The sequence below is a fragment of the Oncorhynchus kisutch genome, linkage group LG22 (genome assembly GCF_002021735.2).
Source record: "Oncorhynchus kisutch isolate 150728-3 linkage group LG22, Okis_V2, whole genome shotgun sequence".
NCBI lineage: Eukaryota > Metazoa > Chordata > Actinopteri > Salmoniformes > Salmonidae > Oncorhynchus > Oncorhynchus kisutch.
This window is the reverse complement of record NC_034195.2, coordinates 47,910,031-48,054,209: the sequence shown is the minus strand read 5'-3', so window position 1 is coordinate 48,054,209 and position 144,179 is coordinate 47,910,031. Positions and strand designations below refer to the sequence as shown.

The 144,179-nt window shown below is 44.5% G+C and overlaps 4 protein-coding genes and 1 pseudogene across 4 annotated transcripts; 2 read left to right on the top strand and 3 right to left on the bottom strand.

Moving 5' to 3' along the window:
- Nucleotides 1–10,890: 10,890 nt before the first annotated feature.
- LOC116356304 (glucoside xylosyltransferase 1-like) lies at nucleotides 10,891–21,668 on the bottom strand (annotated as a pseudogene).
- A 1,831-nt stretch (nucleotides 21,669–23,499) lies between these two features.
- On the bottom strand, nucleotides 23,500–27,818 carry LOC109867314 (YY1-associated factor 2-like). The gene is made up of 4 exons (XM_020456415.2): nucleotides 27,680–27,818; nucleotides 27,249–27,374; nucleotides 25,998–26,150; nucleotides 23,500–25,256 (listed from the first exon to the last, which is right to left on the bottom strand). The coding sequence occupies exons 1-4, from the start codon at nucleotides 27,703–27,705 to the stop codon at nucleotides 25,013–25,015; spliced, it is 549 nt and encodes a 182-aa protein (XP_020312004.1). The 5' UTR covers nucleotides 27,706–27,818; the 3' UTR covers nucleotides 23,500–25,012.
- A 393-nt stretch (nucleotides 27,819–28,211) lies between these two features.
- On the top strand, nucleotides 28,212–67,980 carry LOC109867292 (uncharacterized). The gene is made up of 11 exons (XM_020456370.2): nucleotides 28,212–28,385; nucleotides 28,622–28,701; nucleotides 33,435–33,496; nucleotides 34,292–34,534; nucleotides 34,741–34,811; nucleotides 44,095–44,232; nucleotides 44,585–44,799; nucleotides 45,086–45,124; nucleotides 49,606–49,679; nucleotides 53,335–53,493; nucleotides 66,444–67,980. Coding segments are annotated over exons 2-11 (1,194 nt in total). The 5' UTR covers nucleotides 28,212–28,385; nucleotides 28,622–28,700; the 3' UTR covers nucleotides 66,636–67,980.
- A 77-nt stretch (nucleotides 67,981–68,057) lies between these two features.
- On the bottom strand, nucleotides 68,058–128,798 carry LOC109867616 (prickle-like protein 1). Its single transcript, XM_020456862.2, has 8 exons — nucleotides 128,518–128,798; nucleotides 85,489–85,686; nucleotides 80,722–80,835; nucleotides 79,600–79,737; nucleotides 77,918–78,121; nucleotides 73,569–73,755; nucleotides 72,151–73,062; nucleotides 68,058–71,923 (listed from the first exon to the last, which is right to left on the bottom strand). Exons 2-8 carry the CDS (start codon nucleotides 85,666–85,668, stop codon nucleotides 70,986–70,988), a joined length of 2,673 nt encoding a protein of 890 aa, XP_020312451.1. The 5' UTR covers nucleotides 85,669–85,686; nucleotides 128,518–128,798; the 3' UTR covers nucleotides 68,058–70,985.
- On the top strand, nucleotides 97,491–118,066 carry LOC116356303 (putative uncharacterized protein ENSP00000383309). The gene is made up of 3 exons (XM_031801448.1): nucleotides 97,491–97,522; nucleotides 98,330–99,927; nucleotides 117,960–118,066. The coding sequence occupies exons 1-3, from the start codon at nucleotides 97,491–97,493 to the stop codon at nucleotides 118,064–118,066; spliced, it is 1,737 nt and encodes a 578-aa protein (XP_031657308.1).
- Nucleotides 128,799–144,179: the final 15,381 nt, after the last annotated feature.

The window sequence follows — 144,179 nt, the reverse complement described above, 5'->3', positions numbered from 1 at the left end:
GGACAGTGGAGGGAGGCCTATACGAAGTGACAGTGGAGAGAGGCCTATATAAAGGGACAGTGGAGGGAGGCCTATACGAAGGGACAGTGGAGGGAGGCCTATATAAAGGGACAGTGGAGGGAGGCCTATACGAAGGGACAGTGGAGGGAAGTCTCAGCTCAAAGCCATTTGGTCAATGTCAAAGCTTTATCAGTTCTAGTTTATGGCCAACCAAAGCGAGGAAAGAGAGAAACTTGTGCTCCCCAGGTAGTCTATGGATGGAATATTTGTCGATACTGTTGGGCAATTTGTCATTAATCTAATTCGCCTTCGTTATCTGATGAATAAATTAAGAGAACCTTTAAAATCGATAAAAACATTGAATGGCAAATACTCCAGTCTATAGGTAACTTGCATGAAGTGAAAAAGATCGGCCTTTGACCCTTCCCAAGAACAACTGAACATCTTAAATCCAATAACTTCATGTAAATTGCTTATCTGAACTGTAGAAATACAACTAAATATTGGATTGAGGAGCATAGATAAGAGTGGAGGAGGAGATTTTGCGAGGAAAAGAGGTGAACTACAACTAAACTGAAAACAGATACAATATACAACCCCATTTTAAAGACCATACAAAGATCAGTGAAGAAGGGAATGGACAGGGTTTCCATTAAACCTTGTTTTATTCACAAACCAGTGCACTTTCAAATGGACCAGCCCTCCTCATGGTGAGACTAGATCTGCATGCACTCCCTGAACAGACCATTTCATCTCATTTGCATATGCATATCACACATTTCCTTGCTTACTGTAGAAGGTTCCCAGTTCAACATTACATACGGTTACAGAAGGAACCATGCATAGCTAAACGCATGAAAGTAAATTTATCTGTGTCCCAAATGGCACCCTATTCCCTATTAAGTGCACTTCTTTTGACCAGCGCCCATTGGCAATAGGGTGCCATTTGGGATGCAGACAATCCATAGCTAATGTACTACGTTCAATTATAATAATTGTTGCAAGCCATGACATACCAGCACAATTCTACCGATCTCTGCAGCGCTATAGTAATGTATTATTGATCTAAACTATTCTCTCTTCAAACGATATCCTACTTGGCTTGGAGCGAGAGGGATAGAAGGGAAGGAGAGAAAGAGAGAGACGGATGTGCTGTGGAGAGAACCCATTTCCTTTCTCAACGTCTGGCTGTGACAAAGTCTCCCCGTTCCCTCATCTCTCCTCTCCCTTTAGTCACTTTGGCAAGCTCAGTTTAGCTAACTGACAACTCAACAAGACACATAGCTGGCAGGGAGCTCTCTCTTTCTCCACCTAACAAGACTCCGTCTCTTCCCAGCGAGAAGTGTTGGTGGGAAGAGGTGTTTTTTTTACATCTTGCTCTATTTGACCGTCCAAAATATGCCCATGAAGATGAAAACTCTGACATGACTTAACAGCATTGCATTCATAATATATACACTTTGTGGGCCTCTTCAAAAATACTTTGTCCCTTTAACAGTAGTGTGCAGTCTTGTGTTTTGATGGTAGAACGAACGACACAAATTGACTTCCGTCAGTTTAGTAGCGAAACAGGTAGCATGAAAGAGGATTTATGTCCTTTTAATAGTGAGATTACCTTGTACCTCACACTACCCATACATATTACACACAACTGAGGATGGCAAAGCTATAGCTTCCTATTACCTGACATTGAGGCCCCAGTGTACCTATCCCTTACTTAGTCACTCCTTTTAACTCTCCTGTGTTAGGCCATTTACCTCCCATTGACTTCATTTATGTCTGGGCTTTAAAGTGCTATTGAGCATCGGGGAGGCAGGCAATAACATGAATAATCCATTGGCAGCTCCGGTCACAACGAAACAGAATGAGACCTCAATCATCATCTTACACCGTTTGCTCCGGGGGAGTGAAAACTGAAATCTCCTCTTGCATTGCAGAGGCATTTAGTCTTTTTCTCCGAAATGTTGTACGTTTTGCAGCATAGAATTTTGAGCATTCATTTTTTTTTTGTGCACGGTTTCACTTAAAGGATCTTCGTTTATCTTTCCTTTGCATATGTTTAATCACTTCATAGGGAGAAATGTATTGAACTCTGTATTGAACTCATTTTCTTATCTTTAAAAAAAAAAGTAGGCTGCATTATGCACTTGTGTTTCCCCCTCGAAGGCTTTGGTTACTCTGAGGGAAGTAGTAGTCATTACACACAGGCTTAGGAAAAGGGAAATCTTCCAATAAAACCTGGATCCGTAGCTAATTCATAAGCATTCTGTTTGCCTAAAGGATTTTCCTACAACTACCATCACAGAGTGGGGGTACAGTTTGCCCGCAGGTCTGGCATAACTCTTCCACTCTGCCCCCGGTAACTGAACGTGCTGGATTTTAATTTCAAGGGCTTCCACTATTTGGGCATATTGTTTCTTGAAAATTTGCTCAATAGAGATAGAATACTACTATTCTAATTCTAATGATATGGGTTTACTCATTTGCTGAAAAAGAGACAAAGAAATAATCAACCACCATTTCTCAAATCTTCTAGAGCCATTCTCTCACCTTGGACTAGTCCCATTATGGTTTCTGCTGTCTTGCCAACACCTATGGTCATTATCATGCCCCAAGTGTGTACATGCAGCACAGACAGATCTGGGACCAGGCTACCATGGATGTACTCGCTAGTACTGTCGTCGGGTATTTTTCAACCGCCTAACCAAACACTTCTGCCAAATAGCCTGGGGACAAGATCAGCCAAGATGTAAACTCTGCAATTTCTCAATTCTTTTTTCCTTCCATCCTTTCTTCTCACCTTCTTCTCAAGGTTTCACCTCTCTGACCTTTTCCTTCAATGCAGTTTGAGAATGAGTTGAGACGATGCAAGGAAGTGAGTTAAGATGAACTGAGAAATACCTAAATATTCACCTAGAGGCTCCATGGACTTCCTTGCCAGTCCATGTCGGCAGGTATTCTAAATACCAGACCAGCCCAGATGTAGACTGACTCCTACCCAGAGTCCATTGCTCATTTCAGACATGTGTTCCACACTGCCTGTGGAGAGAAGACCCAGAGGCTACTGGATTTAGCAGAAGTTTCTTTCTGGACATCTTTTCTTCACACATTGATTTCTAATTGTCAGCCTTCTGATACTCTCCCGGTCACGCTTCATGCCTGTCTTCTATCTAACATGCCTGGATTACGCAACAAGTAGGTCACCATTCATGTGTTGGTTTGTGGTATTCAGAGCTAAATACATGTAGAAGACATGTCTCTGGTGGTAACAACACAGGTTTGCTCTGGTATATTCGATCAAGTCTGAGGTACAGACTTTAAATGTTACATCCCAAAATGGCCCTCTACTCCCTATTTAGTGCAGTACTTTTAACAGGGCAGTCATCAAATGTAATGTACATAAGGAATATGGTGCTATTGAGGACGGAACACATGTCTCTTACCAGAGACTATTCATCACCATGAATCTAATTTAATCCATGAATCTAATCTAATCCCCTGACAACCGGGAAAAAACCCTCAGCTCTCATGCTTCATTTCACCAAAACCGTTCGATCGATTCTAGCCTGTTAAACATGGAATATTGTACATTTCCTGCAAGTCAAGCAGCACAACCAAGTTAAAAACAAGAGAGTGTTAGTTTCATTATAAAGGATGTCTGGCTATAATCCCCCCCCCAAAAAACGGTTGTTTTTGTTGTACCATAGTTTTGATATACACGAAAACATAACATTCGATACATCCCCCAATAACCCCTTTAGCCAGACAGAGAGTTTAAGAACACGGACATCACATTTCTTAACACAGTTTGAGAACATACAATATATTTATTAAAGTATTTTCAGTTAATTTTGCATTTGTTTAGCAGCTCTTATTTCAGCATTTCTAAGTTAGTATGTAAAAAATACACTTATGGGAACTTGTATCGTATTATTTAGTCTTCTCGATGATGTATAAAATCTCCAAAACATGAATTAAGTTCAAATGATGTACACCGTGTCCTTCCTGATACTTAAGACTGATACAGTTTAAGACTGACGGGAAGTCACAGTAACCTATCCCATGTAAACATCAGCTGAAACCAAACAGCAGACAATTCAACATCTCTTACATGAATTTAGTTGAAATTCCATACACCTACATTCGTCACAAATAGATTCATAGTTAATATGATAGACCTCCATCAAATCTAGGTGGATGGAGATACAAGGCTATGGATGTGTTCTATGTTCATTATTCAGTCACTATTACATCATAATGCTGCTATTAAAAGTGCATTATGTTGATGGATGTAATCTCATTGATGAATCCCAATACTGAAAACTTCAGACTATTCAGATTCATCTCAAAATATCTTCAGATTAACCTCAGAACACTTTGGGTGAGCATTCATTTACAATCGTACATTCATTTACAATCGTACATTCATTTACAATCGTACATTCATTTACAATCGTACATTCATTTACAATCGTACATTCATTTACAATCGTACATTCATTTACAATCGTACATTCATTTACAATCGTACATTCATTTACAATTGTGTACAAATAAAACTGCATCCATGGATTAGTTATGACGTTCCTGTACAGAAGTGATGCCATTTTTTTATGAAAGACTGCAGAGTTACATTTTAATCTAATAATATCATATATTAATATACTTTTAAAAAATTATCCATGCACGGGCACCATATCAAGAACTCTGGTTTTCCACTTTCTTGAAGTCTTCAGAGAAGTGCAATTACAATAAGTGATTGTCAGACTAGGATGATCGTCACAGGTAGAATCACACTGCAACCTGATTGTCACATATACCATTACCCATCAGAAAGAGAGGTGAAACTCCCCAGGGGGCAAAGTGATTTCAGACAGAGAGACGGCACTTATGTAACAGACTAAGGGCTTGTAAGTTAAGCATTTCACGGTAAGGTACCTGTTGTATTCAGCACATAAGGTCTGGTACCTGTTGTATTCAGCACATAAGGTCTGGTACCTGTTGTATTTAGCACATAAGGTCTGGTACCTGTTGTATTCAGCACATAAGGTCTGGTACCTGTTGTATTTAGCACATAAGGTCTGGTACCTGTTGTATTCAGCACATAAGGTCTGGTACCTGTTGTATTCAGCAGATAAGGTCTGGTACCTGTTGTATTCAGCACATAAGGTCTGGTACCTGTTGTATTCAGCACATAAGGTCTGGTACCTGTTGTATTTGCACATAAGGTCTGATACCTGTTGTATTCAGCACAAAAGGTCTGGTACCTGGTGTATTCAGCACATAAGGTCTGGTACCTGTTGTATTCAGCACATAAGGTCTGGTACCTGTTGTATTCAGCACATAAGGTCTGGTACCTGTTGTATTCAGCACATAAGGTCTGGTACCTGTTGTATTTGCACATAAGGTCTGATACCTGTTGTATTCAGCACAAAAGGTCTGGTACCTGGTGTATTCAGCACATAAGGTCTGGTACCTGTTGTATTCAGCACATAAGGTCTGGTACCTGTTGTATTCAGCACATAAGGTCTGGTACCTGTTGTATTCAGCACATACGGTCTGGTACCTGTTGTATTCAGCACATAAGGTCTGGTACCTGTTGTATTCAGCACATAAGGTCTGGTACCTGTTGTATTCGCGCATGTGACACATTTGATTTGATTTGACAGACTGAGGAAAACCAGTTCCATATGAAAACAATCAGAGTGTTACACAAAACATCTTTGAGATTGACTTTGGAGCAGTCTTGGATGCTCCAGCAGTAGTTGTTGCCTGTGACAGACTCATTTAATGTGGGCATGGATGGACTGTCTGTATTAAAGGAAAGAGGTCTTGTGTAGCTCAGTCTGTAAGAGCGTGGCAATGCCAAGGTTGTGAGTTCAATTACCGCTGGGATCACATACAGTGGGGCAAAAAAGTATTTAGTCAGCCACCAATTGTGCAAGTTCTCCCACTTAAAAAGATGAGAGAGGCCTGTAATTTTCATCATAGGTACACTTCAAGTATGACAGACGAAATGAGAAAAAAAAATCCAGAAAATCACATTGTAGGATTTTTTATGAATTTATTTGCAAATTATGGTGGAAAATAAGTATTTGGTCACCTACAAACAAGCAAGATTTCTGGCTCTCACAGACCTGTAACTTATTCTTTAAGAGGCTCCTCTGTCCTCCACTCGTACCTGTAGACTGGCAATCTAGTTGTGTGTTGCCTCTCATCTTCCCCTGGTGGGTTCCCGTTGAAGTATGCTGATGCTCTTCTAAACTAGGTGTGTTTGGTCTCCTGTAGCCGGGAGAGTCTGGACGAGCTTGTCTCCGAACGCATACTGTGAAGAACCGAGACACGTCAACTGCTACAAATTCTGCACCACACCAGGGTTCCATTCCTGCTTCTGGAACACTCATCAACCACTATATGTATTGACGTCAACACACCTTCTTACCATCCTATCAGCAGACTACAAAACAATACGACTTGGCATTTTGTATGCTTTTGTAAATGTAAATGCCACAGTGTCCGTGGAAGGGGTAAACATTTCAAATCAGTCAACATATGTCTCTCTCTCTCTGCAGACACAGTCTCTTCAGTCATATTCATGAATAAAGTATGAGTCTTTTCTACATTCTGTGGGTGCGCCCCACTTTTACAGCTTGCACTGTAAATAAGAGGAAATTACATTTTTACGAGGGCTCATTGGAACTCGGTTTGGCCAAGCATTAGGTCACTTAAAGGAAGAAAACACTTGCTTTATTATCTTTCATACACAACAGCAGCCCATAGTGCACCATTAACTGTCTCCTATCGATTTTAATGTGGATGATGTTGGGTGGTATTGGTGTGTGTGTGTGTGTTCATTGTCCATCATTGTGTCTCAAAGTAACATCATCAGCACTAAACATTTTACAACTCTTCTGTGGGCTTGGCTCATATCAGTAATGGTGGGCCCAGTTTATTGGCAAGCAGCCTCAGTGCAAGATGGGATAGGTCGTCCAGGGAGAAGAACTGACTGAAGAGTTCTTTGTGTGCTGAGAATGAGAGGGTTTTTCAGAAATGCCTGCTATGGGCTTCAGGCCTGCTGTCCTCAAAGGACTAGGAGGGAGTGGAGAAGGATAGGAAATGAAAGAGCAGTGAAGGAAGAGACTGACAGAGCAGTGGCAAAGCGAGGGCTGGTAAGAGCTTCTTCCAAATGTTCAACAGAAGGCACACAAGCTGTCTAAAGCTAAAACAAACATACTAGAATAAAAATGGTTGATGACTTTATTTCAGCCATCAAAAGACCAGCTTCACTATAAGAAAATGTTACAAACAATGCTCTAAAACTAAAACCTAGAGAGAGAGAGAGAGAGAGAGAGAGAGAGAGAGAGAGAGAGAGAGAGAGAGAGAGAGAGAGAGAGAGAGAGAGAGAGAGAGAGAGAGAGAGAGAGAGAGAGAGAGAGAGAGAGAGAGAGAGAGAGAGAGAGAGAGAGAGAGAGAGAGAGAGAGAGAGAGAGAGAGAGAGAGAGAGAGAGAGAGAGAGAGAGAGAGAGAGAGACTGGTGTTGGCGTGGGGCCGAGTGCTGGGTCTGTAATGTAACCTGCTTGTTTAGTTCATGGCAGAGAAAATTGGCCACACTGATAGTGGTCTGGGGTCACAGAGGTCATGGACGGACATCAGCTAATGAAGCTCCCCTGCCCCTCTCTCTCTCTCCATCCATCTCTATGTCCCCTCTCTCTCTCTCTGTCCATCTCTATGTCCACTCTTTTTCTCTCTGTCCATCTCTATGTTCTCAATCCCTCTCCCTCTATCAAATCAAAATTATTTATATAGCCCTTCGTACATCAGCTGATATCTCAAAGTGCTGTACAGAAACCCAGCCTAAAACCCCAAACAGCAAGCAATGCAGGTGTAGAAGCACGGTGGCTAGGAAAAACTCCCTAGAAAGGCCAAAACCTAGGAAGAAACCTCGAGAGGAACCAGGCTATGTGTGGTGGCCAGTCCTCTTCTGGCTGTGGTGGGTGGAGATTATAACAGAACATGGCCAATATGTTCAAATGTTCATAAATGACCAGCATGGTCAAATAATAATAATCATAGGCAGAACAGTTGAAACTGGAGCAGCAGCACGGCCAGGTGGACTGGGGACAGCAAGGAGTCAGGTAGTCCTGAGGCATGGTCCTAGGGCTCAGGTCCTCCGAGAGAGAAAGAAATAGAGAAAGAGAGAATTAGAGAGAGGACACTTAAATTCACACAGGACACCGGACAGGACAGGAGAAGTACTCCAGATATAACAAACTGACCCTAGCCTCCCGACACATAAACTACTGCAGCATAAATCCTCTCCCTTTCTCAGTCCCTCATTCCCTCCTCCCCCCATCCTCTCTCTCTCCATCCATATCCCCCCCCCCCCAACCGCCTGTTGAAACTGATCGAAGGCTACAGCCGCGAGTGGGGGGAAGAGGGCGGGGTGAGGGAGAGGACGCTCCCTAAGTGACAGGTTCCCCCTCCGTTGACAGATGGGTAGAGGAGGACAAGGAGAGGCAGGAGGAGGATGGTACAGCAGTAAAGATCATGACATTAGGAGTGATCGGTGTGTGCGTTGGACGATGGTCTGAGCAGTAGGTAGTAGAATGACTGAGAAATGAAAGGGACTATCGATTTAGCATGACTCAGCTGTATGGAAGGAAGTCCTAATAGAAAACCAATGGCCCGGAGTGCCCGGAACTCCCTCATTTCTATTTTGGGGAATGGTCTGATGGATTCCAGATGATTTATAAAACTTGTATCAGTTTATAAACCAGGTAGAACACATTTCCTTACCACAACCAAAGCCTGATGTTTTTTTGGGTTGCCATGGCACCGTAAAGGCAGCAACACAAATTGCTCCTGTACATTTTTGTAAATGTTAGTCATTTTTAGCTAATTGTTTTTGATTGCATTTTTTAAAATGCGTTTTGTTTTAATAATTAACAGTATATTTACACACTGAACAAAAATATGAACGTAACATTCAAAAATGTCATTGATTTTGCAGAGTTACAGTCCTCACAATGGGCACCAGGATCTCAGCACAGGATTTTTTGTGAATTGAAATTGCCATCGATAAAATGCAATTGTGTTCATTGTCTGTAGCTTATGCCTGCACATACCATAACCACACCGCCACCATGGGGCACTATGTTCACGTTGACATCAGCAAACTGCTCACCCACACAACGCCATACGCGTGGTCTGAGGTTGTGAGGTCGGTTGGACGTGCTACCAAATTCTCTAAATCAACATGGGAGACGGCTTATGGTAGAGAAATTAAGATTCAATTCTCTGGCAACAGCTCTGGTGGACATTCCTGGAGTCAGCATGCCAATTGCACAATCCCTCAAAACTTGAGACATCGGTGGCATTGTGTTGTGTGACAAAACTGCACTTTTTAGAATGGCCTTTTATTGTCCCCAGCACAAGGTGCACATGTGTAATGATAATGCTGTTTAATCAGCTGTTTGTCAGGTGGATGGATTATCTTGGCAAAGGAGAAATGCTCACTAACAGGGATGTAAACAAATTTGTAAAAAAAATGTGAGAAACAAGCTTTTTGTGCATATGGACATTTTCGGGGATCTTTTAATTCAGCTCATGAAACACGGGACCAACACTTTATATGTTGTGCTTATATTTCTGTTCAGTGTATAATTACAAATGGTCTCAAACCACCACTGCATTTCAAAACTCTCAAACACGTCAGTTGGATGGTTGGTTTAGCTAGCTAGTAGCTGGCTAGCTGGATGTTTTGATTTGAATGTGAGGTTGAGCAAAGAGAGGTGCAGATGCTCTGGAGTACTGCAAGGCTACTTTGGGTTATTGACGACATGCGGTGAGCTTTCCGGCGCCCCAACGGCTAGCTACAGAGATCAGTTGCACTGTGGTGAGGCGTTCATCTGAATGTGACCAACTGATGCTCCCTCCCTCCACACAGATATTTAACACACCATTTCACATTTGATTTGTTTATTTAATTAGCTTATTTAGACAGAGAAAATAGTGTTGCTGAGTACAGGGGCACATCCAGGATGCACATCCTCTCAATTCTGATGTTGTCACGACTTCTACCGAAGGTGGCTCCTCTCCCTGTTCGGGCGGCACTCGAAGGTCGGTGTCGCCGGTCTACTAGCCATCACCGATCCCTTTTTTTTTTTGGTTCTTTTTCAGACCTGGTTTCATTTGCATTCATTTCTGTGTGTATAATTGTAACCTGTTGCCTGCCTAAATTTGTGCGGGATTAATCTTTTATTGTGATGTGCTCGGTTGGATTTACCATTATTTGTTTTCACGGTTAAGTGTATGAGTGTCGGAACTTTGTTTGTTCCTCCGTGCGTTTGCACGGGTTCTCTGTTAACGAGGGCGTTGTCCTTTTCGATTGTGCCATTCCTGTGTTGGTGGACTGTCTTATTAAAAACACACTTCTCAGACATCCCTGCTCTCCTGCGCCTGACTCCTACACCTACCACCTGACTCCTACACCTACCACCTGACTCCTACACCTACCACCTGACTCCTACACCTACCACCTGACTCCTACACCTACCACCTGACTCCTACACCTACCACCTGACTCCTACACTTACCACCTGACACCTACCACCTGACTCCTACACCTACCACCTGACACCTACACCTACCACCTGACACCTACCACCTGACTCCTACACCTACCATCTGACACCTACCACCTGACTCCTACACCTACCACCTGACTCCTACACCTACCACCTGACTCCTACACCTACCACCTGACTCCTACACCTACCACCTGACACCTACCACCTGACACCTACACCTACCACCTGACTCCTACACCTACCACCTGACTCCTACACCTACCACCTGACACCTACACCTACCACCTGACACCTACACCTACCACCTGACTCCTACACCTACCACCTGACACCTACACCTACCACCTGACTCCTACACCTACCACCTAGACGCACCTTATCACAGATGTGCTCCACTTCTATACCCATACCTATCCCCCATTTGGCCTGAATTCACAGGTGTCAGGGATAGTTGAGGATGACATTACCTTCTGGATGGCTTCATAGACAGCCCGGAATGCTGGCTGCTTGTCATCATGGTAAACACCTCTGTTGCCGTGGAGAATGAAGACGCCCTCTCATTTGGCTGCGAGACAGTTGCTGCCGTATATACAGTGGTCTGGACGGTAGTTCCATTGGCACGGAAACACATACAGGCTCTCTGCAAGGGTGCATATGGAGAGTTCGCTGAGGGTGTCTGTTCAACCATTGGGAAGTTGTATACTTACCGAAAACACATATTCATCTAGACAAAGAAGCTAAGGAAATAGTGTCAACTATAAAGCAATGTGTGTCTGGGTCATGTTGACTTGGAATAAAACAAACTAAAAATACAAATTGGGAGGTACTGTCTGAACTTGAAACACACATTTTTTGGGCAGTTGCATAATGTTTTAAAGGTCCCAAACGAACAGTGATAATCATGTTTTTCATCAACTTGGGTGATATTAGGATGAAACCAGTTCAACGTAGGATGACCCGAGTATGAAAAATTACTATTGCTTTTACATTGATAAAGTTTGGTCATAATGTTAGATAATGTCACTGTGGCTGCTTTGACTTGTGAACAGTATATTTTCTGTAACAAATGTGATAATCACTGTGTTTTGTTCTTCCATCTCTAAGCCAACTACACTGAGTCTGAGAACTGGCAGCGCACAGCTGGCATGAAGGAATGTTGTCGTCTTACCACTATCATCAAGCTGTAATGATAGACATTTTAGAAAATTCAACATCTACTGTCTGCGATACAAAATCAGCTTCCCCAAGGCAAAGAAGAGGAGATATGCTGCAAAGCCTGTGAAGACAGACCCAACATACTGTAAGTCATAGTTATTCATTTCAAATCTGCATCAATTTAGCATTTCAGGCACACAAAAAATTCCAAATACAAACATTGAAAGGTTTTACAAAAAAGTGCACAACCAAATATTGCATATTTCAAATTGAGTACTTCCATATCACCAGAAAACACATTGTAGAATGAGTAGATCACTACATCAACGAAATGATAGCATAATAACTCAGTAAATAAAAGGCAATTACATTCCCTATCCATTTAATAAACATTTCCCTTTTGAAAAACATTACAGGCTACGTAGACAAGCTCCTGGATCTCCTCTTCAACGAGGTCATACTGTTATTAAATGGGGCTTGTAAGGCAAAACTCTCAACTTTAAATGGTCACCATACTTCTTATTCTTTGGAAGGCTACTCCTCTTACACTGTTTGTGCTAGAAACATCATTCAGACGTTAAAACTTTCAGAGGGGTCAGGACCAGGGTGTTTTATATACACATTTTTGATATCTTTTATACTTTAAAAATTATTAAGCTTTAAGTAATAACCATCTTCATCCACTTTAGGGCTGACTCTATTTAGTCGACTGGTCGATAGGCTGTTGGTCGACCAATATTTTTTTTTTTGTCGAGCAGTGGCAAATACATATATTTTTTCATGGAACACCTGTCTCAGTGGACTAATCAATTGAGGAGGCTGCGGGGATACCTGTCTCAGTGGACTAATCCATTGAGGAGGCTGCGGGGATGCCTGTCTCAGTGGACTAATCCATTGAGGAGGCTGCGGGGATGCCTGTCTCAGTGGACTAATCCATTGAGGAGGCTGCGGTGATGCCTGTCTCAGTGGACTAATCCATTGAGGAGGCTGCGGGGATGCCTGTCTCAGTGGACTAATCCATTGAGGAGGTTGCGGGGATGCCTGTCTCAGTGGACTAATCCATTGAGGAGGCTGCGGGGATGCCTGTCTCAGTGGACTAATCCATTGAGGAGGCTGTGGGGATGCCTGTCTCAGTGGACTAATCCATTGAGGAGGCTGCGGGGATGCCTGTCTCAGTGGACTAATCCATTGAGGAGGCTGCGGGGATGCCTGTCTCAGTGGACTAATCCATTGAGGAGGCTGCGGGGATGCCTGTCTCAGTGGACTAATCCATTGAGGAGGCTGCGGGGATGCCACGGTCCAAGAAGAAGGGGAGTGTGGCTCAGCTGCACAAGGCACATCTCTCCCGAATCTCGCCCGCCATTTTGTGCTTATTCATTGTTTCATAACTTCATTGTGTGCATTGTTTGCTGTGTTTATCAACTTCCCATTACATATATCACCAGAAGTAGCCTACATTTACTGTTAATTCACATAATTTCTCATCTGCAATGTTTGTTTGGTTACGGTAATTTCTGTTAATGCATAAAATATATTATTATTATTACAGTCGTCATGACCTGCGTGCCAATGTAGACCTATAAATGTACCCATTTGGGTATATCTGATTAGTATTTCTGATTGTCAACTCAACACCAATAATGAGCTGTGGAACTTCTCAAAGTAATTTTTGCTTCAGCTCAAACAGCAAGTAAAAAGAGTCTGTTTTTAGAATCAATTAAAAATGACAATAGTTCCTGTAGGACAATAGTTCCTGTAGGACAATAGTTCCTGTAGGACAATAGTTCCTGTAGGACAATAGTTCCTGTAGGACAATAGTTCCTCAAAGTATTTAAAAATATTTCCAGCTCTTTCCCTTTCGATAACCACTCGCCAAGAAAGGGAAAAATGTAATGCTCTGATCCAGTGGAAACGTCATAAAATAGCTGATTACTTCTTGTCCCTTGCACAAATAGCCTACAGCAGGAAACTCTGAGGAAACAGAATATTTTATACAATGTTGCAAGTTTGCTAGTGTGAGTTTCCTGCCAACACAGTTGATAATGGTACAATGTTTCAAGTTCGTTGCAGACAGGTCATGCACAGCCAATGTGATTTATATTTATATGTATATATTTCATTTTAGCAGGATATTTTCTACCTGCAGGCTGCAATGTTTTTTATTAGTTGTCTATTATTATTATATTATTACTATTTATTAGTAGGCTATTTTTACATAGCTGGCAATGGCAATAAATGTTACTTTAAGATTTGTATAAGACTATTATAAATTAAATGAAACTGTTTTAACAAAAATGTGCATCTGAAAATTATAACTGGCAAGCAGATCGGTAGAAAACACATATACAACATGATGCTGCCGCCACCATGCTTCACTGTTGTCACGCCCTGACCTTAGAGAGCTTTTTATGTCTCTATTTTGGTTTGGTCAGGGTGTGATTTGGGTGGGCATTCTATGTTCAGAATCTATGTTTTGTATTTCTTTGTTTTGGCCGGGTATGGTTCTCAATCAGGGACAGCTGTCTATCGTTGTCTCTGATTAGGAACCATACTTAGGAAGTATTTTCCCACCTGTGTTTTGTGGGCTGTTGTTTTCTGATTAGTGTTTTCTGCACTTGACAGAACTGTTCGTTGTTGTTTCTCATTTTGTTCGAGTGTTCATAAACCTCATCAGACGACCGTTACAACCGTAGGGAGGGTGCCAGGTTTCCTCCAGGGGTGACGCTTGTCATTCAGGCCAATGAGTTCAATCTTGGTTTCATCAGACCAGAGAATATTATTTCTCATGGTCTGAGAGTCTTTAGGTGCCTTTTGGTAAACTCCAAGCGGGCAGTCAAGTGCCTTTTACTAAGGAGTGGCTTCCGTCTGGCCACTCTACCATAAATGCCTGATTGGTGGAGTGCTGCAGAGATGGTTGTGCTTCTGGAAGTTTCTTCCATCTCCACAGAGGTGAAATTTGCCAAAATATCTAAAAACCTGTTTTCGCTTTGTCATTCTGGGGTACTGTGTGTAGATTGATGAGGATTTTTATTTATTTAATCAATTTTAGAATAAGGTTGTAACGTAACAAGATGTGGAAAAAGTCCAGGTAAATTAACTTTTGGAATGCACTGTATAGTTGATTTTATTAAAACACAAAGGTACGTCTTTCGACAAATCAATTGATCTAAAGATAAGATGACTCTCGGTCTACGGAATGTTTTGTTGTTGTTGTCTGGGACAGCTGTAATACACTTCCATTGGATTTCCTCAACATTCTAAAGGTCCCATTGTGACTGTAACGGCTCTCTTCTATCTCCTCCTCTGATGAAGAGGTAGAACAAGGATCGGACCAAAATGCAGCGTGATGATGATTCATGATATATTTTAATGAAGGAAAACCTATACATACAGAAACTACAAAAACTAACGAAATGAAATAATGAAAACCGAAACAGCCCTATCTGGTGCAAACACAAAGACAGGAACAATCACCCACGAAAACACTCACAGAATATGGCTGCCTAAATATGGTTCCCAATCAGAGACAACGATAATCACCTGACTCTGATTGAGAACCGCCTCAGGCAGCCATAGACTACGTAGACACCCCACAAAACCCCTAAGACAAAAACACACCACAATAACCCATGTCACACCCTGGCCTGACCAAATAATTAAAGAAAACACAAAATACTAAGACCAAGGCGTGACAGTGACATCATCACTTCCAACATTCCATTCACTGTAAATGCAATAATGCAACTTTTGACCCAAATCAGCTACTTTGACCACTTTGCCAACAACTTAAACAAAAATTTAAGAGCGTATGAAATCTTCCTCTACTTCTCTGTTTGTTTTTCAAATTGGAAATCTGAACAGAATTTTCTGATACCGATCAAACATTACAGCTGTTTAAGTAACCGCATCCACATTCTCTAACTTTTTATAAACAACAGAAATTTGGACCATTTTCCCCAAAAGTTAGGCAAAAAGTTAGAAGATATGATATCTGTGTCTACTTCTCTGCTATTCAAATCTGAAATCATAACAGAAATATTAGCTTGCCACAAGGAGTCGATAGAGCGCAATCCTGGCCGGCCAAACCCTCCCCTAAACCAGACGACGCTGGGCCAATTGTGCGCCGCCTCATGTGTATCCCGGTCATGGCCAGCTGTGACACAGCCTGGGATCGAACCCGGGTCTGTAGTGATGCCTTAAGACTGCTGCGCCCCTCGGGAGGCCTAAATTGGTATTTTAATGAAAGGAGAGAATTTGGAGCTGGAGTTTTTTTTCATGGAGCCTGGAGTGGTTTTTAGCGGAGTAGTTTTTAGCTGAGCGGTAGGAAAGGACCTGGAGTGATTTTTAGCTGAGCGGTAGGAAAGGACATGGAGTGGTTTTTAGCTGAGCGGTAGGAAAGGACCTGGAGTGATTTTTAGCTGAGCAGTAGGAAAGGACATGGGGTAGAAAACTAGGCTGTAAACTGCAGTGAATAGCCTACGTAATTAGAATAACGCTCAGAAGCCTGGCGTTTTGAATGCATTATCATTTCGAAATAAGTGCATCTAAATTGCCTGAATGGACTAACTTTAGGTCAGTTATGTATTTTTTTGTGGAAGGTCTCCCGAAATGTTTGACCCAAGTTAAGCAAATTTAAAGGCAATGCTATCAAATACTAATTGAGTGTATGTAAACTTCTGACCCACTGGGAATGTGATGAAAGAAATAAAAGCTGAAATGTATCATTCTCTGTACTATTATTCTGACATTTCACATTCTTACCATAAAGTGGTGAACCTAACTGACCTAAAACAGGGAATCTGTACTAGGATTAAATGTCAGGAATTGTGAAAAACTGAGTTTAAATGTATTTGGCTGAGGTGTATGTAAACTTCCGACTTCAACTATATGTCACCCGTTGAGCATGTTTGGGATGCTCTGGATCGATGTGTACGACAGCGTGTTCCAGTACCCGCCAATATCCAGCAACTTTGAAAAGGAGTGGGACAACATTCCACAGGACACAATCAACAGCCTGATCAACTCTATGTGAAAAGATGTGTCGCACTGCATGAGTCAAATGGTCCCACCAGATACTGACTGGTTTTCTGATCCAAGCCCTTACTTTTCTTTAAAGGTATCTGTTACTCTGTAAAATCTTTGAAACTGCTGCATGTTGTGTTTATATTTTCTTTCAGTGTAGATATCTTGCTCTGTTAAATGTTGGTCTGCACTGTAGTACATACAAATATAGTCCAGCTATAAGTCCATAAAACCTATTGTGTGTGTGCGTGTGTGTGTGTGTGTGTGTGTGTGTGTGTGTGTGTGTGTGTGTGTGTGTGTGTTGTAGTTCCCACTGAACTGTGCCTGGCAGTGACACAGTGGCAACTACGATACGGGACAAGTTTTTTTAAACAATTACAATACAGAAAAACAATGAGCAGCGAGCACATGCAGAGCAGAATGACATGTGGCCCATTGTTTACCTTATTAGCTGGCAATGATCACAAGTGTTTCAAAGAGCTGTCAGTCAAGGTGAGCTCATGAATATAAGCTCTCCGCTCACTGAGCCTGTTCTGTCAAGACTTCCTGATAGTTAGCGATGAGAGAAAAGGTACAGTTTCTTCCATTCTGAGCATTTCAATAGCGTACAAATATTATAGGTGATGTTTTGGTCACTCAAGGAATATTTTTAGTCAGGAAATAGGATGACTGTGCGGGACCTTTAAAAATGGTGTGACCTAATGAGGGCGAGTCTCACCTGGGTTATAATGGAAGATGATGTTGAGCAGGTCCTGGTCTCCCCATGTGATGTTGAGTTTATGCTTCTGCAGCAGAGGCATCAGCAGCTCTTCCCATTGGAGGGGGACTGGTGTCATGTCATTCTGTAACAAGTCATAGTCGTGACAGAAACAAAACGTTCAGTGACAGTGTGCACCACTTTCATTCTTACATGAGGGCTGTGACACAATATAGATGGAAAACTATTGACACCAAATTCCTGACTGTCACCAAACAGTCAACACATTGTTTAATCCTTTCTGTGTTTGAAACATGCCAATATGTTCATTGCACAGTACACAGCTGGTGAGCAATGTTCCCTCCACTGCGTGCGCAGTGCAGAAGAAATATCAGCGCGCTCAGAGAAGCACGAGATTGAACGTAACTCAACTTTCTAGTTTCCCCGGTTAGTCGACACTATCAATGTTTCCTTTGACTCAGAGCTGCAGTAGGCCTATATGCAAATAGACCATTGCCATATATGGATCTGTGCCATTCTCTTTTAACTGGACTGTGTTTAACGCACGTGTTCGTGAGAAGATGTGCCTGTTTTGAGATCAAAGCGAGAGCTGCATGTAGCCACGTGTGCACATTTAACTAGTAAGAGAGATATTATCCAGGTTATAGCTCATTTCTAGTCAGCAATGGGGGGCTCTTCTTACGAGAGCACAAAACGTTTGCATTTCTAGACTCTAGACTCTTTGAAAGGCAAGCCCCCCATTGCTGACTAGAAATGAGCTATAACCAGGATAATATCTCTCTTACTAGCTAAATGTGCACACGTGGCTACATGCAGCTCTCGCTCTGATCTCAAAACAGACACATCTACTCACGACGAGCAAGTCAGGTAAAGAGCTTTTTTTCTGTCTTAAAGGGGAAGTGTTGTTTGAGACGGGCTTGAATAAGCTAAGTAGCCAATAGGCAGAGGGTAGCATCATTTGTCTGATTCTTTGTAATAATGGAATAGGGATGATAATAATGTGTTTTATTTTGTAAAGTGATTTCTTGCATCAAGCACAACATTTTCAGTCACCTCCTTGTCTGAAGAGCAAGTAGATAAAACAGACTAATGTCAAGCCCTGTATGTTTTTTTTCAAAAGTCACATGGAATGTAGACCTACATTGAACACCACACATTGGCTGCTACTGACCTCCACATACAACACCCGTTCTGCTAGTCACATTCTGTTAAAGGTCCCCAAAGCACACACATCACTGGGTCGCTCCTCTTTTCAGTTTGCTGCAACTAGAGACTGGAACGAGCTGCAAAAAACACTCAAACTGGACACTTTAATCTCCATCTCTTCATTCAAAGACTCAATCATGGACACTCTTACTGACAGTTGTGGCTGCGTTGCTTGATGTATTGTTGTCTATACCTTCTTGCCCTTTGTGCTGTTGTCTCTGTCCAGTAATGTTTATACCATGTTTTGTGCTGCTTCCATGTTGTGTTGCTTCTATGTTGTTGTCATATCAAATCAAATCAAATCAAATTTATTTATATAGCCCTTCGTACATCAGCTGATATCCCAAAGTGCTGTACAGAAACCCAGCCCAAAACCCCAAACAGCAAGCAATGCAGGTGTAGAAGCACGGTGGCTAGGAAAAACTCCCTAGAAAGGCCAATACCTAGGAAGAAACCTAGAGAGGAACCAGGCTATGTGGGGTGGCCAGTCCTCTTCTGGCTGTGCCGGGTGGAGATTATAACAGAACATGGTCAAGATGTTCAATGTTCATAAATGACCAGCATGGTCGAATAATAATAAGGCAGAACAGTTGAAACTAGAGCAGCAGCACAGTCAGGTGGAAGTTGAAACTGGAGCAGCAGCATGGCCAGGTAGACTGGGGACAGCAAGGAGTCATCATGTCAGGTAGTCCTGGGGCATGGTCCTAGGGCTCAGGTCAGTTGAAACTGGAACAGCAGCATGGCCAGGTGGACTGGGGACAGCAAGGAGTCATCATGTCAGGTAGTCCTGGGGCATGGTCCTAGGGCTCAGGTCCTCCGAGAGAGAGAAAGAAAGAGAGAAGGAGAGAATTAGAGAACGCACACTTAGATTCACACAGGACACCGAATAGGACAGGAGAAGTACTCCAGATATAACAAACTGACCCCAGCCCCCCGACACATAAACTACTGCAGCATAAATACTGGAGGCTGAGACAGGAGGGGTCAGGAGACACTGTGGCCCCATCCGAGGACACCCCCGGACAGGGCCAAACAGGAAGGATATAACCCCTCTCATATGGTCATATGGTGTTGCTACCATGCTGTGCTGTCATTGTCATTGTTCAAGTTTGCGCTTAGCAGACCTGAAATGTGCTAAGTGCCGACATTCTTTTGAGGGAACATTGCTGGTGAGACACAGTTTGTAAGTCATGCAAAAGAATGACAACAGTGAACTCCTCTGGTCGAAGCTGGTGGTGCAAGACACCTACAGAAAATGCCTTGGCCAACATTACTAATTGAGAACCTAACAGAAGGTGCTAAAAACAAGCTGAGAAGCTTCAAGAGATCTTGACAGTTCCCTCTTTCCCTAATAAAATAATACAACATTCTCTTCACCTTTCATTTCCCACCTCCCATCAAGCACTGACACACACACACACACACACAAACTTACCTTAAGAGTATTTATCTCTAATCCGGGTCATGTTCATGACCCCAGAGTTCACCCCTCCTGCTATAGTAGGGGTGTCAGGCGAAACGGTTGTACCAGGCCATGCGTGGGTCTTTGAGCTCCAGGACCATGGCTGCTAGCTGGGTAGAGTTGAAGAGACTCAGAATGGACCAGAGGTCTTCTACAGGCTGAAGGAACAGGATGTCTGTGTCCACGTGCAGCAGAGATATCACGTCCTTTAGGATCAGCTAAAGAGGAGGGACAGAGGTGAGAGGTTTAAGATCAGAGTCAGGATCTCTTTGTCCACGTGCAGCAGAGATTCCACATCATTTAGGATCAGCTAGAGAGCAGGGATAGAGAGAGGATGTCTTCATCCACGTTCACCAGGGACTTTATGTCCTTTAGGATCAGCTAGAGAGGAGGGACAGAGACAGTGAGAGGTTAGGGAGTCTTCGTCCACCAGGGACTTTATGTCCTTTAGGATCAGCTAGAGAGGAGGGACAGAGACAGTGAGAGGTTAGGGAGTCTTCGTCCACCAGGGACTTTATGTCCTTTAGGATCAGCTAGAGAGGAGGGACAGAGACAGTGAGAGGTTAGGGAGTCTTCGTCCACCAGGGACTTTATGTCCTTTAGGATCAGCTAGAGAGGAGGGACAGAGACAGTGAGAGGTTAGGGAGTCTTCGTCCACCAGGGACTTTATGTCCTTTAGGATCAGCTAGAGAGGAGGGACAGAGACAGTGAGAGGTTAGGGAGTCTTCGTCCACCAGGGACTTTATGTCCTTTAGGATCAGCTAGAGAGGAGGGACAGAGACAGTGAGAGGTTAGGGAGTCTTCGTCCACCAGGGACTTTATGTCCTTTAGGATCAGCTAGAGAGGAGGGACAGAGACAGTGAGAGGTTAGGGAGTCTTCGTTCACCAGGGACTTTATGTCCTTTAGGATCAGCTAGAGAGGAGGGACAGAGACAGTGAGAGGTTAGGGAGTCTTCGTTCACCAGGAACTTTATGTCCTTTAGGATCAGCTAGAGAGGAGGGACAGAGACAGTGAGAGGTTAGGGAGTCTTCGTTCACCAGGAACTTTATGTCCTTTAGGATCAGCTAGAGAGGAGGGACAGAGACAGTGAGAGGTATCAGTTTTTTTAACCTTTATTTTAAAAAATCAAGGTAAGGTCAGTGAAGAACAAATTCTTATTTACAATGACAGCCGAGGAACAGTGGGTTAACTGCCTTATTCAGGGGCAGAATAACAGATTTCTACCTTGTCAGCTCGGGGATTCAAACTAGAAACCTTTTGGTTACTAGTCCAAGGCTCTAACCACTAGGCTACCTGCCACCCCAGTTTGCAGCAAGGTGGACACCAAACAGTCCTTCATATGCATAGCCAAGATCAGGTTTGCTTTGACACACAGGTTTACATAACTAGTTAAAAATATAAACACAACATGCAACAATTTCATTGATTTTACTGAGTTATTATTCTACCTTTATTTCAACAAGGAACACAGACTGAGACCAAGATCTCTTTTACAGCTGGGCCCTGCGTATACATGTTACACCTACAGTTTAGGTACAATGATTAAAAAACGAAACAAGACAAACAAAACGATCAAAGATAACACAAAAAAATACAGCAACAGATTGTTCAGGCTCTGAGGGCTGTGCCCGGGTGGAGATTATAAGGCCAGATCGTTCTTCAAGACGTTCATAGATGACCAGCAGGGTCAAATAATAAACACATTAGGTATAGAGGGTGCAGCAGCTCAGCACCTCAGGATGTCAGTTGGCTTTTCATAGCCGAGCCTTCAGAGGTCAAGACAGCAGGTGCGGGAGAGAGAGAAGAGAGAGGGAAAGGGAGGGTTAAAACCGCAGGTAGCACGACCGGTGAAGGTTCCCCAGCCGCAGGCAGAACAGCAGAAAATGGTTCAGCAGCACGACCAGGTAGACTGGGGATGGGAACAACCAAGAGTTGTCGGGCCAGGTAGTCCTGAGGCGTGGTGCTAGGGCTCAGGTCCTCCAGAAGAGGAGAGAGATAGATGGGACAATTAGAGGAAGCATACCTAAGATCACACAGGACACCAGATAAGACAGGAGATTTACACACGATAGGACAGACTGGCCCCCCATTTTTTATATGTTTGTCAAGAGAGCAATCAGGGGCCTCCTGAGTGGCGCGGCGGTCTAAGGCACTGCATCGCATTGCAATGCTAGAGGCGTCACTACAGATTCAGGTTTGATCCCGAGCTGTGTTTCAGCCAGCCATGACCGGGAGACCCATGAGATTTTTTTATTTGATCTGAGAGCAGATTTCTTTGTTTCTTGGGACCTAGAATGAACATCTCTGTTTTGTCCCGAGTTTTAAAGTTAAACATTTGCCGCCATCCATTTCCTTATGTCAGAAACACAGGCTCCTGGGTAGACAATTTTGGGGCTTTGCCATGTTTCATAAAAATGCACAGCTGTGTGTTGTCTGCATAGCAGTGAAAGTTGATATTGTGTTTCCAAATGACATTACCAAGAGGTAGCATATCAAACATTAGGATCCCCTTCAAAACAGCCAATATTTGTCGTGGCATGGACTCTACAAGGTGTTGAAATTGTTCCACAGGGATGCTGGCCCATGTTGACTCCAATGCTTCCCACCACAGTTGTGTCAAATTGGCTGGATGTCCTTTGGGAACCCAGCAGCGTTGCAGGTTTTGACACAAACCGGTGTGCCTGGCACCTACTACTATACCCCATTCAAAGGCACTTCAATCTTGCCCATTCACCCTCTGAATGTCACACCCACAATCCATGTCTCAAGACTTAAACATATATTTATTAACCGCTCTCCTCCCCTTCATCTAAACTCATTGAAGTGAATTTAACAAGTGACATCAAAAAAGGGATCTTATCTTTCACCTGGTCAGTCTATGTCATGGAAAGAGCAAGTATCCTTATTGATGTTGTCGAAAGCGCCACTAAGGTCTAGGAGCACGAGGACAGATGCAGAGCCTTGGTCTGACGCCATTAATAAAGGCCATTTACCACCTTCACAAGTGTATAACAGGGAGCTAATTTCTTGTGTTTTTTATTTATTTGGGGGGTCGGGGGGGGGGGTTAGTGGTGCCACTCCATCTAGGGTATTATGTAAAGGTTACATGTAGATCCTTTTTGTATAACCTGAAAGCTGTCAATGCATTTTCCAGTCTCCTGTGTGAGGAGCGTAGAAAAAAATATGGTGAGGACCCATCTGCCACAGCCTCGTAATTAGCAGACGGATTACCGCCTGCCCTTGTGTGGTAGCTAACCATTCATCTAAGGTTGCGAGATCAGGTGGCTTGCGAGGCTACATCTGCCACCCACTCTGAACAAGAATTGAGGATACTCAGTGTGACTGATAAATCGATCAATTAGATTTTATTTCACAATATAAACTGTTGATGATAACATGCTTGACTAGAAAATTCTGGAAGAAAAACTAACAATACTGTTTCATCATTTTTTACTCAAACATTATTATTAGACTGTAACACAATAATTGAGATTCTCATTGACGTACATAAAACATGGCTGGCTATAACCAGTAACATAAAACAGTGATATGATTCAGTAACATGTGCAGTAAAATGTTAGCTGAACTACAAAGTAATGCTTCATAAACAATGAGACAGTTTCTGAGACACAAATTAAGCTTAGTCTTGGGCTAAGAAGAAGCATGTTCAATGAAGATTCTCCATCAAAAGTGATTTTTAGTTCAGGACTAGATTTAATCTGTGTCTGGGAAAGTAGACCAATATCTTCTCATGATTCAATGTCCACGATATACCAGCAGGTGCAAACTATCTGCTGCTAACAAAATTCATCTTTTACAATCAAGAGGTAGTCCACTTGCTTCATATTTCACCTCATAATTAGAGTTGTTGCTATATTCTGGTCACATTCCCAAAATTCCCAGTTTTCCTGAAATCTCAGTTGGAGTAATACTGAATGTCCTACTTATTCCCTCTTGATTTCGGGAATGTCACAACCGTGATTAGTGGAAAACGTACAGACTTTGGGTAAGTTACCGGAAATGTGCAACCCTACTCATAATGCATATTCATATTCCTCTGTAGCAAAAAAAACGTGTTTACTCTGCAATAGTCCACATTGTCGAGAGATAGAAGCCGACCACTGATGAGTGATGACACTATTAACACTGAGGTGTCGTAAGTACATCACATGGCATTATTCAGTTGGGCATCCAGGGTTCATTCAACACTAATATATAATATATATAATAATATATGCCATTTAACAGACGCTTTTATCCAAAGCGGCTTACAGTCATGCGTGCATACATTTTAACGTATTGGGTGGTCCCGGGAATCAAACCCACTATCCTGATGTAGTAAGTGCCATGCTCTACCAACTGAGCTACAGGAGACCAACACCATCAATACCATTACAGCTTCAGTTCACTCAGGCCAAGGTTGTCTTCATCAGGGCATAACATAAAAAATGTAAAACGTTGTGCAACAGAAAACAACTATGAGTGTTTCTTATTGGACAGGGACAGGTACCCCCCTTCTAGCTTCAGTCCATTTTTCTTCTGTTTGGTGCCTACTGAACACAACCCAGATGTTGGCTGAAACCAATACGTTGATGCTACACAGCGTTCTCCCAGCACCAAAAGCCCAGTCATTATACTTGCTCATCACGGGAAAGCAGTGTAGTATTCAACCCAATTGGAACTGGTGGTGGTGGTATTTAGGCATGTTGAGATGTTGGGGTGAGGAGTACCAGACATGGGGTTGTTGCATTGGATGTAATCTTCCATGCTAGAATTTTATGCAATATTCAGAGACACACTTGTCTTGTTCCATGAGACCAAGTTGGATGAGTAGGGAGGAAATGGGGGAGGGAGTAGGGTTAGTGAGTCTCTCCGTTAACCAACGAGCCCTCCCCCCGAGGTGAGGACGACCGTGACACCCCCCTTTCAGTGTTGTCAGAACTAGTGTTGCCGCTCTGGCTGTGCTGGTCTGCCGAGGCAGCACTGGAAGGAGTGCAGGCGGGCTTGGTTTTCTCCTTAAAGTCTGTGATTATGACAGTCAGGTCGCCCACCGTAACCTCCAGGTGCTGGGCACTGCTCCGGTCCACGTTTTTTAACCTGGGCCTGGGAGGGGAACAGAGACAGAGGAGGGTATAGATGGATTTAAATGGTTAGAAGAACAGGAGGAGGGGTCAATAATATGGCTAGTCAGGATACTAACAGCAGGAGGGGTCAATATTATATTAGTTAGGGTACTAACAGGAAGCGGCCAATAGTATGGCTAGTTAGGGTACTAACAGGGAGGGGTCAATAGTATGGCTAGTCAGGATACTAACAGCAGGAGGGGTCAATATTATATTAGTTAGGGTACTAACAGGAAGCGGCCAATAGTATGGCTAGTTAGGGTACTAACAGGGAGGGGTCAATAGTACGGCTAGTCAGGATACTAACAGCAGGAGGGGTCAATATTATATTAGTTAGGGTACTAACAGGAAGCGGCCAATAGTATGGCTAGTTAGGGTACTAACAGGGAGGGGTCAATAGTATGGCTAGTCAGGATACTAACAGCAGGAGGGGTCAATATTATATTAGTTAGGGTACTAACAGGAAGCGGCCAATAGTATGGCTAGTTAGGGTACTAACAGGGAGGGGTCAATATTATGGCTAGTCAGGATACTAACAGGGAGGGGTCAATATTATATTAGTTAGGGTACTAACAGGGAGGGGTCAATTGAGACCTGTGAATGATTTTGATGAAATGTAATAATCATGTAAATCATTGCACTAATGGAAGAGGATTGAAATCTTCTTCAACATTCATAGTATCTTTGCAAATATGTTCTTCAAACATAGGTTCCTCCTTACCTCATCTTCTTGTGGCTGTTCTTTCTCAGTGTTGGTTCCTTTTCACTCTTATCTTTCTCCGATTTCTCCTTCTTCTCTTTTTTGGGCTGTGTGGGTGAAGCAAACTGTGGAGTGACTTGCTGGGCGACAAGTTGGGAGACAGGGCGAGGCTTCCTAAAAAACAGAAACAAGTGTGACTATTATTATTTACCCTGCCTTTATGTACATATTTACCTTGTACCCCTGCACATAGCCAGCAGATTCCAACCATATCATTTACACTGCAGCAATGGTAGTGTCAGCCAATCAGCTCTTTTGTTGTTTCAACACAACACACCAATCCATAATGGCTGCTGTGGCTACTGCTAGCTAACATGAGGACGAAGAATTTCTTCAACGTAATCATGCCGGCTCCACGGTGTCTTAATGTAACCATGATTGCATTCCAACCCCAGTGCAGTTCAGTATAAACAAGCGTAAGGGAATCTGCTGGCTACCCGGCACAGTGATCTGGTACTGGTACTTCCTGTATATAGCTGCACAGTGATCTGGTACTGGTACTTCCTGTATATAGCTGCACAGTGATCTGGTACTTCCTGTATATAGCTGCACAGTGATCTGGTACTGCTACTTCCTGTATATAGCTGTACAGTGATCTGCTCCTTCCTGTATATAGCTGCACAGTGATCTGCTACTTCCTGTATATAGCTTTATTCTTGTGTATTTTATTCTGTGTTACTATTTGTATTGTTCTTATTTTTAGTGAAGTGAACTACCATGAGGAAACACACTGCACATAGACAAATACTGCACAGGGACAACATCTTACAGGGTACAGTGTTGACAACTGACTACTTTTCCTGGAAAATGTTCCGGATCAATTTTCATCCAAAATCGAAATTTTTGTTTTATTCCCTTATATATATATATATATATAAAATAAATAAATAAATAATCAAATAAATATATATATATTTAATAATGGGATAAACTAAAAATATATATGTTCATGCATATATATATATATATATATATACACACAATTGACAATCTGCCACACTAAATGGACCATAGAATCTGGCAAAAAATGTCCCCAAATTAGAAGTGTCTCATTCAGACTAACAACTTGAATTTAGGCTATGATACTACAATGATTGATGAGTCCTCTGTTGTAGCTTTAGCAGCCTGATTGATACAGTTACAGCTAATAGTAATCACTACCTGTATCTATAGTCTGAACCAGATAAATGATGTCCTGGTAGTTTTTCTTACCGTGTTGACGTTCCCTTTCTGACATCGCACATCATGCACTTGAAAGCTTCTGCGGTGTTCCTGAACGTACAGACGCTACAGTCCCAGTATCCATCGTCCGAAGAGGGCTTGGGCTGCCGCTTCGGCCTTCAAAGAAAACACGCACACAGAGATGGGGCCCAGCACTGTCAACATAGCCATTTAAGCTAATATATAAAATATATATATATATTTAAAAAAACAAAAATACAAACGACTCTTATTTGAGTCGAATGATCAGACTCGTCCCATAAAAGAGCCAATCCGCCGCCATGAAGATACAATGTAGCTAACTAGCTAGCGGCGCTACTCATCCATTGGTAGCGCACTGTTTACAAGTGTTCATCACATATTTAGGCAATTTTTCAACATAAATATATTATTAAATATATACGTTTTTTTTTTTTTTTTACCTTGTGGGGCTCTTCTTGTCTCCCATCGTATAAAACCTATATTTGTTGGAGCTCAATATTGGTTAATTTTTGACGGGCAAATTGACCAAAGCCGCTCTCTCAGTTATCGTGAAAACTCCAGTCGAGTGGAGGGATGATGATCACGTGGTAAAGCCCATCCAATCATTCTGAAGGCGCGCACACGCACACGCACACGCACACGCACACACACAAACACACACACACACACACACAATGTCATAATATTCTTCCACATTCTGCATTTTAAATCTAGATGCAGGCAATTTGCACATAATGCGGGTACATATATATTCTAATGGAAAAGCGATGCAGAATTCCCCCTTAGCCTTTCCTCAATATATTTGATTGCAGTTTTAGAATATATTAATACTTATATTTTAGAATATATGAATACTTATGGAAGTGTATGTGATAGCTGCCTAGATAATGGTTTTGCGTGGCATCATATAGTGTAGTCAATGGTCCGAACATCACCATTCCGGAACGGTAGGTGGCAGGATACTTACTCTTCGTAGCATATTGCACTTCACCAATCAACAACGAAGAGCTAGGATTTTGGTGGCGTTTGTTGTCGAAAGTTGCAAGAGCAGAAAGGTTCAACAATATCTTCTATTTTATTGCCCTCCCCCCACAATTTTTTTTGCAAGACTATCTTTAATACTAATACACAGAGCACGTTCAGTCGGTAAGTTCGTTTTTCATATCAACAGCTTCAGTGCAAAGCTGGCATCTGTTTGTTAGCTAACGTTGACTACTAGTAAGTTAGCTACTATGCTAGATATACAACATTGTTTGAAGCGACATTATCATTGCAATTGATTTGCGATGTTAACGCATCAGCATTATGAATCGTCAGTTTTTGAATATCAATCACATTTGTATCAATATTGCATAGACAATTCAATTGCTACATATTTGCAGGATTTACACCATCCCACACCATATCCCCCTGAGGAGCCCATCATCATCATTATCATCATCATCATCATCAACAACAATAAGTAAGTTAGTTAGCTACAACTCCACCGAAGTAACTGGACAATCGGTGTGTACAATATGAAGGGACAGTTATAATGAACCCATACTTTCATGTTTTGATTTGCCATATCCGTCTTTTTGCCCAGAGTATAAAAGGGATGTTTTGTTAGTTCACACGCTGCCTGTACTAACCGCACAAAGTTACTGTCTAATGGAGCATTCGTGTGCTCGTGGGAAACTGGAAAGTCGTAAGTCTGACAAGATTGTGTTTAAATGCCTTTAAAGTCGGACCAATTTTTCAACCAGATTTTAGCTAGCTTGATAATATCTCAGCATGACCTCAGTCTCGTACTTAAAGGTGCAATATGCAGAAATCGCTTTTGCCATTTCCTGGTTGCTAAAATTATAATAGTTTGCCTAATTTCCGTTTATGACAAAACAAGCAGTCATTGTGTAGATAGTACAATGATTATCTAAACCGCTGTGAAATATCTTTACCAGAACTAAAAACATTGTATTTTCAGCTGTTTGAAGCTGGTGTACAAAACCTTAAGTAAAAGATGGCAAAACTGACAACAGCAGCGTAGAAATAGCGCACGTAGAACAGATCTACCACTTCTTAGACATGCTTTTAATGAGAATGACAGAACTATAACTCACATTTCTATGTGAATTTGGTCAGGTTGCTCAAAAAAAATCGAATCAAAGTTTATTTGTCACGTGCAACAGGTGTACAGTGACCTTACAGTGAAATGCTTACTTACAAGCCCAAACAAACAGTGCAATTTAAGTTGAAAAAAAAAGTTATTAGGTAAACAATAGATAAGTAAAATAACAGTAGTGAAAAAAGTTACATGTTGTTGCAGTCAAGAGTTCACAGGTGAAGCGTCAAGTATTTCATTGCCGAACGTAGGATTACAGCTTCATGTCACACAAGTGTTGAATGTTTTTCATCACGGTAAATTCTTTAAAAAATATATGTTTTTGCATTCAGTAGATTTTGGTTTGACTTTTTCCAAGTCTCCTACCGACAGTTAGCCCATCGCCATCCACACACTGATAGTGCTCCTATTTAGTACCCCTAGAATTTGGTTGCTTTGTGCTTCTAATTAGACCAGTCACACCATGGTGATGTGGTCCAACGAGACTTCGAAAACCAGGCTAGCTTGCGCTGCAAAGCTAGTTTACCAGACTAGCTAACGTGTCAAGGTGATCTAGTGAGTTGAATGGCCAATCCTATTGCTCAAACACAAATAGATGACTTTTCCGTGTGTAAACTTAAATAGCTTACAATGATAGACTGCGACAGAGCAGGTAAATGTCAAACTGGAACATGAAAATGCGCTGGGAAGTTACTGGCCCGGTCTGGCCAACGAGATCCACTGGTCTAATGTTTTTACTGGCCTCGGGACAGCGGCCCATCGTTAATGTCAGACCCTAAACCTCTTTGCTTGTTCTGCCCACCATGCATCATTTGCTCCTATTGGAAATGACAGGCTGTGGTCTATCTTGGGTTTGTTATAAAAAATCTTAGCTAAACTCCTCACGGCTAATGTCAGCTAGCATATAGCTACCGGCAAGTAAAGCATCAAATCAAATTGTATTTAATGCTACGTACAAGCTGCCTTCTAAGTAAGTAAAAAAATATTTGTGAAAAAAATACAATAAAATAACAATAATGAGGCTATATACACAGGGTACCGGTACCAAGTCAATGTGCGGGGGTACAGGTTAGTCGAGGTAATATGTACATGTAGGTAGAGGTAAAGTGACTTCATAGATGATAAACCTCGAGCAGTCGCAGCAAAAAGGGGGGCAGTGCAAATAGTCCGGGTAGCCATTTGAGGTGGAATAGGCGTTGTCGTTCCCTCTTCACGACTGTCTTGGTGTGTTTGGACCCTGATAGTTTGTTAGTGAGGTGGACAACAAGGACATTGAACCTCTTAGCCTGGGGGTTTTTAAGGGTCAATCCGCAGTTGCTACATACGTTTTTGGACGTATAAATTAATGATATAAAGTCTTGGGACGGAGCTCCCTTTGCCTCCAGAACAGCCTGAATTCTTCAGGGCACTTGGCTCAATTGGTATCAAAGGACCTAATGTGTGCCAAGAAAGCATTCCCCCACACCATTACACCACCGTGACCAGCCTGTACTGTTGTCACCAGGCAGGACAAACATACCACGCTCAAAGTCTCTTAGATCACCTATTTTGACCATTCCAATGTTCTTTTGAACAGTAACTGAATGCCTCCATTCCTGTTTGCCTGCTGTAGGGGCAAAACATTTTTTGTGAACGAGGTGGCATACCTAATAAACTGGCCACTGAGTGTACAGTGAATTTAGAAAGTATTCTGACCCCCTTGACTTTTTCTACATTTTATGTTACAGCCCAATTCTACCATGTATTATTGTATTTAACCTCATCAATCTACACACAATAACTCATAAAGACAAAGCATATATTTTTTTTTATGGCAATTTTTTAAAAAATACCCTGAAATATCACATTAACGTAAGTTATTCAGACCATTTACTCAGTAATGCTTTATATAACAAGCCACGGACACATGACTCTCTGTCTGTAGGAGCAAAAAAAAAAGTGATTTGGGTGGTGTACCTAAAAAAACTGTAGTGCATTCGGAAATTATTCAGACCCTTAACTCAGTACTTTGTTGAAACACCCTTGGCAGCGATTACAGCCTTGTCTTCTTGGGTATGACGCTACAAGCTTGGCACACCTATATTTGGGGAGTTTCTCCCATTCTTCTCTGCGGATCCTCTAAAGCTCTGTCAGGTTGGATGGGGAGTGTCGCTGCACATCAGGTTTCTCCAGAGATGTTCGCTCGTGTTCCAGACAGTCCAAGCTCTGGCGGGGCAACTCAAGGACATTCCGAGACTTGTCCCGAAGTCACTCCTGCGTTGTCTTGGCTGTGTGCTTAGGGTCGTTGTCCTGTTGGAAGGTGAACCTTCGCCCCAGTCTGACAACCTTCTCCAGAGCACTCAGGACTTCATCAAGGATCTCTCTACTTTGCTCTGTTTATCTTTCCCTCGATCCTGACAAGTCTCCCAGTCTCTGCCATTGAAAAACATCCCCACAGCATGATGCTGCCACCACCGTGCTTCACCATAGGGATGGTTCCAGGTTTTCCCCAAGATGTGAAGGTTGGCATTCAGGCCAAGGAGTTAAATCTTGGTTTTATCAGACCAGAGAAACTTGTTTCTGAGAGTCCTTTAAGCGCCAAGTGGGCTGTCGTGCCTTTTACTGAGGAGTGGCTTCCGTCTGGCCACCATAAAGGCCTGATTGGTCGAGTGCTGCAGAAATGGTCGTCTTTCTGGAAGGTTCTCCCATCTCCACAAAGAAACTCTAGAGCTCTGTCAGTGTGACCATCGGGTTCTTGGTCACCTCTCTGACCAAGTCCCTTCTCCCACGATTGCTCACTTTAGCCAGGCGGCCAACTCTAGGAAGAGTCTTGGTGGTTCTAAACTTCTTCCATTAAGAATCATAGTTGCCACTGTGTTCTTGGTGACCTTCAATACTGCAAAAATGTTTTGGTACCCTGTGCCTTGACACAATCCTGTCTCAGAGCTCTACAGATAGTTCCTTCGACCTCATGGCTTAGTTTTTGCTCTGACGTGCCCTGTCAACTGTGGGACATTATATAGACAGCTGTGTGTCTTTCCAAATCATGTCTATTCCATTTAATTTGGCAAGGGGACTCCAATAAAGTTGCAGAAACTACTCCGGGATGATCAATGGAAAGAGGTTGTACCTGAGCTCAATTTTGAGTCTCATAGCAAAGGGTCTGAATACTTATGCAGGTTTTTGCTTTGTCACTATAATAATGTTGTGTACATTGAGGATTTTTATTTGATTTAATCGATTTTAGAACAAGGCTACTGTTTGAGTACAGGCTACTGTGATTGTAAATAAAAATGAAATTGCTGCATTAGATAGGTTATTTATCATCCAATATGATGACATAGTACCATTCTTGACTGCGTGAAACCGAGAGAAGCAAGTTAGGCTAGCTAGCTAGGCTAATCAAGGCATGTCCTTTCTCATCCAGTTACAAACCACTCCATTCAAAATACTAAGTAGCAGCCTTACCTGTTGATTGTTGTACTGTAACCCATCATTTAACTTGTAATTGTCATTTTAATTCTGTCATTTTGATTTAGTCTTCCGTTGATTAGATACTTTTGTACATATAGTGTATGTGGACACACCTTCAAATGAGTGGATTTGGCTATTTCAGCCTCACCTGTTACTGACAGGTGTATAAAATGGAACACACAGCCACGTAATCTCCATAGATAAACATTGACAGTAGAATGGTCTTTAATAAACCACTCAGTGACTTTCAACGTGGCACCGTCATAGGATGCCACCTTTCCAAACCCTGTTTGTACAGCCTCAACATGGTTAATTATAATTTTCAGAGTGCTTATATTTCCCAGCTTTTCACCAAAACAGTGGTGGGGTGGCCGTTATTGTTTAAAATGTGTGCTGGCCCTTTTTAAGGTCTTTTGGTTGACAAGGTGAAAGGTCAGTGGTGAAACGTCACAACTCGGGATGCTGAACTCCCAACATCATATGAACGCCCCATTAACGTACAACACACTTGTGTGAAACGACAGCTACTTGTATACATACAAGCAGTGGATAATTAACTTATTTGAGTCTGTGACCCTTTGGGGTAATTATTGTGCCTGGCTCGCAATCGCCTGTGATTGTATGCTTGTTGTCCCTTGCAGTGCCCAGGCGAAGGAAAAGTAGAATCCGAGAGGCCTATGACGAGCACTTTTCAGAGAGCGCGGTAAGTGACTGTACAAAGTACTTTTGGCGTATGTATTGTCTTCAGAGTTATTAGGCCTTAGACCATCCTTGAGGGAATATTCAGAGATTTGAAACTCATCTAGGTTATTTCTTGCATACTCTGGTTATGGTATAAACGGCTATTTCAAAAATCAGACGGTATGATTTTCAATACCGTTTAAAATAGAAATATAGTTTTTCTTTGTGGGGGGGGGGGGGTACCACCACCTCGAGGGTACTGCGGCTTCCGTGCTACGCCACTACTTATATCTAGAGGTGAAGTATAACTATAAGAAATCGATGTGTCAATTTCATTTTATCCAGCTCAGGGCTCCAGCTATGCATTTGGTTTGCTAAGTGTCAAGATATTCAAGCTTCTTGGTTACAGCAGAGACATTCAATCCCCCCCCCCTGGATATTTGAAATGGCGCCCCCTTGTGTGAGTTAGGCTAGCTAGCTAGGCTAATCAAGACATGCTTTTTGTCATTCCTACACAGTTACAAACCACTCCATTCGAAATACTAAGTAGCAGCCTTACCTGTTGATTGTTGTACTGTAACCCATCATTTAACTTGTAATTGTCATTTTAATTCTGTCGTTTTGATTTAGTCTCCCGTTGATTAGATACTTTTGTACATATAGTGTATGTGGACACACCTTCAAATGAGTGGATTCTGTAATACGGTATACCCAGGTATGGTACAGAAACAGTAGAAGAATCTGGATACCGCCCTGCACTCTTGTTTTTTTGTACAATTTTTTTTGAACTAATCCATGTTGTAATGCTTTTTTTTAGGTAACATACCCAAGAATTGTGAATGCTGTCGAGAGGAGGACGGTTGTGACAAGACCGGAGCAAGACTATGACAGAGAATTTGAATACGAAACCAATCAGTATAGCGGCATTCGAAGTTACCATGATGATGACCACAGAGGACACCATAGCGACAGGATACACACAGGAAGTGATCGAGGATACCATGGTGACAGTACACCCATAGGAAGCTTCCGAGTGAGGAATTCCCCACCTCCCAGACAAGTGGGTGAAGCTTTATTATGGTCAATCTAAGATTTAGGCCCAAATACTTGTCATTTTGCAAATTTTGGTGTCAGAAGAAAACTCAGTAGTGACGCGAAAGGTTTTTAGCTAAATAGTGCTGGGTATTTTACCAAGTCAATACCTTCTCTACTATTTTCTGTCTCTAATATAGGATGACTTCTTCATTGCTTTTTTTTTCTGTGCAGGAGGATTACAGAGATTGCTACTACAGGGACTCCAGAGATGATTCTCTGATGGGGCATCAAGGAGAGATGAGGTAACCCAGGGTCCCCTTCTGTTACTTGTTAGGCCCAGGTCTATATGAAGCTGTTTTGTTCATGATGGTGAGGTAGTACGCCTGCTGTGTATTTATGAACATGTGTGATGGAGACCAGTGTCTTGTATTGCTCCTTACGTTTGGTGTATTGATGCTTTATATGAGCTTGTATAAAACAGGGTTGTGATGTTATGCACCCTTGACTGTAAGTCGCTTTGTATAAAAGCATCTGCTAAATGGCGTTTTATTTTTATCGTTGTTATTATTCTATGAACCACCAGGTGGTAGCAGAGTCTTGCCTTTCTCAAGCCCCTTTATGAATGGTTTGAGGTTTTGTCTTGATTTGAGGTTTCTGAGGGGCATTTTTCAAATTATGTACTGTACCGGTCAAAAGTTTGGACACCTACTCATTCCAGGTTTTAAAAAATAATAATGTTTTCTACTTTGTAGAATAATAGTGAAGACATATAAACTATGGAATAACACATATGGAATCATGTAGTAACCAAGAAAGTGTAGAACAAATCAAAATATATTTGAGATTCTTCAAAGTAGCCACCCTTTGTCTTGATGACAGCTTTTGAACACTTTTGGCATTCTCTCAACCAGCTTCATGAGGTAGTCACCTGGTGTGACTTTTTGAAAGTTAATTTGTGGAATTTCTTTACTTCTTAATGTATTTGAGCCAATCAGTTGTGTTGTGACAAGGTAGGGGTGGTATACAGACGATTGCCTTATTTGGTAACAGACCATGTCCATATTATGGCAAGAACATCTCAAATAAGCAAAGAGAAACGACAGTTCATTACTTTAAGACATGAAGGTCAGACGATATGTGACATTTCAAGAACTTTGAAAGTTTCTTCAAGTGCAGTCGCAAATCCATCAAGTGCTATGATGAAATTGACTCTCATGAGGTCTGCCACAGGAAAGGAAGACCCAGAGTTACCTCTGCTTCAGAGGATAAGTTCATTAGAGTTACCAGTCTCAGAAATTGCAGCCCAAATAAATGGTTCAAAGAGTTGAAGTAACAGACACGTCTCAACATCAACTGTTCAGAGGAGACTGTGAATCAGGCCTTCATGGTCAAATTGCTGCAAAGAAACCACTACTACAGGACACCAATAAGAAGAAAACACTTGCTTGGGCCAAGAAACACGAGCAATGGACATTAGACCTGTGGAAATCTGTCCTTTTGGTCTGATGAGTCCAAATTTGAGATTTTTGGTTCCAACCACCGTTTCTTTGTGAGACGCAGATTAGGTGAATGGATGATCTCCCCATGTGTGGTTCCAACTGTGAAACATGGAGGAGATGGTGTGGGGGTGCTTTGCTGGTGTCACTGTTAGTGATTTATTTAGAAGGCACACTTAACCAGCATGGCTACCACAGCATTCTGCAGCGATACACTATCACATCTGGTTGCGCTTAGTGGGACTATCATTTGTTTTTCAACAGGACAATGGCCCAACACACCTCCAGGTTGTGTAAAGGCTATTTGACCAAGGAGACTGATGGAGTGCTGCATCAGATGACCTGGCCTCCACAATCACCTGACCTCAACCCAATTGAGATGGTTTGGGATGAGTTGGACTGCAGTGTGAAGGAAAAGCAGCCAACAAGTGCTCAGCATATGTGTGATCTCCTTCCAAGACTGATGGAAAAGCATTCCTCTTTAAGCTGGTTGAGAGAATGCCGAGTGTGCACAGCTGTCATCAAGGCAACGGATGGCTACTTTGAAGCATCTAAAATATATTTTGATTTAACACTTTTCTTTGTTTACTACATGATTCCGTATGTGTTATTTCATAGTTTTGATGTCTTCACTATTATTCTTCGAAGTAGAAAATGTTAAAAATAAAGAAACACCCTTGAATGAGTAGTTGTCCAAACTGTTGACTGGTACTGTATGTCTATTTGTGTAATTGATCACTTTGATTATATAACATATGGCATTGATCAAAACCTTGAATTCTATACTTTTAATTCTTAAGGCTCAGTAGGAATTAGTACACATCTCAGGAAAAGCTTAGACTGAAATCCCCACTCGAGATATATCACACTTGACTTATATATCACAATCACACAATCACATTGAACAGGGACAATCACATTGAAGAGGGACTGAAGTGAATTTGCCAACTTATCTCTGAGCTATACCGAGTTTCATAACGTATTCCACTTATCGACTACCACACTCCTCCCCTTGAGGGGCTTGGCGCTCCACCTCACACACAGCACAGCTAAAGCCAGTGGCTCTGCTCTGCCCCAGTGCTGCCAATACATCCGTGTAGCAGTGGCCCAAAACAGTGGCAACAGTTCAGTCCAAGACCAACCCCTCCCCTTCATTCCGCCACAAGTAAAGTAACCAGGCTCCAGACGAGGACAAAGGGCACTACTCACTGAGCCAACAAGGCTACACCCCCCCCCCCCCCCCCCCCCCCTGACTGGGCAGCCGGCCACTCCCTCTCCCTCTCTAGCTAAACAACCACCACCATGCTCTTAGCTCTCCCCAGAATCTATGCACAGCGTACATGCTCTCTCTGCTGTCCTGGGTGGGGAGAGGGAGCGCAAGCTCTATTATTGGACCAGATTCCAATTCCGTTAGCCACCATTATCCATCCAACCTCTGTATAGGGCCCTGACGAGAGGTTCCAGGAAGTTCATTCTCAATGCAGTCACCCGTCGTGATAATTAATATTATCGATAGTGATATTACTGTGCAACGTAGACATTCTATTTTCTTCCAAGATGGCAAGACAATTCATATGTTGTTGTAGTGCCCATCGGTTATGAATGTTTCAACCATGTTGAAACGTTGTTTTTACCGTCAGTTTCTGGTGTAAAGAGTACCCCCCCCCCATGAGCCTTACTGTCTAGCTCGTACAATAATAGAGCAGGTACAAGTCAAGGGCTCCACAAGCGAACAGTTGAGTGTTCGTCAACAGCGCAAGTCACTTGCATCTCCCCCTGTGATTGGACGATACAGCAGCTGTTGAGCGGCATTATGTGCTCGCCAACAGATCACGTGACTTGCATCTGCTCTTTGAGTGGACGGCACAGAGCGCAGTGCTGTGTGGGATGAGTAGTTTGTTTACCTCCTAACTCCGGTTCACAGTCTACCCCTTTTTTCTTCTTCAGTTCTCACAGTTGTTGTAAGGCGAGGTGGTTCTAAACCTAATCTTTTCAATGAATCATTAATGGTTCACCCCAGCTCTGTTAATCTAGTCAACGATTGGAACCACGATAATAAGCATGTTGCTGAAATACACGCTAAAAATGAGTGGCCGTGTCAGTCCCGGAGGGTGCCACGGCCTGTCAGTGTTGCAGAAATGCACAAAATAATTGGTAACATTTTTTTATTTAGAGATTGTAAATCCAAAAAGTTTTGTTTACAATTAAATTGTCCAAGTAAGGCCTGGTTCACATTAGAATAATGCCAATAGTCATAACTGCTTCCTTGGCTTGTAGACTCCTGGTGTGGTGTGGATGCTTCCTTGGCTTGTAGGAGACTTGTAGGCAGAGGAGGCTATAGCAGACTCCTGGTGTGGTGTGGATGCTTCCTTGGCTTGTAGGAGACTTGTAGGCAGAGGAGGCTATAGCAGACTCGTGGTGTGGATGCTTCCTTGGCTTGTAGGAGACTTGTAGGCAGAGGAGGCTATAGCAGACTCCTGGTGTGGTGTGGATGCTTCCTTGGCTTGTAGGAGACTTGTAGGCAGAGGAGGCTATAGCAGACTCCTGGTGTGGTGTGGATGCTTCCTTGGCTTGTAGGAGACTTGTAGGCAGAGGAGGCTATAGCAGACTCCTGGTGTGGTGTGGATGCTTCCTTGGCTTGTAGGAGACTTGTAGGCAGAGGAGGCTATAGCAGACTCCTGGTGTGGTGTGGATGCTTCCTTGGCTTGTAGGAGACTTGTAGGCAGAGGAGGCTATAGCAGACTCCTGGTGTGGTGTGGATGCTTCCTTGGCTTGTAGGAGACTTGTAGGCAGAGGAGGCTATAGCAGACTCCTGGTGTGGTGTGGATGCTTCCTTGGCTTGTAGGAGACTTGTAGGCAGAGGAGGCTATAGCAGACTCCTGGTGTGGTGTGGATGCTTCCTTGGCTTGTAGGAGACTTGTAGGCAGAGGAGGCTATAGCAGACTCCTGGTGTGGTGTGGATGCTTCCTTGGCTTGTAGGAGACTTGTAGGCAGAGGAGGCTATAGCAGACTCCTGGTGTGGTGTGGATGCTTCCTTGGCTTGTAGGAGACTTGTAGGTAGTGGAGGCTATAGCAGACTCCTGGTGTGGTGTTGACAGGGCAGCAGGCAGGCTTCTGGGTCTGGTATTCCACTTGTCTGGTCAGGAGGTTGACGTGAGGCCTCACCCCTGCAGTGCAGCCCACAGGATGTAGCGTCCAGGAAGTCTTTGGAAGGTCTCGCTCCTGGCCGGAGGTGTCTCATCGACCGGCCTTGTGGAGACTGAGGTGGCCAGACAGAAGATGAACAGCAAGGCCACACCCCCACTACCTCTCCCTAACACAACTAAAGACAGGGTTCTGGGCCTAGGGGGCTGCTTCATGGTCCTCAGTCACAGGGTCCCCCATGTGTGTGTGTGTGTGTGTGTGTGGTGAACACTGCGGGGGGGGGCCCAACTGAGGCAGGCAGGCAGCCAGTGGATTAATCAATCTGCTCCTTTGTGGAGCTCTTGACCTCGTGATGAATAACAGATAATGAGGGAACATGGGGAGCCTTTTGTTAAGTGCCAGAAGTGCAACTGGTTCGGAGTCAACTACTCTCCCTTTGAACTTTCAAAGTCACCTCAGCCAAGCCTTGCTGCATGCTGCTCTAATGGGTTTTTTGTAAACCTGTCTTTGTAATTGGACCTCAACCCATAATTGCAGTCATGTTATATTTGTGCGTGAGGCTGATTGCATTCAGTAAGATGATGAAAGAGATGGGAGGGGTCGGCGGCCGTTTGTCTTAAAGAAGCCAATTAAATTGGTATTGGGTTTCTATATTTATATATTAGTTTTCAAAATGAGGTCGTAAATGTTTTTATTTGTTTGTCTGATGATTTGGGTGTAATGCATTGTGGCTTTACTAGCATGACCTTTTGAATAGAGGGAAGTGGAGTCTCAGATCGCACCCTATTCCTTATATAGTTCAATACTGTCATAAGTTGTAGGGTGCCATTTTGGAACGCAGGCCTCTCTCAGATCTTCTACATCCTAGCTCAGACAGCCAGGACCTCCTTTTCTCACCCTGGTATTAGGCAGTTTGCTCTTTTTGGATCCTGAAAGAGATATTGGAACCCCTATGGCAGGTGGGGCTGTGCCACCCAGTTGCTCTGATGTCTATTTGGTTATTCTTGCGTTCAGATCAGCATGTTTTATTCTCCTTGGTCCACAAAGATGTAACCTGTTTAGAGAGCATCTTTCTACATTGGAAGAACTGCTTTGAAGATGCTGTTATAGATATAGTATAAAAATATATATTTTTAAAATTACTTTAAAGGAATTTTCTTCAAAAGCCCCCCCAAAAATTATCCAAGTATATAGTCCACAGAATTACTTTTTCATAGGTTTGTTATGGAAAGAGAGGTGAGGTTAGAGGCATCGCTCACTGCAACGGTGGTAATTAACTTTATTTGGTAAATGGCAGTCTGAGCCGTGGCTACTTCAAACTGGTCTCGGGGTCGTAAAAGCTGGAGGACATGTTAGGCTTGCACATCGTTTGGGACGTGGCCCTGTAAGTTCAGGCAGGGGTCATGAAAACCAGGTGCCGTTGGATGGTTAATTTATATATACCTCTAGGGTTGGGCGGATCCAGATGTTCATACTGTTTCTGTACCCTACCTGGGGTATATGGCTTTACCAGAAGTGAACACAAGGGGTGCTGTTTCCCCAAAATAATCATATTTTTTTCTCCAAATAGATCTTTCTTTGAGTTATGCACAAAACTATTTAGGCAACAGGGATCATGATCAAGGAAGAGATTTAATGTCTCTGCTGTAACCAAGAAGCTTGATCTTGTCACTTGGCTAGCATGTTAAGCAAACCAATTACATAGCTGGAGTTCGGAGCTGGATATAATTTATTTGACCTCTTAGATTTCGTATAGTTATACCTCAGCATTGTGGCTGCGTTATACCTGAATCTGACAGCCATAAGCTCTGCCTATCCTGCCTGGGTCAGGAGCATGCGCAAGGTGCCATGTACCCTCAGGCATGCATGGCGTGCGCTCATTGTGCACTTATGTCGATGCGTTCACTGAGGAGATGAGTGACGTTCTTCAGGCTTGGCCTCGTATCCCCTCGCCCTCAGCCTGTATCTGCATCAGCACCCTCTCCCAGGCTTGGCCTCGTATCCCCTCGCCCTCAGCCTGTATCTGCATCAGCACCCTCTCCCAGGCTTGGCCTCGTATCCCCCTCGCCCTCAGCTTGTATCTGCATCAGCACCCTCTCCCAGGCTTGGCCTCGTATCCCCTCGCCCTCAGCCTGTATCTGCATCAGCACCCTCTCCCAGGCTTGGCCTCGTATCCCCTCGCCCTCAGCCTGTATCTGCATCAGCACCCTCTCCCAGGCTTGGCCTCGTATCCCCTCGCCCTCAGCCTGTATCTGCATCAGCACCCTCTCCCAGGCTTGGCCTCGTATCCCCTCGCCCTCAGCCTGTATCTGCATCAGCACCCTCTCCCAGGCTTGGCCTCGTATCCCCTCGCCCTCAGCCTGTATCTGCATCAGCACCCTCTCCCAGGCTTGGCCTCGTATCCCCTCGCCCTCAGCCTGTATCTGCATCAGCACCCTCTCCCAGGCTTGGCCTCGTACCCCCCTCGCCCTCAGCCTGTATCTGCATCAGCACCCTCTCCCAGGCTTGGCCTCGTACCCCCCTCGCCCTCAGCCTGTATCTGCATCAGCACCCTCTCCCAGGCTTGGCCTCGTATCCCCCTCGCCCTCAGCCTGTATCTGCATCAGCACCCTCTCCCAGGCTTGGCCTCGTATCCCCCTCGCCCTCAGCCTGTATCTGCATCAGCACCCTCTCCCAGGCTTGGCCTCGTATCCCCCTCGCCCTCAGCCTGTATCTGCATCAGCACCCTCTCCCAGGCCCTCGTATCCCCTCGCCCTCAGCCTGTATCTGCATCAGCACCCTCACCCAGGCTTGGCATGGTGAGAACCATCAAGGTGCCATAGTATGCAAATCAAATTGTATTTGTCACATGCGCAAATACAACAGGTGTAGACCTTACCGTCAAATACAACAGGTGTAGACCTTACCGTCAAATACAACAGGTGTAGACCTTACCGTCAAATACAACAGGTGTAGACCTTACCGTCAAATACAACAGGTGTAGACCTTACCGTCAAATACAACAGGTGTAGACCTTACCGTCAAATACAACAGGTGTAGACCTTACCGTCAAATACAACAGGTGTAGACCTTACCGTCAAATACAACAGGTGTAGACCTTACCGTCAAATACAACAGGTGTAGACCTTACCGTCAAATACAACAGGTGTAGACCTTACCGTCAAATACAACAGGTGTAGAACTTACCGTCAAATACAACAGGTGTAGACCTTACCGTGAAATGCAACAGGTGTAGACCTTACCGTGAAATACAACAGGTGTAGACCTTACCGTCAAATACAACAGGTGTAGACCTTACCGTCAAATACAACAGGTGTAGACCTTACCGTCAAATACAACAGGTGTAGACCTTACCGTGAAATACAACAGGTGTAGACTTTACCGTGAAATGCAACAGGTGTAGACCTTACCGTCAAATACAACAGGTGTAGACCTTACCGTCAAATACAACAGGTGTAGACCTTACCGTCAAATACAACAGGTGTAGACCTTACCGTGAAATACAACAGGTGTAGACCTTACCGTGAAATACAACAGGTGTAGACCTTACCGTCAAATACAACAGGTGTAGACCTTACCGTGAAATGCAACAGGTGTAGACCTTACCGTGAAATGCAACAGGTGTAGACCTTACCGTGAAATGCAACAGGTGTAGACCTTACCGTGAAATACAACAGGTGTAGACCTTACCGTGAAATACAACAGGTGTAGACCTTACCGTCAAATACAACAGGTGTAGACCTTACCGTGAAATACAACAGGTGTAGACCTTACCGTCAAATACAACAGGTGTAGACCTTACCGTGAAATACAACAGGTGTAGACCTTACCGTGAAATGCAACAGGTGTAGACCTTACCGTCAAATACAACAGGTGTAGACCTTACCGTGAAATACAACAGGTGTAGACCTTACCGTGAAATACAACAGGTGTAGACCTTACCGTGAAATACAACAGGTGTAGACCTTACCGTGAAATACAACAGGTGTAGACCTTACCGTGAAATGCAACAGGTGTAGACCTTACCGTCAAATACAACAGGTGTAGACCTTACCGTCAAATACAACAGGTGTAGACCTTACCGTGAAATGCAACAGGTGTAGACCTTACCGTCAAATACAACAGGTGTAGACCTTACCGTCAAATACAACAGGTGTAGACCTTACCGTGAAATGCTTACTCTCAAGCCCTTAACCAACAATGCAGTTCAAGAAATATAGTTAAGAAAATATATTTAAAAAAAAAAAAAATCTTCTTCAAGTTACGCAAAATAACAATAAGGAGGATTTATACAGGGAGTACAGATACCGAGTCAATGTGCGGGGGTACAGGTTAGTCATTTTTAAAGTGACTATGCATAAACAATAATCAGCGAGTTGCAGCAGTGTAAAAACAAAGGGGGGGGGGGGTCAATGTAAATAGTCCAGGTGAAATGATTTAAGACCGAGAGACTCTCCAATACAACCCAACATTGCAGAGTTATGTGCATCCTTTCAAGCACACCTTTTTTATGAACAAGTAAGGTTTTATATGTAAGTGGGTTAAATAAAGAGAAAAATGATTGATTTATTATATTATTTGTGCCATGGTTCTATAAGAGCTTTTTGTCACTTCCTACGAGCCAGGCTGTGACAACAACTCACACTCATTCTTATGTTTTAATAAATGTATCATATAGTGTGTGTTTGTGTGGCAGGCTTACAATGATGGCAAAAAAACAACATTTGAGAGTACGCTGACACTGGTGCTAGGGGGGGGTACAGCTGGAGGTTGAATGTTTGAAGGGGTACGGGACTTTAACAAGTTTGGGAACCACTGATCTAGGCTAATCTTCGGACTAGAACTAGTTGGTTTTAAAGATAGGACAGATATATCTTCAGATATAGTGTATGGTGAAGTATTTAATATAATATTTGATTGAGGTATTGTCTTCTGTCATTTTTAGGATAAGCAGCAGAGCAGGCTCCCACCTCAGCAGCAGAGTTAAAGGAATAGCTCCTCTCTCGAGGACCGTGTCTTCAGCAGCTAACCCCGATAGAGTGGACCCCAATCTGATGCAGGCCCTCATCTACTTGGACCGAGGGTAGGCATATCCCTTCTAGTGTACTTAGTTAATGGACCAAGTGCTAAAACCACTCGTTAGACCGAACAACTTCAGGTGTTGTTGGCTTTCAGTTTTACTGTTTTTCAAGACACAAACCACAATTTATTTTGTCCAGCAACTTTTAGTGTTTAGTTCTTTTCACTCTACACTTAGAGGGTTTTAGAATCAAAGTGCTCATCATGGGTAGAGACACTGCCTTTAGTTCTATAGTTGAATGGACCTCAATGGATGGGCTCTTGAATCCCCTTCTCTCTCTCTCTCGCTCCTCTCTCTCTCTCTCTCTCTCTCTCTCTCTCTCTCTCTCTCTCTCTCTCTCATATTGTCTTGTCAGAGAGGACCCTGAGGGTCTTAGGCGAAGGGGCCTGGACCCCTACCCTGCTGGCCCAGCCGGGGACACTTACAAAACAGTACGGGATCGCTCTCCCGTCAGGATGGATATCCCACCAGGCCCTGTTATCATGCGCTCTGGGTCCAACACCAGCAAAAGGAGCTACTCCCAAGACAGGGACCAGAAGAGCTTCTCCTACCAGCAGAGCCAGCAGAAGAGTAAGTCTGCATCCCAAATTGTTCCTTATTATTCCCTATAAAGTGCACTTAATTTGACCAGGGCGCATAGGGGACGGGAGTTTACTTTAACTACAGAGACCACAGCGCTTTAGTTCAGCTGTCAATGATTAACAATATCAGTTTTAAATCTTTAAAACTTTAGCCTGGCTCTGTACCAGTGTCCATACTAGCATACCACTTGACATGAAGCAATGCATTGGACATTCATCCTTTGTGGTACATCTGCCAGTCATTTTGGGGACCTTTTTCTCTCTCGCCCCTCCAGGGTATAACGAAGAGCCTCAGAGCCAGAACAGAGAACCTGGTAAGTCTAGATTACACATTGAACAGTCAAGCCGATTCAATGACCCACAGGGATGCAAACTAGTGCCTTTTTGTGAAATGAAATGTGCCGTTTTGAATCCAATATAGGTGACCTAGTAGATCTGATGAGAAAAGTTTGGAGGGGGGGGGGGGGTTGGATCACTACTGGCTGTATACGAACGAGTGATGCGCGTTTGTACCAGTACTGTCTGTATCCAAGGCTCAGCCAATCATTCACATAACAACAGAATGCAGCACGCAACTGAAGAGGGAAGAGAATCTACTTGCTTAGTTACAGCATCAGCGCGCGCTCCGTGAAACACCGCGGGTGAGTGGAAAGGCAGTTTACCAGTTACAGCAGCACGTCCCCTGAACGATAACGGAGAGGTCGGTGAGAAGAAGCCTGACCACGGAGAGGTCGGTGAGAAGAAGCCTGACCACGGAGAGGTCGGTGAGAAGAAGCCTGACCACGGAGAGGTTGGTGAGAAGAAGCCTGACCACGGAGAGGTCGGTGAGAAGAAGCCTGACCACGGAGAGGTCGGTGAGAAGAAGCCTGACCACGGAGAGGTCGGTGAGAAGAAGCCTGACCACGGAGAGGTCGGTGAGAAGAAGCCTGACCACGGAGAGGTCGGTGAGAAGAAGCCTGACCACGGAGAGGTCGGTGAGAAGAAGCCTGACCACGGAGAGGTCGGTGAGAAGAAGCCTGACCACGGAGAGGTCGGTGAGAAGAAGCCTGACCACGGAGAGGTCGGTGAGAAGAAGCCTGACCACGGAGAGGTCGGTGAGAAGAAGCCTGACCACGGAGAGGTCGGTGAGAAGAAGCCTGACCACGGAGAGGTCGGTGAGAAGAAGCCTGACCACGGAGAGGGTGATTGAGAAGGTGATGAAGCGTACTTCATGAACTGTAACCAAAAAACAACTGGCATTTGGAAAGTTTGAGGTGACTGAGAAACTGTGGTGGAACAAATATTGTTAGCATTGTTAAGTATCTTGCTAGCTGATCGAATTGTCCGTTAGCTAGACAAGACATGTTGAGCAACATTATCATCTTAAGTATGTGGTTAAATTTCAGAATGAGATAATTAGGTGAAAATGTGGCATTGCTTATTAGGCCAGTGGATTCAGCGATCAAGTGTAGCAGGAGCTGGGGGGGGGGAGCCATGTGCACTTGATCAACATCTACTATAGTGGCCACTATAATAGAGCAAAAATAGATTGCCTGTTTGTTTCATTCTATTTCTACTTTTAATATGTTTTTTCCCAAGTGCAATATTTAGATGTGTGTGGTCACAAGCGTTCTATTATAAAGGTTGTCATGGTCACAAGCATTCTATTACAAATGCTGTCATGGCTAACTGCGATATTAGTGGATTGTTTTTTTTCTCAAGACTTGAATGTCATTTGCAGTAAAGTTTAGGCAACAAATAACATTGGATTGCTTTCTTTAAATATTTTAGCTGTGAGTTTTTATTTTACACACCGACTGATCATGTAGATCCTATTCTTTGTTGTTTAATAAGTTAAAACCTACATTTCCTCCTAGCAGGGATTTTTTGGCATGTTTCAGTGCAACAACAAAAAAGTGTCACCTTTTTGGGCCCTCAGCAGTTTGCATCCCTGGATCCAGCATACCCCTCAAATTCGGTTTTGCTACATGTAAGCCTATCCATAAAAAAACAGTTTGACACCTTGGTTTGAAGTGCTGTAAAAGCTCAAATTGAGCACCTCTCTCAGAGAGGAGCATCTGTTTTCAGTGGAGGTGTGTATTTAAAGAGAGGTGCTGGAACATGTTAACCATTTTAATTATACATACACACTATTCTCGAAGGCTTTTGATTCAAGGTCTGACCTTTTTGGCTGGTGTGGAAGTAGCGTGCACACTGAGCTAGCAGATGTCTTCAAGATCAAACCAAAACACCCACCCACTCACATGACCTTCCCTTGTGAGTGGAGTGGGGCATGCATACCATTACTTAGGAACTCTTTTGTGCTCCTGAATAATTCCTTCACTGAATAGAATGAAAAGACTAGGATGAGTCCCCCCGCCCCCCAGTGGATAGAACACTGATTTGCATAGGTTAAGGTAACCTCAGTGTGGGAGTATTGGGTGATTTTGATATTAAGGAGAATATTGGGGTTGGAGGAGAGTAGGGACAGTAACAGTGTCTTTTACGTTTTTATTGAAAAGTCCTTTCTCATCATCACTGCAGAGGTTAAATACCCTATTTTACTCATACATGCTACTGTGGAGGAGATGGAGCACAGTGGAAGTCTGGGGTAGCAGGTAGCCTAGTGGTTAGAGCATTGGGCCAGTAACCGAAAGGTTTCTGGATCAAATCCCCGAACTGACAAGGTAAAAATATGTCGTTCTGCCACTGTTCCCCGGTAGGCCGTCATTTGTAAATAAGAATTTGTTGTTAACTTGTTGTTGACTTGCCTAGTTAAATAAAGGTTACACATATTCTAGCTGCCTTTTAGAAGTTGTAGAAACCCCCTCCACCCCTGTCTGGAACACTAATTAGACTAGGCTGACACAATAAATGCACACCACACTGGGTCTAGTAGGCCTGGTCTTACTGAAGATATCCTGTATAATGTCTCTGAGTGAGCATTTCAAGTACAATGGTTTAGAGATGCACTTACTGAAAGCATGCAGCCTTTAGGTTCATGTGTAGCTTAGCCTACATGATTATATCTTAAGTATTATTTGTTTGGATTGATAACGCACACAACAACAATTCACCAATTTAAGCTGACAGAAATACCCTCATAGACCGGCTCTAATACATTGGGTTTGTTAAATGCGATACGCTGTGTGTAACGTCCATATTTGTAGTTTACTAGGCTACTTGAGTCCTCTCTCTCTCTCTCTTCTCTCTCTCTCTCTCTCTCTTCTCTCTCTCTGCTCTCTCTCTTCTCTCTCTCTGCTCTCTCTCTCTGCTCTCTCTCTCTCTGCTCTCTCTCTTCTCTCTCTCTGCTCTCTCTCTCTCTGCTCTCTCTCTCTCTCTCTCTCTCCTCCTCTCTCTGCTCTCTCTCCATGCCGCTTTCCAGACCTAGCCCCACCCCCTGTCACTCAAGGAGCACATTTATTGTTGCTTGACCACGAGACACTTGCGTTCGGTCTGCATGGTCAATTTATTTTATTTTATTTATTTAACCAGGTAGGCTTGTTGAGAACAAGTTCTCATTGACAACTGCGACCTGGCCAAGATAAAGCAAAGCAGTGCGACACAAACAACAACACAGACTTACATATGGAATAAACAAATATACAATCAATAATACAATAGAAAAAGTCTATATACAGTTTGTGCAAGTGAGGTTGATGACAGCGATGATGTTTTCACTTTGCTTCTTAATATAAATCCACTTGCGTTTTGTAATTACACTTTTTGTGTGTGTTTCTTCCATCTGAAAACAGCTAGTTTGTCTTCTCTTAGCAAGTTGGGCCTAAATCTTGTTAGCCGCTAATCGCTAGTTAGCTGGCTAGCAAACTAATAAATGTCAGCACGACGAGGCACATACAACAGCACCCCCAACACAACCACTCCTGGATGCTCCTCTTCTGGATTTGCAGTTCATCATGATCTGTTATCTGCTGATCCATTGGTCACTAATAATTTGTTGCACGGCTGCCTCTTGTCCACTAGTTCAGTGTGTCTGGTGAGTGACTGTCATATCACGTTACCAGGTTCTCTTCACAACGCACACACATGGTCTGTCCTAGAGAGAGAGTTCTATCTTAGGTCGGTGCCACTCTTCTAACATTGCAAATAGCCTACACTCTTCTAACATTGCAAATAACCTACATTTGCCTAAATATACATGATTTCTTGTTCAAAGAAACATCTGTTAATAGTATCAGAGGATATCCAACATTTAAAAATATTGACTTCTAATTTTGCTGCAGTTTGAACTAAGGAACCAAACGTGTTGCTTGGTGTCTCAGTCAGTCTCACAACCTGAGATCTCTGCTGTTTAGCTCGGTGGAAAAGGAATCAAATGTCCTGGAAGGAAGAGTTTTTAATTTCACTTTGGCTCAGTCTCATCGCCATGGGAGATTCGTTAAATAAAAACAAACCCACCAGCCCGTCCATATTTGTTGTTTGTAGACTTATTGGAGCCGACGGAGCACGATATTTTCAATTTAGTCACAGCTGAACTTGTCAACCGCTGTGGGTGAGCTATTCCAACGAGAGAACGTGAAATAACCAACAATTTGTCCGTGCTGTGCTTATCCACAGTCCCATAGCATCTCGTCTTATCTGTTGTTGACTGTACTGGTGCAACGATCACCTGGTCGATGACTAGAGAGAATAAGTGGTAGTTCCCCAATATGTTTTTAAATACTGAGAGGATTTAAATGGAGTTGAACTGCGGTCGGTGGTCCTGATTTATTTGGTTTACCGCCATCCTGTTTTCTTTCACATTGCTTCTGTTTAAATGCTTCTTAGTTTCTCTCTGTTTTCCTCTTCTCCACAGATAAGCCCAGGTTGCTAAGCCACACCAGAAGTACCTCCCTAGACGGATCAGCGAAAAGCTATGTAGCAATCAAGGTGGGGCTGCATGACTATGTAACTACATGACTACAGTTGCTCTTAATTCAATGAACCCCCCTCACATCCACTTGATACGATCAGTGTTTGTATCTCTACTCTACCTGTAGAACATACCATTTAGCATAGTAGCGTTACACTATTCCTAAAAGCTAGAACAATCTCCGAAGACCACAATGTTTTGCCAGCACCAGATTGTAAAATGGCAATTTGTGATCTTCAGTGCATAGTTAGACTCAAATCAAATGTATTTATATAGCCCTTCTTACATCAGCTGATATCTCAAAGTGCTGTACAGAAACCCAGCCTAAAACCCCAAACAGCAAGCAATGCAGGTGTAGAAGCACAGTGGCTAGGAAAAACTCTGTAGAAAGGCCAAAACCTTTGAGGGGTGGCCAGTCCTCTTCTGGCTGTGCCGAGTGGAGATTATAACAGAACATGGCCAAGATGTTCAAATGTTCATAAATGACCAGCATGGTCAAATAATAATAATCACAGTGGTTGTCGAGGGTGCAACAAGTCAGCGCCTCAGGAGTAAATGTCAGTTGGCTTTTCATAGCCGATCATTGAGAGTATCTCTACCGCTCCGGCTGTCTCTAGAGTTGAAAACAGCAGGTCTGGGACAGGTAGCACATCCGGTGAACAGGTCAGGGTTCCATAACCGCAGGCAGAACAGTTGAAACTGGAGCAGCAGCACGGCCAGGTGGACTGGGGACAGCAAGGAGTCATCATGCCAGGTAGTCCTGAGGCATGGTCCTAGGGCTCATGTCCTCCGAGAGAGCGAGAAAGAAAGAAAGAGAATTAGAGAGAGCACACTTAAATTCACACAGGACACCGGATAAGACAGGAGAAATACTCCAGATATAACAGACTGACCCTAGCCCCCTGACACACAAACTACTGCAGCATAAATACTGGAGGCTGAGACAGGAGGGGTCAGGAGACACTGTGGCCCCATCCGATGATACCCCTGGACAGGGCCAAACAGGCAGGAGATAATCCCACCCATTTTGCCAAAGCACAGCCCCCACACCACTAGAGGGATATCTTCAACCACCAATTTACCATCCTGAGACAAGGCTGAGTATACCCCACAAAGATCTCCGCCACGGCACAACCCAAGGGGGGGCGCCAACCCACAAGACCACGTCAGTGACTCAACCCACTCAAGTGACGCACCCCTCCTAGGGACGGCATGGAAGAGCACCAGTAAGCCAGTGACTCAGCCCCTGTAATAGGGTTAGAGGCAGAGAATCCCAGTGGAAAGAGGGGAACCAGCCAGGCAGAGACAGCAAGGGCGGTTCGTTGCTCCAGAGCCTTTCCGTTCGCCTTCACGCTCCTGGGCCAGACTACACTCAATCATATGACCTACTGAAGAGATGAGTCTTCAGTAAAGACTTAAAGGTTGAGACCGAGTCTGCGTCTCTCACATGGGTAGACAGACCATTCCAAAAAATGGAGCTCTATAGGAGAAAGCCCTGCCTCCAGCTGTTTGCTTAGAAATTCTAGGGACAATTAGGAGGCCTGCGTCTTGTGACCGTAGCGTACGTGTAGGTATGCACGGCAGGACCAAATCGGAAAGATGGGTAGGAGCAAGCCCATGTAATGCTTTGTAGGTTAGCAGTAAAACCTTGAAATCAGCCCTTGCCTTAACAGGAAGCCAGTGTAGGGAGGCTAGCACTGGAGTAATATGATCACATTTTGGGGTTCTAGTCAGGATTCTAGCAGCTGTATTTAGCACTAACTGAAGTTTATTTAGTGCTTTATCCAGGTAGCCGGAAAGTAGAGCATTGCAGTAGTCTAACCTAGAAGTAACAAAAGCATGGATTAATTCTTCTGCATCATTTTTGGACAAAGTTTCTGATTTGTGTGTCATCTGCAAAGCAGTGAAAGTTAACATTTATGTTTTTGAATGACATCCCCAAGAGGTAAAATATATAAACGGAACCTTGAGGAACACCGAAATTTACAGTTGATTTGTCAGAGGACAAACCATTCACAGAGACAGACTGATATCTTTCTGACAGATAAGATCTAAACCAGGCCAGAACTTGTCCGTGTAGACCAATTTGGGTTTCCAATCTCGCCAAAAGAATGTGGTGATCGATGGTATCAACAGCAGCACTAAGGTCTAGGAGCACGAGGAGCCTCGGTCTGACGCCATTAAAAGGTCATTGACCACCTTCACAAGTGCAGTCTCAGTGCTATGATGGGGTCTAAAACCAGACTGAAGCATTTCATATACATTGTTTGACTTCAGGAAGGCAGTGAGTTGCCGCGCAACAGCTTTTTTTTTTGAGAGAGGAATGGGAGATTCGATATAGGCCGATTTTAGTTTTTTATATTTTCTGGGTCAAGGTTTGGCTTTATACTGCCACTTTTATTGAGTTTGGTACACATCCGGTGGATAGAGAGCCGTTTATTATGTTCAACATAGGAGGGCCAATGTTACAGACAATACGTAGTTACAGGCCTGTTACCTTACAGGCAATACGTAGTTACAGGCCCGTTACCTTACAGACAATACGTAGTTACAGGCCCGTTACCTTACAGACAATACATAGTTACAGGCCCATTACCTTACAGACAATACGTAGTTACAGGCCCGTTACCTTACAGACAATACGTAGTTACAGGCCCATTACCTTACAGACAATACGTAGTTACAGGCCCATTACCTTACAGACAATACGTAGTTACAGGCCCGTTACCTTACAGACAATACGTAGTTACAGGCCCATTACCTTACAGACAATACGTAGTTACAGGCCCGTTACCTTACAGACAATACGTAGTTACAGGCCCGTTACCTTACAGGCAATACGTAGTTACAGGCCCGTTACCTTACAGACAATACGTAGTTACAGGCCCATTACCTTACAGACAATACATAGTTACAGGCCCGTTACCTTACAGACAATACGTAGTTACAGGCCCGTTACCTTACAGACAATACGTAGTTACAGGCCCGTTACCTTACAGACAATACGTAGTTACAGGCCCGTTACCTTACAGACAATACGTAGTTACAGGCCGGTACCTTATACACAATCATTTTGTCATCTGTCTTTTCCAACATGTTTTAGTACCTTTCTTTGGAAACACAATTCATTAACATTGCCTTGTCATGGAGGATGGGATATGTTCCAGATCCCTGTGTAGGTTATTCTAAGTGTCACATCACAGAGGGACAGTTGATGTATATTATATGTCTCTTCCTTGTGGTCTGACCCAGGTCACGATAGACTGTTCACCATGCATGACCCATTTCCTTGCCATGGATGAAAGCTTTCTGGGTTCTGTAAACTGAAAGTAATGGGTGTTTCACGAGTTGTTGGTTTTCAAAATTGTTTTGTTTCTCTTTTTCCTTTTGACACTAAATGATGCAGTATGATGATTGGTTGACATCTGTAGGCTTGGGCCTTATTCTTTGGCTGTCGACAGTCTTTGATCAAAGTTGTAGAGGTCTTAACATTCTAGATTACTGTTGAGATGCTGAATGCATAATGGTGTTTTGTTGTGCTGAACAACATGAAAACTACAGCAACAACCATGTTGACTAATCAGTGATGCTTTGAATTTAAAACCAGAATCTGTTAAGCCTGCGGTGTCCTGCCTCGTACTCTAACTAACCCTTTAACATTTGCCCTCCCAGGAGGAGAGTGTCCCCACGCCAGCCCTGTTAGCGGGGCCGAAGGAGACGGTGTTGGCCAAGGAAACGGTGTCGGCCACGGAGGAGACGGAGCAGACGCAGGACAACTTTAAGACACGGCGCTCTCAAGCCATCGCAGCTAAAGCGCTGGAAATCGAGAAGGTAAGAGGTCCCACTATCTAATGACTCCCAACTGCTAGCTAATACTCTGCTAGCTAATAATCTGCTACTCTGCTAGCTAATAATCTGCTACTCTGCTAGCTAATACTCTGCTAGCTAATACTCTGCTACTCTGCTAGCTAATACTCTGCTACTCTGCCAGCTAATTCTCTGCTACTCTGCTAGCTAATTCTCTGCTACTCTGCTAGCTAATACTATGCTACTCTGCCAGCTAATACTCTGCTACTCTGCCAGCTAATACTCTGCTACTCTGCTAGCTAATACTCTGCTACTCTGATAGGTAATACTCTGCTAGCTAATACTCTGCTACTCTGCCAGCTAATACTCTGCTATTCTGCTAGCTAATACTTTGCTACTCTGCCAGGTAATACTCTGCTATTCTGCTAGCTAATACTTTGCTACTCTGCCAGGTAATAATTTGCCAGCTAATACTCTGCTAGATAATACTCTGCTAGCTAATACTCTACTACTCTGCTAGCTAATACTCTGCTACTCTGCTAGCTAATACTCTGCTACTCTGCTAGCTAATACTCTGCTAGCTAATACTCTGCTACTCTGCCAGCTAATACTCTGCTATTCTGCTAGCTAATACTTTGCTACTCTGCCAGGTAATAATTTGCCAGCTAATACTCTGCTAGATAATACTCTGCTAGCTAATACTCTGCTACTCTGCTAGCTAATACTCTGCTACTCTGCTAGCTAATACTCTTCTACTCTGCTAGCTAATACTCTTCTACTCTGCTAGCTAATACTCTGCTACTCTGCTAGCTAATACTCTGCTACTCTGCTAGCTAATACTCTGCTACTCTGCTAGCTAATACTCTGCTAGCTGTGTGGTAGTGTCGCTATTTCTAGTCCTAATCCTTTCCTCCATTTGGATGAATGGTTCTCTGAAACCCTATTGCGTGTATATGGTGTCTCAGGAACATGTCGTTTTCATTTGAGTGCGAGAGGGACAAAGAGAGAGGGAGGATGAGTTGGCAGAAAGGACTTCTCAGTGTGCCTGCCCAGGCCTCCCTCTATACACAGACACACTGCATTACACTACCACTTATCTGTTCCTGTTAAACCAGGGCAGGAATGGCCCTGCAGTGTTCAGGCAGGCCACCCACGGTGTGGGTACTTCTTTTAGTATTATGTGAACACACACACGCACACACTCTTACGCAGAGATAACAACAAACGCTTACCCTGTCCTTTCTCAACCAGGTCACAGCAGCAGTTGTGGTTAGAGGCACTGGCTTGTAACATCTGTTACAGTGTGGAACACCAAGCCAAACTCACCAGACCTAACAGAAACAGGGATGGGTGAGGCTGGGGATGTGGCTGGAGTACAGGGCTAAGTCTGGGGATAGAGATGTGACTGGAGCTGAGGCTGGGGATAGATTGGGGCAGACGGGGCTGGGGATAGGGTCGTGGCTGGTGCTTTGACTTAGGTTGGAGTTGGCATGAGATTCAGACCTACACTGTTTTAGTGTGATTGCTTCAGTCCATAGCTGTTTATTTACCTCCACATGGATGGAAGAGGCCGCCTCTTACCACCCCTGAGCCACGAGCACTCATCCCTGTATCCTGTCCTGAGCTTCAGAGGAGGCTGTTGAATGAGCACATTTGCAGTGAGGGATGAGGACTAGAAATAGACTCCGTTTGATTTGTGTACTCAGTGGGGTCAGTCGGGTCGATGTTCATATAGTACCCTACTTTACTGCTTTAGCCTTATTTACGTAATATGTGGATTACAGGCTAGGAAAGCAAATGAGAACTGAGATATTTATTTATACTAAGATCCAGTAACTTCCTCTTGAAATGCTCCTGTGTTACATTAGCAGAATATAAAAAATACAATCAAATCAGTCAGATAACAACCTAGCAGTTGACAATCCTTGATCTCATAAGCCTATATTTAATTGATGGTACTACACTTTTAAGATTTAGCTTACATATTTTCCACTTTTTTTTAAGCATGTTTTTACAACTATTAACTTTTTGGTTAGAGAAACTAGATGAAGTATCAGAGAAACTATTCAGCTGAATTTGAATATCGAAACCAAAATGGCTGGCGGTTATTTTCTGAAGAGTCCCTCCATTCATAATTTCTATCACTGTAACCTACACATATACATTTCTCCCCTATTAGTCCCTGAGATGGAGGCTGTGTCCCAAATGGAGCCCTATCCCCTTTATGCTGCTCCAGTCCGGTCTGCAGTCTGGCTGATTACGTGGCTGTTTTAATAATGTCCTCTGTGTATCAGGCCCTCCAGTCATTACATTACACTCATTACTCCACTTTACATCCACTCATTACTCCACTTTACATCCACTCATTACTACACTTCCCTTATTAACTCAGAACCTCTGCCTCTCTGCCCGCTTGCCTCTCTTCCCGCTTGCCTCTCTGCCCGCCTGCCTCTCTGCCCGCCTGCCTCTCTGCCCGCCTGCCTCTCTGCCCGCCTGCCTCTCTGCCCGCCTGCCTCTCTGCCCGCCTGCCTCTCTGCCCGCCTGCCTCTCTGCCCGCTTGCCTCTCTGCCCGCTTGCCTCTCTGCCCGCCTGCCTCTCTGCCCGCCTGCCTCTCTGCCCGCCTGCCTCTCTGCCCGCTTGCCTCTCTGCCCGCCTGCCTCTCTGCCCGCTTGCCTCTCTGCCCGCTTGCCTCTCTGCCCGCCTGCCTCTCTGCCCGCCTGCCTCTCTGCCCGCCTGCCTCTCTGCCCGCCTGCCTCTCTGCCCGCTTGCCTCTCTGCCCGCTTGCCTCTCTGCCTGCCTGCCTCTCTGCCCGCCTGCCTCTTTGCCCGCCTGCCTCTCTGCCCGCCTGCCTCTCTGCCCGCCTGCCTCTCTGCCCGCCTGCCTCTCTGCCCGCCTGCCTCTCTGCCCGCCTGCCTCTCTGCCCGCCTGCCTCTCTGCCTCTCTGGCCGCCTGCCTCTCTGCCCGCCTGCCTCTCTGCCTGCCTCTCTGCCCGCTTGCCTCTCTGCCCGCCTGCCTCTCTGCCTGCATCTCTGCCCGCCTGCCTCTCTGCCCGCCTGCCTCTCTGCCCGCCTGCCTCTCTGCCCGCCTGCCTCTCTGCCTCTCTGGCCGCCTGCCTCTCTGCCCGCCTGCCTCTCTGCCTGCCTCTCTGCCCGCTTGCCTCTCTGCCCGCCTGCCTCTCTGCCTGCCTCTCTGCCTGCCTCTCTGCCCGCCTGCCTCTCTGCCCGCTTGCCTCTCTGCCCGCTTGCCTCTCTGCCCGCTTGCCTCTCTGCCCGCTTGCCTCTCTGCCCGCCTGCCTCTCTGCCCGCCTGCCTCTCTGCCCGCCTGCCTCTCTGCCCGCCTGCCTCTCTGCCTGCCTCTCTGGCCGCCTGCCTCTCTGCCCGCCTGCCTCTCTGGCCGCCTGCCTCTCTGGCCGCCTGCCTCTCTGGCCGCCTGCCTCTCTGCCCGCCTGCCTCTCTGCCCGCCTGCCTCTCTGCCCGCCTGCCTCTCTGCCCGCCTGCCTCTCTGCCCGCCCGCCTGCCTCTGCCTGCCTGCCTCTCTGCCTCTACAGACAAAACTTACATGCACAGTGCCTTCAGAAAGTATTCAAGCCCCTTGACTTTTTTCACATTTTGTTACGTCACAGCCGTATACTAAAATTTATTAAATCGTTTTTCCCCCTCATCAATCAACACACAATACCCCATAATAACAAAGCAAAAACAGTTTTTAAAAAACATTTTGACATTAAAAAAACTCATTAGATTTACATAAGTATTCAAACCCTTTACTCAGTACTTTGTTGAAGCACCTTTGGCAGCGATTACAGCCTTGAGTCTTCTTGGGTATGAAGCTACAAGCTTTCTCCCATTCTTCTCTGCAGTTCCTCTCAAGCTCTGTCAGGTTGGATGGGGAGCGATGCTGCACAGCTATTTTCAAGTCTTTCTAGAGATGTTCTATATGGTTCAAGTCCAGGCTCTGGCTGGGCCACTCAATGACAATTAGAGACTTTTCCCAAAGCCACTCCTATGTTTTCTTGGCTGTGTGACCAGTCTCACAGTCCCTGCCGCTGAAAAACATCCCCACAGAATGATGCTGCCACCACCATGCTTCACCATAGGGGTGGTGCCAGGTTTCCTCCAGACGTGACGCTTGGCTTTCAGGCCAAAGAGTTCAATCTTGGTTTCATCAGACCAGAGAATATTGTTTCTCATGCTCTGAGAGTTTTTAGATGCCTTATGGCAAACTCCAAGCGGGCTGTCATGTGCCTTTTACTGAGGAGTGGCTTCCGTCTGGCCATTCTACCATAAAGGCCTGATAAGTGGAGTGCTGCAATAATGGTTGTCCTTCTGGAAGGTTCTCCCATCTCCACAGAGGAACTCTAGAGCTCTGTCAGAGGCACCATCAGGTTCTTGGTCACCTTCCTGACCAAGGCCCTTCTCCCCCGATTGCTCAGTTTGGCCGGGTGGCCAGCTCAAGGAGGAGTCTTGGTGGTTTCTAACTCCTTCCATTTAAGAATGACGGTGGCCACTGTGTTCTTGGGGACCTTCAATGCTGCAGAATTATTTTGGTACCCTTCCCCAGATCTGTGCCTCGATACAATCCTGTCTCGGGACAGTTTTTTTCGACCTCTTGGCTTGGTTTTTGCTCTGACATGCACTGTCAACTGTGGGACATCATATAGACAGGTGTGTGCCTTTCCAAATCATGTTCAATCTATTGAATTGGCCACAGGTGGACTCCAATCAAGTTGGAGAAACATCTCAAGGATGATCAATGGAAACAGGAAACAATTTCGAGTCTCATAGCAAAGGGTCTGAATACTTATGTAAATAAATAGTTGTTTATACATTTGCACACTTTTTTTTCACTTTGTCTTTGTTTATTGTGTGTAAATTGCTGAGGATTTTAGATTTTTTAAAATCCATTTTAGAATAAGTCTGTAATGTAACAAAATGTGGAACAAGTCAAGGGGTCTGAATACTTTCCGAAGGCACTGTACATGCATGCATACAGACACACAAGCAAGCAAACACACGTACCCCTATAATCCAGACCTCCACGTCTGCTCCAAAATGTCCCCCTTCACCTCCTCACTTCCCCACTCTGAAGCCCTCAGCCCTGGCTTCTCAACCCATCCTGTGTGGCCCTACCTCCAGTATCATGTCTGGAGATCGGTCTCTGGCTCCCACCGCTGGGAGGTAGGGAGGAAAGACACACACACACACACACACACACACGTGCATGTTAAAACTTCCTGTTTTGTGAAGTAACAAGAGACCCGCTTCTGTTCTGTGTTCAGTGTAAAGTTTGAGGAAACGTTACTCCCTAAATACTCTGTATTGTTGTTAATACGCCATGACGCTCTTCCTCACACACACACAGAATTAAGAACGTTTTTTTTGAAGCTGCAGTATTGTCAAGGGAAATCGTTCATTTTGAGTTAATTGTTCATCACAGGGACTTCAAAGCATGTAGATTAGAAGATTGTATATAGGAACCTAATGAAGGGAAATGTAATCAGTGTCAACACACACTGTAGTTTGGGGAAAGATCTTCTGTTTTGAAAGATGGCAAACATAATCAGACTGGTGTTAACAGTTTTTATTTGATTTATTTAACCTCTATTTAAACAGGCAAGTCAGTTAAGAACAAATTCTTATTTACAATGACGGCCTACCAAAAGGCCTCCTGCGGGGATGGGGGCTGGGATTCAAAATAACAAATATACAACCAAACGCACTTCATGACATGAGAGACCACAACACTACATACAGACCACAACACTACATACTGACCACAACACTACATACAGACCAAAAGACAACAACCTAGCAAGGCTGCAACACATGACAACACAGCATGGCAGCAGCACAACATAGTAGCAGCACAAAACATTATTGGGCACAGGCCACAGCACAAAGGGCAAGAAGGTAGAGACAACAATATATCAAGCAACGCAGCCACAACTGTCAGTAAGAGTGTTCATGATTGAGTCTTTTGAATGAAGAGATGGAGATAAAAGTGTCCAGTTTGAGTGTTTGTTGCAGCTCGTTCCAGTCACTGCAGCGAACTGAAAGAGGAGCGACCTAGTGATGTGTGTGCTTTGGGGACCTTTAACAGAATGTGACCGGCAGAACGGGTGTTATATGTGGAGGATGAGGGCTGCAGTAGATATCTCAGATAGGGGGGAGTGAGGCCTAAGAGGGTTTTATAAATAAGCATCCACCAGTGGGTCTTGCGACGGGTATACAGAGATGACCAGTTTACAGAAGAGTATAGAGTGCAGTGATGTGTCCTATAAGGAGCATTGGTGGCAAATCTAATGGCCGAATGGTAAAGAACATCTAGCCGCTCGAGAGCTCCCTTACCTAGCTGGTGGGTACTGTGAGATGTGACAACATTCCTTTTGTCACGTTCATGTTACTTGTTTCTTTATGGATCTTCAAACCTGGAACAATTTTCTCTCCTTCACAAATAAGCTTACCCTCTCTGAAGGTAAATGGTTACTCTTGTAGCACGGTGTATTGATCAAACCTATCCTAAATTCAGCCTGTATTCATTGTTTCCCTATTTGATCAAACTGTTTCAGAATAAAGTAGAAACTGAAACTGACCAGGAGACGAAAGTTGTTTAAAGAGGAAGTTGGCCACACTTCCCTGTGGTTGGTGTTAGTCCAACACTGCCATTATGTGAACCGGTGGCTACGGGTGACATGATGGGCTACACAGCCTACAGACATTAAAGGCTGATCCTGAGATCACATACGTCATGTTATGTGTGGGAGTGAGCCTGGGCAGAGTCCGTGTTTTTAAAGCAGCATGCACCTTTTGGTCACATGATACCTCACTGGTCCATGCATTGCTAGAATCCCAAATAGCAGCATTCACAAGGGGACGATAGCAGAGGTTCTCTCACATTTGTGGTGAAAGCAAAGAAGAATCACGTTCTCTTCTCTTGCTAGCGAGCTGGCTAAACATAGCTTGCTAGCGAGCTGGCTGGCTAAACATAGCTTGCTAGCGAGCTGGCTGGCTAAACATAGCTTGCTAGCGAGCTGGCTGGCTAAACATAGCTTGCTAGCGAGCTGGCTGGCTAAACATGGCTTGCTAGCGAGCTGGCTGGCTAAACATGGCTTGCTAGCGAGCTGGCTGGCTAAACATGGCTTGCTAGCGAGCTGGCTGGCTAAACATGGCTTGCTAGCGAGCTGGCTGGCTAAACATGGCTTGCTAGCGAGCTGGCTGGCTAAACATGGCTTGCTAGCGAGCTGGCTGGCTAAACATGGCTTGCTAGCGAGCTGGCTGGCTAAACATGGCTTGCTGTGAAATCTGATTTATAATTAAATAATATGCTCTGGCAAATTATAATTTTACTTGTCTGTGAAACCTACAAAATGATCTAAGTTTAATGTACTGTTTAATGTACTGCTTGAATGTATTCACTTCCATATCAGCTAAAAATAGAATGGTATTTTTCCTCAGAAAAAAGCACAAGGCTACATCTGTTTTTACCTTTTCAAAATAGCCCAGAATCACGTAGTTATTTTTTTTTCTTAATAATACAATTTTGGGGAGAATTCTAAGCCTGCAATTATGTTTGGTTTATTGTTTGAACAGTCACAAAGATTTGTATTTGGTTATCAATGCAAAATAGTCTGCTTATTTGATGCAGCAGTCTAATGCCAAGCTAAACCAAGCTGGAGCGATCTTAAAGTTGTGATTTTTGAAGTTGATTGGCAACCACAACAAAATTATTTTGTGAAACAAAAACTTTGTGCCAGAAGAGAACAAGTAGAAAGAAAAAAAAATTCCTGCTTCCATTGTTGCCACAGGGTGGTAAAATATAGAGCCCTATCGCTGGGCAATGAATTGTTTGCTCTGTCACAATGTTTGAGCGGAACGAAACTCTTGTCGAAAGCAACAACGGCAGGACTATGCACTACAAAGAGCCTCCCATTTTGTGACAAAACGATATTCATATACTGCATGCGCCCTGAGTCATCCGTTTGCATGAAGTGTGCCGAGCCTCTGAAGCATCAGGCTCGAAGGCTAACATCTCCCACATTCAGGATATTTCAGTCGGTTATATTTCTGACATTTTTTGTTGTACTTTGTCTTGAGCATGTGTTTGATTAGTTGTACAAATAAGACCACTTACAGTGAGCCCAAAAACTATTTGGACAGTGACCATTTTGTTGTTTTGGCTCTATACTGCAGCACTTTGGTTAATGCCTTTCTTGGGTAAACGTTTTCAATTTGAGTGCCGATTTACTCTTGAATCTTGTAGAATTGACCCTCTAGAATCTAACCCTCGTATGTGTTCATTAATCTTATCTACATCAGCAACACACCTCTGCAGGTCATTGCAGTTCTGCTCCAGTTCGGAGAGCAGCCTGCAGGCCTGCACAATGAGGGTTAGGGATGCGGGAATGAGCAGATAACTGGCTGTGTTAACTGCCTCGGCATGCTGCAGCTAGCTGAGCTGAGAGGGTATTTTCAGGGCAATGGAGAGACTGAGTGAGAGAGCTAAAACGATGGGATGGACTGGAAAATGGGGAGAGAGAATGTGGGAGACCTTGAGACATTTGGAGGCTGGAGGCACAAACTGCACTTATTTGAATTTACTCTTAATTAGCAGCTATATACAGCAGAGAAGAGACTCCTCATTTAGTCTCTTTCAGGAGAGTATGGTGGAGTGTGTATAATTTCACTTAACCGTCCCTACCTTGCTTGCCCCAGTTGACCCTTCAAATACCTCAGGTGGTATCAGGTGTGACAGGTCTTATGTAGGAATTCCCAGTTGAATGTGGCATCACGGATACCATATACGTCCTAGTCTACAAGATCAGTTTAGACTACTGAGTTAATGAGCAAAACCTTAGAATATGTGCTTAGGATACGCCTTGTGTATATTTGTTTTATTTGATATAATAGGGTGAACTTTCCCATGCGTCTTGGCCTATTTTCATCCTCATTGTTTCAGGTTAGACATACTATTATTCCACTGACCTTTGAAGGTACTGTGGTCCTCCCATGACTTGACTTGGCACACCCAACTGAAGTCTCTCCTACTGTTTGGCCGTTGAGCCCTCAGCCCTGTGCTAGTGGCCATGGTTTAGATGATGTAGTGTTAAGAACCTACTACTAACTTCTGTCCTGTTCTACTAAGCTAACATATGGAATTGTTTTAAGATGGTCATACTAACGATACATTCTATTTTTTTAAATTTTAGGACCCATTTAGACACATAAGAAAGAAAACAAATATTTGATCAATTGAGTTTGGCCTTACTGAACCTTTTTAGATAAAACATTACTAAATATATTCACGTCACAAAATAATTGATTAAAACACAGTTTTGCAATGAATGTCTACAGTAGCCTCAGCAGCACTCTGTAGGGTAACACCATGGTTTAGCTGGAGGACAGCTAGTGTCCGTCCTCCTCTGGGTACATTGACTTCAATACAAAATCTTGGTGGCTTGTGGTTCTCACCCCCTTCCATAGATGCCAACCTATCAGAGCTCTTGAAGCATGAACTGACTTGTCCACCCAATCAATGGATCAGATAATGAATCTAGTATGGAAAGCATAAGCTACAGCTATCTAGCACTGTAGTGGCATAAAATGTGACGAGTAGTTGAATCGAGAGAGAGAAAGACAGCAGTTGAACAAATTACATTTCTTCAAAATTAGAGAAGCGAGAGAGAAAGAGCTATCTATATTTCATGTTTTTTTTACTTACTTAGCTAGCGAATGCAGCTAGTTTAGCCTACTCAAACACTCAGCCCAAACAAAGAGGGATGCTTTGTTACCTAGCTGATTATGGCTATCCAACACTCAAACACTTCCAAGTCAAGGTTAGCTTTTGGTTTGATTAATTTATTGCAACCGGGGGCCCGCCGGTGTAACTGATAAACTGGTTGCTAACTATACACTGTACTGCATGATTGTAGCGGGTTTACTAACGCGGTAGTTCTAGTAGCTATGTTGTTTACTTGATGTTAGCTAATATGGTGACGATGTAGGCTGTGTGTAGCGGTTAGATTTTTCTGTCGGGTCACGGATGTGTTGTGCACTGAAGTCCACAAGTGAAGGGAAAATGTGAGAGGAGGAGAGCACGTAGATGCGAGGAGTTCTACAACTATCTGGCTGCTATGAAAGTGAACTGTGTTTGCGTGTGATCAGGGGTGTATTTATTCCGCCAATTTTTGTTGAAAAGCATTTCTTAAACGGAAGCAAGCAGAACTAAACTGGGATGAACATACCTAAATTTGTCAAATTGAAACTCTTGTTTGCAACTGTTGGACTAATGATTACACCCTAGATCAGCTAGATGAAGGCAAGAATGTGCAAGGCGATATTGAATGTGTCAATGTCTGTCACCTTGATTACTCAAGTGTCTCTTGACCTGTGCACCTACGCTGTAAACTTTCATTCATTGACTAGGTTGTAGCAACCTCATGATGGGTAAAGGTATAATTTGAGTATCATCTAGTAAGTAGCCTAAAACGATCGATGTTTTCATTGAGCTGGGTGAATGGAACATGAATGATAGTCATCCAATATGCTGTAATAGAAATAAGGCCACGCTCATGAAACAATAATGGTCCTCCCTCATCTTAAGAGCCCTCAGCCCTGTGCTAGTGTCCATAGTTTAGCAGGTTGTAGTGTTAAAAGGTTCTGTTCTGAACCTGTGAGATACAGGAACACCATAAACATCACATCCTCTCCTTTATTTGTACCGTACCTGCCAGGTCAAGCAGACTTCCATCACAGCCTGAAATAAATACGGGCTTTAGGAGGTTATCTATGTAAAGCTCTATTGGCTGGTTTGGCTTGAACACACGAACATGTACACATGACCTTTGCTCATAGCGGACGGTCTCGTAGCCGAAGGTGTCCTGCAACAAGGCCTGATTTATACTAGGGTCAAACCCACTTCCTCCTCAATCCAGATTATCTGACAGGCAGCTGTCCTTAGACCTCTCTGCACTCTACAACTCTTCTTTATGGTTTTCAACTCACTTGATATATTTTGTCCTGCACAGTCAGAAGATAACATTTTAAAAAATTTAAGAATTTTCTTTGCTTAAACTATTCTAAAGTAGAAAAGACTACTACAGCCCAGATTTCCAAAATGGAACATGACATGACACAGTCCTACCTCTTAACGAAGCTTCCTGGGACTTAATTAGATCACTACTGGAGAGAAATAGGTCAAAGGATTCTCTTGCTGTTTTGGGAAATTGACGCAGGGAATGAGACTATAATGGCTTTGTCAGACAGTCTCCTATTCCTGCAATAAAACATATTTTACCACTGGAAAGAACAGTTGCCACTAATACATTTTAAAAAATGTTGGGGGGGGACTACCGCACATACAGTAACTTCTTTAGTGACTTAGAAGTAATGTTGAATTAAGCCAGTGTTTTAGTTATTGTGATTCTTTCAGGGAGTCAATCGCCAACGACAACGTCGTTCAAAGCTCACACGGTGTGAGCTAAAGGTTTCATTGGTTTTAAAAGCTCACACAGTGTGGGCTAAAGGTTTCTTTGGTTTTAAAAGCTCACACAGTGTGGGCTGAAGGTTTCATTGGTTTTAAAAGCTCACACAGTGTGAGCTAAAGGTTTCATTGGTTTTAAAAGCTCACACAGTGTGGGCTAAAGGTTTCATTGGTTTTAAAAGCTCACACAGTGTGGGCTGAAGGTTTCATTGGTTTTAAAAGCTCACACAGTGTGGGCTAAAGGTTTCATTGGTTTTAAAAGCTCACACAGTGTGGGCTAAAGGTTTCATTGGTTTTAAAAGCTCACACAGTGTGGGCTAAAGGTTTCATTGGTTTTAAAAGCAACAGTAAAGCTCAGACGTTCAACTTTCATGGAGGGTTTTTGTTTGGCTCTGAAGTCCCACTAGGGTGGGGGCGAGCATAGGGGGCCTGGCAGGATTATATTAGCTGAACCCTTGTCCCAGACTGCTCTCTATGCCCTTGTGCCCTCCTTCATAGGACACTTTTATAGGGAACTTCATGGGGCACTTATTAGGGAATTTCAGAGGAGGCTTGGAGCTGATCTCTAGAGCTGAACCCATGTCCCAGACTGCTCCATCTATTTGTGAGGGCATTACAAAAGGCAATTTGATGTGAAAACCACTCGTTCCAGATCTAGTTAGTGCTGACCTCCAGAAGGGATCAAACACACACACACATGCACAAACACACACAAAGCTCACTTACCACCCCCCCCCCCCCCCAGGTGATACAGACCTACTGCCCAGTGGGCTAGCATCTGGTTGGGACTCTAGCCCTGGCTTAATAGAGAGGTTATCAGCCCTTTCTAGTGTGGCAGGCTGTAAAACCAGAGCTGCCTGCTGGACATGAGTCTGTTAGTTACCATGTGGAGGAACTGAACCGCTAACAGACTGCTAATATAACACCTTCGCTCCATTTTGTTCCAATGGAAGGTTGGACACACCTGTTTCGTTGAATACACCTACTTGCCAGAAAATGTGGGTTCATTAAGTTCACAGTAAAGTGTTGGAACGAGGAGTAGGTCTGAACCTGAGTGTTCTCTACTTGTGTTACAGCTATTAAAGAACACTTTGAAGCGAAGGTGTCAGTGCACATTGTACAATTCATTGAATGGGACGCCAGCTTCTCCTGCTTCTGAATGTGCTTTATTCCTGGTTCACGTGACTGACTTGCCTAGTTAAATAAAGGTTACATTTAACAAAAAATAAATATATATTATATGTGTGGTGGTACGTTTGTTATGCAGTCAATGACTGTCTTTGTACTTTGTTATTGATTCTATGGTGGTTAATCAATTTCCCTATTAGGATGTTTTTCTACTATGTTTCAGAACAGTGCACACTGGAGGGTTTGTATACATTGCTAATGTTGGACTGTGAGGTGTTTTAGAACAGCAGACTATGGTTTGTATAGGCTACATTTCTAATGTAGGGATTTGTGTGTGTGTGTGTCTCTGTGTGTGTGTGTGTGTGCAGCGGTACAAGCAGGACTGCGAGACATTTGGCACGGTGGTAAAGATGCTGGTTATCAAGGAGCCCAGTCTGGAGAAGATGCTTCAGAACCCTCTGAAGGACAACCTGATTGAGATCAGGGAGCGTTGCCTTGACGACCTCCGACACTTCATCATAGAGCTGGACCAGGTCATAAAGCCCCAACCATCAACATGAGGGGGAACCACAAATCCCCTTACTACATGCCAGGATTGATGGACCAGAAGTGGAGTTTGGCCAGTGGTATAGACATTGTGACCCTGTGTGATATTCTCTCAATACTGTGTCAATAAGAGGGAAACATTCACATTCAAATAACATTTTAACCTAAAAATAATTGGTCACAAAAAAAAGTTACTTGATTTTATTGAAAACATGCTTAATTGAGAATAAGTGTTTTATTTTCACCAACCTTTTCTGAGTTGAGATCACTGAGTCGAAATGCAAGTCCAGTTCTGTCACTCAGATGTTTTCTAAATATGACTTAAAAAACCTACGCCTGTGCTACATTAACCAATTAAAAACAGTTCTGTAGCAATGAGGTTTGTACAGTAAGCTATAGGCCCAATACATTATCACTGCATATTGGCTTCGCTTTAATTTCCCTGCCAACGCATTGTTGTTCGGACGATTTAAAAATATATATATTTCAAAATTTGAGGTATGCTATATGATCACACAGTAATATAGATCAGTTGTTGTATTACTTGTGAGTCGAAGCTAAGTGAGCATATTTAAATCATTTGCTTTAAATTTTACTGGGCTCTGATGGTGCCTGTATCTGATGGTCAGGCTCAGCAGTCCGCCTCTCAACATCCCTCTACTCTCCCTTTCATCTGCTGACACTGACCAAAAAGGACACTGTCATCCAGCTGATGGTGGATCTCGACTCGCATCATTCTCAGTCTCTCTTTCCTAATGGTTTTGAAATCTCACAGTATCTGTAGCTTTCTTTCACGCCTGCTACGTTACTGCAGACACGGTAATCTGAGCCATCCGATTGGACAGCGGTAGGCCTGTAGTGCACTTCATTTGCTCTGCAGGCCCGCCGGGAAGGCAGAGTTTGTATCTTCAGACAAATGAAATGGTTCAAAATTTAAACACTTCACCTACCCGGCGTGCAGGGCAGCTGAATCAAGTGCACCTACCGGCAACAGCGCAAGACTAAAAAATTATACAAACACAAGGATTATTATTTTTATTTTTTACATAAATGTTTGAAATTGACAAGAAATGCCTTTGAGATCGACCAGTTGGTCACCACTGCTTTGGGGAGGTCATAGAAGAAAATATGAAGCATTCTAATTTGATTGGTTTGTTTCAATGCTGTTCTAGATTTCAGACTTGAAAAGAGAATTCTGCCGTCGTTACTCTAGATGTCCAGCTGTCATTTATTTACTCTGTCATCCACTACTACTGGCTTTCTGACCAAGTAGTAAAACAACCTGATCATACAGAGTTTGCATATTGTTGTGTATTTACATCTTTTCTATTTGGTAATAAAAGTGATGTAACAACTGGAGCTCCACACTATAATCCTTCTTTATACAGTACTAGTTCTGTACCAGCTTTTTGGGACGGAATAAAATCACATTCTCATTACGTTTATAATATATATTTTTTATTACAATTTTATTAGCATCAAACTTAGCCTTTTATATTCCAGTTCTTACATTTATACAGATGACTGATCTGTTTACAATACAATATGACCCATGAACAAAATATACTGCATTAAAAGGCACATGTAGAAATATCCTAGGCCCGGTTTCCCCATAGCGATGGAACTTAGGTTTACAAGTGTTTTTTTTAACGATGCATCTTTCCTACAACGGTTGAAGATGTAGCATGCGTTTCCCAAAACGCCACGCAGAGAGAACGGTCACTTAGTGCATCGTCGGCAGTATGTGTTGATACTGATGGGATCGAAAGAAAGGAACGCTGCTCTCGGATCAGCTCTCTATATTAAAATCTTACCTTAACATTAGCATTATTTCACAATACTTACGACGGATCAGCTCCTAGAGCGTGATTACCACCTATGGCTGCAAATATTGTGGTTTATTCTAATGCTTACCCAATAGAAATGCATTAAATCACCGATTTGGCACACCATGTTCAGCTACACATTTGATTTGACATCATTAAATATATTGTGGCAAATTAGACTGTAGCCTACAAGTAGCAAAAAGGAACTCAATTGACCGAACATGAAATGTATTTAAATATGATTGAAACATTCCTATAGCCTACCGTTTTATATTTGAATGCAGTCATCCTGGTTTTTATTTTAATGTTTTTATACGTCGATTGTATCAATTGCTAAGACCTTTACGCAACATTATATTTGTAGTCAACTTTGATCAGATGTTATCGGTGGTCACAGGGAGACTGATAGAATCAAATGGTTTATGTTTATCTTCTGTGTATAAAGTGACGACGCGGGAGGGCAAAAAAGTAGTTGATGCACTTAGCTGTTCTACAAGTGGTCTGAAGTAGGCGTAACACCGTACCCAAACCGCGCTCGCCATCCCCAAACCAGGCTCGCGCATGCCATTGTGCGAAAATGTATTTTGTCCACAACACACCAAACGCGATCACGACACGCAGGTTGAAATATCAAAACAAACTCTGAACCAATTATATACATTTGGGGACTGGTTGAAAAGCATGAACATTTATGGCAATTTAACTAGCTAGCTTGCTGTTGCTAGCTAATTTGTCCTGGGATATAAACATTTTGGTTATTTTAAGTGAAATGCACAAGGTCCTCTACTCCGACAATTAATCCACAGAGAAAAACGGTCAACCGAATCGTTTCTAGTCATCTCTCTTCCTTCCAGGATTTTTCTTCTTTGGACTTTATATGGCGATTGGCAACTAACTTTCATAAAAAGGTGTATTACCACGCCCGACTGACCTCTGTTCATCTTTTAATCACCCACGTGGGTATTTCAAAAGAGGAGTTGGCACGTGGGCATATGCTTCTATAAACCAATGAGATGAGAGAGGCAGAACTTGCACTAGAACTGACTTATATTTTAGCACTTGGCAATGCAGATTCAATGATCGAATAACATGTTTAAATTGTATTTTGTGACGTGAGCTGTGTGGTCAGCATGTTAGCTTAATAGCGTTTTAAGTGCAACGTTAAAGGTGGTTTTGCGAAACAGCTTGGAGATTTAACGATGCTCCTACGAAGGTTCTAACGGAGGTTCTAATGGATGTTCTAACGAAGGTTCTAATGGAGAACTGGGCCTTAAAGCTGGAATATGTCACTTATTTTGGGTGACCCGACCAAATTCACAGAGATGTGAGTTATAGATCTGTCATTCTCATTGAAAGCAAGTCTAAGAGGTGGTAGATCTGTTCTATGTTAGCTATTTCTATGCCTCCCATCTTAAGTTTAGTTTTTGTGTCTGTTTAGTACAGCTGAAAAATGAAGAAAAAAAAATGTTGGGTTATGGAAAATATATTTCACAGCAGTTTAGATGTTTTTTTTATTTATCCTTTATTTAAGTAGGCATGTCAGTTAAGAACAAATTCGTATTTACAATGACGGCCTACTGGGGAACAGTGGGTTAACTGACTTATTCAGGGGGCAGAACGACAGATTTTTACCTTGTCAGCTCAGGGTTTTGATCCAGCAACCTTTTGGTTACTGGCCCAACACTCTAACCAATAGGCTACCTGCCGCCCCTCCACTCTAACCACTAGGCTACCTGCCGCCCCTCCACTCTAACCACTAGGCTACCTGCCGCCCCTCCACTCTAACCACTAGGCTACCTGCCACCCCTCCACTCTAACCACTAGGCTACCTGCCGCCCCTCCACTCTAACCACTAGGCTACCTGCCCACCCTCCACTCTAACCACTAAGCTACCTGCCGCCCCTCCACTCTAACCACTAGGCTACCTGTCCCCCCCCCCCCCCCCCCAAATGGTACTATACTTGCTTGTTTTGTCACACAAACTGAAATTAGGGGAACTATTTGAATTTTAGCAACCAGGAAATAGCTTTTGGGAAACCAGGCCCAGGGTCAAACTCTGCACTCTGAATACCTTTGCTGGCAGCATATCATATATTTCATTTTTCAAACCCTGGTTAAAGAAAAGAGAAGGTTCTTTGATAACTGCTATCAGTTTTGTCTTTCAATGCCATTCCACTACAAAAACATTTGACCCAGGGTTATAAAAACAATTACACTTTACAATATATACATTAATATCTGCACTGTTAAATAGTAATTTCCGCTACTCTCTAAATGGTGTTTTTATAAATACATTTGTTCAGAGTTATTTGCATACATTTTTTTCTAATACAATTATGATGACAGTTTTGAAATGTGTTTATGCAACTCTGTTTTTTTTGTAATGCAATTCAATAATAGTATCCGAGCCATGTTAACATGTATTACATCCAGTTGGCAAAAGACAGTTTTAACAAGCGGGCCATTTCTGTATTCACAATAGTGGCAACAACAATGAGATTCAGAAGGGGGTTGCAGACAGAGGATCATTTAAAAGTCTTATGAGATGATACAGTTCTTCCCCTTGTGCCCCTTCTTCTTTTTGGACATAGTCCGTGGGACTGCTCCGTAAGGCGGGGAGGGCAGGCCTGCCACGTGGCTGGGGCTGGGCAGGCCATCATAGTAGTGTCTGTGTGCCTGGGGGATGGGCTGGCCCAGGAAGAAGCCTTCCTCCTCAGACTCAGAGGAAGAAGAGGAGCAGGTGGAGCACCAGTCATCCTGGTCCCTGTCCCCACACAACCCCATGAACCTCTCCATGGCAGGGCCTTGCTGGAGTCTGAAGTCTGAGGTGGCTTGGTGGGGATGGCAGTGGGGATGCTGGGTCTGGCCATACCCCTGCTGGTTGGGCAGGAAGGCCAGCTGCTGGGGCCTCTTTGAGCTGCAGCCGTGTCCCCCATGACCTCTGTGGTCCTCTCTGAAGTATATGCGATTGGCCCTCTCCTTGGGCACCAGGTGGAGAGCGTTGTCGGAGCGTGACTTGCGGCTGCGGCGTCTCCTGTGGTGGTGGTTGTGATAGCGGCCGGAGCTCGAGTCACCAATCTCCTGGTCCTGCTCCTCGAAATGGTATGCTCGCCGCCGCGTCCGCTCGCTCATCGGAGGCTGGCGCACCTGCAGATCACCATAGCGACTGTTGTCCACGACGTCTGGGGAGAACTTCACCTGTTGGGGTCGAGACTGGGATCGAGTCCGTCTCAACGCCGGGACATGAGGAGGCTTGGGGGGAGAGGGAAGAGGGGCCTCTTCCTCTGGTACGTTCTCCTCCTGCTCCAGCTCAGATGTAAGGCTCTTCAGGGAATTGGCACTGCGGTGTAACATGGAGGAGTTGAGAGTTCCCATGTTGCTTGTGTTCTCACAGTCTCTCTCAGCCTCGAGTTCCTGGAAGCTCTGTAAGGAGTAGACCAGAGGTCTCTCTTTACTGTCGTCATCTACAGAGGCACCTGGGAGAAGAGCGGGAGAGAGAGAGAGAGAGATAATGACATGTACAAATACAAGTTGTCTTTTCACCACAGTGCTGTTTCAAAGAACATTCTGCCATCACAGAACATTGAACATTAGGATGCAAATCAGATCAAGACCTGGTCATTTCTCAGGGCCGGATTCCAGGACAAATCAAGCCTAGTACTGGACTAAAAGGCTATTTTAATAGAGATGTAACAAGTCTTACCCGTGATGTTGGACAGTGCCAGTGAGTCCATGGAGTCCCTGACACTCTGATCTGTCCGTTTCACGTTGTCTGTGATGCACTCCAGAGAGTTGTCATACCACTGCTTCTCCTCCCTATGGAGGCTGGTACCTCCGATGCTCCCAGCGCCGTGCTCCAGCTCCTGGAGCTTCCTACTGCTGGCCGGGCCAGGGTGGCTCCCGTAGGCCGAATCCCCCAGCCCGTCCTGGGACTGGGCCCAGTACATATCTGTCTGGTACTTCTTACTGGCCAGGCTCTGGCTGCCTGACCCTCCTCCACATCCTCCTCCAGTCTCAGCCCTAGAGCTCTGAGGCTCACACTGTTTCATCTTGACCTCAGCCTCGGTCATCCACAGATCGGTTGTAGGTCTGGAGTCGACCACCTCACCTTGCTGGAAGACTCCGTGCTCCCCGAACTTGAGCAGCAGCTGGGTCATGTAGTCCTCGTGCTCAGCCCACTCCTCCTCGCCCCGGTCCTCGGGGCCCTCTGTGTCCTCCCTCCCCCTCCAGAAGCACTCCTCGTTGGTTAAACCCAGGTGGGCCAGCTTGTTGGTGAGCGTATCGGTGTCTGGGTTACCGGTAAACCCGGGGAACTTGTAGTTGACGGAGGGCGAGAAGAGGAGCGACTGGCGGCACTGGTCGGCTGAGCGGCTGCTCTTGCCCATGCGGACGCTGCGGCGGGACTCGCGGGAGCGCGCGGACTGGAAGGCAGAGTCGGAGGAGTCTGAGGCGTGGACGTCCTCTCCCAGACTGCAGGCCTTGGAGCAGTAGATCCGGCCCTGCTTGGGCAGGAAGGGACAGCCCAGCAGAGAGCTCTTACACTGGGCACAGCAGAAACAACCCTTGGTGGCGTGCCAGTGGAGACCGTCGTACGTCATCTGGGCGTGGTCCACACCTACGGGAATGGAGAAAGACTTAGCACAGATGTGAGGAAATATTTGTGTTTTGTGAAACACTTTTTGTGGTGTGATTCCCTGACTCAATGTCAAGTTCCTCATAGGTATGTGTCCTGTAACATGTTCATACTGGCTGGAAAATATTGACATGATACATTTTGTTTTGATATTCTGCATTGGATTACTAACCAGGGCTATGCTGACCTTTACAAGGAGCACATGTGCCTAAGGTGAGAGATGTAGGCACACGCAAAGACATTTAGATCAATTAAAAAGATTTCAGGTATTAAAGCAATGTGTACTGGTGCTCCTAAATTGAAAAAAATCCAGATTGCACAGCAGAATATTTAGGTACGTATGTGTGTAAAATGTAATGTCACTGTATAGAGCCCTAAAAACCATTGCTAGTAAACTGTTAGGTTATGTCTGTGTGTTTATTTTAGTTTCTGCCATTTTTTTCACAATGGCAGAAGCAGTGGTCTGTATACGTATCGTCAGGGCTTACCAATGTGTTCCCCGCAGGCCTTGCAGTACTCGGCATAGAGAGACTCAAAGCAGCCGCAGCAATATGGCCGACCATCCTTCATGATATAACGTTGACCCCCCAGCACCGTCTCACATTCAAAACAGGAGAAGTGCTTCATGTGCCAGTGACGCCCCTCCGCCTCCGTACACTCGTCAGAAAAGATAACCTGAAGATGGAAACATTAACACAGTTAGATGACAAGTGTGTGACTTGGGTTGGTCTAGTGATTATTGCTGTTGCCTCCAGAGAACGTATGCCTGTGTTGGTGAGTTTGAATCTGACTCAGCGTGGTTTTATGTGTCGGCCAGAGTATGTGAGTGGAGTGTGCCCAATTTGACTGGACTGTGGAGAGAGATTCCCGAAGGCTGGTGGAACATCGGCTTTCTCGCCCGCTCCAATTTCGATCCAGTAGTGCCCACTCGAGCTCAGGCCAGCCCTCCCCAGCATGCACTTCTAGTCTCCTTGTGTGCTGCTATAGCCCCTTGCTTTAGCTACTGTCATGGAGTTCACTATATATTTTCATAAAGAAACTGATAAAACACACAGATGCAACATCAAGGTGACTTTCAAAGAGGAGGACCAAGAGCAAGAGAGGGAGAGCAGTGATGTAGTGTCTACAACTAAAGAATCATAGTGTAATCTGAAAATACACATATTCCCGAAAGCATGATGGTGTACTTACTATGTGCACATGCCAAAATAAAGGAATGAGGTGGATCGATAACTAAGTGTGTCATTTTAGCAAAGTAATTATAAACAAAAAATCAGATCTCTTAACAGAACAAAAATGAACAGAACTTGTATCTATATAATAGGCCATCATTGATTTTGTCCCAATAGGCCTGGTATATTCCAACTTTCAAGAAGCTTCCTGTTTTGATTGGGTTATTTTGCTGAAGCGTGTTTAGCATCCCCAGTGACTCTGCAAGTGTGGAGAGGATATTCTCCACTGCTGACCGGCTCTCTAGGCACAATAGCATGAGCCTGAAGCCACAGACTCTGGACAAACTTGTGTTTCTAAAAATGAATTCAAAGGCACTGTAGATGGAGCCTTTTAATTTGTATTTCATTCTAAGTAAATCACAGCCTACATGCGCAATTTATAGACTATAATAATTTACTAGAACAAAATGTTTAAATGCTGAGCGCTTTATGTCCCTACCAGCCTAGTGTCGCATGCAAATGCTTCAGAATGTATTTCTTTGTAGGCTATAGCCTTGAAATAATTGAAATAATATAGCCTAAATAATTCATTTCCGTTCCTTCTTAGGCTCCCTGTCTGGCTCCTGACCTATTTAGTGTTTATATGCTGTTTAATATCAAGGCTGTGATTGAGTCCCATAGGGCGGCGCACAATTGTCCCTGCGTTGACCAGTGTAGGCCGTCATTGTAAATAAGAATTTGTTCTAAACTGACTTGCCTAGTTAAATAAAGGTTTAAAAAAAATTAACATGTAGCTTATTTAAAATTATGTGAGCTTCTTACATGAACTTTTCCATGTTTATATAAATCCATATGTTTTGGTTCCGAAAACAAATGGTAGGTCACAAAAATAGATGGATGTTGGTTAAATTGCAGTGGTGTAAAGTACTTAAGTAAAAAAAAACATGCTTTTAAAGAACTACATGTTTTTTGGGGGGGGTATCTGTACTATTTAACATTTTGACAAGTTTTACTTTTACTTCAAATCAAATCAAATTTATTTATATAGCCCTTCGTACATCAGCTGATATCTCAAAGTGCTGTACAGAAACCCAGCCTAAAACCCCAAACAGCAAGCAATGCAGGTGTAGAAGCACGGTGGCTAGGAAAAACTCCCTAGAAAGGCCAATACCTAGGAAGAAACCTAGAGAGGAACCAGGCTATGTGGGGTGGCCAGTCCTCTTCTGGCTGTGCCGGGTGGAGATTATAACAGAACATGGCCAAGATGTTCAAATGTTCATAAATGACCAGCATGGTCGAATAATAATAAGGCAGAACAGTTGAAACTGGAGCAGCAGCATAGTCAGGTGGAAGTTGAAACTGGAGTAGCAGCATGGCCAGGTGGACTGGGGACAGCAAGGAACTTCACTACATTCCTAAAGAAAATAATGTATTTTTTACTCCATACATTTTCACTGACACCTAAAAGTACAGTTTGAATGCTTAGCAGGACAGGAAAATGGTCTAATTCACACACTTATCAAGAGAACATCCCCGGTCATCCCTACTGCCTCTGATCTGGCGGACTCACTAAACAGAGAACATCCCCGGGCATCCCTACCGCCTCTGATCTGGCGGACTCAGTAAACAGAGAACATCCCCGGGCATCCCTACTGCCTCTGATCTGGCGGACTCACTAAACAGAGAACATCCCCGGGCATCCCTACTGCCTCTGATCTGGCGGACTCACTAAACCAAGAACATCCCCTGGCATCCCTACTGCCTCTGATCTGGCGGACTCAGTAAACAGAGAACGTCCCCGGGCATCCCTACTGCCTCTGATCTGGCGGACTCAGTAAACAGAGAACGTCCCCGGGCATCCCTACTGCCTCTGATCTGGCAGACTCACTAAACAGAGAACATCCCCGGTCATCCCTACTGCTTCTGATCTGGCGGACTCAGTAAACAGAGAACATCCCCGGGCATCCCTACTGCCTCTGATCTGGCGGACTCAGTAAACAGAGAACATCCCCGGGCATCCCTACTGCCTCTGATCTGGCAGACTCACTAAACAGAGAACATCCCCGGTCATCCCTACTGCCTCTGATCTGGCGGACTCAGTAAACAGAGAACATCCCCGGGCATCCCTACTGCCTCTGATCTGGCGGACTCAGTAAACAGAGAACATCCCCGGTCATCCCTACTGCCTCTGATCTGGCGGACTCACTAAACAGAGAACATCCCCGGGCATCCCTACTGCCTCTGATCTGGCGGACTCACTAAACAAAGAACATCCCCTGGCATCCCTACTGCCTCTGATCTGGCGGACTCACTAAACAGAGAACGTCCCCGGTCATCCCTACTGCCTCTGATCTGGCGGACTCACTAAACAGAGAACATCCCCGGTCATCCCTACTGCCTCTGATCTGGCGGACTCACTAAACAGAGAACATCCCCGGTCATCCCTACTGCCTCTGATCTGGCGGACTCACTAAACAGAGAACATCCCCGGTCATCCCTACTGCCTCTGATCTGGCGGACTCAGTAAACAGAGAACATCCCCGGTCATCCCTACTGCCTCTGATCTGGAGGACTCACTAAACACGTTTTGTTTGTAAATTATGTCTGAGTGTTGAAGCGTGCCCCTGGCTATACGTAAATAAACGAAACTTGAAAATGGTGCCGTCTGGTTTGCTTAATGTAAGGAATTTGAAATGATTTCTACCTATAGTTAAGTATATTTTTGCAATTGCATTTACTTTTTATACTTAAGTATATTTAAAACCAAATACTTTTTGACTTTTACTCAAGTAGTATTTTACTGGATGACTTTTACTTGAGTCATTTTTAAGGTGTCTGTACTTTTACTCAAGTATGACAATTAGGAACTTTTTCCACCACTGTATGATTGTGATTTTAATGAATGTAGCGAATTTGTAGCGGCAGTTTTTTTATTTATTCCTGTGAGTGCAGGCTAGTTTTTATTCCTGTGAGTGCAGGCTAGTTTTATTCCTGTGAGTGCAGGCTAGTTTTTATTCCTGTGAGTGCAGGCTAGTATTTATTCCTGTGAGTGCAGGCTAGTTTTTATTCCTGTGAGTGCAGGCTAGTTTTTATTCCTGTGAGCGCAGGATGGTTTTTATTCCTGTGAGTGCAGGCTAGTTTTTATTCCTGTGAGCGCAGGATGGTTTTTATTCCTGTGAGCGCAGGATGGTTTTTGTTCCTGTGAGCGCAGGATGGTTTTTGTTCCTGTGAGCGCAGGATGGTTTTTGTTCCTGTGAGCGCAGGATGGTTTTTGTTCCTGTGAGCGCAGGATGGTTTTTGTTCCTGTGAGCGCAGGATGGTTTTTGTTCCTGTGAGCGCAGGATGGTTTTTATTCCTGTGAGCGCAGGATGGTTTTTGTTCCTGTGAGCGCAGGATGGTTTTTGTTCCTGTGAGCGCAGGATGGTTTTTGTTCCTGTGAGCGCAGGATGGTTTTTGTTCCTGTGAGCGCAGGATGGTTTTTATTCCTGTGAGCGCAGGATGGTTTTTATTCCTGTGAGCGCAGGATGGTTTTTGTTCCTGTGAGCGCAGGACGGTTTTTGTTCCTGTGAGCGCAGGATGGTTTTTAGTGAAGTGGTTGGAATGAGTGGTTGGAAATCTCGCTCAACTCCGCTCTGGCGTCGGCCACAGTGCATCTCCACACTCACCTCGTCGCAGGCAGAGCAACGTGGCTTGAGCAGCTCTGCGTGGTGTCGGCCACAGTGGATCTTCCCATCCTGGTAGAAGTAGATGAGGTCAACCAGCAGCTCACTACACGTGGAGCACGTAAAGCATGCTGGGTGCCAGGACAGCCCAGGACCCGCTCTGGAGGCAAAAACCGTCATCTCCCCTCCGTTGATGCTCTCCCCACACTGTGATGAAATCCACACAAGGGACATCCATAAAGAACAGAGTTTCACTCTAAAACTAGATATTTTCTACTGTATTATTGCATTAAGCTCATTAGGGAAGTTATTCTTCAAGAATCAATGGGTATATACATTTCATTGAAATGACCAGTAAAAATGGCATATTGTAATTTTTAAAGTGCTGACTTAAAAAAAAAACATGAATTTCATTACTAGTTAAATGTGTGGTTGACTGCACAGTGAAAACATGTCAACAATTATGGCCAAATGCCCTAGTTATGTAACTTCCATTCTGGAGTGTGTGGCTATCCTATCTAATCCTACAGCATGGCCTCAGCCTGGATACTAACTAGGGTATCATATGGCCACTAAGTCCCCCTGTCCCCATTCCCTACTGGAGAGAGGAGGAGGGTTGAGATACGTGACCAACTCCCTTCCATCTGTGAGGGACCGCATCAGTACAGTTCATAACATGGCATCTGGTGTTATTATGGGAATTCTGACCATGGTGCTAACTGTGGTCGACTACGGTCCCTCTGCAGTTGGGTTGTTCCTCTCGGTTTATCTGTGTGTGTCATGTGAGGACACAGGCAGTGCTTTAACACTGGGACTACAAACAACATCACATTAACATTTTACAGCAGGGAGAGCCACTGCAGAGCAGAGCAGAGCTGTGTTTTGACCAAGCTTAATAGTCATCCCCCGGGCTGCTCAGGCTCCATTTGTAAGTACACTAAATAAAACACTGAGGATCGAGCAGAGCACAGAATCAAGTCAACCCACTGGAGCTACACTCTAACTCTGAGAGGCTTTTTATATTTACGATGGCTGCAAAACCACCGTATGTTTAGGGATCTCTTACATAGCATGGTTGACATACAACACAGAGGAAGAGGAGGTTCTAAGAGAAACGGACTCCTCTAGTGAAGCACAGGCTACAGATAGTTCTGCTTTTCGCTTCTCAATAGTCATGTAATTGGGTTATATGGCTTACAACAGTTCCTTTAACTTCGCAAACTGTTACATACAATACTGGTCAAAAGTTTTGGAACATCTACTCATTCAAGGGTTTTTCTTTATTTTTCTTTATTTTTTTACATTGTACATCTTCTACACCTTCCAGGTGAAGCTGGTTGAGAGAATGCCAAGAGTGTGGAAAGCTGTCATCAAGGCAAAGGGTGGCTTTTTAAAGAATCATGTGTACTACTAAAGAATAAAATATATTTTGAGTTGTTAAACACTTTTTTGGTTACTACATGATTCCATATGTGTTATTTCATAGTTTTGATGTCTTCACTATTATTCAACAATGTAGATAATAGTAAAAATAAAGAAAAACCCTTGAATGAGTAAGTGTTGTAAAACTTTTGACCGGTATGTTACCTTAAAAATTCCCCATCTACCCATTGGTTTATGTGTCTTATGTGAAAATGTTCCTGTTAGGAACTGAGGTGAGTGTCGGTGTGCGAGAGGGGACGTACATGTTCACAGATGCTGTGTAGCAGGTCCCGGGGCAGGAGCTTGAGAGAGCCCCTCCCCAGCGCCTCCTTCTTCCTCTGGACACTGAACATGTGGAGCTCCTTCTTCTCCTCCTCACTGAGAGACTGACAGTAGCGGCCCTGCAGGGAGTGAAAGAAGACAGGCCTTCGTTAAACATCGTCCAAAGTGGATTTAATTGTACAACACAAAGCAGAGAGTGACAACTGTTTTTTTTTATGTCTCTCTCCTCAAACCGTTACCAAGAGAAAGCAGACGTTTTACAGGGGTTGTGTTTAGAGTGGAATCACGAGGGGAAGAACCACAAAGAGAAGCAGCTCTGGCTCAGGCTGTGATGTCACTGCGGTGGTGGCACATATAAAGGACGTCTTTCAGCAGCGTCGCCTATCCCACTGGTCTGTCCCCAGAAAGACTGACAGGAACCCTGCTGGTGGGGGCTGTCAGCAAACATCATCAAATCATAGTCAAAGGGCTTACTGTACCCTGGGCATGACAGTCTGTGACCCAGCGTTGGATCAAGGGACGAATGACTCTGATGGTGATAACGTGAATGCCAAGTCCTCCATCACAGAATGGCATGGAGCTGGGGGGGGGGGTCAATCCCATTTCAATTCAGTAAACTGGAAGTCAAATGAAATGTCATTGCTTGGAGGATTGGACTTTCCATTTATTTCCTGTCTGAATTAGAATGGAATTGACCCCAACCCTAGTAGGTGGTAAGGTGGTCTTAAACAGAGGTTTACTGCAAGGCAGGGAAGGACAAGGGTCGGCCACATCTTCAAACAACATTGAGTCTGGGAAAGGGGATGGGATGGGATGGATGGAGGGATGGGATGGGATGGATGGATGGATGGATGGGAGGGATGGGATGGGATGGATGGATGGGATGGATGGTATGGATGGGATGGATGGTGGGAAAATGGGTGCTGTCCTGCTGTGAGACCTGCCCTGTTACGACGCCTTTAATGAGAGGGCATGCTGGGATGCATTTTATGGCACACACACGCGTACACACACAGCGTACACACAAACATACACACACAGTTTATATGAACTACACACACCCATGCACGTACAACCACACTCTTTTGGGGCCTTTTCCTTACCTCGTTGTCATGTGGAGGCAGCTGATAGAGGAGTTGTTTGATTCTGAACTTCTCTCCAGGACTGTTAACGTAAGGAACCTTGTCCTCAGGCAGACAGGAGAAATACAGCTGGACCTGGAGCACACAGAGCAGAAGACAGATGGTAGACACACACACACATTGTGTATTTGATCCTTTGGTAGCGCCATGCTTACACCCACCACACACAAAATTAACCTGAAGCGTTGTTTATACTGTGAAGTAACATGCTCTTAATGGAGAATATAAAAACAGCCCTGACCGGATCCTAGCTCCCTGTCGAACGGAGGAGCAACTTCCCAGATTTCTCTTAAACTATTTCACTGGCCCAGATAAATGTTATTCAGCACATTAGAAATGATAATTCCAGCTAAGCCTGCCCCTGGATAGTGGGCTGTGTGCGTGTGTGTCCCTACCTGAAAAGTGAGCATAGTGGAGGGCTCCATTGTTTGAGACAGGCAGACTTGTCAAGCACCACCCCAAAGACACTGAACTCTGGCATTTAAAAGTCTGCTGGTGATTAGTAGAGATCTGACAGATCAGATGCAGGAGGAGGCCTTTAGATGTGGATCAGTCCCCCCGTCCCGCTGGTTGCTGGCAACACTAGGTTTAGCTTGGAGGGGACCTCGCCACAGCTGCCTTTTACAGGCTCGTTCACAAACAGGGTCCACTTGTGTTATGTGGCACTCTCCCAACTACCTTCCCTTCCTTCTCTCCCTCTGTCTCTCTCCCTTTCTTCCCTTACTCCCCCCACTCTCTATCCCCCTCTACCTCCCTTTAAACAGCACACATGGAAGCAATGAAGGGGGGGGGGGCTGAAGCAACAAGAGACCCAGGCTCTGAAGCTTCCAAATAAACAGCCCCCTTTTGTGTCTAAATGCCTGGGTCAACTGTAATGCCTTTACAGCCACTATTCTGTTGAACGGCCCTGTTGTGCACATTACAGTGGAGAAACACACAGCCCTGGAGGTAGGGGGGCAGTCATCTTACTGCTCTTTAGCCCTGACCGAGGGAGGTGGATGCAGGAGTAACCGCAGCATGAAATGTGCATCATTTACGACAGCTCAACACTGAGGATTGTGGGGGTCAATTGCAATTCCCAGAGATGGGCCGAGTAGCAGGGAACCCCTTCTAAACAGGAGACAAGAACATCCCACCCTTTTATCTGGTAGCAGTCATGACCCTCCCTCCTAATGTAGCCTTCAGTTGCTGTCAACTGCCCCGAGGGGCAAAGTGTAGCCAGGCCAGTGGCCCTAAGGGTCAAAGTGCCACATCGACGGTTAGAGACGAGCAGCTTTGTCCGGTTTCAGGGTGACAAGAATACGATTTATGTCAGCTTTTACTTCTTTCATCACATTCCCAGTGGGTCAGAAGTTTACATGCACTCAATTAGTATTTGGTAGCATTGCCTTTAAATTCTTTAACTTCGGTCAAACGTTTCAGGTAGCCTTCCACAAGCTTCCCACAATAAGTTGGGTGAATTTTGGCCCATTCCTCCTGACAGAGCTGGTGTAACTGATTCAGGTTTGGAGGCCTCTTTGCTCACACATGCTTTTTCAGTTCTGCCCACAAATTTTCTAAAGGATTGAGGTCAGGGCTTTGTGATGGCCACTCCAATACCTTGACTTTGCTATCTTCAAGCCATTTTGCCACGACTTTGGAAGTATGCTTGGGGTCATTGTCCATTTGGAAGACCCATTTGCGACCAAGCTTTAACTTCCTGACTGATGTCTTGAGTTGTTGCTCCAATATATCCACATCATTTTCCTTTCTCATGAAGTGATCTATTTTGTGAGGTGCACCAGTCCCTCCTGCAGCAAAGCACCCCCACGACATGATTCTGCCACCCCCATGCTTCACGGTTGGGATGGTGTTCTTTGGCTTGCAAGCCCCTCCCCTTTTCCTCCAAACATAACGATGGTCATTATGGCCAAACAGTTCTCATTTTTGTTTCATCAGACCAGAGGACATTTCTCCAAAAAGTACGATCTTTGTCCCCATGTGCAGCTGCAAACTGTAGTCTGGCATTTTTATGGCGGTTTTGGAGCAGTGGCTTCTTCCTTGCTGAGGGGCCTTTCAGGTTATGTCGGTATAGGACTCATTTTGCTGTTTTGCTCTGGATATAGATACTTTTGTACCTGTTTCCTCCACCATCTTCACAAGGTCCTTTGCTGTTGTTCTGGGATTGATTTGCATTTTTCGCACCAAAGTACCAAAACCAGACTTGTGGTGGTCTAGAATTTTTTTCTGAGGTCTTGGCTGATTTCTTTTGATTTTCCCATGATGTCAAGCAAAAAGGTGCTGAGTTTGAAGGTAGGCCTTGAAATACATCCACAGGTACACCTCCAATTGACTCAAATTAGGTCAATTAGCCTATCAGAAGCTTCTAACACCATGACAATATTTTCTGGAATTTTCCAAGCTGTTTAAAGGCACAGTCAACTTCTGACCCACTGGAATTGTGATACAGTGAATTATAAGTTAAATAATCTGTCTGTAAACAATTGTTGGAAAACTGGCTTGTGTCATGCATAAAGTAGATGTCCTAACCGACTTGCCAAAACTATAGTTTGTTAAACTTTTTGAGTGTAGGGGGCAGTATTTTCGTTTTTGGCTAAAAAACATACCCATTTGAAACCCCAGAAACTGGAATATGCATATAATTGTCAGATTAGGATAGAAAACACTCTAAAGTTTCCAAAACTGTCAAAATATTGTCTGTGTGTATAACAGAACTGATACTGCAGGCGAAAACCTGAGGAAAATCCAACAAGGAAGTGCTGTTTTTCCTGAAAGCTCTCTGTTCCGTTGGATGCCTTGCCTCCATTTAAAGGGATATCAACCAGATGACTTTTCCTATGGCTTCCTCGAGCTGTGAACAGTCTTTAGACATAGTTTCAGGCTTTTATTTTGAAAAATGAGCGAGAAAGAACCCATCGTGTCAGTGGATGACTGGGTGCCAGCAGAATTTTTCATGCGCAACAGCCATTTTCTCTCTCTCGCCTATGGAAGAAGCTACATTCCAGTTGACATATTATCGATTATATATATATATATATTGTAAAACCAACCTGAGAATTGATTATAAAAACATTTGACATCTTTCTATGCACTTTACGGATACTATTTGGAATTTTTGTCTGCGATGACGTGACCGCTCGAGCCTGTGGATTTCTGAACATAACGAGCCAAACAAATGGAGGTATTTTGGATATAAAATAATCTTTATGGAACAATAGGAACATTTATAGTGTAACTGGGAGTCTCGTGAGTGCAAACATCTGAAGATCATCAAAGGTAAGCATTTAATTTATTGCGTGTCTGACTTTCGTGACCAGTCTACTTGGCTGCTAGCTGTTTGTTATAGTTTGTCTACTGAGAGAGATGTTCTTACATAAACGCTTGTTATGCTTTCACCGAAAAGCTTTATTGAAATCTGACACGCCAGGTGGATTAACAACAAGCTAAGCTGTGTTTTGCTATATTGCACTTGTGATTTCATGAAAATTAAATATTTTTAGTAATTTAATTGGAATTTGGCGCTTTGCAATTCAGCGGATGTTGACGAAAATGATCCCGCTAACGGGATGGGTGCGTTAAGAAATATGTGGAGTGGTTGAAAAACTAGTTTTAATGACTCCAACGTAAGTGTATGTAAACTTCCGACTTCAATGTACTGTATATACTGTACATATGCTGTATATACTGAATAAAAAAATAAACGTAACAATTTCAACTATTTTACTGAGTTACAGTTCATATAACGAAATCAGTCACTTAAAATAAATATATTAGGCCCTAATCTATGGATTTTACATTAATTGGCAGGGGTTGCAGCCTGGGAGGGCATGGGCCCACCCACTTGGGGGCCAGGCCCAGCCAGTCAGAATGAGCTTTTCCCCACAAAAGGGCTTTATTTCAGACAGAAATACTCTTCAGTTTCATCAGCTGTCCGGGTGGCTGGTCTCAGACGATCCTGCAGGTGAAAAAAACGGATGTGAAGGTCCTGAGCTGGCGTGGTTACGCATGGTCTGCGGTTGTGAGGCCGGTTTGACATACTGCCAAATTCTCTAAAACGACGTTGGAGGTGGCTCATGGTAGAGAAAAAAACGTTCCATTCTTTGGCAACAGCTCTGGTGGACATTCCTGCAGTCAGCATGCCAATTGCACGCTCCCTCAACTTGAGACATCTGTGGCATTGTGTTGTGTGACATTTTAGAGTGGCCTTTTATTGTCTCCAGCACAAGGTGCACCTCTGTCATTATCATGCTGTTTAATCAGCTTCTTGATATGCCCCAACTGTCAGATGTATGGATTATCTTGGTAAAGGAAAAATGCTCACTAACAAGGATGTCAAATTGGTGCACAAAATTTGAGAGAAACAAGCTTTATGTTTATGTAACATTTCTGGGATCTTTTATTTCAGCTCCAACACTTTACATGTTGCCTTTATATTTTCATTCAGTTTAAGTGGCGTATAGTGTTGAATTTAAGGGGCATATTGTACAGTATATTAGAACAGAGGGTGTTTTTACATTTGTACTTTCTTGTCATTTAGCAGATGCTCTTGTCCAGAGCGGCTGACAGTAGTGAGTGGGTACTTTTTAGTGAGTGGGTATTTTTTGGGACTTTTTCCCTGTACTGGTCCCCCGTGGATATCGAACCCACAACTCTGGCATTGCAAGCACCATGCTCTACCAACTGAGCTACACGGGACCCTGTTGTGTTGTATATTTGGGGGCATCTCACCAGTTCGGGTCTGAGGCCAGGCGGTGCCCAGGCATACTCTTCCAGGGCACAGCCTGAGTCGTCGTCTGACGTGGAACTCCTCTGGAAGCCAAAGTTCAGCTGACCTTGGACTTTCTGCTCCATCACTTCCCGCGGGCTCCGCGCCCCGACCTGGTAACCACACGCACTCTCTAGGTTCATCACACACCACGCCTTCTACTGCAGAGGGAGAGGGAGAGGGAGAGAGAGAGGGAGATATGTTTTAGTCAAGGCAGAGTGATAGATACATCATCCACATACAGTAGTACACATGGTCCAGGGTTCATTGTGGAGATGGAACTTAAAGTGAGCATTTCTTAGTCCTTTCGTTTGTCCCTCCCTGTTTCATTCAGTTTTTCTTCAGTTTGGTTCCTAACAAAAGTGACCCAAACATCATTCACCCAGTCAGTCTCAGACATGTTGCACAGCTTAGCACTGACTGAGTCACCACCAGCACTGCGTTGATGTGGGTTATCTTCCCCGAAAGGCGCTGAAGGGATCTCTGCAACACTTTTGTTCCTCTGGTGATAAATACAGATATTTATAGCAGGGGGATGAGATGAGTGAGTCCCTGACTACAGCTGGAGGTCTGTATAACAACAGTAACACTGGCTATAGGATACACAACTCCCCGACTACAGCTGGAGGTCAGTATAACAACAGTAACCCTGGCTATAGGATACACAACTCCCTGACTATAGGATACACAACTCCCTGACTACAGCTGAGGTCTGTATAACAACAGTAACCCTGGCTATAGGATACACAACTCCCTGACTACAGCTGGAGGTCTGTATAACAACAGTAACCCTGGCATTAGGATACACAACTCCCTGACTACAGCTGGAGGTCTGTATAACAACCGTAACCCTGGCTATAGGATACACAACTCCCTGACTACAGCTGGAGGTCTGTATAACAACAGTAACACTGGCTATAGGATACACAACTCCCCGACTACAGCTGGAGGTCTGTATAACAACAGTAACCCTGGCTATAGGATACACAACTCCCTGACTATAGGATACACAACTCCCTGACTACAGCTGGAGGTCTGTATAACAACAGTAACCCTGGCTATAGGATACACAACTCCCTGACTATAGGATACACAACTCCCTGACTACAGCTGGAGGTCTGTATAACAACAGTAACACTGGCTATAGGATACACAACTCCCCGACTACAGCTGGAGGTCTGTATAACAACAGTAACCCTGGCTATAGGATACACAACTCCCTGACTATAGGATACACAACTCCCTGACTATAGGATACACAACTCCCTGACTATAGGATACACAACTCCCTGACTATAGGATACACAACTCCCTGGCTATAGGATACACAACTCCCTGGCTATAGCTGGAGGTCTGTGTAACAACAGTAACCCTGGCTATAGGATACACAACTCCCCGACTACATCTGGAGGTCAGTATAACAACAGTAACCCTGGCTATAGGATACACAACTCCCTGACTATAGGATACACAACTCCCTGACTACAGCTGAGGTCTGTATAACAACAGTAACCCTGGCTATAGGATACACAACTCCCTGACTACAGCTGGAGGTCTGTATAACAACAGTAACCCTGGCATTAGGATACACAACTCCCTGACTACAGCTGGAGGTCTGTATAACATACGCCAAACATACCCTTGTAAAACTGACCATCCTACCAATCCTCGACTTTGGCGATGTCATTTACAAAATAGCCTCCAATACCCTACTCAACAAATTGGATGCAGTCTATCACAGTGCAATCCGTTTTATCACCAAAGCCCCATATACTACCCACCATTGCGACCTGTACGCTCTCGTTGGCTGGCCCTCGCTTCATACTCGTCGCCAAACCCACTGGCTCCATGTCATCTACAAGACCCTGCTAGGTAAAGTCCCCCCTTATCTCAGCTCGCTGGTCACCATAGCATCTCCCACCTGTAGCACACGCTCCAGCAGGTATATCTCTCTAGTCACCCCCAAAACCAATTCTTTCTTTGGCCGCCTCTCCTTCCAGTTCTCTGCTGCCAATGACTGGAACGAACTACAAAAATCTCTGAAACTGGAAACACTTATCTCCCTCACGAGCTTTAAGCACCAACTGTCAGAGCAGCTCACAGATTACTGCACCTGTACATAGCCCACCTATAATTTAGCCCAAACAACTACCTCTTTCCCAACTGTATTTAATTTTAATTTATTTATTTATTTTGCTCCTTTGCACCCCATTATTTTTTTATTTCTACTTTGCACATTCTTCCATTGCAAAACTACCATTCCAGTATTTTACTTGCTATATTGTATTTACTTTGCCATCATGGCCTTTTTTGCCTTTACCTCCCTTCTCACCTCATTTGCTCACATTGTATATAGACTTGTTTATACTGCATTATTGACTGTATGTTTGTTTTTACTCCATGTGTAACTCTGTGTCGTTTTATCTGTCGAACTGCTTTGCTTTATCTTGGCCAGGTCGCAATTGTAAATGAGAACTTGTTCTCAACTTGCCTACCTGGTTAAATAAAGGTAAAATAAAAAAAAGAATAAAAGGGTACTATAGGATACACAACTCCGTGGCTATAGGATACACAACTCCCTGACTACAGCTGGAGGTCTGTATAACAACAGTAACCCTGGCTATAGGATACACAACTCCCTGACTACAGCTGGAGGTCTGTATAACAACAGTAACCCTGGCTATAGGATACACAACTCCCTGACTACAGCTGGAGGTCTGTATAACAACAGTAACCCTGGCTATAGGATACACAACTCCGTGGCTATAGGATACACAACTCCCTGACTACAGCTGGAGGTCTGTATAACAACAGTAACCCTGGCTATAGGATACACAACTCCCTGACTATAGGATACACAACTCCCTGTGGATCTCAGTGCCATGTGGCGAATGTCCAAAGCCCCTGTTCTTTACCCGTCTCTTTTGTTTATCTCTCCGCCCCTCTTCTTCTCCTCAGGGCTGTTTGTTTTTCAACCTGCCTCAGAGATGGAGGGAAGAGGGCGTCTGTCTGTCTCTCTAATCATCCTTTCATCTTTGGAATGGATAGAGGGAAGAGACAGAGGTCAATCAGAGGAGGCCAGAGCGCTGTCTGTCTGTCAGGTGAGAGAGAGAAGGGTGGAGGGATGAGAGATAGAGGTAAGAGACAGGTGAATCGGGAGGTCAGGTTGTTGTCTGTCTGACAGGTGAGAGAGAGAGGGATGGAGGGATGAGAGAGAAAGGGATGGGGACCATCGAGTGGACCCTGACACGGAAAGATGGAAATACAGGGGCCACTACAGGGGCTACTACTGGGGCTAATACTAGGGCTAATACAGGGGCTACTACAGGGGCTACTACTGGGGCTAATACTAGGGCTAATACAGGGGCTACTACTGGGGCTACTACTGGGGCTAATACTGTACTACTATTGGGGCTAATACTGGGGCTAATACTGTACTAATATTGGGGCTAATGCTGGGGCTAATGCTGGGGCTAATGCTGGGGATACTACTGGGGCTAATACTGTACTACTACAGGGGCTACTACTGGGGCTACTACAGGTGCTACTACAGGTGCTACTACAGGTGCTAATACTGGGGCTACTACTGGGGCTACTACTGGGGCTAATACAGGGGCTACTGCTGGGGCTAATACTGTACTATTATTACTGTACTACTACTGTACTACTACGGTGCTACTACTCTACTACTACTGTACTACAACTACTACTGTACTACAACTACTACTGTACTACTACTGCTGTACTACTAATGTACTCCTACTACTGTACTACTACTGTGCTCCTACTGTACTACTACTACTGTGCTACTACTGTACTACTACTACTGTGCTACTACTGTACTACTACTACTGTACTACTAATGTACTTCCACTACTACTACTGTACTACTACTACTGTGTTACTACTGTACTACTACTGTGATACTACTGTACTACTAATGTACTACCACAGTATTACAACTATTTTGTAAGCCTGATAAATGTGATTTCCTATTACCTCTATTACTACTTGAAAAGTTCCAACCTGTCTGAAGTAACATACCATCTGAATGCTACTCTGAGCTATACCAGCCACGCTGAACGGCCTTGTAGGACAAAAAGGCATGGGGGAAAATAATGGGCAGTTGTGATCATTTCTCAAAAGAAAAGACCACAGCTTTACAGCTCTGACTGTGAGACTTCAATGGAGCCCAGCCAGTTGTCAGCGCACCCCCTCCACCCCCCTCGTACCCCAGCTTCCCCCCCCCCCCGTGGCTGGGCAGGGCACACGGGGCTATGGGGGCTGGTGGGAATACAGCTGAGAAAAGCTGCCACACTTGACTGGTGCCTTTGAAGAAGTCAGGCGTGACGGTAGACCAGAAAGAACACAGTGATAGTAGAGGGCCAGAACACTGTGATAGTAGAGGGCCAGAACACTGTGATAGTAGAGGATCGGAACACTGTGATAGTAGAGGGCCAGAACACTGTGATAGTAGAGGGCCAGAACACTGTGATAGTAGAGGGCCAGAACACTGTGATAGTAGAGGGCCAGAACACTGTGATAGTAGAGGGCCAGAACACTGTGATAGTAGAGGGCCAGAACACTGTGATAGTAGAGGGCCAGAACACTGTGATAGTAATGGGTCAGAACACTGTGACAGTAGACCAGAAAGAACACAGTGATAGTAGAGGGCCAGAACACTGTGACAGTAGAGGGCCAGAACACTGTGACAGTAGAGGGCCAGAACACTGTGATAGTAGAGGGTCAGAACACTGTGATAGTAGAGGGCCAGAACACTGTGACAGTAGAGGGCGAGAACACTGTGATAGTAGAGGGCCAGAACACTGTGATAGTCATGGGTCAGAACACTGTGACAGTAGAGGACCAGACCACTGTGATAGTAGTGGGTCAGAACACTGTGATAGTAGAGGGTCAGAACACTGTGATAGTAGAGGGTCAGAACACTGTGATAGTAGAGGGTCAGAACACTGTGGTAGTAGAGGACCAGAACACAGACAGATATGCAAGCAGACAGGTACGCACACACCCCTCCACTAACAGAGGCCAAACTGTTTAAGAGTCAGCTGTTTGCTCTACATCCTGTTCTCGTTTAGTAACAAGTCTCTGTGAGATAGCAGCAGGAGATGCACGGTCTGCATGCCTGGCCTCGACAGGAACACTCACACACACACCCGTAGGGCAGCACAGTCCACATGCCTACAGCACACACACACACACACACACCGATTTGTTCAACTAACCTTGTGGGGGGACACAAAATCATATTTTCCCTAACCCTAAACCTGACCCTAGCACTGAACCTAACCCTAACTCCTAAACCTAAACCTGATCCTAGTACTAAACCTAACTCCTAACCCTAAACCTGACCCTAGTACTAAACCTAACCCTAACTTCTAACCCTAACCCAAAGCTCTTCCTCGCCCTCCATTTAGTAAATCTGACCACAACTCTATCCTCCATGAAGCACCAGTGACTCGGTCTATAAAGAAGTGTTCAGATGAAGCTGATGCTAAACTACAGGACTGTTTTGCAGCACAGACTGGAACATGTTCCGGGATTCTTCCGATGGCATTGAGGAGTACATTACATCTGTCATTGGCTTCATCAATAAGTGCATCGAGGATGTCGTCCCTACAGTTACTGTACGTACATACCCCAACCAGAAGACATGGATTACAGGCAACATTCTCACTGAGCTAAAGAGCAGAGCTGCCGCTTTCAAGGTGCGGGACTCTAACCCGGAAGCTTACAAGAAATCCTGCTATGCCAGGCGACGAACCATCAAACAGGCAAAGCGTTAATACAGTGCTAAGGTTGAGTCATACTACACCGGCTCCGACGCTCGTCTTATGTGGCAGGGCTTGCAAACTATTACAGACTACAAAGGGAAGCACAGCCGCGAGCTGCCCCGGGACACGAGCCTACCAGACGAGCTAAATCACTTCTATGCTCACTTCGAGGCAAGCAACACTGAGGCATGCATGAGAGCATCAGCTGTTACAGACGACTGTGTGATCACGCTCTCCATAGCCGACATGAGTAAGACCTGTAAACAGGTCAACATACACAAGGCTGCGGGGCCAGACGGATTACCAGGACGTGTGCTCCGGGCATGTGCTGACCAACTGGCAGGTGTCTTCACTGATATTTTCAACATGTCCCTGATTGAGTATGTAATACCAACACGTTTCAAGCAGACCACCATAGTCCCTGTGCCCAAGAACACAAAGGCAACCTGCCTAAATGACTACTGGCCCGTAGCACTCACGTCCGTAGCCATGAAATGCTTTGAAAGGCTGGGAATGGCTCACATCAACACCATTATCCTGGAAACCCTAGACCCACTCCAATTTGCATACCGCCCGAACAGATCCACAGATGATGCAATCTCTATTGCACTCCACACTGCCCTTTCCCACCTAGACAAAAGGAACACTTATGTGAGAATGCTAATCATTGACTACAGCTCAGAGTTCAACACCATAGTACCCTCAAAGCTCATCACTAAGCTAAGGATCCTGGGACTAAACAGCTCCCTCTGCAACTGGATCCTGGACTTCCTGATGGGTAGCAACACATCTGCCACGCTGATCCTCAACACTGGAGCCCCCCAGGGGTGTGTGCTCAGTCCCCTCCTGTACTCCCTGTTCACCCACGACTGCATGGCCAGGCATGACTCCAACACCATCATTAAGTTTGCAGACGACACAACATTGGTAGGCCTGATCACCGACAACGACAAGACAGCCTATAGGGAGGAGGTCGGAGACCTGGCCAGGTGATGCCATTATAACAACCTATCCCTCAATGTAACCAAGACTAAAGAGAGGATTTTGGACTACAGGAAAAGGAGGACTGAGTACGCCCCCATTCTCATTGACGGGGCTGTAGTGGAGCAGGTTGAGAGCTTCAAGTTCCTTGGTGTCCACATCAACAACAAACTAGAATGATCCAAACACACCAAGACAATCATGAAGAGGGCACGACAAAGCCTATTCCCCCTCAGGAAACGAAAAGGATTTGGCATGGGTCCTGAGATTCTCAAAAAGTTATACAGCTGCAACATTGAGAGCATCCTGACTGGTTGCATCACTGCCTGGTACGGCAATTACTCGGCCTCCGACCGCAAGGCACTACAGAGGGTAGTGCGTACGGCCCAGTACATCACTGGGGCTAAGCTGCCTGCCATCCAGAACCTCTACACCAGGTGGTGTCAGAGGAAGGCCCCAAACATTGTCAAAGACCCCAGCCACCCCAGTCATAGACTGTTCTCTCTACTACTGCATGGCAAGTGGTACCCGAGTGCCAAGTCTAGGACAAAAAGGCTTCTCAACAGTTTTTACCTCCAAGCCATAAGACTCCTGAACAGGTAATCAAATGGCTACCCGGACTATTTGTATTGTTTGTGCCTTTGTGAGGTATTGTTCGTTTTGACTCTACTAAGCCTTTTCTTAGCTCGTTTGTGGGAACAAGTTATAGCCTTCAGTCCTAGTTTTGATTCACCTGCCTGTTTGCCTACCTGTGTATGACCATTGCCTGTCTGTGACCACTATTCCTGCCTTCTGCGAAGGTGAAATGAACACCTGCTGCGCCCTGCGCGTGAATCTACACCTTTTTCTCCCTGAGTATTCATTACAGTGGACACAGGTCACAAATCTTGCTGCTGTCATGGCACACTGATATTTCACCTAATAGATATGGAAGTTTATCAAAATTGGATTTGTTTTGGAAATGTTTGTGGGGCTGTGTAATCTGACCCACAATGTCTGTCTTTCTCTCTGCCCCCATCTCTCTCTCCCAAAGATGAGCTGTTAACTACTGCATTCATGATGATTAGAGACCCTCAAACCAAGAGAACCTGTCTTCAATCAAAAGGGTGCAAAATAAGACCCTTCTTGTTGTATCTACGTCTATTGAAATAACCCCAAACTATGTGGCCTTGTTGAGAGAGAGCAGTGGGTGGTGTATCTCAGGGTAGATTAAGGTTAACTATATAGAGAGTAGTGGGTGGTGTATCTCAGGGTAGATTAAGGTTAACTACTGTATATAGAGAGTAGTGGGTTGTGTATCTCAGGGTAGATTAAGGTTAACTACTGTAAATAGAGAGTAGTGGGTTGTGTATCTCAGGGTAGATTAAGGTTAACTATATAGAGAGTAGTGGGTTGTGTATATCAGGGTAGATTAAGGTTAACTACTGTATATAGAGAGTAGTGGGTTGTGTATCTCAGGGTAGATTAAGGTTAACTACTGTATATAGAGAGTAGTGGGTTGTGTATCTCAGGGTAGATTAAGGTTAACTATATAGAGAGTAGTGGGTTGTGTATCTCAGGGTAGATTAAGGTTAACTATATAGAGAGTAGTGGGTTGTGTATCTCAGGGTAGATTAAGGTTAACTATATAGAGAGTAGTGGGTTGTGTATCTCAGGGTAGATTAAGGTTAACTATATAGAGAGTAGTGGGTTGTGTATCTCAGGGTAGATTAAGGTTAACTACTGTATATAGAGAGTAGTGGGTTGTGTATCTCAGGGTAGATTAAGGTTAACTACTGTATATAGAGAGTAGTGGGTTGTGTATCTCAGGGTAGATTAAGGCTATAGAGAAAGTTCAGCCAGAGTAAAGTAGAGAGAGAACATGACTTTGGCAGCATGGGTCATGCTATGTCACAGAGGGGGATACATATGACATTCATTAGAGAGAAAGAGAGGGGGGAGAGAGAGAGAGAGAAGATAAAGAGAGGAGGGAGAAAGAGAGGGGGGAGAGAGGAGGGAGAAAGAGAGGGGGGAGAGAGGAGGGAGAAAGGGGGGAGAGAGGAGGGAGAAAGAGAGGGGGGAGAGAGGAGGGAGAAAGGGGGGGAGGGAGAAAGAGGGGGGGAGAGAGAGAGAAGATTAAGAGAGGAGGGAGAAAGAGGGGGGAGAGAGAGAGAAGATAAAGAGAGGAGGGAGAAAGAGAGGGGGGGAGAGAGGAGGGAGAAGGTGAGGGGGAGAGAGAGAAGATAGAGGGAGAAAAAGAGGGGGGTGAGAGAAAAGATAGATAGAGAGGGAGATGGAGAGGGGGGGGAGAGGGAGAAAGGGGAGAGAGAGAAGATAGAGGGAGAAAAAGAGGGGGGTGAGAGAAAAGATAGATAGAGAGGGAGATGGAGAGGGAGAAAGTGAGGGGGAGAGAGAGAAGATAGAGGGAGAAAAAGAGGGGGGTGAGAGAAAAGATAGATAGAGAGGGAGATGGAGAGGGGGGAGAGGGAGAAAGTGAGGGGGAGAGAGGGAGATAGAGGGGGAGAGAGGGAGATAGAGAGGGAGAAAGAGAGGGGGAGAGAGGGAGATAGTGAGGGGGAGAGAGGGCGATAGAGAGGGAGAAAGTGAGGGGGAGAGAGGGAGATAGAGAGGGAGAAAGTGAGGGGGAGAGAGAGAAGAGGGAGATAGAGGGAGAAAGTGAGGGGGAGAGAGGGAGATAGAGAGGGAGAAAGTGAGGGGGAGAGAAGGAGATAGAGAGGGAGAAAGTGAGGGGGAGAGAGAGAAGAGGGAGATAGAGAGGGAGAAAGTGAGGGGGAGAGAGAGAAGAGGGAGATAGAGAGGGAGATAGAGAGGGGGAGAGAGAGAAGGGGGAGAGAGAGAAGAGGGAGATAGAGAGGGGGAGAGAGAGAAGAGGGAGATAGAGAGGGAGAAAGTGAGGGGGAGAGAGAGAAGAGGGAGATAGAGAGGGGGGGAGAGGGGGGGAGAGGGAGAAAGTGAGGGGGAGAGAGGGAGATAGAGAGGGAGATAGTGAGGGGGAGAGAGAGAAGAGGGAGATAGAGAGCGAGAAAGTGAGGGGGAGAGAGAGAAGAGGGAGATAGAGAGAAGAGGGAGATAGAGAGGGAGAAAGTGAGGGGGAGAGAGAGAAGAGGGAGATAGAGAGGGGGAGAGAGAGAAGAGGGAGATAGAGAGCGAAAGATGTTTGCTCAGATAAGAAGCTTCTTCTTCCCCTTCAGAACCTGCCTCAGAAGAATGTCAAGTCTGAGATACAGCCAGATCAGACTTCACTGGCTACCCATCAGAGACCATAGCTCCCGAGTGGCGCAGCGGTCTAAGGCACTGCATCTCAGTGCTAGAGGCGTCACTACAGACTGGTTCGATCCCGGGCTGTATCACGGCCGTGATTGCGAGTCCCATAGGGCGGCGCACAATTGGCACAGCATTGTCCGGGGTAGGCCGTCATTGTAAAATAAAAAAATTGTTTTTAACTAACCTTCCTAGTTAAATAAAAACACATTTGTTACCCATCGGAGACAATAGCTCAATGCCTTTTCCTGAACATCATCTGCAAGTATGCTAATTTTCACCTCAGATGTCATTGATTTAATTTCCTCAACCTACCGACTGACTACCAAACCATCTTACCCAGCACACACACAAACTCTCTGACAAACTCTCAAAGCTCAAGAGTTGAAAAGTTAGCTCTTACAATGTTAGCTCACAGTAAGCTAGTTCCTGTGTTCCCCTCCCTCTGGCCGATGTGGCCCGGACCCCTGCAGTCTTGAATGTTTAACAGCCTTTTGTAAAGGTGCTTGTTAACATGGCTTTACCTTGGGAGCCTCAGATGCATATCTGATCTCCCCACAGAGACCTTGTACCCCCAGCCGGGCGGGGAGTGGGTGGTAGGGTATCTCCCCACAGAGCAGGGTGAGGGGGACAGTGGAGTCTGGGAGTATGGATAGAGATAAACCCTGCTGGGGTAACCACTGACTATTGACTCCTATGGAAATGCTAAATGCGCAATGAATTACAATGTCGAGGACACTTCAGTCATGGAATGAGGGAAACAACAGGATCTGTGCTGCCATACAGCCAACATATAGATGGGATAACACAAGTGTCCTGACATCTGCTTCACGTTCTCGGCAGATTTATTGAAGGATAATGACACAGTCCCACAAGACAAAATAAACCAGGAGTCATACTTCGCAGTTCAATTACATTTTTTGTATTGTATTTCTCATCTCAACTCATTGATTGAAAGATGTCCTCCAAATATAGTGTAGATGTACACAGTAAATCCATCTAGTACAGTAGATGAACAACCCTTGTTAAAAGAATAGGGAAAATAACCAGCTGCTGGTCTGAATTACTGTCTCACATCCTCAAGGAGACGAATGATGGACAAGCCCACAGCCCCAACACACGGTTCTCTGTCAGCATGTCTGGACTGTACATGTTTGATTTGGCACAGTCTCACCCACAGACTCACTCTGGTTAGGGTCTAGGGTAGCGTCCCAAATGACACCTTATTCCCTATATAGTGCACTACTTTGACCAGGGCCCCATAGGGTTCTGGTCAAAAGTAGTGCACTTTATAGGGAATGGGGTGTTATTTGGGTTGTACACTAAGTCTACTTGGAGAGAGAACCAGATTTTCAGTTCAAAAGGTTCAGGTTCTCCAGTTCATATTGAGACAAGTCTGTTTTTCTCTGCGAGTCAAACAAGATGTTTCTCCAGTCAAGATCGGCGGAACAGATTATTTCAAATCCAATAAACAAGCAAGTAAGCATTTCGTTGGACAATGTATACCATGTGTATCCCATACGACAAATAAAACGTGGAACTCGAAACAATCCAAAAAAAACACATGTACTCTGAGTCACCTGCTGGCGCTTTATAAAACCAGCCCCTTTGTAAAATCACTGGCACTTTAAAAAACACTGACCTACACATAAATCATTCTCAAAACTGACAAGTATTTAAGATTTTAAATCATTTGAATCCACGGTGTTTAAAAAGAAAATCGTTATCCAAAATACCTAAATGATCCAACTATCCAATAGTACCGAAACAAAGAGTTGAACTAGTAATGTTGAAAAACCACGCAAATACCAGTGACATCATCTTTAAAAGAATAGTTTCTCACAGCCCTGTCTATCCCATGTCAACTCAAAGTAGTTCTAGCTAAGCCTTGTGTCTCCCTCCATCCCAGGGGGGTGTTATTTCAAGACCAAATGGGTATGAGAGACCCTGCCTACCCTGCACTGTGAGAGGGACCACCTGCACGTGTCCGCCTAGCCTGCACCCGGTCCCGAACACACATGCTGCTGTCACACAGCTCGCTGAACATCAAACACACTACTGATCCTGTTCAGATAGCATTAGACCCAATGGCTCAGACACAGTTTCAATGACCAATGCCCATACTAGTATCCCACTTACAGTAGAATGTATGCATATGCAAAACATGTTTTCATAATATGGAAGACTGAGTAAAAAATAAATAAATGCAACCATCTTACCAATAAAACAGTGTTAAAATCACTCTTAAATACAGTTTAAACATCTTACCAATAAAAACAGTGTTAAAATCACTCTTAAATACAGTTTAAACATCTTACCAATAAAAACAGTGTTAAAATCACTCTTAAATACAGTTTAAACATCTTACCAATAAAAACAGTGTTAAAATCACTCTTTAAATCCAGTTTAAAGCTAGAAATTACTGCTAAGGCTGAGACATTTCGAGGCAAAATATCCCATTTCAAATGTCAAATGTATTTTTTAGGCTGTACAGGTACAACTAGAATAGCTATTTTTTTCTTATCCAATCCTATCAAATTTCTTTGGCAGAGGCCTCAGTGGTCTTACCTCTGTGCAGAAAGCTCTCCTAAGCTTTTATCAAGACTCAGGCCTGTCTGTTATTCTCCACTGGCTCTGGGCAACATGGCTCTTGGCCCAGCCCCTCCTCTTTCAATCTCCCTCTATTGCAGCTAAAAAAAATCCAGGACAGCAACCTCTCCTCTTTCAGTTTCTCTCTCTGCGGACTCAGCCTCCTTCTCTCTTTCTGTAGCTCTACTGAATCCAGGACAGTCACAGGCTCACAGCTGCCTGGCTCCCCCTCCTCTGCCCTGCATACAGCCTTCCCTCCCGAAGCGGTCAGCACAGCCTTCCCTCCCAGAGAGTGGTCAGCACAGCCTTCCCTCCCAGAGAGCGGTCAGCACAGCCTTCCCTCCCGGAGAGCGGTCAGCACATCCTTCCCTCCCAGAGAGAGGTCAGCACAGCCTTCCCTCCCAGAGAGAGGTCAACACAGCCTTCCCTCCCAGAGAGAGGTCAGCACAGCCTTCCCTCCCAGAGAGAGGTCAACACAGCCTTCCCTCCCAGAGAGGTCAACACAGCCTTCCCTCCCAGAGAGGTCAACACAGCCTTCCCTCCCAGAGAGAGGTCAACACAGCCTTCCCTCCCAGAGAGAGGTCAACACAGCCTTCCCTCCCAGAGAGGTCAACACAGCCTTCCCTCCCAGAGAGAGGTCAACACAGCCTTCCCTCCCAGAGAGAGGTCAACACAGCCTTCCCTCCCAGAGAGAGGTCAACACAGCCTTCCCTCCCAGAGAGGTCAGCACAGCCTTCCCTCCCAGAGAGAGGTCAACACAGCCTTCCCTCCCAGAGAGAGGTCAGCACAGCCTTCCCTCCCAGAGAGAGGTCAACACAGCCTTCCCTCCCAGAGAGGTCAACACAGCCTTCCCTCCCAGAGAGGTCAACACAGCCTTCCCTCCCAGAGAGAGGTCAACACAGCCTTCCCTCCCAGAGAGAGGTCAACACAGCCTTCCCTCCCAGAGAGAGATCAACACAGCCTTCCCTCCCAGAGAGACGTCAACACAGCCTTCCCTCCCAGAGAGAGGTCAACACAGCCTTCCCTCCCAGAGAGAGGTCAACACAGCTTTCCCTCCCAGAGAGAGGTCAACACAGCCTTCCCTCCCAGAGAGAGGTCAACACAGCCTTCCCTCCCAGAGAGGTCAACACAGCCTTCCCTCCCAGAGAGAGGTCAACACAGCCTTCCCTCCCAGAGAGAGGTCAACACAGCCTTCCCTCCCAGAGAGAGATCAACACAGCCTTCCCTCCCAGAGAGAGGTCAACACAGCCTTCCCTCCCAGAGAGAGGTCAACACAGCCTTCCCTCCCAGAGAGAGGTCAACACAGCTTTCCCTCCCAGAGAGAGGTCAACACAGCCTTCCCTCCCAGAGAGGTCAACACAGCCTTCCCTCCCAGAGAGGTCAACACAGCCTTCCCTCCCAGAGAGAGGTCAACACAGCCTTCCCTCCCAGAGAGAGGTCAACACAGCCTTCCCTCCCAGAGAGAGATCAACACAGCCTTCCCTCCCAGAGAGAGGTCAACACAGCCTTCCCTCCCAGAGAGAGGTCAACACAGCCTTCCCTCCCAGAGAGAGGTCAACACAGCTTTCCCTCCCAGAGAGAGGTCAACACAGCCTTCCCTCCCAGAGAGAGGTCAACACAGCCTTCCCTCCCAGAGAGAGGTCAACACAGCCTTCCCTCCCAGAGAGGTCAACACAGCCTTCCCTCCCAGAGAGGTCAACACAGCCTTCCCTCCCAGAGAGGTCAACACAGCCTTCCCTCCCAGAGAGGTCAACACAGCCTTCCCTCAAAGCAAAGACAGTAGAACCAGAGATGTGTGTGTGTGTGTGTGTGTGTGTGTGTGTGTGTGTGTGTGTGTGTGTGTGTGTGTGTGTGTGTGTGTGTGTGTGTGTGTGTGTGTGTGTGTGTGTGTGTGTGTGTGTGTGTGTGAAGCGACTGTTTGAGGGTGTGTGACTATGTGTGTGGAGGCGGGCAGTTCAGCCAGATGGCATTCCCACTACTACTCACTCAGTCACTCAATTCAATTTAAGGGGCTTTATTGGCATGGGAAATATGTGCTTACATTGCCAAAGCAAGTGAAATAGATAATAAACAAAAGGAAAATATGCAATACAAAATGAACAGTAAACATTACACTCACAAAAGTTCCAAAAGAATAAAGACATTTCAAATGTCATATTATGTCTATATACAGTGTTGCAATGATAGTGATAGTGCAAATAGTTAAAGTACAAAAGGGAAAATAAATAAACATAAATAGGTTGTATTTACAAGGGTGTTTGTTCTTCACTGGTTGCCCTTTTCTTGTGGCAACACGTCACAAATGTTGCTGCTGTGATGCACACGGTGGTATTTCACCCAATAGATAAAGGAGTTTAGCAAAATCGGGTTTGTTTTAGAATTCTTTGCGGGTCTGTGTAATCTGAGGGAAATATGTGTCTCTAATATGGTTATACATTTGGCAGGAGGTTAGGAAGTACAGCTCAGTTTCCACCTCAATTTGTGGGCAGTGTGCTCCCCCCCCCCCCCACCCCAACCCCTATCCCCTGCCAAACCCTAACCCAAACACTCAGGGGCAGGGCCAGGCTCAGTGTGTCTCCGCCCTTTGGTGAACCTCCTCTCGCACTTCAAACACACATCAAATGAAAACCACCAGTGAGCTTTCCCCACAAGAACTCTTTCCCTGACGAGCGCATCACACCACATCACATCAGCGACCGATGCCACAGCTTGGCTTTACCACCAGACTGATGGTGGTCAAACCAAGCCCAAAGGTCCAATGGCTCTCACATTACATTCCTATCTCTCCTTTCACTATGAAACCAGCACAGCAACTGAGAAAAGTGGGCAGTGTTTTTTACAGGTTTTGTTTTTCTTTCATCTTAACCTCAAATGTCTTGTGGTGTCTGATGGGATATAATGTGATTCATGCTTAATTGTTACTGAGAGTAGATTTGTAAATATGCAATTTAGATGTCACATGCAGTCTCAGTTTTCCATCACATACCCATTGACCACTTCTCCCTGTCCCTTAAACTAGTAGCCTAGTGGTTAGAGTGGAGGGGCGGCAGGTAGCCTAGTGGTTAGAGTGGAGGGGCGGCAGGTAGCCTAGTGGTTAGAGTGGAGGGGCGGCAGGTAGCCTAGTGGTTAGAGTGGGGGGGCGGCAGGTAGCCTAGTTGTTAGAGTGTTGGGCTAGTAAACGAAAGGTTGCTGGATTGAATCCCCGAGCTGACAAGGTACAAATCTGTTGTTCTGCCCCTGAGCAAGGCAGTTAACCCACTGTTCCCCAGGCGCTGTGGATGTTGATTATGGCAGCCCCCCTCCCCCGTACCTCTGATTCAGAGGGGCTGGGTTAAATGCGGAAGACACAGTATTCCTCTTTCCCCTTTCCCTGCTGCATCTCCCTCATTGTCCCAGTCACTGGGTTTAATCCACAGGGGCGTTTTACATAAAAGTCTTCTTAACAGCTTCTACCCTCAAGCCATAAGACTCCTGAACAGCTAATCAAATGGCTACCCGGACTATTTACATTGACCCCTCCCTTCTCTGGTTATTATCTATGCATAGTCACTTTTACCTCCACCAACATGTACATATTACCTCAATTACCTTGACTATCCTGTGCCCTCGCACATTGACTCTGTACCGGTACCCCCTGTATATAGCCTTGTATATATATAGCCTTATATAGCCTTGTATATATATAGCCTTGTTAGTGTTATTTTATCGTTGCTATTTAATTACTTTTCTTCTTTCTTTCTTTCTTTTAAATTTTTAAAAATTGTTTACTTCAGTTATTTAGTAAATACTTTCTTAGCACTTATCTTTTCTCAACTGCATTGTTGGTTAAGGGTAAGTAAGCATTTCACTGTAAGGTGAAAGGTTTTAACTGTTGAACTGTTGTTATGTTGTAACTGTTGTTCTGTTGTTCTGTTGTAACTGTTGTTATGTTGTAACTGTTGATATGTTGTAACTGTTGTTCTGTTGTAACTGTTGTTCTGTTGTAACTGTTGTTCTGTTGTTCTGTTGTAACTGTTGTTCTGTTGTAACTGTTGAACTGTTGTAACTGTTGTTATGTTGTAACTGTTGTTCTGTTGTTCTGTTGTAACTGTTGTTATGTTGTAACTGTTGATATGTTGTAACTGTTGTTCTGTTGTAACTGTTGTTCTGTTGTAACTGTTGTTCTGTTGTAACTGTTGTTCTGTTGTTCTGTTGTAACTGTTGTTATGTTGTAACTGTTGTTATGTTGTTCTGTTGTAACTGTTGTTCTGTTGTAACTGTTGAACTGTTGTAACTGTTGTTATGTTGTAACTGTTGTTCTGTTGTTCTGTTGTAACTGTTGTTCTGTTGTAACTGTTGAACTGTTGTTCTGTTGTAACTGTTGTTCTGTTGTAACTGTTGTTATGTTGTAACTGTTGTTCTGTTGTTCTGTTGTAACTGTTGTTCTGTTGTAACTGTTGTTATGTTGTAACTGTTGTTCTGTTGTTCTGTTGTTCTGTTGTAACTGTTGTTCTGTTGTAACTGTTTTAACTGTTGTTCTGTTGTAACTGTTGTTCTGTTGTAACTGTTGTTCTGTTGTTCTGTTGTAACTGTTGTTCTGTTGTAACTGTTGTTATGTTGTAACTGTTGTTCTGTTGTTCTGTTGTAACTGTTGTTCTGTTGTAACTGTTGTTATGTTGTAACTGTTGTTCTGTTGTTCTGTTGTTATGTTGTAACTGTTGTTCTGTTGTAACTGTTTTAACTGTTGTTCTGTTGTAACTGTTGTTCTGTTGTAACTGTTGTTATGTTGTAACTGTTGTTCTGTTGTTCTGTTGTAACTGTTGTTCTGTTGTAACTGTTGTTCTGTTGTAACTGTTGTTCTGTTGTTCTGTTGTAACTGTTGTTCTGTTGTAACTGTTGTTATGTTGTAACTGTTGTTCTGTTGTAACTGTTGTAACTGTTGTTCTGTTGTAACTGTTGTTCTGTTGTTCTGTTGTTCTGTTGTAACTGTTGTTCTGTTGTAACTGTTTTAACTGTTGTTCTGTTGTAACTGTTGTTCTGTTGTAACTGTTGTTCTGTTGTAACTGTTGTTATGTTGTAACTGTTGTTCTGTTGTAACTGTTGTTCTGTTGTAACTGTTGTTCTGTTGTTCTGTTGTAACTGTTGTAACTGTTGTTCTGTTGTTCTGTTGTTCTGTTGTAACTGTTGTTCTGTTGTTCTGTTGTAACTGTTGTAACTGTTGTTCTGTTGTTCTGTTGTAACTGTTGTTATGTTGTAACTGTTGTTATGTTGTTCTGTTGTAACTGTTGTTCTGTTGTAACTGTTGATATGTTGTAACTGTTGTTCTGTTGTAACTGTTGTTCTGTTGTAACTGTTGTTCTGTTGTAACTGTTGTTCTGTTGTTCTGTTGTAACTGTTATTATGTTGTAACTGTTGTTATGTTGTTCTGTTGTAACTGTTGTTCTGTTGTAACTGTTGAACTGTTGTAACTGTTGTTATGTTGTAACTGTTGTTCTGTTGTTCTGTTGTAACTGTTGTTCTGTGTAACTGTTGAACTGTTGTTCTGTTGTAACTGTTGTTCTGTTGTAACTGTTGTTCTGTTGTAACTGTTGTTATGTTGTAACTGTTGTTCTGTTGTTCTGTTGTAACTGTTGTTCTGTTGTAACTGTTGTTATGTTGTAACTGTTGTTCTGTTGTTCTGTTGTTCTGTTGTAACTGTTGTTATGTTGTAACTGTTGTTCTGTTGTAACTGTTTTAACTGTTGTTCTGTTGTAACTGTTGTTCTGTTGTAACTGTTGTTATGTTGTAACTGTTTTAACTGTTGTTCTGTTGTAACTGTTGTTCTGTTGTAACTGTTGTTCTGTTGTTCTGTTGTAACTGTTGTTCTGTTGTAACTGTTGTTATGTTGTAACTGTTGTTCTGTTGTTCTGTTGTAACTGTTGTTCTGTTGTAACTGTTGTTATGTTGTAACTGTTGTTCTGTTGTTCTGTTGTTATGTTGTAACTGTTGTTCTGTTGTAACTGTTTTAACTGTTGTTCTGTTGTAACTGTTGTTCTGTTGTAACTGTTGTTATGTTGTAACTGTTGTTCTGTTGTTCTGTTGTAAACTGTTGTTCTGTTGTAACTGTTGTTCTGTTGTAACTGTTGTTCTGTTGTTCTGTTGTAACTGTTGTTCTGTTGTAACTGTTGTTATGTTGTAACTGTTGTTCTGTTGTAACTGTTGTAACTGTTGTTCTGTTGTAACTGTTGTTCTGTTGTTCTGTTGTTCTGTTGTAACTGTTGTTCTGTTGTAACTGTTTTAACTGTTGTTCTGTTGTAACTGTTGTTCTGTTGTAACTGTTGTTCTGTTGTAACTGTTGTTATGTTGTAACTGTTGTTCTGTTGTAACTGTTGTTCTGTTGTAACTGTTGTTCTGTTGTTCTGTTGTAACTGTTGTAACTGTTGTTCTGTTGTTCTGTTGTAACTGTTGTTCTGTTGTTCTGTTGTAACTGTTGTAACTGTTGTTCTGTTGTTCTGTTGTAACTGTTGTTATGTTGTAACTGTTGTTATGTTGTTCTGTTGTAACTGTTGTTCTGTTGTAACTGTTGATATGTTGTAACTGTTGTTCTGTTGTAACTGTTGTTCTGTTGTAACTGTAGTTCTGTTGTAACTGTTGTTCTGTTGTTCTGTTGTAACTGTTATTATGTTGTAACTGTTGTTATGTTGTTCTGTTGTAACTGTTGTTCTGTTGTAACTGTTGAACTGTTGTAACTGTTGTTATGTTGTAACTGTTGTTCTGTTGTTCTGTTGTAACTGTTGTTCTGTTGTAACTGTTGAACTGTTGTTCTGTTGTAACTGTTGTTCTGTTGTAACTGTTGTTCTGTTGTAACTGTTGTTATGTTGTAACTGTTGTTCTGTTGTTCTGTTGTAACTGTTGTTCTGTTGTAACTGTTGTTATGTTGTAACTGTTGTTCTGTTGTTCTGTTGTTCTGTTGTAACTGTTGTTATGTTGTAACTGTTGTTCTGTTGTAACTGTTTTAACTGTTGTTCTGTTGTAACTGTTGTTCTGTTGTAACTGTTGTTATGTTGTAACTGTTGTTCTGTTGTTCTGTTGTAACTGTTGTTCTGTTGTAACTGTTGTTCTGTTGTAACTGTTGTTCTGTTGTTCTGTTGTAACTGTTGTTCTGTTGTAACTGTTGTTATGTTGTAACTGTTGTTCTGTTGTAACTGTTGTAACTGTTGTTCTGTTGTAACTGTTGTTCTGTTGTTCTGTTGTAACTGTTGTTCTGTTGTAACTGTTGTTCTGTTGTTCTGTTGTAACTGTTGTAACTGTTGTTCTGTTGTTCTGTTGTTCTGTTGTAACTGTTGTTCTGTTGTAACTGTTGTAACTGTTGTAACTGTTGTAACTGTTGTAACTGTTGTAACTGTTGTGCAGTTGTAACTGTTGTTCTGTTGTAACTGTTGTTCTGTTGTAACTGTTGTTCTGTTGTAACTGTTGTTCTGTTGTAACTATTGAACTGTTGAACTATTGTTCTGTTGTAACTGTTGTTCTGTTGAACTATTGTAACTGTTCAACTGTTTTGTGTAACTGTTCAACTTGTGTTTTTCCTCTTTGGTCAGTTGCCTTTGGCTATGGAACGACTGGAATGTCCCACAAGCAGGACAGTAGGGCTGGGGTCAATTCCCTTTTAATTCAGTCAATTCAGGAAATTCACTGAAATTCCAAACTCCCTGACTTGGCTGGAAATGGATTTGACCCCAACCCCGCAGGACAGTTGACCCCTCCATCTCTTTCCCTCCCTGAGGAAAGGAATGTTAAAAGGTGAAGAAACTCTTCCTGTTGCCTCAGAAAACAAAGTTAGTTTAGTTTGGATCCGGGGCTGAGGTGGTGGAGGCCGTCACCCTCAGCTTCCTCTGTGGTGGCTGGAGGTCTGCCGGAAGGAACCCTGTCCATCTCTAAATAGAGTTCCTAACTTCCCCGGGGACATCATTTAGCGGGGACAACACTGGCCTAGTCACCTCAGCTTTAAGGAAACATCATGCTTTACCCTAATATGGATGTTTGTGGATTTTACGTGAATAAGCATGTGTGCATGTTTTTGTGTGTGTGCATGAGTGCCCGCGTGCGTGTTGTGTACGCTGAACTGAAACTTGACTGCACAATGGCTTTGTCCACACACGCACGCACGCCCTGGTCTTTGTTGCAACATGTGTGTGTGTGGACAAAGCCATTGTTGCAGCCAGGTCCAGGGAAGCCAGGGTGGCCCATTGACACACCACTCAGCAGGTCCCAGTACAGACCACAGACCTTTGTGCCCAACCAAAAAAACCTTCAGCTCCATCAATTAGCAAGTCTTAAAGGGGAGGGAGAACTCTGCATCCTACTTCCAGGCCAATCAGGCCAAGGCTGAGTTGGAAACACATGAGTTACAGAAATTCTATACAACACTGGTAAAAAAAAGATACAAGTCATTAAATGATTTGAACAGAAAGTCACTAAAGGGATGAAATATCTACAAACTATGTAAATCTGACAGCAGACTTCAATGTTGGCTATGTGGCTATGTGACTATGTGGCTATGTGACTATGTGACTATGTGACTATGTGGCTATGTTGTAATTGTCAGACTTGCTTCTCATCTTGAAAGTTAGTTGAGTGGGAAGAAAGTTCACTAACTGGTCCCATGTGGTAGAGCACGGCGCTTAGCACGACGCTTGCAACGCCAGGGTTGTGGATTCGGTTCCCACGGGGGACCAGTACGAAAATGTATAAACACACTACTGTAAGCTGCTCTGGATAAGAGCTTCGCCTAAATTACTCAAATGTAAATGGTTGAAGAAGTTCAAAGGGCCAATTCACATGGAAGACTATTGCAGTGGCACCTGTGGATTGCAAGTCACTTCAATGCCACACTGAAACTTGACTGAGTCCATATACATTAAATTCAATCTTGCGCCATACATCACCAAGCTTTCATCAATTATACAACTCTTTTAAAGTTTTATGACTGAATCTATCAACACACATACTGAACAAGAATATAAACGCAACATTGTCCGTAGCTAATGCCCACCCATACCGTAACGCCACCACCACCATGGGGCACTCTGTTCATCAGCGAACCACTCGCCCACACGACTCCATACATGTGGTCTGCGGTTGTGAGGCTGGTTGGACGTACTGCCAAATCCTCTAAAATGACATTGGAGATGGCTTATGGTAGAGAAGTTAACATTCAATTCTCTTGCAACAGCTCTGGTGTACATTCCTGCAGTCAGCATGCCTGTTGCACGCTCCCTCAAAACTTGACACCTGTGGCATTGTGTTGTGCGACAACATTTTAGAGTGGCCTTTTTATTGGCCCCAGCACAAGGTGCTTCTTTTTCAAGAATTCTACTCCGCTAGCCAGCACCTCGCCTAAACAGGTGTTCTACTCCGCTAGCCAGGACCTTGCCTAAACAGGTGTTCTACTCCGCTAGCCAGGACCTTGCCTAAACAGGTGTTCTACTCCGCTAGCCAGGACCTCTCCTAAACAGGTGTTCTACTCCGCTAGCCAGGACCTCTCCCAAACAGGTGTTCTACTCCGCTAGCCAGGACCTTGCCTAAACAGGTGTTCTACTCCGCTAGCCAGGACCTTGCCTAAACAGGTGTGCGTTTCTTTCACCTCCAGATTCCTCTGTGTCATGATCATGCTGTTTAATCAGCTTCTTGATATGCCGCACCTGCCAGGTTGATGGATTATCTTGGCAAAGGAGAAATGCTCACTAACAGGGATGTAAACAAATTTTGTGTATTATATCTGGTATATTTTATTTCAGCTCATGAAACATGGGACCAACACTTTACATGTTGCGTTTATATTTTTGTTCAGTGTAGTTTGTAAAGCCAACGGCAAAACGATGTAAGTGTTTCTTACCCTTCTCCACACCACATACAGCACATCAGAAAGACATTAGAAAAGCCATGGCTTGGTTCTGCTCTGCTCATATTGTTGCATTTCAATGCTCGCTGGCTAACCATGTGTATGTGACAAATAACATTTGATTTGATTTGATTTGATTTGGCTGCCCTACAACACTGTTGTTAGAAAGGGCTCTCTAACAATTTCACAGTTCAAGGTTCAACATCGGATATGTCGCAGCAAGACAAGCCCCACATCCCTGACCTCTTTGTGTGTGTGTGCCTGCTTGCATACGTGCGTGCATACATGAGTGTGTGTGTGCTTCTACTCCTGCATTGCTTGCTGTTTGGGGTTTTAGGCTGGGTTTCTGTACAGCACTTTGATATACCAGCTGATGTAAGAAGGGCTATATAAATACATTTGATTTGATTTGTGTGTGTGTGTGTGTGTGTGTGTGTGTGTACACGAGACGAGCTCTGACGTGACCTTTAAGGCTCACACATAAATATCTACCCCTGGGGGTCTTTACAGCCCCATTCCCCTTTCAGAGACACTACAAACACACACACACACATACACACACACACACACACACACACACACACACACACACACACACACACACACAACAACAACAAAAAACCTGACCATGCAGCACCTCACGCCTGGTCTCTGGTCCATACCACCTTCTACCATTGTTAAACAACACCCCGCCGGCTCCACCCCGCCGGTTCCACCCCGCCGGCTCCACCCCGCCGGCTCCACCCCGCCGGCTCCACCCTGCCGGCTCATCTCGTTGAGTGGTTGCCCTCCAGAGTTAGAGTCTAGCTATAGCATGCCTCAATGACAGGACAGGACCAGCGTCAAGAGTCAAGAGGCATGACCAACAACCCCCGATAATAAAACAACACATTCTTCAGTGGTCAAACTGGCCTCACTCTTGAACATGCCGAATCCCACAAGGTTGTAAGATGCTCAGTAAAAACTGTAGTAGTATGTGTTCATGACCTATAAATCACAATTCACATAATCATCACACTAGTGGTCCTGTGTGGCTCAAGTTGGTCAAGTTGTGGGTTCAATTCCCGCAGGGATCACATACGCACACAAAAAATGTGCACTGTTTGTGTTGTGCCTAAGAACAGCCCTTAGCCGTGGTATATTGGCCATATACCACACTCTCTCGTGCTTTATTGCTTAATTCTAGTTCCTTAACTCTACCCCATGACAGAGGCTGTAAAGCAGAAACGTGTAGGGGCAATGAGAAGGTCACGACAGTCTCGGCCATGGGACTCCTTGCCCCCGCAGTGGACAGCACAGTATAGTACACCTTAAGAGTTAAGGGTTCATTTGCAGTTTACATGACACCATTCAGAGCCCATTGTTGAGATTAGCACCCAATGATGATGTGTGAGTTACCTTATATCATAAAAGCTATAGGCCTGACTGTCTCATTCTCTAGGCTTTCAGTGACCTGCCAATACAGGGCACTATCACCAGGAGAAGAGCCTAACACAAAGCCCCGAGTCATAACGACCTCATAAACTCCTATCACTCTACTGTAATAACAATCCTTTTACGCCATGAAAAAAGGGGGGATAAAATAGGGAAGAAAGAGAGGAGAGAAAGGTGAACTGGTGGTCGTAGTGGAGCTAACAATCAGAGGCGGAGCAGCGTTGATATTGACTTAGCTAGATTGGCCCAGGACAAACCCAGGTCAGACTGTAGTGGGATGGACCTTGGTGTCTTGTTAGCCGTATATCTCTCAGATAACGCCTTTTCTACCAGTTTTCACACAGCTAGGCAGACGCCTGGTCAGGACAGTTGAAAACAGAGCTGTGAGAGAAGTTAGAGATCGCTGCCATTTTAATGTCAACATATTGATTGGGTATTTGGTTTTTAATACGTGATAGTTATGAATTTTTATTCAGAACTCGAGCAAACGTCACCAATCACATTGAAATTCTCTATTTTTATTTTGCAATATAGCTGCATCTACATTTTTAAACAGACTGCAAATCTGTTTACTAAAAAAGGGAAAGAAATCACATGACAGAATATTGTGGCTTTTTTTCCTCATAACCTCTAGTTATATGTAAAAGTTAACATGAGTGCAAACATCAAATTATCCACACCTAATGATTGGATTATTACATTTTTTATTTAACCTTTATTTAACTAGGCAAGTCAGTTAAGAACAAATTCTTATTTTACAATGACGGCCTACCCCGGCCAAACCCTCCCCTAACCCCGGCCAAACCAAACACTGCCCTAACCCCGGCCAAACACTCCCATAACCCCGGCCAAACCCTCCCCTAACCCCGGTCAAACCCTCCCCTAACCCCGGCCTCCCCTAACCCCGGCCTCCCCTAACCCCGGCCAAACCAAACCAAACCCTAACCCCGGCCAAACCCTCCCCTAACCCCGGCCAAACCCTCCCCTAACCCCGGCCTCCCCTAACCCCGGCCTCCCCTAACCCCGGCCAAACCCTCCCCTAACCCCGGCCTCCCCTAACCCCGGCCAAACCCTCCCCTAACCCCGGCCAAACCCCCCCCTAACCCCGGCCTCCCCTAACCCCGGCCAAACCCCCCCCTAACCCCGGCCTCCCCTAACCCCGGCCAAACCCCCCCCTAACCCCGGCCTCCCCTAACCCCGGCCAAACCAAACACTGCCCTAACCCCGGCCAAACACTCCCATAACCCCGGCCAAACCCTCCCCTAACCCCGGTCAAACCCTCCCCTAACCCCGGCCTCCCCTAACCCCGGCCTCCCCTAACCCCGGCCAAACCAAACCCTCCCCTAACCCCGGCCAAACCCTCCCCTAACCCCGGCCTCCCCTAACCCCGGCCAAACCCCCCCCTAACCCCGGCCTCCCCTAACCCCGGCCAAACCCTCCCCTAACCCCGGCCAATCCCCCCCCTAACCCCGGCCTCCCCTATCCCAGACTGTTATTATGGACCATAACAGTATTAAGTTATACAAGCAAAATAAGGTTTCCAGTATATGATGTCAAACAGTGTGGGGGAGAATTTAACAATTTAACGTGAAAGCATGACATGGAATGGAACGTACAAAGCTATTATATTCAGATGTAACTAGAGAGTACAGGCTAGTGTTCCAATCCCAACTCCTCTATGCATTCATTGTATGGTATTGCATTGCAAAACCAATACCTACATAACACATCTGTGAGTAGCCTGTCAAAACGCCCTGAGACGGTACAACACTCCTGTCTAACTGCATCACCAACACTGCTACAGCGACAATCTAGGGCTGTGTTCTAAATAGCAACTTATTCCCGATATAGCACTACTTATGACCAAAACCCTAAGGGGCCTGGTCAAAAGTAGTTATCTAAATAGGGAATAGGGTGTCATTTGGGACGTAGCCTACTGCAGCCAGGGATAGGTTGATCATCGTAGTTCACACTCGATTTAACGCCCTCTCACCCAGTTCTCATTGGATCTCATTGGCTACAAAGGGAAGTAGAAAGACACAGCTCCTCAGGGATGTTGAAGGGGGAGGAGCCTTATTTGAGGAAACAACTCAATAAAGGACTGTGGCAGTCTACACACAGTGGAGACAGGCTGAATGGGAAGGTCATATTCTACACACAGTGGAGACAGGCTGAATGGGAGGGTCTTATTCTACACACAGTGGAGACAGGCTGAATGGGAGGGTCTTATTCTACACACAGTGGAGACAGGCTGAATGGGAAGGTCATATTCTACACACAGTGGAGACAGGCTGAATGGGAGGGTCTTATTCTACACACAGTGGAGACAGGCTGAATGGGAGGGTCTTATTCTACACACAGTGGAGACAGGCTGAACGGCAAGGTCATATTCTACACACAGTGGAGACAGGCTGAATGGGAGGGTCTTATTCTACACAGAGTGGAGACAGGCTGAACGGGAAGGTCATATTCAACACACAGTGGAGACAGGCTGAACGGCAAGGTCATATTCTACACACAGTGGAGACAGGCTGAACGGCAAGGTCATATTCTACACACAGTGGAGACAGGCTGAATGGGAGGGTCTTATTCTACACAGAGTGGAGACAGGCTGAATGGGAAGGTCATATTCAACACACAGTGGAGACAGGCTGAACGGCAATGTCATATTCTACACACAGTGGAGACAGGCTGAACGGGAGGGTCTTATTCTACACACAGTGGAGACAGGCTGAACGGGAAGGTCATATTCTACACACAGTGGAGACAGGCTGAACGGGAGGGTCTTATTCTACACACAGTGGAGACAGGCTGAACGGGAGGGTCTTATTCAACACACAGTGGAGACAGGCTGAATGGGAAGGTCATATTCTACACACAGTGGAGACAGGCTGAACGGGAAGGTCATATTCTACACACAGTGGAGACAGGCTGAACGGGGAGGTCATATTCTACACACAGTGGAGAGAGGCTGAACGGCAAGGTCATATTCTACACACAGTGGAGAGAGGCTGAATGGGAAGGTCATATTCTACACACAGTGGAGACAGGCTGAACGGCAAGGTCATATTCTACACACAGTGGAGAGAGGCTGAATGGGAAGGTCATATTCTACACACAGTGGAGACAGGCTGAACGGCAAGGTCATATTCTACACACAGTGGAGACAGGCTGAATGGGAGGGTCTTATTCTACACACAGTGGAGAGAGGCTGAACGGGGAGGTCATATTCTACACACAGTGGAGACAGGCTGAACGGGGAGGTCATATTCTACACACAGTGGAGACAGGCTGAACGGCAAGGTCATATTCTACACACAGTGGAGACAGGCTGAATGGGAGGGTCTTATTCTACACACAGTGGAGAGAGGCTGAACGGGGAGGTCATATTCTACACACTTACACTGACTAATGCTGCTGCCTCAGCAAAGGAGCAAAGGCTGTCATGTGGTCCTGCTCTTCACTAAAATGACAGTTTGACAGTTTAGTTAAGGTTAAACTGAGAGCTCTGGTGAGTAAGATTTCCAATCTATTACATATAACAAATAAACTTGAAACTGTGTTCAATCCAAATGCTTTTCTTTTGGTTATTACTTAACAATTTGAGAGATGTCTTTGAGTTTTCCATGGTTTATGTCAGCATTATACCTGCAGTCTTTACGAGTTACAGAACATGTTTTAGTGCTTGGAGTGGTGTCCCTGTTGGACCAGCACCCAGTCAATGTCCAGGTTCACGAGGTGACCCCTACTCTCTGAGAATGACCCGTAACCTCTGACCTCTGACACACCACCAGACTTCTATGTGACTTCAGCATCAAAAGGACACATTTGACACACAAAAAAACCCCTGAAACAACTGTAACTAAACACATCTGGGACTACCAGCTCCTCCTGCAGCCCTCCTCAGAGTTAAACACTTTATCCCCACGCATGGCGAGGGACACACACACAGCGAGGAGGGAAACCATTTCCTATTTGTTTCTTGCTCAAAGCTAAACTGGCACATGATCCGGACCGATTTGTCGAAGCCGGCCGGATGTGATCGCTCCGAGGGTAGTCATAAGAAGGAGGCCATAAAATAAAAGAGTTCCCTTCTTCTCACACATGGAAGCATTTTTCAGACGACCAACAGGGATTCAAACGGCTAACCATTGCATTCAACAATACTAAATGAAACAGTCAAACGCGTCTTCTCTCATCATCCCACCAATCATTAAAATTCCTGCAGGAACACTCCGTTCGCTCCAGTCTTTTACAACTGGCTAATTAAACACATGCTTCAGACTACAGTCAGTAGAGATGCTTCAGTAACAGCCCTTAGCTTAATTGGACACAATTTAAGTCATTAAGATGGTAGTAAAAAACAGACCAGGAAGAACAAGAGAGATGGAAAAGAGGCTGAATTATACCCCTCATTTTATAGCCCCCATAACCCTCCTCCCTAACTCTGAAGTTGACCTCTTCACCCCTTCCTGTGGAGTTACAGCTAGCTAGCACTCACAGGTAGCCTATAGAGAGGGCTAAGGTTAAGGGTTAGGGGACATAGTCGCCCCAGACCCCATTATTAGACTTCTGTCCAGGGGCCAGGGGTGAAGTATGAGATGTCCACCCTCACCTGACTGTTTGCTCCGGTTGACCATGGACGTGGTCTGGGGGGGACCAGTGCCCAGGCCTGTCTATAGCTTGGGGTCGCATTGTGGACAACAGGAGAGGTCAGAGGCCATCACAGCTGAGCGAGAGAGAGACATGCACAGTGCTTAGTGTAAACTGCATGTTTGAAAGCAACCTGACTAGTCTCTCATAACAGACTTTTAGCTTAAATTGTAACATAACTTAAATGTCAACATAAATGCATCTCAAATTGAGTAGAGAGATTTGGTTGTGGGTTATGAGATCCCAGAACAATGTACTATAACCATTAGGTGTCCTGGGACTGGGAGCTAAATGCACAGCTTTAACAGTGTCCAGGCTATATGGAAAACAGGACACCAGCCTCTATTTATTTTCTACTTAACCTTTATTTATTAACTAGGCAAGTCAGTTAGGAACAAATTCTTATTTTACAATGAAACGCCTACCCCACCCCCAGCCAAACCCACCTCTAATCCAGACAACGCTGGGCCATTGGTGTGCCACCCTATAGGACTCCCGATCACGGCAAGTTGTGGTACAGCCCAGGATTGAACCAGGGTCAATCCGCGCACACACACACACGCACACACACACACACACGCACACACACACACGCACATGCACACGTGCACATACGCACGCACACACAGGCACGCGCACACACACACACACACACACACACACACACATGCTACCTCTAAATTTGGGGCTAAAGCGAGTCCATCCCTCCATTCCCTCCCTACCAGCATCCCTTCATTCCCTCTCCTCCTCCCTCACAGCCCCTTGCCTCCTTTCCTCCATTCCCTCCCTTCCTCCCTCTTGCCATTCCCTCCCTCCATCCCTCACTGCCTCCCTCCCTCACTGCCTCTCTCCCTCACTGCCTCTCTCCCTCTCTCCCTCACTGCCTCTCTCCCTCACTGCCTCTCTCCCTCACTGCCTCTCTCTCCCTCACTGCCTCTCTCCCTCACTGCCTCCCTCCCTCACTGCCTCTCTCCCTCACTGCCTCTCTCCCTCACTGCCTCTCTCCCTCACTGCCTCCCTCCCTCACTGCCTCCCTCCCTCACTGCCTCCCTCCCTCACTGCCTCCCTCCCTCACTGCCTCCCTCCCTCACTGCCTCTCTCCCTCACTGCCTCTCTCCCTCACTGCCTCCCTCCCTCACTGCCTCCTCCCTCACTGCCTCTCTCCCTCACTGCCTCTCTCCCTCACTGCCTCTCTCCCTCACTGCCTCTCTCCCTCACTGCCTCCCTCCCTCACTGCCTCTCTCCCTCACTGCCTCCCTCCCTCACTGCCTCTCTCCCTCACTGCCTCTCTCCCTCACTGCCTCTCTCCCTCACTGCCTCCCTCCCTCACTGCCTCTCTCCCTCACAGCCTCTCTCCCTCACTGCCTCTCTCCCTCACTGCCTCTCTCCCTCACTGCCTCCCTCCCTCACTGCCTCCCTCCCTCACTGCCTCTCTCCCTCACTGCCTCTCTCCCTCACTGCCTCTCTCCCTCACTGCCTCCCTCCCTCACTGCCTCCCTCCCTCACTGCCTCTCTCCCTCACTGCTCCCTCCCTCACTGCCTCTCTCCCTCACTGCCTCTCTCCCTCACTGCCTCTCTCCCTCACTGCCTCTCTCCCTCACTGCCTCTCTCCCTCACTACCTCTCTCCCTCACTGCCGCTCTCCCTCACTGCCTCTCTCCCTCACTGCCTCTCTCCCTCACTGCCTCTCTCCCTCACTGCCTCTCTCCCTCACTACCTCTCTCCCTCACTGCCTCTCTCCCTCACTGCCTCTCTCCCTCACTTCCTCTCTCCCTCACTGCCTCCCTCCACTACACTGTTTTCTTTTCAAGCCCGTGCCCTAACAGAACAGTCATGACAGGAAGACAGGGTAAGTGCACCAAACTGGCAGCCTTGGGCACGCTGGGGCTATTGTGGCCCTGAGGTTTGCTAGATATGGCCTCTTCAATTAGCCTAGCATCAATATTGACCCACCTGTAGGTTAGCTACGTTAGCCTCAAGCCAACTTTCAACTGTGACGTATAGTCACTCCCACCAGGTGACAACAGATATGTCTACTCATAACATGGGGATAAACACTAGCTAGCACCCAAAAGAAGAGATGTGCGATAGAATATGATATAATATAATAGAATATAATAGGATATAATAAAACAGCATAGAAAATGATAGAATATGATAGAATAGAATAGGATAGGATAGAATAGAATAGGATGAATAGAATAGAATAGGATATGATAGAATAGGATAGAATAGAATAGGATATGATAGAATAGGATAGAGTAGAATAGAGTAGAATAGGATAGGATAGAATAGGATGAATAGAATAGGGTAGGATAGAATAGGATGAATAGAATAGAATAGTATAGGATAGGATAGAATAGGATAGGATAGAATATGATAGGATATAATAGAATAGAGTAGAATAGGATAGGATAGAGTAGAATAGGATATGATAAGATAGGATAGGATAGAATAGAATAGAGTAGAATAGGATAGGATAGGATAGGATAGAATAGAATAGGATAGCATATAATAGAATAGAGTAGAATAGGATAGGATAGGATAGGATAGGATAGAATAGGATAGCATAGAATAGGATAGGATATAATAGAATATAATAGGATATAATAGAACAGCATAGAAAAGGATAGGATATGATAGAATCGGATAGAATAGGATAGAACATGATAGGATATATATTTACAACATGTGAATAACCACAACCTCTAGCAACCAAAAGAAGATTCACATCTGCAATTAGATGATTCATTTACTACATAAATGATCAACTGAAAGGCAAGACTTTTGCTCCACACCAGATGTTAAAGAATTCACAGAGAATTCACAGAGAGAGAGAGAGAGAGATCCTACACAGGCATCTCACTGTCTGTCAAACTAGTTTGAGTGGGAAGGCAGAGAGGAAACAGACTATACCGTCTCTCTCCCGGATCAGCTGACACCCTCAACAAAATGGTGACCGGCAACTTCGGGATGGTGGCATCACTTTTACTTTATGTGTTTGTTTTAAATATCACTGGAAATAATCACATCTGCAATCTAGATCTAGATCCAACACTTTTGATGGCATCCAGCACTTGGAAGGAATGTTATATTCCAACCTTTCTGTCACACCCTGATCTGTTTCACCTGTCTTTGTGATTGTCTCCACCCCCTCCAGGTGTCACCCATCTTGCCCATTATCCCCTGTGTATTTACACCTGTGTTCTCTGTTTGTCTTTTTCCAGTTCGTTTTGTTTCATCAAGCCTACCAGCGTTTTCCCCTCTGTTCCTGTCTCTAGATTGTTCCTGTTTTCTAGTTTTCCCGGTGTTGACCATTCTGCCTGCCCTGACCCTGAGCCTGAGCCTGCCTGCCATCCTGTATCTTTGCCCCACCTGTCTGGATTACTGACCTCTGACCCTGCCCGGGACCTGTCTTTTACCTGCCCCTGTTGGATTAATAACCTGTTGTTACTTCGATGTTGTCTGCATCTGGGTCTTCCCTGAAAACGTGATAGTACGAACTGGCCATGACTGACCCAGCAGACCTTAGCCAGCTTTGCAAGGAGCCTCCATTGGTAGGCACGAGGAATTGCTTAGTGGTCTTATGGAGGGAGTCCAAACGTTGGCTGAAAGCCATGACCGGGCGTTGGATATTTTGCTGGAGCAATTCCACAGGTTGTCTGGGAGGCAGCCTACCATGGTGGTAACCCCACAGCCCCTCAGTAACTCAGCGGTTAGCAGTGCCGTCTCATCGGTCACTCCACCTTCTTGGGAGCCCCACTTACCTACCCCGGAACGCTTCAATGGAGAGCCGATCACCTGGCGGGCGTTTCTAGCTCAGTGTGCCCTCATCTTCAAGCTTCAGCCCTCCTCCTTCCCCTCAGATCGCTTCAAGATAGCCTACCTCATCACGCTGATGTCCGGGAGGGCACTCACCTGGGCAACTGCTGTGTGGGAAAACCAGCCGGCCATATGCGCTAGTCTGGAGTAGTTTGTGGGAGAGGTGAAGATGGTTTTTGATGCCCTGTTCCTGTTAGGGACAGTTTCTGTCTTTGTAGCGTTCCTCTTCTCTGGTGCACGACCTAATTGAGAACCTCTGCTTGGTCATTACCGAGTATGTTTGTTAATGCTGGTAACCACGCAACACGTATCAGTGAACAATACCTCCTGACTGTAATCGAATTCACTCCTCACTGCAGTGTAGAAGTAAGTATCGTGCACTCTCCTGGGCAGGAAGATCATGTTGTATACTTTTTAGCCAGTAGTTCTGAAAGCCATGAGTGGTCACTGAAAATTGCATACTATGTCACACATGTGCAGATATGTGCACCATGTCATTGTTGTCTCTCCCACTCTGCTGTGTGTGGATAATGTGACTCTTTCTAGCTGTCACTCAAATGGCGAGGGGCTGGAGCTCATTGGCTAGAACTCGAATTGCTAGGAGGCTGTGACACATGGGTGAAAATGTAGGGAAAATGGCGCAGCTTGGCTGCAACAACTGAAACACAGTTGTTATCAAACGAGTGATTTTGTGGCTCACTGAGGTAAGACAGTAATTCTGATAATAGATTATGCATGTATGAACTACACATGGACACATCCAAACCAAAGAGAGAGGTTTAAAAAATACTTCTCTCTGGACCAGAAGATAGATGATCTCACATTATGAAAAACAGAGTTAGATAATGGAGGAGGAGTGGATGAGCAGTGGCCTGATTATTACATCTCTCCACAGGAGAGGGAGGGACTATATCAGTCTACTCATCTCTGTAATCGTCTTATTTTCAGAGCCATTCAGAATCACTGGATATCATTTCAATTCCATTCTATGCTTCATCATAATCCATTTGTAATTTCTGGCCTCATCATAAATAATGCATCTAGGCTAAATGGTGACCTGTAACCAGATCATCAACATGAGTTGCAATGTCAGCCATTCAGGAAACTTAATAATCAGTTACATAGTAGTACTTCCTGTAGGACAATATTCCAAATAAAATACATTATAGTCCACCATGGCCTTTAGGACAAATCCCAGGAAGAACCTTTGCTGCAGGATGTATAAACCCCACGCCCAGTAAAGTCTATTTTTAAATATCTGACCTTTCGTGTTAACAGACCAGGGGCTAGGCTACAGGGCGGCAGGTCTGGAATGAGAAACACAGGAAGGACCAGGGAAGGGACGTTTTGCATACTTCCAACCAGGGGGCCAGGGAGCTAGGTGGCCAGAGCGCCAGGGGCCCACAGAACGCTAGACAGCAAGGAGCCAGGAGGTCAGGGAGTTAGGGGGCCAGGGGGGCAGAGAGCCAGGGAGCCAAGGGCCCAGGGAGGCAGGGGGCCTGAGAACCAGGGAGCTAGGTGGCCAGAGCGCCAGGGGCCCACAGAACGCTAGACAGCCAGACAGCAGGGAGCCAGGAGGTCAGAGAGCCAGGGATCCAGGAGGCCAGGGAGTCAGGGGGCCTGAGGCCCAGGGGGCTAGGGAGCTAGGTGGCCAGAGCGCCAGGGGCCCACAGAACGCTAGACAGTCAGACAGCAGGGAGCCAGGGGGGCAGAGAGCCAGGGAGCCAGGAGGCCAGGGAGTCGGGGGGCCTGAGGCCCAGGGGGCTAGGGAGTCAGGGGGCCTGAGAGCCAGGGAGCCAGGGGGCCAGGGAGTCAGGGGGCCTGAGAGCCAGGGAGCCAGGGGGCTAGGGATCCAAGGGGCTAGGGACCATAGAGCCAGGGGGCCAGAGGGCCAGAGGTTCAGAGAGCCAGGGGGCCAGGGGGCCAGAGAAACAGGAGCCCGGAAGGCTCTATATGAATCCCCCGTAGTCTTCCTTAATGACCATCAAAACAAGTGGCAGGGTCTGCTGAAAAAATGACTATCCTCTCTTCTCCATGTGACGCTGCTGCTCTGTTTACTATAATGAGGATCACTGTAAATGAAGAAGAGGGAGGGGAAAACAGTCTGGTGCTAGTCTGGATCTGGGTCTGAGAGGGGGAAAACAGTCTGGTGCTAGTCTGGATCTGGGTCTGAGAGGGGGAAAACAGTTTGGTGCTAGCCTGGATCTGGGTCTGAGAGGGGGGAAACAGTTTGGTGCTAGCCTGGATCTGGGTCTGAGAGGGGGAAAACAGTTTGGTGCTAGTCTGGATCTGGGTCTGAGAGGGGGAAAACAGTTTGGTGCTAGCCTGGATCTGGGTCTGAGAGGGGGAAAACAGTTTGGTGCTAGCCTGGATCTGGGTCTGAGAGCGGGAAAACAGTTTGGTGCTAGCCTGGATCTGGGTCTGAGAGGGGGAAAACAGTTTGGTGCTAGCCTGGATCTGGGTCTGAGAGGGGGAAAACAGTTTAGTGCTAGCCTAGATCTGGGTCTGAGAGGGGGAAAACAGTCTGAGGCTAGTCCGGATCTGGGTCTGAGAGGGGGGAAACAGACCCTCCGATGAGGTTTATCTGGATCTGGTTCTGGGTAAGGCTGGGTGAGATCAACTTTCCAGAACCACAATGGGTGTAGATATAAGTGTGAATGAAGTGTTCTTTGCAAAACTCTGACCACAAAGGAGAAGGGAGTTTTGCACATGTTCCATGACTATGATACAGTAATATTTCATAGCTGGTATGAGTATGCATGGGGGAAATAATTAAATATGTGTGTGTGCAGTCGTAATGACTTCATCACCTTGGTGGTCTGAATGTTTTACCCACCATTACGTTGTGTGTGTGTGGTTACAGCAACACAAATGATCTGGTAGGGCATTAAACTCCAGCGTCTGTGCCAACTCTGTTTCCCCCCCACATCATCCTACAACTCCTAATAAACAAAGTTGTGCCTGGAAGCGCTAAATGCTTAGCATGTGGATTCAATGTGAGGTGCAGGCCGCCCAAACAGGCAGACCAGCCAGGCAGCCCAGACAGGCATCCCAAACAGGCAGTCCAGACAGGCTTCCCAAACAGGCAGTCCAGACAGGCTTCCCAAACAGGCAGCCCAGACAGGCCTCACATGGAGGCCTCAGCATTAGCATGTTGGAGTTGAAAGTTGAAACTCTGACGCAAAAAAGCAACGCAAACATAAAGCTCTAATTCAACTCTTATGTCAAAGATAATGTCTGTACAGTACTTTCACACTGTAGCACACTGAAGAAGCACAGCAATAGACATGGAGTGAGTCTGCAAGGCACGGTGTGTGTAGGGACCACCAGGGTCGACCACAAACTGTTTACGGTCGAGGCCACCGACGGACTCTGCCGTCACTCTGCCATGGTTTGACCACCAACTCTCCCTAGTCTGGCCATGAAAAACAGGGTTATTCCTGCCTCTCTTTCTCTCTCTCATGCTTGTCACACGGATCTGTCTGATACTGCTTTTAGCCCATGCGGCAGATAGGCAGCGACCTGGGCTCGCTAGGTCGGTTGGTCGGTAGGTCGGTCAGCACGCACGCACGCACGCACACACACACACACACACACACACACACACACACACACACACACAATGTCTGTCTGTCTGGGGATAAAAGCCTGTCAGCACAGTGCCAGAGTATTTGGTTTGAGAGCGATTTACACGGATGCGAGGGTGATTTATGCAGCCCTGCACAAACACAGCTCTGTGTACATTTCACTGTTACGGGTATTAAATCAACAGAGGAAAAACATACACACGCACACTGGCACCGGGACTTACATGTCTGCTCATTCATACTCGACTAGGGTCTGCAGCACACACACACTAACAAACACACACACACTGGCACCGGGACTTACATGTCTGCTCATTCATACTCGACTAGGGTCTGCAGCACACACACACTAACAAACACACACACACTGGCACCGGGACTTACATGTCTGCTCATTCATACTCGACTAGGGTCTGCAGCACACACACACTAACAAACACACACACACTGTCACCGGGACTTACATGTCTGCTCATTCATACTCGACTAGGGTCTGCAGCACACACACACTAACAAACACACACACACTGTTGGGCGTCTGCCACACACGTGTGCACACACACACACACAGACGCCGACGTGTCTGACTGTATATGTCTAAGATTAGACGAATGTCTGTGATCAGACGTCTAGCTGACGCTATACGATACGGCGCACCACAGCACTAATGTTCTGGAACCAGTCTCTTTAACTGGATGAGTTGGTAGCCTGGTTCCAGAACTGTTTATGCTGTATAGTCAACACCTATTTGCATTGACAAAGACATTAGGAGTTATACTGCGCAAACAGCTCTGGGACCGAGGCTAATAGTAAAGACAATAGGAGTTGACCATAGGCCCACATTGTACACACAGATCTGGGACCAGCCTAATTGAATGTAACTTGGGGAGTTTGTATGAGAATAAGCAGGCAGGGTTATCAACTACACAGTGCTGATCCTGTGAGGATTTAACAATACACTGCTGCATATAAAAATATGATAAACAGCCATGGTGCATCTGCAATGTTTCTAAGATTTATAACAAACCAAAGCTTTTATTTCCCTTCTCAGTGTGTGTGATGGTGTAGCGTCAGTATGCATGTGTGTGCATGTTGTGTGTGTGTGTGTGTGTGTGTGTGTGTGTGTGTGTGTGTGTGTCTCAGTGTAAGTATGTGAGAGTGTCCAATGTGTATTCATAGAGTCAGTGCAAGAGAGTTAGAGCTAAAAAAAAAAGGTCACTGCAGGTAGTCCATGTAGTCATTATTTAGCAATCTGTTTTAGCAGTCTTATAGCTTGAGGGTAGAAGCTGTTCAGAGACCTGTTGGTTCCAGACTTGGTGCATCAGTACCGCTTGACGTGCGGTAGCAGAGATAATAGTCTGTGGCTTCTGTGGCTGAAGTCTTTGACTATTTTTTAGGCCTTCCTTTGAGTGCTACGGGGCGATAGTCATTTAGACAGGTTACGTTGCCGTTCTTGGTCTATGGTGGTCATGCCTTCTGGTAATCCGTCTGTCCCTGTGGCCTTGTGAATGTTAACGTGTTTAAAGGTCTTACTCCCATCGGCTACGTTAAGCAGGATCACGCAGTGGTCCAGAAGAGCTGGTGCTCTCACGCATGGTTCAGTGTTGCTTGCCTCACAGTGAGCATAGAAGGCAATAAGCTCATCGGGTAGGCTCGTGTCACTGGGCAGCTCGTGGCTAGGTTTCCCTTTGCAATCCGTGATAGTTCACGAGCCCTGCCACATCCAATGAGCATCAGAGCTGGTGTAACAGGATTCCATCTAAGTTCTGTATTGACGCTTTGCCTGTTTGATGGTTCGTCGGAGCGTGTAGCGGGATTTCTTATCAGCGTCCAGGTTAGTGTTGCATTCCTTGAAAGGGGCAACTCTAGCTTTGAAATTAGTGCGGATGTTGCCTGTAATCCATGGCTTCTGGTTGGGATAATCACTGTGTGGACGACATTGTCGATGCACTTATTACTGAAGCCGATGACTGATGTGGTAAAATCCTCAATGCCATCAGATGAATCAAAGAACATAGTCCAGTCTGTGCCAGCAAAACAGTCCTGTAGCTTAGCATCCGCTTCATCTGACTACTTCCGAATTGAGTGTGTCACTGGTACTGCCTGTATGAGTTTTTGCTTCTAAGCAGGAATCAGGAGGATATAGTTATGGTCAGATTTGCCAAATGGAGGGCGAGCTTTGTATGCATCTCTGTGTGTGGAGTAAAGGTGATCTACAGTTTTTTTCCTCTAGTTTCACAGGTGACAAAAAGGTCAAACACATTTCAGTTTTCCTGCATTAAAATCACTGGCCACTAGGAGCGCTGCCTCTGGATGAGCATTTTCTTGTTGTAGGGCTATAGAGACGTGCTTGTGAGGACAATATATATAATACTTCATAGAAAAGCAACTTTGAATAATGGGAAACAGGAAATGACAAAAAAATCTCAGACTTTGGTGTATGTTTTATATGCTTAGATATATTCATTATTTATGCTGATAAAGAGCAGTGGTCTATTATGGTCCTGCTATTGCTATGCCAATTTGGGGCTCCCGAGTGGCACAGTGGTCTAAAGCCACTGCATCTCAGCCCTTGAGGTGTCACTACAAAATGTTTTTTTTTTCTGGTTCAAATCCAGGCTGTATAAAAACTGGCCATGATTGGGAGTCCCATAGGTCGGGGCACACAATTGGCCCAGTGTTGTCTGGTGTAGGCCGTCATTGTAAAATAAGAATTTTAAATTAGAACCCAAACCGGCTGCTATCGTGCATAAATGTATTTTGTCCCCCCACACCAAACGCGATCACGACATGCAGGTTAAAATATCAAAACAAACTCTGAACCAATGACATTAATTTGTGGACAGGTCGAAAAGCATTAAACATGTATAGCAATTTAGCTAGTTATCTTGCACTTGCTAGCTAATTTGTCCTATTTAGCTAGCTGGCTGTTGCTAGCTAATTTGTCATGGAATATAAACATTGAGTTGTTATTTTACCTGAAATGCACAAGGTCCTTTACTCCGACAATTAATCCACACATAAAACGGTCAACCGAATCGTTTCTAAAAATCTCTCCTCCTTCCAGGCTTTTTAATCTTTGAACTTATAAGGTGATTGGCATCTAAACTTTCATAGTATTACCATAACGACCAGCAAAACAGTTAGTCTTTCAATCACCCACATGGGTATAACCAATGAGGAGATGGCACGTGGGTACCTGCTTCTATAAACCAATGAGGAGATGGGAGAGGCAGAACTTGCAGCGCGATCTGCATCAGAAATAAATTACTTCTATTGTAGCCCTTGGCGTCGCAGACGCTCGTTGGCGCGCGCGAGCAGTGTGGGTGCAATAATTGAATAACATGGATTTCAAAATGTATTTTACAACGCTCGCGCTCGCGCACGCGACAAGACCGGTCTGGTCAGCATGTTAACTGACTTGCCTAGTTAAATAAATAAAAAAGTTATTGAGCACACAAACATTATCCCTTTTGGAGTATCATCAAGTATCATTACCTTGTGAAGAGATGCAATAAATCACCTAGATATGATTTCACTTTAGATAGTTATGTCATAATGAAATGTCATTAATGAACTGACCCAAAAACTGCCAACCAAAGCAGTGAGTGACTGTTCTAACCACTAGGTGACACCCATACCTTGATTTCTACTCTGAGAGCTTCCCCTTTCCCTATTTCCCAAAGAAACACACACACACAGATGAACACACACTTGGACACAGTACACGTACACACACACACACACAGCATGCCATAGTGTTTCAAACACCAATGTTTCTGCTCTCAGATTCAATAATAACTTCCAAATGAACGGGGTCACACTAACTCAACCCCCAAATGAACGGGGTCACACTAACTCAACCCCCAAATGAACGGGGTCACACTAACTCAACCCCCAAATGTATTGTACATAATCATTGCCTGACCAAGTGACAGTTAAAACCTCTCATGCATGACACTGTAGGAGACCACTCTGAGGTGTGAGAACGGATAAGTCTGTTCTCCCCTCTCTGAGATGACAGGCTCTAAACAGGGCTGTGCTGGGATCAGGAGAGAGAGAGAGTTAGAGAGAGAGAGTTAGAGAGAGAGAGTTAGAGAGAGAGAGTTAGAGAGAGAGAGAGTTAGAGAGAGAGAGTTAAAGAGAGAGTTAGAGAGAGTTAAAGAGAGAGAGTTAGAGAGAGAGAGAGAGAGAGGGAGAGAGTTAGAGAGAGAGAGAGTTAGAGAGAGAGAGAGTTAGAGAGAGAGAGAGTTAGAGAGAGAGAGTTAGAGAGAGTTAAAGAGAGAGTTAAAGAGAGAGTTAGAGAGAGAGAGTTAGAGAGAGAGTTAGAGAGAGAGAGTTAGAGAGAGAGAGTTAGAGAGAGAGAGAGTTAGAGAGAGAGAGTTAAAGAGAGAGTTAGAGAGAGTTAAAGAGAGAGAGTTAGAGAGAGAGAGAGAGAGAGGGAGAGAGTTAGAGAGAGAGAGAGTTAGAGAGAGAGAGAGTTAGAGAGAGAGAGTTAGAGAGAGAGAGTTAGAGAGAGTTAAAGAGAGAGTTAAAGAGAGAGTTAGAGAGAGAGAGTTAGAGAGAGAGTTAGAGAGAGAGAGTTAGAGAGTTAGAGAGAGAGAGTTAGAGAGAGAGAGTTAAAGAGAGAGTTAGAGTTAGAGAGAGTTAAAGAGAGAGTTAGAGAGAGTTAGAGAGAGAGAGAGGGAGAGAGTTAGAGAGAGAGAGTTAGAGAGAGAGAGTTAGAGAGAGTTAAAGAGAGAGTTAAAGAGAGAGTTAGAGAGAGAGAGTTAGAGAGAGAGTTGGAGAGAGAGAGTTAGAGAGAGAGAGTTAGAGAGAGTTAGAGAGAGAGAGAGTTAAAGAGAGAGTTAGAGTTAGAGAGAGTTAAAGAGAGAGTTAGAGAGAGAGAGAGAGAGAGAGAGTTAGAGAGAGAGAGTTAGAGAGAGAGAGAGTTAGAGAGAGAGAGAGTTAGAGAGAGAGAGAGTTAGAGAGATAGAGTTAGAGAGAGAGTTAGAGAGAGAGAGAGTTAGAGAGAGTTAGAGAGAGAGAGAGAGAGTTAAAGAGAGAGAGTTAGAGAGAGTTAGAGTTAAAGAGAGAGAGTTAGAGAGAGAGAGTTAAAGAGAGAGTTAGAGTTAGAGAGAGTTAAAGAGAGAGTTAGAGAGAGAGAGAGGGAGAGAGTTAGAGAGAGAGAGTTAGAGAGAGAGAGTTAGAGAGAGAGAGTTAGAGAGAGAGAGAGTTAGAGAGATAGAGTTAGAGAGAGAGTTAGAGAGAGAGAGAGTTAGAGAGAGTTAGAGAGAGAGAGAGAGAGAGAGAGAGAGTTAAAGAGAGAGAGTTAGAGAGAGTTAGAGTTAAAGAGAGAGAGTTAGAGAGAGAGAGTTAGAGAGAGTTAAAGAGAGAGAGTTAGAGAGAGTTAGAGTTAAAGAGAGAGAGTTAGAGAGAGTTAGAGAGTTAGAGAGATATGCTTTTCTTTCTCCCATACAGCCCCCCAGCTGTGGCCACAGTGACAGATTACAAGCCAGCCTGTCTGTGTAAGTGTATGTGTGTGTCGTGCATGTGTGTGTGTGTGTGTGTGTGTGTGTGTGTGTGTGTTTGTGTGTGTGTGTGAGAGGGTTGTCCTGCTCTCCCTCCATCTGACTGATACTAGCCTAAAGCATACCACAGAGCCACACTACAATACAAGCCTCCATAGAGAGAGCATGCAGACATGCTTATGCTGATGTTGACTGTACCATGTTGGGAGCAAATACTATTTGAGGAGAACTTTAGTAAATATAACATCCACTCCATGTGTTGGTGCCTTTGGCTATCCTAAAATATTGAGATGAGTGTGTGTGCGTGTGTGTGCGTGTGTCACCATTCCCCAAAGGGATTATAATAATTTTGAGAATCTCTTCAAAAAGGTGTGTGATTATGAAGCAGTCGTTTGAACTGCATGAGCAGTGAGCACAGGTGCTTAGTCTCACCGAGAGAGGTCAGTTAACAATATATCCATCAATAATCTTAAACACACAAGACGACAGAAAAGGACTGCAAGGTGACACTGTGGAGAAAGAGTAAACACACTCTCCCTTCACCCGTTGAGCAGAGCGCCAGGAGGATCACTCTTCACCCGTTGAGCAGAGCGCCAGGCGGCTCGCCCTTCACCCGTTGAGCAGAGCGCAAGGCGGCTCGCCCTTCACCCGTTGAGCAGAGCGCCAGGCGGCTCGCCCTGCACCCGTTGAGCAGAGCGCCAGGAGGATCACCCTTCACCCGTTGAGCAGAGCGCCAGGAGGATCTCCCTTCACCCGTTGAGCAGAGCGCAGGGCAGGTCCCACCCCCGGAGTTGGGGATGGGACCGCGCAGGGAGAGACTGACAGACAGCGCAGCAGCAGCGGCCAGTCACAGTTCTCTGCGCCGACCAGTTGTCACCAAAGTGACAGGCAACAGCTGAGAACATACATCTGGAACCCAGGGAGCCTCCACACTACGAATTTCGACACCCGCTATATTTTAGACCACATTGCTTCAAGTATTGACGTTAGGGTTTTTCACAAGACCACAACCGACAAGGAAAGTAGACTATTTGTGATCATATCGGAAGGTCAGGCTAGCTAGACTTTGTTAATTTCCGTTGTAGGCAAGGCTATTTCATTTCTGAAAGCATTCATAATCATTTACAGACCATACATAACGGTCTGTATGTATCATAGAAAGCCCTCTCAGACCTTCGCAAAAAAAAAAAAAGCCGACACGTTTTCTGAGTCAACAGCAGGGCATTTAAATATGAAAGAGACTGATCGAAAATATACTTCTCTAGATGAACAAATAGTACACAGCTTATTGTGAATAGTAGCCTAATAAAGTGACTAATTCACTTTTAAAATAGCTTGCTCATGATAAATACTTTCAGAAAATAAAACACACTTCACTGGGCAGCTCAATTCAGGCTCATAAAAGTTAAATGAAATTGCAATATAAACATGTTCCATTATGCAACAGGCTATCATTTGATATTTGATACACTGATACAAGGACGCAACATAAATGGTATCCTTACCCCGAAAGAGTTCAGTCCTGGTAAACAAAGAATCCAGAACTAATATTCCTTGACGTGTAGAAACGATTCAAGTTACGTCGCATTGGCATGAAATGAAATGTCCAGAAAGCGCACCGTTGTTCCGCAGACTTGTCCCGAACTGCGCGGTTAGATTCGTCCAAATGTCGGCGACTGCATGTTGTAGGCAAAACGAGTGAACTAGGGAGCCTACTTTGTTAAAGTTCATCTATGACTGTCACACAGCATCTCCTTATAAATTCACTAGCGCCCCGTTCGTAATAATGGGCTCAACTCGAGCCACACCGAAATGGCATTAGCATTACTCTTTGCCTATTGGCTTAAACAAGCAACCCCCACCAAGAGAGAGAGAGAGAGAGAGACCATATCTTAGTCATTGAATTGAATTGAGATGGCGGGAGAGAGAGAAAGAGAGAGAGACATATATAGAGAGACAGAGACATAGAGAGAGAGAGAGGGAGCGAGAGAGAGAGAGAGAAAGAGAGCGAGAGACCATATCTTAGTCATTGAATTGAATTGAGATGGTGAGAGAGAGAGAAAGATAATTATTAATGTTTATCATTCCAAATATGGGTGGTAATGGTAGTGATAACAGTTTAGTGATGGTAGTAGTAGTCGTAGTAATGATGATTGTAGTTGTAGTACTGATATAAAGAAGAAGATGACCGTTGTTTAGTTATAAGTTAGTTATAGTTTCATTTTCCATAATTTGATTTTATATTTATTACATTTCTACTATTGACTGTTACATTTATTGTTATTATTTTTGTATTGAATTTTGTATTATTATTTACTACCATTTTATATTATTATTCGCTATCATTTATAATTTTGTTACAATGTATATTGTACACATTGTTGCTTTGGCAATATTGACACAATGTTTTCATGCCAATAAAGCAGCTTGAATTTGAATTTGAATTTGAGAGAGAGAGAGAGAAAGAGAGAGAGGGAGTGAGAGAGAGAGAGAGAGAGAGAGAGGGAGTGAGAGAGAGAGAGAGAGAGAGAGAGAGAGAGCGAGAGAGACATGTAGAGAGAGAGACAGAGACATAGAGAGAGAGAGAGAGAGAGAAAGAGAGAGAGGGAGTGAGAGAGAGAGAGAGAGGGAGTGAGAGAGAGAGAAAGAGAGAGAGGGAGTGAGAGAGAGAGAGAGAGAGAAAGAGAGAGAGGGAGTGAGAGAGAGAGAGAGAGAGAGGGAGTGAGAGAGAGAGAGAGAGAGAGAGAGAGAGAGAGAGAGAGAGAGAGAGAGAGAGAGAGGGAGTGAGAGAGAGAGAGAGAGAGAGAGAGCGAGAGAGACATGTAGAGAGAGAGACAGAGACATAGAGAGAGAGAGAGAGAGAGAGGGAGAGGTGGACATTCTTAGTAATCTCGAGAATGTTGACGATTTTTGCGCGAGTTTCACTCCTGCTTCCATTTCCACTGGGACTGCTCCAGAGAAAGTTTTAATACTGTATCATAGATGTTAACAAAGTGAGTCATTGAGTAAATGTAAATGTTTTGCTTTAGTTCAATTGTCGCAGCCCAGCCACATAATGGATTTTGAACATTTATGAAATCTCATGAAAAATCATGGATTGGACTGCAATTAATGTCCCCTCCCTCCCTCCCTCCCTCCCTCCCTCCCTCCCTCCCTCCCCCTTCCCTCCCTCCCCCTCCCTCCCTCCCTCCCTCCCTCCCTCCCCCTCCCTCCCTCCCTCCCTCCCTCCCTCCCTCCCTCCCTCCCACATTTTGTTGTGTTACCACTGAATTGATTAGATTGATTAGATTTCTATTTTTTTGTCACCGTTCCACACACCATATTTTCAAGCATAGTGGTAGCTGCATCATGTTATGGGTATGCTTGTAATTGATAAGTACTGGGAAGTTTTTCAGGATAAAAAATAAATGGAATGGAGCTAAGCACAGGTAAAATGCTAGAGGAAAACCTGGTACGATCTGCTTTCCACCAGGCTGGGAGATTAATTAACCTTTCAGCAAGACAATAACCTAAAACACAAGGCCAAATCTACGCTGGAGAGCTCATCAAGAAGACAGTGAATGTTCCTGAGTGGCCGAGTTACAGTTTTGACTTAAATCTACTTGAAAATCCATGGCAAAACCTGAAACGGTTGTCTAGCAATGATCAACAACCAATTTTATAGAGTTTGAATTTTTTTTTAAAGAATAAAGGGGTAAATGTTTCACAAACCAGGTGTGGAAACCTCTTAGAGAAAGACTCACAACTATAAACGTGGCCAAAGATGTTTATACAAAGTATTGACTCAGGGGTGTGAATACGTATGTAAATGAGATATTTCTGTACTTCATTTTCAATACATTGACGGTATGAATACTTTCTGAAGGCACTGTATATGCATACACTGAAAAAGGGCCATAGCTCAACTCTGTTATTGGATCTGTCAAATGCCTCTGGTTGATTGAAGTTTCAGAGTTAGCAAGCTATCCAATCTGTCCTTGAACAGTATAGGGCTTCAAAAGGCCGACTGTTTTTGAAGCATTTAGAGAAAAGCATAGGTATAATATGTTATGATTGATTGTTATCACTTAGCATGGACCAAAACAACTGGAGCAAGTCTGACAAGGCTCCAAAATAACCCCCGAAAGGTCAAAGATGAGGTCAGTATTGATGTCTTTGGGACCACATCACTTTTACAAAATGGGACATCAAAGCTTTAAGCTACATGTGTAATATAAATGTGACAAATGGCTCATTCTGATTGGATGACCTTTGACACCTAACATTAGAATAAGGAGCTCGGTCATTGGTTGACCCAGGTCATGGTAAACTGAAAGCATTATAAGTGGGACCAGGTTCTGCCAAACCCTGTCAATCAATTTCCACGCACACATACGCATGCACACACACACACACACACACACACACACACACACACACACACACACACACACACACACACACACACACACACACACACACACACACACACACACACACACACACACACACACACACACACACACACACACACAGAGAGAGAGAGAGAGAGAGAGCTCAACGGCCGGAGTGCACTGCTCTGACAGGTTTCATCTGGACCAGATGGATGTAAAGCCTACTTCTCTTTGGCGTTGCACTTCAATGAAATATATTTTCTTTGTGTGTTTCTTTTTCCCCATTTCTGTTCCCCTGTAAAATAGCGAGACATACTAAGAGTTACAACCATGTTCAAAGTATTTGAGTTTGCTGGGAAGTAAACAAAACAAACAGCAGAACTATTTGTACATCACCGTATCTTGATGTTAAGAAACGGTTCAGTTCAACCAGTGAGTGTTGTAAATTAGCCACACAGAGCCCTTTAATGGTCAGTGTTGGTTGGACATGCTGTCTCGAGAAAGGACACTGAAGGAGATAGCATATCTCTCTGTCGGGCCATATGATTTACTGCTACCCTAATGCTCTTTGTGGGTTAGAGCAGAATGTTTATTAAGCAAACCTCTTTCCCTATCACTTATCACTTATCTTAATCTATTGCTTATCTAATGTGATATTTATGACAGTGTTGTAAAAAGGCTCTCACAACGCAGCATCACTGAGCTGGAGATCCATTAGGATGGCTTGCATACCAAGCAAGCGCAGCATGTTTCACTGTGTCCAGATGAAGTTTCTTCACTGCTACATTCAGGACCGGATGTTCTGGACTAAACATCTACTTTGAAAAAGGTCTTAGAAAACAGCCCAAATTATTTGTTAATTCAGCTACTTTGACAAAAGAGGGACAATCACTCACATACAGTACAAGCTAAGTCATTTACTTGATCAGTGAGGGGATAGCACTTTGGAGATTCATCATTTGATTTGAGGAAAAAGCCCTTTCCAATGCAGCTGTATATTATGTTTGGCAGGTTTTGTGACAGAACAGAAGGGAATGCTTTAGTTGTGCTAAATCTTTCATATTTTTTTAACAAGACTGGGAGCTCAGGGTGCCCCCTGAAGAGAATATTTGAGCTCCGTGCCTCGGACACAAGCCCACAATAAGCACTTTGTGACGTTGATACTTTAACTTAAAACGAAGAGCTATTACACTTTCTCTCTCTATCTGTTTCCATTATTACAGTTTTTCTCAATTGCTAAAACACAATTTCGGAAGCCTTGCTCCATTTCCTGAAAACATTAAACACAAAACCTCATCTTCAAGCACTATTTACATAACCTCTGACTCCTCTCGCAAAATGAAACATTCGCCCCAAAACAGTTTTACCTGTGTTCAAAATCGAACACTGCTCTCAAAACATAAACAGTGATCAAAATGATATACATTCTCAAGCAGTCAGTAAACAATACACCGAAAACACATTGTTCAAAAATACAATTCTCAGGGAGAAGTACATTTTTAAATCTTTTTTTTGTTTGTATTTTTCCGTCATTGTCTTTTGATGGACGAAAACATGTTCTATCATAGTAGCTCAAAATTGATCAGAAATCACAAATCTGTTTTGCTCTTTGCAATTTTGTTCTTCCTCCTCCTTGTACCCATATTTTCACAGTACTGTACCCTGCATCTCACAAACTTGTCCTTTGTCTCTGTGATACTGTAATTCTTGTTCTTTGTTGATATGAACCTGCAACCAGTCAAAATCTATTGAGCAGTCAGTACTGTTAATAAATGGAAAGCACAATGTACTGGGCCATACAATTTGTCCATTGTACAGTATACAGCCTACAATGCACTGTACTACAGTATACAATACTAAAAGGGACAAAAATCAAAGGAGTAAACATGTGATCAATGTGCTTCTTCTTGTCTTTGGGCTGGGTCAGGCCAGAGCACTTCGTTGACATCACAAGCTATATTGTCCCTCCTGAGGCAACGGGGGAAGAAGCCTCTTGTGTGCCGTACTCAGCCCTGACATGATTCCTCACCTATATCACCACTGGCTAAATCCATGGCTTGCAGCAGATTTACTCTGGTGTAGGGTTGTCTATCATACACTTTCCATCTCCAAGAGGAGAAAAACTCCTCAATCGGATTCAGGAAAGGCGAGTATGGAGGGAGGTACAAGTTCATAAACTGCCCATTGATGTTAAACCATTCCCTTACCTGAGCAGCTTGGTGGAAACTGACATTGTCCCACACTATCACATATGTGGGAATGGGATTCTCATTTAGCTCTTGACCCTGCTGCTCTTGAACCTGCTGCTCAAATAAAATATATCTTAGATTGGCAATAAATCTTAGAAGGTGCTGGGTGTTATATGGCCCGAGTGTAACATGGTGATGTTGAACACCATGGTTGCTGATACCAGCACAGATTGTGACATTGCCACCTCGTTGACCAGGGACTTCAACAATGGCCCGCTGTCCAATCACAGCCTCTCCTTCTCCTCTTTGTTAGATTGAAGCCTGCTTCATCGACAAAGATGAACTCATGGGGTCTGTCCAAGGATTCCAAGTCAAATATTGTCTGTGTAGAAATACAATATACTGTATGTAGGATTTTGTAAGTCGTACAGAGACAGTGCTATACTGTAGAGTACAATTAGGCTTCTGATTCACATACAGTGTATGTACTGAAGAGTAATGTCATTCATATAGTATGTGTTAGTACTGTAGACAATCTGGATTACAGTAAATGTTTCTGAATGTACACTTACTTGCACATACTGAGCTCACAGTTCTTTCAACCTTGGTGAGTTGCGCTCAAAAGGTACTCTGTATACTTGTTTCATTCGCATCCTGTTTACGATGGAGGACACGGCCAATTGTGGAAATGCTCACACTGTCGATTCCCTGGAAGTGTGTGTTGTCTTGTATCACTCGTTCCTGGATTTCTCTGAGTCTTATTGCATTATCTTGAAGGACCATGCCAACTATAACGGCCTCTTGCTCCTGAGTGAATATAGCTGTCCTTCCACCTGCATGTGGCAGCCTTGCAATTCTACAAAAAGTAGTTGTGCAGTTCCAAAACATATTCATGCAGTACAATACATACAGTGATTAACTTTACAAATGTCTATTGAAACAGCTGCATATAGTGTAGTACAGTACATTTGCAATTACAAAAATACAGTAGTATCCTGTACCTGTTCTCATCTCTGAATGTCCTTACTATGGTGGACACAGAAAATCGGCTCAAATTGGGTTGCACTCGAAGTCCTGCTTCCCTCATTGTCAGTCCATGGACAAGAACATGGTCTTTAACTGTTGCTCGAATTTCATCAGATATTTCCACTCTTTGTCTTCCTCTTCATCCTCCTCTTCCTCTTTTTTGCCCTCCTCCTCCTCTTCCTCCTCGTCGCCCACCTCGCATACGCACTCGTCCTCGTCCTCTCACATTGTTTCTTCTATCCATTCTCAGACTTTCTCCTTCCCACCTTCAACAACCTGTTTGCTCTCTGAGCTGGCTTATATTGGTTGTGTTGCATCATTTGAAACGGGTTAAATCAATTTTGAGTGGTTGTGTTCAATCAATGACATATGGTCTCTATTTGTATTTGATTGTTGCCACTTGTGTTTACCAGTATGGATGACATGTGCATTAGAGTGCAGAATGTGTTTAGAGTTTTGCTGAAAGTCTAAGTGAGATCTGCAAATTGTGTTTTACCATGTGAAATGGTTTAAGGTATTGACAACAGACCGCATAATTAGCTAAATGAGTCCAGGCAACTGAGAACGTTGTTCAGCCAATGGGTTTTAGTGTTTTAGCAATTGAGAAAAACTGTCATTGAGAGAAATCTTCCAGTGTGAGTCCAGCTACAACAATAGCTGAGCTTTAGCATGCCCTAAAGTCAAGCCTTCAACAATGGATTCATTCTGGCCCCATATATACAGTGGGGAGAACAAGTATTTGATACACTGCCGATTTTGCAGGTTTTCCTACTTACAAAGCATGTAGAGGTCTGTAGTTTTTATCATAGGTACACTTCAGAAAAAAATTCAGAAAATCACATTGTATGATTTTTAAGTAATGAATTTGCATTTTATTGCATGACATAAGTATTTGATACATCAGAAAAGCAGAACTTAATATTTGGTACAGAAACCTTTGTTTGCAATTACAGAGATCATACATTTCCTGTAGTTCTTGACCAGGTGTGCACACACTGCAGCAGGTTTTTTGGCCCACTCCTCCATACAGACCTTCTCCAGATCCTTCAGGTTTCGGGGCTGTCGCTGGGCAATACGGACTTTCAGCTCCCTCCAAAGATTTTCTATTGGGTTCAGGTCTGGAGACTGGCTAGGCCATTCTAGGACCTTGAGATGCTTCTTACGGAGCCACTCCTTAGTTGCCCTGGCTGTGTGTTTCAGGTCATTGTCATGCTGGAAGACCCAGCCACGACCCATCTTCAATGCTCTTACTGAGGCAAGGAGGTTGTTGGTCAAGATCTCGCGATACATGGCCCCATCCATCCTCCCCTCAATACGGTGCATTCGTCCTGTCCCCAGAAAAACATCCCCAAAGAATTATGTTTCCACCTCCATGCATCACGGTTGGGATGGTGTTCTTGGGGTTGTACTCATCCTTCTTCCTCCAAACACGGCGAGTGGAGTTTAGACCAAAAGCTCTATTTTTGTCTCATCAGACCACATGACATTCTCCCATTCCACCTCTGGATCATCCAGATGGTCATTGGCAAACTTCAGATGGGCCTGGACATGTACTGGCTTGAGCAGGGGGACCTTGCGTGCGCTGCAGGATTTTAATCCATGACGGCGTAGTGTGTTACTAATGGTTTTCTTTGAGACTGTGGTCCCAGCTCTCTTCAGGTCATTGACCAGGTCCTGCCGTGTAGTTCTGGGCTGATCCCTCACCTTCCTCGTGATCATTGATGCCCCACGAGGTGAGATCTTGCATGGAGCCCCAGACCGAGGGTGATTGACCGTCATCTTGAACTTCTTCCATTTTCTAATAATTGCGCCAACAATTGTTCGCTTCTCACCAAGCTGCTTGCCTATTGTCCTGTAGCCCATCCCAGCCTTGTGCAGGTCTACAATTTTACCCTGATGTCCTTACACAGCTCTCTGGTCTTGGCCATTGTGGAGAGGTTGGAGTCTGTTTGATTGAGTGTGTGGACAGGTGTCTTTTATACAGTTAACAAGTTCAAACAGGTGCAGTTAATACAGGTAATGAGTGGAGAACAGGAGGGCTTCTTAGAAAAACTAACCGGCCTGTGAGAGCCGGAATTCTTACTGGTTGGTAGGTGATCAAATACTTACAGTATGTCATGCAATAAAATGCAAATGAATTACTTAAAAATCATACAATGTGATTTTCTGGATTTTGTTTTAGATTCCGTCTCTCACAGTTGAAGTGGACCTATGATAAAAATTACAGACCTCTACATGTTTGGAAGTAGGAAAACCTGCAAAATCGGCGGTGAATCAAATACTTGTTCTCCCCACTATATACTTTTATTTCCCCTTTATTTAACCAGCTAGGCTAGTTGAGAACAAGTTCTCATTTACAACTGCGATCTGGCCAAGATAAAGCAAAGCAGTTCGGCACATACATCAACACAGAGTTACACATGGAATAAACAAACATACAATCAATAATACAGTTGAAAAATCTATATACGTTGTGTGCAAATGAGGTAGGATAAGAAAGGTAAGGCAATAAATAGGCTATGGTGGCAAATTAATTACAATATAGCAATTAAACACTGGAATTTCAGGATGTGCAAAAGATGAATGTGCAAGTTGAGATACTGGGGTGCAAAGGAGCAAAATAAATAAATAAATAAATACAGTAAGGGGAGAAGTTAGATTGGATGAGCTATTTACCGATGAGCTATGTACAGGTGCAGTGATCTGTGAGCTGCTCTGACAGCTGGTGCTTAAAGCTAGTCAGGGAGGTAAAAGTCTCCAGCTTCAGAGATTTTTGCAGTTCGTTCCAGTCATTGGCAGCAGACAACTGGAAGGAGAGGCGGTGGGTATAATATAATGCTGGTGGATATGAAAAATTCAGCAACACAGAATCCCCCCTCTGCATACATATTTTTGGGACATGATGTAAACTATATTATACATGTATATTGCATAGTGCATAACCTAGCAATAAACAGATGAGCAAGCTCTTATTACACAGTTAGATTGTGGTTGTTTTGACCTAGACATTACATTTGGATTAAGGTTTGTTTGGAACGTCCACATTCTTCTTCTTCTTCTTCTTCTTCTTCTCTCTGACAGTAGATGAGAACACTACAAATGTGATTGCGGTTGTGCCACTGGTTGCTGGGTCTAGGTGAGGTTATTTGCTGTGGCGTTAGTATGGTCTTTAACCACTGGCTTCTCACCATATGATCTCTTTGATTTGGAGGCTATATGTTGACTCTGTCTCTGTATCCGTGGTCCTTTTGTCAACTCATTTCGTCGAGATAGTCGGCTTCATTCATTTTATTGTGTTGGCATGGTTTCGCTTCCTCTCGCAAGCCAATTTGTGACATCAATACAAACACTGGCAAATTTAGAGTATTCATTCTGTCATTGTTTGTCTAACGAAATGTCTGGAAATAATTAGAATGTAGCTAGCCTTTCTGAGACATTACGTTCTCTAAATGGAAGGCTGATCTGCAATTACACCCGAGACATTACAGTGAGAAGTGTTCTGTTCTGGTACAGTGCTCACCGGATGCAGAATCTGTATTACAATTCTACATCCGAACATAATTGAGGGGCTTCTTTTTCCAAAGAGAAGGATCCTGTTGCTTCAAGAGTTTACACAGGAAATCTCTTGTACAAACAAAGGCAGGCTGACAAACAAACAAGTGGCCAGAGCTGAGGCTGAGGCGGGGCAGCCTGGGCCAAACAGCTGGATGTCTCCAGTCTCTCCAGTCCACCAGTCACCTGGCTTCTCTCCATACTTCAAACACTGGTCTGACCAATTAGAACCCTCTGCCCTGAGCCAAAGCCACAAAAGGCCTGCAGGGCATTCAGCTTTTAGCCAGTTGACTGACTGGGTTTGTTGTTGGGTTGGAGAGCTTGTCACACAGAATGACCAATGGGATCACATTACTAAAACAAACAGACTAATGCGGCGTCAGGAGATACAATGGGAGAAAAGGATTGATTGGTTTTCACTCAATTCTTCCAAAATAAACCACGTGAAAACAGCAGAGTAACAGACTCTTGGGTTTTTGGAGGAACTGCAATAACAATAGCCAAATTGGGTATTCTTCTTGGTACTTCCGACCCAACATAAGCACTGGTACATACATGTGTACAAGGAAGTTATTAGACTCCTCCCTAAATACAGTATATATACAAAAGTATGTGGACACTCCTTCAAATTATTGAATTTGGCTATTTCAGCCACACCTGTTGTTGTCAGGTGTATAAAATCAAGCACACAACCATGCAATCTCCATAGAGAAACATTGGCAGAAGAATGGTCTTACGGAAGAGCTCGGTGACTTTCAACATGGTACTGTCATTGGATGACATCTTTCCAACCAGTCAGTTTGTCTATTACTCCAACATAGAAATCTGTAGTCAGAACTGTCTATGTCCCCTGCAGCGATTTCTTTTTTTATGGGCCATGTGAATGGGTTCAACACATTTCCATGTTTCTTCTTCTACTTCTTCTACTTCTTCTACTTCTTACTTTTAAGACGCTATTTTGTTTGTTTGCTTAGCACTTTCCCACTGGGCACACCAAGTAATTTCTACGTAGAAATTTGTGTAATATTTGGAGAGACATTGATCAATGAGATTTCAGCGTTTATTCAGCTACTCAAAAGGACAGCCAGAAGTTTGTGGAATTCTCAATATGTTATCGCTATGCTTTCAACCATCTAAAAGAACAACTTTTTGATGGGTCAACTGCAAGTGCTGTTATCGTGAAGTGGAATAGTCTAGGAGCAACAAGTGCTCAGCCACTCAATCGTATGCCATATAAGCTCACAGAATGTGACCGCTAAGTGCTGAAGATTGTCTGCCCTCAGTTGCAACACTCACTACCGAGTTCCAAACTGCCCCTGGAAGCAATGTCAGCACAAGAACTGTTTGTCGGAAGCTTCATGAAATGGTTTGCCATGGCCGAACAGCCGCACACAAGCCTAAGATCACCATGAGCAATGACAAGTGTCGGCTGGAGTGGTGTGAAGCTCGCCGCCGTTGGACTCTGGAGCAGTGGAAATGCGTTCTCTGGAGTGATGAATCACACTTCACCATCTGGCAGTCTGACTGACACATCTGGGTTTGGCGGATTCCAGGATAACGCTACCTGTCCCAATGCATAGCACCAACTGTAAAGTTGAATGGAGGAGGAATAATGGTCTTGGGCTGTTTTTTATGGGTCGGGCTAGGCCCCTTAGCTCCAGTGAAGGGAAATCTTAACACTAGCATATGATAACATTCTAAACGATTCTGTGCTTCCAACTTTGTGACAACAGTTTGGGGAAGGCCCTTTCCTGTTTCAGCATGACAATGACCCCGTACACAAGGCAAGGTCCATACAGAAAGGGTTTGTAAAGATCGTTGTGGAACAACTTGACTGGCCTGCACAGAGCCCTGATCCCAACCCCATCGAAAACCTTTGTGATGAATTGGAATGCCGACTGTGAGCCAGGACTAATCGCCCAACATCAGTGTCCTACCTCACTAATTACCTTGTAATGAACGGAACGGAAGCAACGGAAGCAAGTGCCTGCAGTAATGTTCCAACATCTAGTGGAAAGCCTTCCCAGAAGAGTGGAGGTTGTTATAGCAGAAATGTTCCAACATCTAGTGGAAAGCCTTCCCAGAAGAGTGGAGGCTGTTATAGCAGCAATGTTCCAACATCTAGTGGAAAGCCTTCCCAGAAGAGAGGAGGCTGTTATAGCAGCTATGTACCAACATCTAGTGGAAAGCCTTCCCAGAAGAGTGGAGGCTGTTATAGCAGCACAGGGGGGACCAACTCCATATTAATGCCCATGATTTTGGAATGAGATGTTCGACGAGCAGGTGTCCACATATTTTTGGTCATGTAGTGTACCTTTGCTCCTCACTAAGAGCACCCAGAGGGCTGAATCAGAGTCTTTGCCAGAGCAAAATAGTCAAATTATGAACAAATGATGATGAAACAATGTTCAGAAACTGTACGTGGTGGAGGAAAAGCGTGGTTGGAGAATTTGCCCTTGACAGCACCGCACTATCTAGTTCCTATTACGAGGAAAATATATGACATTTTTGCACATTAGATTCTACAGTTCCCCACGTTATCAGACACTTGCACAGATTCTATCAGTCAAACACACAGCGTTAAACCCATCCAAAATCCATCCAAACCCCATAAAAAATGGCCAGAGGTGCTGCTCCTCCAACCTCCAACATTAGCATATTCCCCTTTAATCTTCAGCCTGGTAATATCTAGCTTTCTGTGAGTGCTTTGGTAGACAACCTGGGACCTGGGAGCATTCCATGCAACTCCTCCACTCCCTCTCTCCCTCCCTGGCTGATGATACACAATGCTCCCCCTATCCCAGACCAGGTCGGAAGGCCCCTGGTTAGAATGGCCCCCAGCCAGTAGAGGGGAGCGAGGGAGACTGGGGTGCTGGGGAAAGACAAATATGTGGTATATTACTCCAACATAGAAATCTGTAGTCAGACCTGTCTATGTCCACTGTGTGTCTGCTACCACCGAACAGCACCCATGTCAATGGGTTCAACACATTTCCATGTTTCTTCTTCTTCTTCTTTTCACTTTTAAGACGCTATTTTGTTTGTTTGCTTAGCACTTTCCCACTGGGAATACAATATCAGATGTTTTGTATTTATACAGCAACTTAATGTGTTTTCACTGTGCTTCATCCAGCAGAACCAAATGACCTGGATGGCAGTTGAGATTACATTACAAGTACATAGTGCAAGTGATCGATGCTGTTTGAGATTCTGTGCAGATATTTACATTGTGACGACCTGCGACCTTTGCATGCTATGTTGACTATGAGTACATAAGAAGACATTATAGTTACAGTAACCTCAAAATGTGGCCATGGATGTGTTACTCATTTTAAGATTGAATAAATACTGTTGCATTAGTTGTTAGATACCCTTAACTTTTGGCTATTTATTGTATTATAAAAGTACAACTGAATTGTGTTTGGTTGACAACGCAAACAAACATCAACAATTAAAATAGACTTATCTAATGCTTGGATAGTTTCATCGGAGTCAGTTGGCTTAATCTTATTCTTTAACTTTTATTTTTGGTTTAGTTGGAATCCATATATATTCCACACATATTCCACATATTTTTGGTTTAGTTGAATTCCACATATAATTTGTTAACTTGTCGACAAGTTAGTAGGATATTTACTATATTGGAAAAGTGTTATTGAATTGTGTTTGGTTGTCAACCAATTCATGTCTGGTTGTCAACCGATTCATGTCTCCATCTCAACCAAGAATCAAAGTTAGGAATAAGACTAAATCAAATCAAACTTTATTTAAGGTGGATTTGATGGAGTCATTTTCTTTAAGCAGTAGCTAAACTCAGCAAAAAAAGAAATATCCCTTTTTCAGGACCCTGTCATTCAAAGAAAAAATCGTAAAAATACAAATAACTTCACAGATCTTCATTGTAAAGGGTTTAAACACTGTTTCCCATACTTGTTCAATGAACCATAAACAATTCATGTAACAGCCTTACAGACGGCAGGCAATTAAGGTCACAGTTGTGAAAACCAAGGACACTAAAGAGGCCTTTCTACTGACTCTGAAAAACACCAAAAGTAAGATGCCCAGGGTCCTTGCTCATCTGCGTGAACGTGCCTTAGGCATGCTGCAAGGAGGCATGAGGACTGCAGATGTTGCCATGGCAATAAATTGCCATATCTGCACTGTGAGACGTCTAAGACAGCGCTACAGGGAGACAGGACGGACAGCTGATCGTCCTCACAGTGGCAGACCACGTGATACAACACCTGCACAGGATTGGTACATCCGAACATCACACCTGCGGGACAGGTACAGGATGGCAACAACGACTCCCCGAGTTACATCAGGAACGCACAATCCCTCCATCAGTGCTCAGACTGTCCGCAATAGGCTGAGAGAGGCTGGACTGAGGGCTTGTAGGCCTGTTGTTAGGCAGGTCCTCACCAGACATCACCGGCAACAACGTTGCCTATGGGCACAAACCTACCGTTGGTAGACCAGACAGGACTGGCAAAAAGTGTTCTTCACTGACGAGTCAAGGTTTTGTCTCACCAGGGGTGATGGCCGGATTTGTGTTTATCGTCGAAGGAATGAGTGTTACACCGATGCCTGTACTCGGGAGCGGGACCGATTTGTAGGTGGAGGGTCCGTCATGGTCTGGGGCGGTGTGTCACAGCATCATCTGACTGAGCTTGTGGTCATTGAAAGTAAATCTCAACGCTGTGCGTTACAGGGAAGACATCCTCCTCCCTCATGTGGTACCCTTCCTGCAGGCTCATCTTGACATGACCCTCCAGCATGACAATGCCACCAGCCTTACTGCTTGTTCTGTGTGTGATTTCCTGCAAGACAGGACCATCAGTGTTCTGCCATGACCAGCAAAGAGCCAGGATCTCAATCCAATTGAGCACATCTGGGACCTGTTTGATCGGAGGGTGAGGGCTAGGGCCATTCCCCCCAGAAATGTCCTGGAACTTGCAGGTGCCTTGGTGGAAGAGTGGGGTAACATCTCACAGCAAGAACTGGCAAATCTGGTGCAGTCCATAAGGAGGAGATGCACTGCAGAACTTACTGCAGGTGGTGACCACACCAGATACTGACTGTTACTTTTGATTTTGACCCCTCCTTTGTTCAGAGACACATTATTCCATTTCTGTTAGTCACATGTCAGTGGAACTTGTTCAGTTTTTGTCTCAGTTGTTGAATGTTGTTATGTTCATACAAATATTTACACATGTTAAGTTTGCTGAAAATAAACGCAGATGACAGTGAGAAGACGTTTTCTATCTGAGTAGCTCATTGACTACTATCGCCATTTCCGGTCACAACTTGCAGACTTGTTTACGTGTTGCTGTGCGTTTTGTGCATTTTGTTGCCAACCTTACTTTGCTACCTGGCAATTTTACGGTTTATACTTTTTAATTACCGTTTATGTTTTTGTTTTTTCCCTCACTCAACTTTTTTTTCATTCAACTTTTTCACTCCGGACGCTTTATCTGGACATGGTTCGTCAAGACCTCAAACAGCCGAAGCTAAGTAGTAACATTAACATGATGCCTTCTAATTGCAGTCGCTGTACTCATAATATACAGGAGAGCGATCGCCTTATGGCAAAGATAGCTGTGTTGCAAGCCCAGCTTTAGACGCAATCGTTAGGCAAGGGTAATTTCAGTGTAGGAAAGGATGAAACAGCGTCTGTGCCACCAGTAAGTACAGATAGTAACGTTAGTATAAATTCCCTCGCACGGTCCCCGCAGCCGGACAACTTTCTCATGGTTTCTGGAGGGAAATGCTGTAGGAATGCTCAACCGGTGTCGCTTATTCAGCCGACAGACACTTTCAACCGGTTCTCCCCATTAAGCAGCGAGTCGGAGTCAGAGGCCGAGCCTTCTCTTGTCTCTACTCCTCCCGTTACGGGGTCTGAGACGCTGAAGCTTCCCACCATTAGCTCTGACAAATTGAAAACCCTAGTCATTGGCGACTCCATTACCCGCAGTTTTAGACTTAAAACGAATCATCCAGCGATCATACACTGTTTACCAGGGGGCA

What these genes read in the sequence shown, in the direction of transcription:
- LOC109867314 (XM_020456415.2), bottom strand. Translation starts at nt 27,705, where the DNA reads ATGGGAGACAAGAAGAGCCCCACAAG. An exon ending in GACAAGAAGAGCCCCACAAG is followed by an intron (nt 27,375 to 27,679) that starts GTAAAAAAAAAA and finishes TTTTCTTTGAAG; the next exon opens with GCCGAAGCGGCAGCCCAAGC. An exon ending in AGAAAGGGAACGTCAACACG is followed by an intron (nt 26,151 to 27,248) that starts GTAAGAAAAACT and finishes TCTGTTTTTTAG; the next exon opens with GAAGCCTCGCCCTGTCTCCC.
- LOC109867292 (XM_020456370.2), top strand. An exon ending in ATTCCCCACCTCCCAGACAA is followed by an intron (nt 34,535 to 34,740) that starts GTGGGTGAAGCT and finishes TTTTCTGTGCAG; the next exon opens with GAGGATTACAGAGATTGCTA. An exon ending in GGGCATCAAGGAGAGATGAG is followed by an intron (nt 34,812 to 44,094) that starts GTAACCCAGGGT and finishes TGTCATTTTTAG; the next exon opens with GATAAGCAGCAGAGCAGGCT.
- LOC109867616 (XM_020456862.2), bottom strand. Translation starts at nt 85,668, where the DNA reads ATGAACCTAGAGAGTGCGTGTGGTTACCAGGTCGGGGCGCGGAGCCCG. An exon ending in TGCCTCCACATGACAACGAG is followed by an intron (nt 79,738 to 80,721) that starts GTAAGGAAAAGG and finishes CACTCCCTGCAG; the next exon opens with GGCCGCTACTGTCAGTCTCT. An exon ending in GGCACTGTCCAACATCACGG is followed by an intron (nt 71,924 to 72,150) that starts GTAAGACTTGTT and finishes CTCTTCTCCCAG; the next exon opens with GTGCCTCTGTAGATGACGAC.
- LOC116356303 (XM_031801448.1), top strand. Translation starts at nt 97,491, where the DNA reads ATGGGTATGAGAGACCCTGCCTACCCTGCACT. An exon ending in GACCCTGCCTACCCTGCACT is followed by an intron (nt 97,523 to 98,329) that starts GTGAGAGGGACC and finishes CTCTTTCTGTAG; the next exon opens with CTCTACTGAATCCAGGACAG. An exon ending in CTTCCCTCAAAGCAAAGACA is followed by an intron (nt 99,928 to 117,959) that starts GTAGAACCAGAG and finishes CCTTCCCCTCAG; the next exon opens with ATCGCTTCAAGATAGCCTAC.